The sequence below is a fragment of the Capricornis sumatraensis genome, chromosome 16 (assembly GCF_032405125.1).
Source record: "Capricornis sumatraensis isolate serow.1 chromosome 16, serow.2, whole genome shotgun sequence".
In the NCBI taxonomy this organism is placed as follows: domain Eukaryota; kingdom Metazoa; phylum Chordata; class Mammalia; order Artiodactyla; family Bovidae; genus Capricornis; species Capricornis sumatraensis.
The window spans coordinates 50,157,902-50,302,080 of NC_091084.1; the positions used below are offsets into that span (position 1 = coordinate 50,157,902).

A 144,179-nucleotide genomic window follows, 5' to 3' on the forward strand; every position below is an offset into this window, starting at 1 on the left:
CAGAGTCCAACAAAGCTCACGATGGTGAAGATGAGAGTGGGCCTAAGAAGCATTCCAAAACTTTTTAGTGGTGGCCTGGATTTGCACTTTAGGCTCTGAACATAACCCCATTTATATAACTGTTCACTCTTCCTTATTTTTGCCTGAATTTTTGATGTCTGATAAAAACTTTCAGACTTGTCCCTGCAGAGTTAGAAGGACAAACCCATTTCACTCTTTAATCATACCAAGTAGCAAGTGTGAAAGATAGTAACAACTCTTGCTCTGAGACTTGCATGATGATGGCTGCAGCAGCAATCAGTACAAAAGTGGGACTCATAGACCATTCATGGCAAAGGAAGACATAAAAAAGAAGACACAGTAGAATTTGTCTATATTTATACATACACACACACACATATGTATACTGGAATATTACATATTACTCAGGTATAAAAAAGAATGAAATTTTGCCAGTTGCAACAACTTGGATGAACCTGTAGGATATTATGCTTGGTGAAATATCAGACAAAGAAAGACAAAATCTTGTATGTTGCAACTTTTACATGGAACACAAAAAGCAAAATAAACAAATTAATATAACAAAGCAGAAACAAACTCACAGGTATAGAGAACAAACTAGTATTTACCCATGGGGAGAGAGGAGGGTCATGATAGGGGTAGGGGATTAAGAAATACAAACTACTGTGTATAAAGTAAATTAGCAACAAGGATATATTGTACAGAACAGAAAACATAGTCAATAATTTATTGCAACTTTAAATGCGTATTGCTGCTGCTGCTAAGTCACTTCAGTCATGTTGGACTCTTCGTGACCCCATGGACTGCAGCCCACCAGGCTCCTCCATCCATGGGATTTTCCAGGCAAGAGTACTGGAGTGGGGTGCCACTGCCTTCTCTGTAAATGGTGCATAGTCCTTAAAAATACTGAATCCCTATGCTGCGCACCTCAAACTAATATAACATTATAGATAAAATATTTAAAAATAATTAATTCAAAGCAAATGAATTAGGGAAATTATCTCTGAAGATTAAAAAAATGATACAGGAAGTTTTTAAGTACATGCTAATTTCTGTCAGTCGAGACAGCAAAATTGTAGCCCTGACAATTTGGCTCCTTTACAAGGAAATATAGGAATAAATTATACTATTATTTAGTAAGTTCTGTGAGTTTTCCATAACACAAACATCCTGAAGAGAGATGTCCAAAGTTTCCCAGAAGAAGTCCTTTCACTCACTCACATATGCCTGACCTCTGATATCAGAGGTGTGAATTCGGGTGTTTAAAATAGTACAAATATAAAACAATGATAAAGCTGATGGAGATTTCAATTTAATCAATTGAAATGCAAAACCTAAAGGTCAAACCAAATGTAGCTTTTTGTTTGCTTTTTGTTTTTAACATTGAAAACATTTGAAAGATTTCTTTTCCCAGAAGTCAACATGTGGAAATTTTTTTCTAAATATAGACGAATAGTTAGAGCCTCTTTGTTTGAGGGTTGCAGAAAAGAGTATATATAAATTGAAAATGTTTAAATTCTATATTTTTTACCCCTATAATCTTTTGTGGGCATATAATTCTGCCCTAACTTCCAGACAGCCAGGCAAGAGCCAAGACTTTTCTACATGTCTGAAAATATCAGAATGAATTTGTTCACAGGTGCTTGAATGGGAATGGGCCAGGTCAAAGGGGTGAGGTATCTTCATTTACCTAGCAATGATGGAAAAAATATTTTGGAGGATGGAGTAATGAAAGATGGACGTTTATGAATTTCTTTGTAACAACTAGAAATGCAGAAGTCCTTTCCTTCTAGTGACCCTAAAAATATATGAGTTGGAGTTACAGAGACATAGAGCTGAAAGAATGAGAGATTTTTTTAAACATGTTTCGATAGTGATGGCAAAGGTGAGAGAGAGGTGATTCTAGACATCAAGTTGTCTGAATCAGGAGAAGGTTCTAAGGAGAGAGATCATGGAAAGAAAATATATATGCTCCTATCCTTACTGAAAGGAAGTAGAAATTGAATAAGAAGGGAAGATGCAGAAAGTAGAGATGGTAGAAAGTAGGAGAACCTCAGGGAACTCTGAAGTTCTGCTGAGCTCAGAAATGCTTGCTGCTTTTGCTGTTTTCATTGAATCTTCTAGTAGTAAGAAACAGACCTCTATAACTCAGAAGTTTTTTCTTGCCTAAGAAGGTAACAGGATTTATTATATGGGTGAGAAGAGAGGCAAAGAGAGAAGATATATGAAAAGCTGTAGATAATGAAGAATAAATTTTAGCGAAAGAACGTATAAAGTATATAGAGAAAACAAAATTATGGATGAATAAAATAGAAGTAATTCTTAGGAACACAGTATTCTTAGAGGCTTAGAGGAAGAAAACAGATAATCTGATTCAAGCTGGAATGTCTTTCCACAATTTTATACCTCCTTTTAAATCATGGAGAAGCTTCTCTGTTCTTCCAGACACTTTCCCAGGTCAGTCCATGAGGAAACAAGTTATATGCCTCTACTAGTCTTTGAACACATTACCTCTCTCAGGGTTATTGAAACCTTGGGGTTATGATTGATTTTTCACTTATTTGTATTTCTTACTGCATAGAGAGGTCTCTGTGTTTTCACATACAGATTAATGGAGTAAGTATTTCACAGGATCTCTCAATCCATACTTATTTTATTTTTCTATCATTATTTATTTGGTCATAAATTAAATTAAAAAAAATTGAATGAGTAGATAAACAAATGAATATTTGTTTTCATACCAGAACAATTAATCCCAAACAAGCAAACAAAAGAGATGCGTATTTAGAACAGGGGCGGAGGTTTTATCCAGGCTGTACTTGCAATTCTTTTGCATATTCTGAAGGCACAGGAGATGATCCATCCACATAGTCTTAAATTGAATCATAGTAGAAAAATCCTTTCCATTTTCTGGAGCCCAGATTCTTCATTTATGTAATAAGAAAATTGAGGAGGTAGGTTTCCAAGAGGTTACCTCGTTGTGATTCTAAAATCTCTACAAGCAAACTTGCTAAGGAAGATGATTTTAGTAGCAATGTGTATTGCTGGAATGACTGAGACCTTGAGATGCCCAGAAAGAGGGCTGACGGTCTAAAGTCAGTGCCAGGAAGACCAAGTAGAGGTATGGCTATCACCATTCAAGCCTCACCCTGTGGAACCACAACTTGGCACGAGCCAATCTGCTCACAGAAGCAGGGAGGGCAGGAGGCAGGGCTGGGCATAAAAGGAAGAGCCGGGCCAGCTGCTGCTTACACTTGCTTCTGACACAACCGTGTTCACTAGCAGCCACACAAACAGACACCATGCTGACTGCTGAGGAGAAGGCTGCCGTCACCGGCTTCTGGGGCAAGGTGAAAGTGGATGAAGTTGGTGCTGAGGCCCTGGGCAGGTAGGTATCCCACTTACAAGACAGGTTTAAGGAGAGTGAATGGCACCTAGGCATGTGAGGACAGAGCCGTCCCTGAGATTCTGAAAGCTGCTGACTCCCTCTGACCATGTGCTGTTTTCATCCCTTAGGCTGCTGGTTGTCTACCCCTGGACTCAGAGGTTCTTTGAGCACTTTGGGGACTTGTCCAGTGCTGATGCTGTTATGAACAACCCTAAGGTGAAGGCCCATGGCAAGAAGGTGCTAGACTCCTTTAGTAACGGCGTGAAGCATCTCGACGACCTCAAGGGAACCTTTGCCTCACTGAGTGAGCTGCACTGTGATAAGCTGCACGTGGATCCTGAGAACTTCAGGGTGAGTTCGTGGAGTCCTCAGTGTTTTCCTTGTTCTCTTTATGGTCAAGCTCGTGTCATGGGGAGAGGGCTGAATGACAGGACACAATTTAGAATGGAGAAGAGGTATTCTGGTTAGAGAGCTAAGGACTCCTCAGAACCGTTTAGACTCTTTAAACCTCTTTGCTCACAACCATCATTTCCTCTGATTCATTCTTGTTCTCTGTTGTCTGCAATGTCCTCTTTTTAATTATACTTTTTATTTTGAGGGTTTAATTTGAAAAAAAATATTTATTTTATCAACTTTAAAAATCTTATCTAATATTTTCCCCTTATCTGTTTCTTTCAAGGAATAAAATGTTCTATTGCTTTTTGAAATGATTCAAAATAATAAAAATGATAACAAGTTCTGATTAAGTTAGAAAGAGAGCAATATTTCTAAATATATATTCAGGAAGATATGGGTAGATTCACATCAGTAGTAACATCTTCACTTCAGTCATCCTTGTGCTTATATCCTATGGTCACAGCTTGGGATGAGACTGAAACACCCTGAATCTAACCTTGAACTTCTCTCATAGCTCAGTTGGTAAAGAGTCTGCCTGCAATGCAGGAGATCCCAGTTTGATTCCTGGGTCAGGAAGAATGGCTGGAGAAGGGATAGGCTACCCACTCCAGTATTCTTGGGATTCCCTTATGGCTCAGCTGGTAAAGAATCTGCCTGCAGTGCGGGAGACCTGGGTTCTTCCATCCATGGGTTGGGAAGATCCTCTGGAGAAGGGAAAGGCTACCCTCTCCAGTATTCTGGCCTGGAGAAATCCGTGGACTGTATAGTCCGTGGGGTTGCAAAGAGTCAGACATGACTGAGCAACTTTCACTTTACTAACCTGCACTAACCCTGCCCTTGCTTAATGTCTTTCTACACAGCTCCTGGGCAACGTGCTGGTGGTTGTGCTGGCTCGCCACTATGGCAGTGAATTCACCCCGGTGCTGCAGGCTGACTTTCAGAAGGTGGTGACTGGTGTTGCCAATGCCCTGGCCCACAGATATCACTAAGCTCCCCTTCCTGATTTCCAGGAAAGGTTTTTTCATCCTCAGAGCCCAAAAATTGAATGTGGAAAAATTATGAAGCATTTTGAGCATCTGGCCTCTGCTTAATAAAGACACTTATTCTCATTGCACTGGTGTATTTAAATTATTTCACTGTCTCTTACTCAGATGGGCACTTGGGAGGGCAAAGCACTGAAGACATAAAGAAATGAAGGGCTAAGTTGAGACTTTGAGAAAATATATCAGTATCTTGGACCCAATGACAAGATGGTTGTAAACAGCTGATGTTATTGGAAAATAGGCTCTGCTCCTTAGTCTTACTCTGCCTTAAAGAATTCAAGTTGCAGCTTGATTTGGTAGTTAGATCGTTGGTATGTTTTATTTAAATAAATTATGTTATTTAGCCTTTCTTATAAATGTCTTCTCTCTAATTATCCAGAACATCACTTAGATCCATTCAGTTCTTCTGCCTAATGACACCACTGTTTTAAGATTTTGTTTAAGCGTTTTACTGTCCCCATTGCTCTTCCTCCCCTACCTCTTTTTATCCTACTTTTCTCTATCATCTTATGAAGATCTACAAGAAGGACAGAACCTTCTGTGCTGGAGTCTGACAATGACGTATGAATTTTGAGTAATCCTTGTTCCCTCTTGCATCCTAATTCTGAATCTCAGTTCAGTTCACTTCAGTGGCTCAGTTGTGTACGATATTTTGCAATCCCATGGACTGCAGCATGCCAGGCTTCCCTGTCCATCACCAACTCCTGGAGCTTGCTCAGATTCATGTCCATCAAGTTGGTGATGCCATTCAACCATTTCATTCTCTGTTGTCCCCTTCTCCTGCCTTCAATCTTTCCCAGCATCAAGGTCTTTTCAAATGAGTCAGTTCTTCACATCAGGTGGCCATGAGACTGAAATACCCTGAAGCTTCAGCTTCAACATCAGTTCTTCCAATGACTATTCAGGACTGATATCCTTCAGATTTGACTGGTTTGATCTCCTTGCACTCCAAGGGACTCTTGATAGTCTTCTCCAACATCACAGTTCAATAGCATCAATTCTTTGGCAGTCAGCTTTCTTTATGATACAACTCTCACATACATACATGGCTACTGGAAGAATCATAGCTTTGACTAGATGGAACTTTGTCGGCCAAGCAATGTCTCCACCTTTTAATAAGCTGTCTATGTTGGTCATAGCTTTTCTTCCAAGGAGCAAGCGTCTTTTAACTTCATGGCTGCAGTCACCACCTTCAGTGACTTTGGAGCCCAGGAAAATAAAGTCCGTAGCTATTTCCATTGCTTCCCCATCTCTTTGCAATCAGGTGACGGGACTGGATGCCATGGTCTTCATTTTTTGACTGTTGAGTTTTAAGCCAGCTTTTTCATTCTCTTCTTTCACTTTCATGAAGAGGCTCTTTAGTTCCTCTTTGCTTTCTGCCACAAGGGGGATGTCATCTGCATATCTGAGGTTACTGATATTTCTCCTGGCAATCTTGATTCCAGCTTATGCTTCATCCAGCCCTGTATTTCTCATGATGTACTCTGCGAATAAGTTAAATATGCAAGCTTTGACTTATTCCTTTCCCAGTTCTGAATCTAGTTGGGGAGATTCTGAAACTAACACATCTAACAAGTGACTGTAAATGAGTGTGTTCAAGGATTTTATGAGATCAGATGATGAAGCCCTTGGTATGAAAGGGGTGGTAAAGATAAGTAGTATAGACAATTGTCCAAAAGACAAGAAGGCAAAAGTCAGAAAAGAAAAGGAGGATAGCATAGGCCAAACCACTGATGAATAATGTCTTTGTGTATTCTGAGAATTTCGGGTAAACAGGAAAGACAATGGAAAAAAGAAAAAACTGCCTGAGATAGAATAGAATAGATAATATATTTTGGTGTACACTGTGGATGCATTCTTAAAGTTAAAAGTTCACAAACAAGAATATACCATCTAGACATTACTCACGAGATGTTTGCACTTCTAATCAAAAAGTAAAGTAGAGTGGTTTAACAGTTTAGAACATCATTTTGAAATCAGACAGCCAAGACTGAAAAAAATTACTACTCTGACCTTGTGAAAAATCAGCTACCCTTGTCAATTTGTATATATAATGTGTAAATAATGTCATCTTTAAATGTTGTAGGGTAATGAAAAAAAAGGTCTCAACACAGTTCTCTACTTTGACTTTTAACAAAAGTTAATGTCAGGTGAAAATTTGTAAAGAGTAAGTTGACTCATTTAACATCTCTTCCTAAATGCAAAAGGTCTCAGGCTGAAATGGCAACATTGAAGAGGAGGGAATTTTGGAGCCTTCTTTTTAATGGATCTTAACAACAAGGGAACCATGCTAGCAGCATCCATGTTTAAAAGAAAGTTGAATTGCCATGGACATCTAGAATCAACAAGTTAAAGAAAAGTCTCTCATTTTTAGGTCAAAGGTTTTAGGGGGTCAAATCAGAGATAAAACTGTGCTCTTCATTGTGTGTGGACCTCTCATTGCAGTGTCTTCTCCTGGTGGAGCACATGCTCGCGGGTGCATGGGCTTCAGTAGTAGCTGTGTGTGGGCCTCAGTAGTCTGGTGCAGCCTCAGTAGCCAGGAGGCTCAGGTTTAGTTGCTTTGCAGCATGTGGAATATTCCCAGACCAGGGGTCAAACCCATGTCCCTTCCTCTGGCAGACAAATTCTTATCTACTGTACACCAGGCAAGTCCTAGGTCTCACATTTTTAAAATTCCACATAGTGTACATCCTCTTTGCAGGGTTCTCTGGTTATGGACTGAGATATGAGGATGAAAGAGGGGGGCATGAAACAGGAACAGGAAAACATCATTAATGATTTTAGGGCACCCCTGACATCAGCTGACAAAGGGCCTGTGACATGCTGGGCAGATCTGACTGGGGATGACACCAGGGAACGCCCGACTTTAGGAACCATCTCAGGCCTGTCTTGGTGCTGCTGCTCTCAGGGGAAAATGTCTTACCTTCTAGGCCTCTGATCAGCAGCCACAAAGTGCTGTCACTGTTCACGTCACTTTGGCTAAAATTTGAATGTGTGAACATGCTCCAGAGATATTTTCTGATTTTCTTACCTACCATCCACCATCTTCATTTTATCTATTTAATTTTGGCTGCTCTAGCCCTTCATTGATGCATATAGGCTTTCTTTAGTAGTGGCAAGCAAGGACTACTTTCCAGCTGTGGTGCTTAGGCCTCTCACTGTGATTTCTCCGGCTGCGGAGCATGGACTCCAGGGTATACAGACTTCAGCAGCTGCGGTGCTTAGGCTCAGCAGTTGTGGCCCACGGGCTTAATTGCTCAGTGGCATGGAATCTTTCTGGACTTATCAGGGATTAAACCTGTATCCCCTACACTGACAGGTGTTTTTCTAACCACAGAACCACCAGGGAAGTACCACTATCCTTATTTAAAAGCAAGAATTCTGAGGCAGTTAGATGATGAACAAAGGAATTGACCAAACTCAACATAAAGACTCTCCTTGTCTGGCTTTCACATCCTTCCACACAGATACCCACGTTCAGAAATTAGCACGTACAAGAGCATTGCGTGCATGCATGCTCATACACATGCCAACAGCTCACAAATTCCACATCCTATTAGAAAATCCACTTGGTGTTAAACATTTATTTACAGGTTAACTCCTTGCTACCACCTCCCTCATGTAAGGCAATGTAGTCTCCACCTGAATGCTTAGTGTAGACTCCTAACTGATCATTCTACTGCTGCTCCTGACAGTGTCTTCCCAATATGGTAGTCAAAACACACTGGTAAAAATGCAAATTGTGTATGGTAATATCTTTGTCCAAGGTTCTCTGGTATTTTCCTGTATCACTCATAATAAAGCCAAATTTCATACAATAACGATTGCTAATATTTATATTGGCACCTACAGATTTCCTCTGTGGCTCAGTGGTAAAGAATCCACCTGCAATGCAGAAGTCACAGGACACCGAGGTTCAATCCCTGGGTCAGGAAGATCCCCTGGAGGAAGGCATGGCAACTCATTCCAGTATTCTTGCCTGGAGAACCCCGTGACAGAGGAGCCTGGCCGGCTACAGTCCATAGGGTCATAGAGTAGGATGAGACTGAAGTGACTTAGTGCGCATTCATGCTTGTTGGCACCTATACATTTAAACGGGCATCCCTGTTGGCCCTAGTGGTAAAGAACACACCTGCCAATGCAGGAGACACAGGTTCGGTCCTTGGGTTGGGAAGATCCCTGGGAGGAGGTCATGGAAACCCACTCCAGTATTCTTGTCTGGAGAATCTCATGGACAGAGGAGCTGGCAGGTTACAGTCCAGGTTGCAAAGAGTCAGACACGACTGAAGCAACTTGGCATGTGTGAACACATACCTAAGCACCCACCACTACACGCATACAAAAACATTAGTGGAGTAATGTCAAAAGAGGTAATGCCAATCAGCACTATTTTGACCTCAGCAAACAGGGCCTTGATCAAATTAGTTAGTTTCAGAATGTGGCCCATTTGTTTGTAGGTTGAGATTGACTCTTGAAGACGTATTTTGGTCAAAATAAAAGGCACACAAGCCTAAAAATAGAAATCAATGTACTTATTTATTAATTTATATTGGGATTTATAACTTGAATTTTCATGTCTTCGTGAGTAATACATGCTTTCCTTATATCAATCAAGTAAAAGTAGAGGAAGCAAACTTACAAGGCAGGTAGCTGGATTCAGTCATGCCAAGAAAGCATCTTGACAGTAAGTTCAGACATGGCTTATTCATCCTCTTCATGGGAAAGGTAGATATGGCCTGAACATAAATATTATGTGAGGTTCAATGTCTCTAGATTCTAAGCCAACAGAACAACCTTATTTTTCCTATACTTCCCTTATTGTTCAATTCTCTAACGATTAACACACTTTTGACACATTGGAACATTCCAAAGATTATAGTTCAGAGTTTCTGGCCTGAGAAGCATTCTTTTTCTTTCAGGTGATGTTGTGTCTGTTTTTTGTATTTAAACTAGTTTTCATAACTTTTTAAACTAAGTTTATTTTTAATTGCAATTAAAATTAGAGTGAAATTTATTCATATGGCTTTCAAGGCCTTGCCTTTTATCTAGCCACTGTAACCTTATTTATAAACACACACACACACACACATTTTACACAGGGCATATTGACCAGGCATTTCTGAACAGTTAACCATGCAAGACGCCCAAGCACAAACTCATAATCTCTTTCACTTATCTACTTGCGTGGAGACTAAGGACAGAGTCTTTGAAGAAGCACCCTGGCTTTCTTTGTCTTTAGCTAGTACTCTCCTTTGCCACAGCTCTGTGTACTCCTGAACCTTTATCTATGTTCACACTTTCTGATCCACGGAGCTATCTCCAGCCAGGGTACGTAGAAGAAGAAAACCACTGGATCTGTCTATCTCTGTTAATTAAAAACACACCAAAATAAAATAAATGCCCCACCCCCTTCCAAGCCCCAGAAAGCATGTGAACACAGAAGAAATAGGAGATGGAGGAGAAGAATAAGATAGAAGAGAAGAAGAAGGAGAAGGAGAGAGGTGAGAGGAGGAAAAAGAAGAAGGAGAAGAATAAAGGAAAGGGAAAGGAAAAAGACTAAACGAAACAGGTACAGGAAATAATTGGTGGCACTAATGCCTGAATGGGCTAGAGTAGAAAGCAGGACTACAGTAGCTTGTTGGTCTAGGGATCTAAGAAGCTTTCCTTTCCCTCAGAGATAACTCAGACTCAGTAAGATAGAGTCTGTGGAAATTTGGTTTCAGAAAGAGTCTTTCTGGGGCTAGAATGAGCAAAGTTTGAAAGGGGGTTGGGCCTTCCCCTGTGGTGCTAGTGGTAAAGAACCCTCCTGCCAATGCAGGAGACTTAAGAAGTACAGGTTTGATCCCTGGGTCAGAAGATCCCCTGGAGGAGGGCACGGCACTCACTCCAGTATTCTTGCTTGGAGAATCCCATGGACAGAGGATCCTGGCAGGCTACAATCCATAGAGTCGCAGAGAGTTAGACATGACTAAAGTGGCATAGCATGGCACGGCATGGAAAGGGGCTTGGGAGAGGAGCAATTTCTAACTGCTCTCACTAGACCATATAATACAAAGGATCCTAGTTTCTCATAATTTCTCATAGCAGATGATCTTATTAATGGGTAGGATCTAAATATAAGCAGCACTGCTTCCATTTAAGCCCTGCTTAGTTACTTAACTTCAAATCTATCCTGTTTCAGATATGTGTAGATTTCTTTTTCAATGGCATGCTATGTTTTAGTTCATAGACTACATTGCTGTTGCTGCTGCTAAGTCACCTCAGTCGTGTCTGACTCTGTGCGACCCCATAGATGGCAGCCCACCAGGCTCCCCCATCCCTGGGATTCTCCAGGCAAGAACACTGGAGTGGGTTGCCATTTCCTTCTCCAATGCATGAAAGTGAAAAGTGAAAGTGAAGTCGCTCAGTCGTGTCCAACTCTTAGCGACCCCATGGATTGCGGCCCACCAAGCTCCTCCTTCCACGGGATTTTCCAGGCAAGAGTGCTGGAGTGGGGTGCCATTTCCTTCTCCCATAGACTACATTAGGTAATAGTATTTAAACTGGACATGAAACCCCTGGGATTTCTCAAAAATTTAATCATAAAAATAAATGAAAGCAACAGGCTTCCTTCATAGCTCAGTTGGTAAAGACTGCCTGCAGTGCAGGAGACCTGGGTTTAATCCCTGGGTTGGGAAGATTCCCTGGAGAAGGGAAAGGCTGCCCACTCTGGCATTCTGGCCTGGAGAAATCCATGGATGCAAAGAATCCATGGGGACGCAAACAGTGGGACACGACTGAGCGACTTCACTTTCACTTTTCACTTTCATGCATTGAAGAAGGAAATGGCAACCCACTCCAGTGTTCTTGCCTGGAGAATCCCAGGGATGGGGGAGCCTGGTGGGCTGCCATCTACGGGGTCGCACAGAGTCAGACACGACTGAAGTGACTTAGCTGCAGCAGCAAATATAATATTTTTATTTTATCAATTTTAACTTATAAGCAGTTCAGTTCAGTTCAGTCGCTCAGTCGTGTCCGACTCTTTGCAATCCCATGAACCACAGAACTCCAGGCCTTCCTGTCCATCACCAACTCCTGGAGTCCACCCAAACCCATGTCCATTGTGTTGTTGATACCATCTAACCATCTCATCCTCTGTCGTTTCCTTCTCCTCCTGCCCTCAATCTTCCCCAGCATCAGGGTCTTCTCAAATGAGTCAGATCTTTGCATCAGGTGGCCAAAGTATTGGAGTTTCAGCTTTAGCATCAGTCCTTCCTTAGAATGGACTGGTTGGATCTCCTTGCAGTCCAAGGGACTCTCAAGAGACTTCTCCAACACCACAGTTCAGAAGCATCAATTCTGTGCTCAGCTTTCTTTATAGTCCAACTCTCACATCCATACATGACCACTGGAAAAACCATAGCCTTGACTAGACAGACCTTTGTTGGCAAAGTAATGCCTCTGCTTTTTACTATGCTGTCTAGGTTGGTCATAACTTTCCTTCCAAGGAGCAAGCATCTTTTAATTTCATGGCTGCAGTCACCATCTGCAGTCATTTTGGAGCCCAGAAAAATAAAGTCAGCCACTGTTTCCACTGTTTCCCCATCTATTTGCCATGAAGTGATAGGACCAGATGCCATGATCTTCATTTTCTGAATGTTGAGCTTTAAGCCAACTTTTTCACTCTCCTCTTTCATTTTCATCCAGAAGCTCTTTAGTTCTTCTTCTATTTCTGCCATAAGGGTGGTGTCATCTACATATCTGAGGTTATTGATATTTCATTTTAAAAGTCCTTTTTATTCAAATACCTTTAGATATAATATTTTAATTTTAATTTTAACTTATAAGCTTAAATGAATAATCTAATTTTTTTCTGACCATTTAATCTTTCTGATGTATCATGGATAAACATATCACTTATCTCTCTAAACTTTGGGTTTTTCATCTGGGAAAAAGAGACAATAATCATGGTATTTCATAGGAGGCATAAGTAAAATATTTCAGAATGGGCAGCTGAGATAATAGCTTGAATCAGCAAGCACCTAAGTAAAAATGAAATTCTATTCAGGCTATGTGACTTCCGAATCGGAATTCATAAGGCTTTACCAAGCTATAGACATGCTGCCTTTCAACCCTATAACCTTTCTAAAGCCCTTTTCCACAACATTTAGTAATAAGAAAGCAAGAGGTGGATTAGATCCCTGGAGACATGCCAGTTCTGTTGCAAAGACAGTTTCCAGAGAAGGATATAGAGCCCTGAAGTGGGTATGAGGGAGAAGGAGAGGGACCAGCCTCACACCCTGAATTTAAAAGAAGGCTGGTGTCCACACTCTGGAAAGAGAATGGGATATATTCAAACTGTTTGCTTCAGGTGGGGTTTATTTCCCCAACTCTTGGTCTTATAGAATCTGATTCTTATTCCCTGGGCTTTGACAATGTCTGATCCTCATATCCAAGGTCTAAGGAAAGAATCACTGTCCTCATACTGTGGATCTATAGAAATTTGCCTTGGAATCCTAGAGCCCTAAGTCTACTAATTAATATATCAAATGTAATTCAAAAAGATACATGTACTGCTGTGTTTGAAGTAGCATTATTTACAATAATAGACAAGTAAGAAATCTAAATGTCTCTCAACAGATGAATGGATAAAAAAGATGTGTGTGTATGTGTACTATTGTTGTTCTTTACCCACTAAGTTGTGTCTGACTCTTCAACCCATGCCAGTACTCTGGTCTGGAAAATCCTATGGATGGAGGAGCCTTGTAGGCTACAGTCCATGGGGTCGCGAAGAGTCAGGACATGACTGAGCGACTTCACTACTACTATGGACTGTAGCTCGCCAGACTCTCCTGTCCTTGGGATTCCCCAGGCAAGCATGGGTTGTCATTTCCTTCTCCAGGAGCTCTTCCTGCCCGAGGGATCAAACTTACATCTCCTGCACTGGCAGGTAGATTCTTTACCACTGAGCCACCAGGGAAGCCCCCCAACAAAAGATAATACAAATGAACTTATATACAAAAGAGCAATAGACCTGCAGACAATAAACTTTTGGTTACCAAAGAGGAAAGGTGAGCAAGGGACAAATTAGAAGCTTGGGATTAACATAAACACACTACTATATATTAAATAGATGAACTTACTGCATAGCACAGGGAACTATATACAATATTTTGTAATAGACTATAAGGGAAAATAATCTGAAATATATATATATATATATATATATATATATATATATATATATATATATATATATATATATATATATATATATAAACATTAAGTCCCCTCTGTATGAATGAGTTCAATTCTGAGGGTCCAATCCTAGGTACAACAAAGTTAGCCTAGGTACCAAACTAACAAGGCTTTCCTGGTGGCTCAAGCTGTAAGGAATCCACATGCAATCCAGGAGATGTAAGAGACATAGGTTCAATCCTTGGGTTAGAAAGATCCACTGGAAAAGGAAACGACAACCCGCTCCAGTATTCTTGTCTGGAAAATCTCATGGACAGAGGAACCTGGCAGGTTACAGTCCATAGGGTCACAAGGAGCTGGGCATGACTGAGCATGCCCTCAGTCAATTGACATAATCAGCTGATATAAACAGACATATAGTACAGTATGTAATATGTTTACAATACTTTTTACACAAATACCATAAAAAATAAATACAAAAAAATAAAGACAACGTTTTTTATCTTAAAACATGCTATCTTGAAAACTACAGTAGTACCGCACAGCAGCTGGCATACGGGGGCTGGCATCGAGTGAACAGGCAAGAGGAGCTACTGCCTGGAGGAGGGAGAAGAAGTGGGAGATGGCAGAGCTGGAGGATCATCAGCAATAGGAGATGGAGAGCAAGCTGCAATTTGACTCACATCTGAAGCAGATGGAACACATGTTCGCATCTTTGAAAGATTGCAACTTGAAGGTTCACATACAGGGGCTTACTGCGTAACTGAGTCGCTTTGCTGAACACCTGAAACTAGCATATCATTGCAAACCAAATCCAGGAAAAAAATACTCTTATTCACACAAGGGCTGTTCTTCACAGTGTAGACAGACATTTCTTGTCCTTTCATTGGTCTTCTATTTCAGTGATAAAATATCTGCTCTCTTGACCTAGAATTGTGTCATCCTAGGTTTGAGCTATTTCAAATCCTAAAAGATGATGCTGTGACAGTGCTGCGCTCAATATGCCAGGAAATGTGGAAAACTCAGCAGTTGCCACAGGACTGGAAAAGGTCAGTTTTCATTCCAATCCCAAAGAGAGGCGATGCCAAAGAATATTCAAACTACCGCACAATTGCACTCATCACATGTTAGCAAACCAAAATTCTCCAAGCCAGGCTTCAACAGTACATGAACTGTGAGCTTCCAGATATTTAAGTTGAATTTAGAAAAGGCAGAGGAACCAGAGATTAAATTGCCAACATCTGCTGGATCATCGAAAAAGCAAGAAAGTCCCAGAAGAGCATCTACTTTTGCTTTATTGACTACACCAAAGCCTTTGACTGTGTGGGTCACAACAACCTGTAGAATATTATTCAAGAGATGGGAATAAAAGGCCACCTGACCTGCCTCCTGAGAAATCTGTATGCAGGTCAAGAAGCAACAGTTAGAACTGGACATGGAAAAGCTGACTGGTTCCAAATCAGGAAAGGAGTACATCAAGGCTGTATACTTTCCCTGCTTATTTAACTTATGCAGAGTACATCATGTGAAATGCCAGGCTGGATGAAGCACAAGCTGGAATGAAGGCTGCTGGAAGAAATATCAATAACCTCAGATATGAAGATGATAGATAGCACCCTTATGACAGAAAGCAAAGAACTAAAGAGCCTCTTGCTGAAAGTGAAAGAAGAGAGTGAAAAAGTTGGCTTAAAACTCAATATTCAGAAAACTAAGATCATGGCATCCAGTCCCATCATTTCATGGCAAATAGATGGGGAAAAAATGGAAACAGTGTGAGACTTTATTTTCTTGGATTCCAAAATCACTGCCAATGGTGACAGCAGCCATGAAACTAAAAGACCCTTGCTCCTTGGAAGAAAAGCTATGAGGAACCTAGACAGCATATTAAAAAGTAGAGACATTACTTTACCAACAAGGATCCATCTAATCAAAGCTATGGTTTTTTATAGTAGGAATGTATGGATGTGAAAGTTGGACTATAAAGAAAGCTGAGTATGGAGAACTGATGTTTTGAACTGTGGTGTTGGAGAAGACTCTTGAAAGTCCCTTGGGCTGCAAGGAGATCCAACCAGTCAATCACAAAGAAAATCAGTACTGAATATTCATTGGAAGGACGGATGCTGAAGCTTAAACTCCAATAATTTAACCACTTGATGCAAAGAGTCAACTCATTGGGAAAGACCCTGATGCTGGGAAAGATCAAAGGCAGGAGGAGAAGGGGACAACAGAGGATGAGATGGTTGAATGGCATCACTGACAGGATGGACATGAGTTTGAGTATGCTCTGGGAGTTGGTGATGGTCAAGGAAGTCTGGCATCCTGCAGTCTATGGGATTGCAAAGAGTTGGGCACACCTGAGCAACTGAGCTAACTGACTGAGGTTAGGTAGTCTATCCCAGGGTGTCTTTTTAATTTTTCTTAAGGGAGGGGAAGCTTAGAAATACTTGTGAAGGTCACAGCCCAGGAAAACTGATCCACTAAAGGCTGATTTTTAATTATACAATTATGGGCTGCTTCTCCCCCTCCCCCCATTTCTTACCATCATATCAACAGGACTCCAGTAAAATAACAGTGGGCTGTAGATGAAAAAGTTGTAAGGTACAGACTCTATTTCATGATGACAATGTGTTCTTAGGGGAGCCTACAGACAACAGGGACATCAGAATACAAAACAAAACAAGGACACTAGAGAAATTTGAAGTCCCCATCACTGATGGATTCAACAAACATTAAACATACTCCAACACCTAGCCTCTCGTATCAATTCATTTATTCCTTAGTGTGATCACAAGCCCTACTATTAAATAATTTCAGACTTCTTATCTGCCTCACTGGTATCAGTAATAAGAGAAAATCAAGAAGAAAACTCAGGGCAATGTCTCCAGAGTGGACAATGTCTCTTGTTGTCACAGAGAAATGAAGAGAGTTCCCTGGAAGCACAGGATGCAAGCTTATTCTGCCTGGTCTCTATATGAAATAATCTTTGGATATTTAAATTTGGGATTGAGCACTTAGTTCTATTGTAGATCCCTTGCATTTCCATTCAGCTTCATGAAGTAACCATAAATATGTGTTTTTGTTTTTGTTTTTTCTCCCTTGGAAAAATAAAACCCAGAGCTTGGCTATAATTCACTCCCCAAGAGAGCTAGAACTGATTGAGTTTCTTGTCTACAATAATATTTTTTATCTTGAGCATGTTTTTGTCCTTGTCACCATCTCACCATCTTTAACCAATACTAAAATGGTTTGAATGGAACTCCTTCCTAGTCTGATGCGTAGCTACACTCCATGGATCATTCTGGGAGAAGGAGAATGGGAGAGATGGATGCCATCGTGGAGGATGACATGGGAAGAGCTGAGAGCAAAAACGGGGAATGAGTGGAAAATAGTGTTGAGGATGGAGGAGGACATAACAAAGGAAGGGTGTCTCAGGAACCAACATGTTATCATACACTCAATATACATCTTCTTTGTGACCATCAGCTGTTCTTACTCCATGCCTGAGGGACATAGCCTAACCTTGACCAATGACTTCAAAGGACAAAGGGGAGCAAAGGGGAAAAAGTTCATCAATAAAGAATAAAGGCCGCAGCATACAACAGTAGCACAGACTTGCTTCTGATGCTTCTGTGATCACCTGTAAGCTCCACGACTTGACATCATGGTGCATTTTACTGCCGAGGAGAAGGCTGCTATCACTGGCCTGTGGCGCAAAGTAAATGTAGAAGAGGCTGGAGGCGAGGCTCTGGGCAGGTAGGAAGTGGACTTCATGGGGGAGGATGGTGAATATGAGCCTGACAAATTGATCAGCAAATTCTGAAAAAATTTTCAAGTCACTGATTTTCTATCTGCTGGTTCCATTTCATAGGCTACTGGTCCTCCACCCCTGGACCAGAGATTCTTTGACAGCTTTGGCAACTTGTCCTCTGCCTCTGCCATAATGGGAAACCCCAAGGTCAAGGCCCATGGCAAGAAGGTGCTGACCTCTTTCGGACAAGCTATTAAGAACTTGGACATCCTCAAAGATGCCTTTGCTGAGCTGAGTGAGTTACACTGTGACAAGTTGCACGTGGGTCCTGAGAACTTCAGAGTGAGTTCAGGAAGTGTTCATGTGTTCCCTTTGGATTTTTACTTTGCAATAATAATGGAAGTTGAGTGTTTTATTGGAACGACTAGCAAAGATCTCAGAATTCGTTGATTAAACTAGGTGTTAGGAGGACAGATTTCCACTGGGCATACCGAGCCCACCTTGATTCAGGACTAGTGACATAAAGAGCTATGGGCAGCCTTACTGTGCATGCATGCTAAGTCGCTTCAGGTGTCAGATTCTTTGTGACCCCATGGCTGTAACCCACCAGGCTCCTCGGTCCATGGGATTCTCCAGGCAAGAATACAGACATGTGTTGCCATTTCTTTTTCTAGGGGATCTACCCGACTCAGGGATCAAATCTGTATCTCTTACATCTCCTGCGTTGGTAGGCAGGCTCTTTACCATTGGTGTCACAGTGAACAGCCTTAAGTTTGCTTAAAAATTTTCGGGAACTTCTGTCAGAACTGGATGTATTTACCCCCAGAAAATACCAAAGAATAGCATATTTGTTCAAGGAGAAATAAAATCTGACTTTTGATAGATGAAGTCCCACCTCAAGGAAGGAGAAATATCATATGTGATTCCTGATGATTGAAGTTAGGAAAATATTTGGGAGAATAATTTTTAGGCCATTCATCTTAAAGAAAAATAGATCAGTTCTCTATTAAATTACCCATCAGTATCGTGACTAAGTAGAGGCTTAGTTTGGAGACTTTACTAAACTCATTCTAGGAACCCATGCAATCCTGAAATCCTATGAATATAAAAACTAGAGGGAGGGAGAGAGGCAAATAAAAATAGTGAAATAGGAGAGAGGCAGGGGATACAGGTAGAAAAATGTTGAATGGAGGGCTCATAGAATTTAAATTAAATTGAAGGACAAGCTCATCTGAGTTTATTGTATAGGTAACAACCCATGGAGCAGTTTAAGATGTGGGCTTGGGAGTGAGTGTAGGTACTAAGCCATTATTTTCTTCAACTCTTTTAGGAAACTTCTACTTGGCATACTTAATTGTCATTCTGTCTCTCATCCAATAGCTCCTGGGCAATGTGATTATATTCTGGCTACTGACTCTGGCAGAGAATTCACCCCTGACATGCAGGCTGCCTGGCAGAAGCTGGTGTTGCTTTTGGCGTTGCCACTGCTCTGGCCCACAAATACCACTGAATCCTCTTTTCAATTCACCATTTTGCGTCCCCGGTGCCTGCTTTCTGCCCACGGGGACTGGGGTTTGGCCTTGAGAGCCCAGCTTCTGTTTAATAAAGTACATTCTATTCAGGGATCAAAAATTAACATTGTATCTTCTCTATCATTTCATCTTGTGCTAAAGGAGAAATGGTTCATTAGCTGAAGGATGGGGAGAGACATAGGAAGAAGTAACAGTCCTTTGAGAAGCATTGGGAAACTCATCAGTGGAAGACAGACATTCTAGTAGGATTTAGGATTACTGGGAGAAAGTTAAGGTGGAGAAAGAAGTTTTCTGTGGTTGGAAATGTTTATTCTGTAGTTGGGGACTGACTGCCACAGGGCAGTGTGGCAAAAACTTACTGTAGCAGGAAGGCAGATGTAGTAAGTGGTGTCTGAGAGAAAACAAGATAGATTTATAGTACGTGCCAGAGAGTTTGCAGAAAAAAATAAAAGCTTTGTAGGGATTCATCTTCTAGACTAGGGTTACTTTTTTAGTTTGCTCTAATGTACATTTTGAGTCAACTAAGATATCATATATCTTATGAGACTGAATTGGAGATAAGAAGATCAGTTGAAGGGTGGCTGAGAATTTTCAAAAAATCTCCGTGAACCAACAATAGCTTACCCTTTTCTAAAGGATTCCACTGTCTCCTTACAAAGCCAAGGCTAAGACACTTGAAATCATCCTACATCATATTCTGATTGAATGTAATGTGTACTAAAGTAAAATTAGATTTAGGATAGTGTATGAATTCAGATGAACAGGGGCATGACTAAGACTTCATGTAGGAGATAAGATACTAACTAGGTCTCATAGTTTAAAATTAGCCAGCCAGAGCTTGGCAATGTGCATGAAAATGGCTCTCTGGAAGTGGAAGAGAGAGTAAGACATAGGTAGAGGATTAGGAAAGACTAGATAATATAAGGTTTTGAAGATAAAAATAAAAGTTATTACCTTGATAGTAGTAAGAGTAAGCAATGAATATTCTTAGAACTTTAAATGACTCAAGGAGTAGGATTTGGAGGGGGCAAATCATATGCTTAACTCACACAAAATGAATTGAAAATTTCAGAGACTAGACATGGATGCTAATTGAGGAGGATAGATATAATGGCCTCAATCCAAGAAGAGCAGTGTGTTTATTTGTGTCTGACTTTTTGTGACTGTATGGACTATAGCCCACCAGGCTCTTCTATCCGTGGGATTTTCCTGGCAAGAATGCTAGAGCTCATTGCCATTTCCTCTCCAGGGGATCTTCCTGACCCAGTGATGGAACTTTCATCTCCTGCTTGGCAGGCAGATTCTTTAGCACTGACCTCCAGGGAAGCCCTGGAAGAAGATCAAGGAGGTCTGCAAAACGTGAAGGATGAGGAAGGAGAGAGTAAAGAGGACATATTTTCTGATTGACTGGGGTGGATGAGAAGAAAGAGGGTGGCAGCAGTTGAGAAAACTCACAGCCTGGCTCTAACAGGAAGAAACCTGCAATGACCTGGGGGCTTCATGTCAGAGAAGCATTAACTGAATTATTCTTGAGGGCATCACTGCCAGATTGCTCAGGGAATCATGAGCTCCAGGCTTTGAGTCAAATTGTCCTCTTGAGGACTGGCAAATTTAACTCTATGAGGCATTCATTTCATTACTTCCATACATTAATTATAATCAGTTTAGTTCAGTTCAGTCATTCAGTTGTGTCTGACTCTTTGTGACCCCATGGACTGCAGCACACCAGGACTTCCTGTTCATCACCAACTCCTGGAGTTTACTCAAACTCATGTGCATTGAGTCAGTGATGCCATCTGACCATCTCATCCTCTGTGGTCCCCTTCTCTTCCTGCCTTCAATCTTTCTGGGCATCACGGTATTTTCAAATGAGTCAATATGTTCTGTGAATTACCTTTGAATTTGGCCTTTTGTCTTCACAGTGCGGCTAAAAGACCAGTGATTACATTTTTGCAGACTGTCAACACACTGGTCTGTCTGTGCTCCCTTGCCTATTTATTTATTTGAGTGCATTGGATCTTAGTAATGGTTGGAAGATCTTTGTTGCATCATTTGAGCTCAGTAGTTACATCTCTGGGTTTAGTTGCCCCACAGCCTGTGGGATCCTAGTTGCCCAGCTAGAGATTGATTCCATGTCCCCTGCATTGTAAGGAGGATTCCTATCCACAGGACCACCAAGAAAGTTCCCCATTGCCTCTTAATATGTCCCTAAAAAGAGTAAAGAAGGGCTTCCCTGATGGCTCAGTGGGTAAAGCGTCTGCCTACAATGCGGGAGACCTGGGTTTGATCCCTGGGTCGGGAAGATCCCCTGGAGAAGGAAATGGCAGTCCACTCCAGTACTCTTGCCTGGAAAATCCCATGGACGGAGAAGCCTGGTAGGCTACAGTCCATGGGGTTGCAAAGAGTCGGACACGACTGAGCAACTTTCCCTTCCCTTCCCTAGAGTAAAGAAAGACTCTATGTGGCATGAAACCTCATCCAGTCAGTCAACAAATGAGAGCAAATTACTTTTTAAGTCAATTGATCTCTTTTTCATCCTTCTTGCCTCTCAACTATTATTCTTACTCTGAATATCAAGGGGTCAGGGATGGTGATGGTGAGGGAGCAAACAGAAGATACATTCTTCCTCCCTTAATGTTCTAAGTTTAGATCTGGATTTTGCCAGCTCAGGGCAATTGAACTGAAAACAAAAACACAATTTACACACACACAAACATATATGCATATATTCAGGTCTAGATGGCTCAAATTTTTAATAGATGAAAAGGTGTCTAATTATTGTTGATAGACCTTAAGAGTCAGCTGAGAAAAATAATGTTATAATACATTTATCTGGGAATGTTAATCTAACTAAGAGCCAGAGGCTTTAGAGATTGTCATTACCAGGTTTAAAATCCTATAATGACTTCTTATTCGCTATCACCGAGGAGAAGTTCTAAGTTATTAGGTTAATGCTTTCTCTACAATAGTATTTTCTGCCATTCTTACTTTTACTATTTACATATCAACCACCCCATCACTCATATCTCTAGCATACCATACGTTTGTTTTACCTTCCTTAGAGATTTGGAGCCACTATCGCAACCTTCAAGACCTCTATCCTAATACTCTCAGCTGACAGATTCCTTCTTTTCATTCTGGGCTGCCTCGACTATGACCTTCTTAGAGAGACTTATTTCTGATATGATTGTGTCCCTCTCTCATTATGTCCTGGAGAAGGCACTGGCGACCCACTCCAGTACTCTTGCCTGGAAAATCCCATGGGCGGAGGAGCCTGGTGGGCTGCAGTCCATGGGGTCACAAAGACCCAGACATGACTGAGTGACTTCACTTTCACTTTCCACTTTCCTGCATTGGAGAAGGAAATGGCAACCCACTCCAGTGTTCCTGCCTGGAGAATCCCAGGGATGGGGAGCCTGGTGGGCTGCCATCTCTGGGGTTTCACAGAGTTGGACATGACTGATGTGACTTAGCAGCAGCAGCAGCAGCTCATTATGTCCAGATATTAATTTCCTTCATAACAAATGATAATAGCTGAAATTACTTGTTGATGGGTTTACTTATTCATTTTCTCTATCTTCCACCCCCAAATTAGGTTCTTTGTATCTTAAATCTCCAGTACATAGATCAATTATAACACAAAGTCATGCAACAAATAGTTATCAAATGTACATTTAAGTATCCATGGGAATGAAAGTTTGAAAAAACATTATAGCTAATTTTATTTAATGTAAGAAACATAATGTTTGATCAGCTGTTCTGATGGAATGTGTTTCTCAGAGTACAGTCAAGGACCCTTTCTTGGCCTTTCCCCGGTGTTGTCATTTGTACTAATGGGGAGCCAGCTCTAAGACCTTAGAATCTGCTGCTTTGGTTTGAATTTGAGCATCCTGCTACCTCTACAATTTGAGATGCATCACTTAATATCTTAAGCTCTCATTCAGCAATCATGTTTATCTAAGTTCATTTTTTTAGAGAATTAAATACATTAATATATCTCACATCTTTAGTTCACTAATTGGAACATAAGCTCTCTTTATCTCTTTCTCTAAAAATAATTGACTATATCTATAACTTCTATCTTTTGGCAGTAGTATTTATGTTATCTATAAGCTCTATCTATCTGTATTATATGTGTATATGTATTCATAAATATATGTGATCTTTTGTCTCTAATAATAATGCTTTTTAAAAAAATATTTAGCTATAAGGATAGTTATCATTATTGAAACTGATTGAGCTTTGGTGGAAATAAAAGATCATTTTCTGAGGAAATGGAAAATTCAAAGCCTGAATTTGAGAAATCAGCAAGACAGGTCGAGAGGAAAGAGAAGAGATGAGTCCAAAAACAGAGGGATGGTAAGGAAATAAGAATAGCTGTGAGAAGTGAAACTTTTGGCAGTAATGATGTTGAAAGGAAAGAAACTCCAGAAGGCTGAATTAAGGCCAAGAAGAATGCAATCGGGACTAAAGACTGCCCTCAGAAGGCTAGAGGGGTTTTTTTGGACTTTGTTTACTTTTAGAAGAAACCTATATAGGGATGAGGAAAGTGTCTACTGGAAAGTATAATTGTATGAAAGGAACTGTGCCTTTGTTATTTTTCACTTTTCCTCTCCTGGAGGCAGAAAAAAAAAAGTGCCAAGGAGAAATGTCTATACAGCATATGCTGGCTCTGTATAAGGAAAGAACTTAGAGTTCACAAGTACATTGCTAAGGCTATTCATACATTAGGGCTTCCCTGGTAGCTCAGATGGTAAAGAATCCACCCTCAATGAGGGAGACCTGGGTTCCGTCCCTGGGTTGGGAAGCTCCCCTGAAGGATGGCCTGGCAACCCACTTCAGCATTCTTGCCTGGAGAATCCCCATGGAGGGAGGAGCCTGGCAGACTGCAGTTCATGCGATCGGACATGACTGACTAAGCATACAGCACATTCATACATTGGCTGAGCACTTGTACAGAATTGTTTCTAGACAGCCATTTCAAGTTTGCATCCTATAAATCCAGAAGTGGGATGAAGTGTCCCTGAGGGAGGAAAACAGCTGGAACACGTGGGCTGGAGTGAGTACAATAATAAAGCTATGAGTGTTTATTTTTATGCCCGCAAAACGTGAAGTTGCTGGTGCTAGGTCAAGTCCTAGTCTAGTAAGGGGAACAAATTAGCTGTGCTTAGAGACAAGGCAAGGCCCCAGGCTTTGCAGGAAGTTAATATCATTCGGTTCAAAATGGGAGCAGAGAGGCCAGCCTGGAACTCTCTGCTCACTGTGCCTATCTCTTTCCACCTCCGCAGCTCCTGGAAATTGTGCTAGCGATTGTCTAGCAAATCACTTTGATACAGAATTAACCCCCCAGTGCAGGCTGCCTGGAAGACGACAGTGATTGGACTGGTGAGCACCCTGGCCCACAAGTATCACTGAGGGTCCTGCCCGGTAGTGCAGTGTCACCAAGGAAAAGCTTTTTTGAATTAATAATAATAATAACAGCAACAACAAGAGTAGCAGTAGCAGTAATGCTCCGCTAAGAGTTCTCAGGGTAATTGTCCTCAGGTCTGCTTTTCTCATGTGCTTTTAAATATGTGAAAACCTTAGGGATTCTATGTTGAACTGTATTTGGGGGTTGGGGGGACTGGGGAGGCTCACCATTCAGTTTTTGAATGAAGTAGAAATTTCTGCAGGAAAATTTAAAACAGAGCACCAAAGGGATGTGGTTGAGACATACACTTGGGATAAATACATACTCATGAGTTTTTCCAGTTAAAGATATAGGAGCATTCAGGTGGGAGGGGAAGGGTATCAGGGGACAAGAACGCCTCAGGATCAGATGATTAAGTGGGTCTCAAAAAAGGCTTAAGTGAATACAAAGGTTCTGAATGGAGGTAGAGTACCAAAGTGGAGATTCTTTATAGGAAAATTAGCCCAGGTCTTAAGATGGCAATGTCCAAGTAAGGATGTCATTCCATTCTAAGAACACATTTTCTAAAAGCAGCTGGCTTGTCCCAGCACTTGTGAAGAGAGATTCGGATGGGTAGGGTGAAGATCAGAGCAGGGGATACCCTCTTTTCAAAGTTAACTTCAAAGAATTGTTCATGGGCTTTACTAAAGAACTGTCTGGTTTAAGTGAAGAGAGCTGCCTAGGAAGGCTTTTTTTTTTTTTTTTTTCTTCAGGGCTTTTTTTTTTTTTTAATATTTATTTTTATTTATTTATTTGGCTGTACCAGGTCTTAGCTGTGACAGGCAGGATCTTCGACTTTGCAGCATGCAGGAACTTTAAATATGGCATGTAAGATCTAGTTCCCTGACCAGCGATGGAATCTGGGGCTCCTGTATTGGTTGTCAGGAATCTTAGCCACTAGACCACCAGGGAGGGGATGTTAAATTGATTGTTACATTGCACGTATGGAGACACACATGAGCAGGCTGGCTACAGCATTTCAAGGAAGAGAGACCTTTGTAAACTGCTCAGAGAGAGGAACTGTCTAAAAAGTGTAAGAGAAAATCAGGAATTAGAAGTAACTTCCAAATCATTGCCTGCTTTGCTGAAAAGATGAGCAGTTATTCCCCAACATTCAGAGCTGCAGAAGCCCCTGAGTCTGCGGCCTTGCAGGGGGTACATACTCCACTGAAGATGGGCATCAGGGCTAGAGATAGAAAGTACCCAGAGCCAACCCTGCAGGCCAGACACACCCCAGGTGAGTGTGAGAGAGATTCCTGGCTGTGTTCATAGTTTCCTCTTCTTTCTCTTATTTCTCTGATCACTTTTCTTGAAGCAAATCCTTTTGACAGCAATCCAAACTGTGTTCTTTGTATCTTTGTACCGAAGTGCTCACATAAATCAGTGCTCACAGATTATCCACTCTGTCATGGTAAACCAGCTTCCAGAAACAGAAATTTTTATCCACATGTTACATTTAAGTCTTTTCAGGTTGAATCGATAAAAGTGTTTCATTATATCAAAGAGACAGAAAGGATTTATTTTTCTAATAGTCGAAATTTGGCTATCAATATAACACATTGGGTTGAACTCTAAATTTTAGGGTCCCTCTGTAAATACACATGAAAATTATTTTTATTATATGTACATATATTTGTAAGAGTGATGTCAGGGAGAAATAACCTAGCTTTCTGGACGTCAAAATGTGGGAGCAACAAATTCTGAAATAAAATGAATCATTCCCTCTTCCACTAGAAATGTGCTTTTCCCAATCTTGTACATGCTTATTTGGATGCATGAGAACAAAGTACCTTAAATCACAGTGGCAGTGGTGTGTAGAGTACTGTCAGTGAAGGTTGCCTTTGAATGATTAGATGTGAAGAGAAATCACACTCAGTTAGGAGTGTGGACCCAGTACATGAGACAACTCAGTTCATCCAGAGCCATTGCCAAGGAGAATTCTAATACTCTCTTCATTAAACACAGAAGCACTTATTCCCCAACATTCAATAGTGTATCCTCTGATATGGATGCATAGATACATCTACTGGCCAGAGACACTTTCCATATAATCAGAGTGAAAAAAATTATTCAGACAAGTACACATATTACTGATAGAACTTAGTAACAAAGGGCTGATGTTCAATTCTTCTCTACATTTTACGAAGTTCTTACCTATTGTGTTTCTAAACTGATGCTGGATTGGGATCATTTTTATTTGGTTCAGTTCAGTTCAGTTCAGTTGCTCAGTCCTGTCCAACTCTTTGCAACCCCATGAATCACAGCACACCAGGCCTCCCTGTCCATTACCAACTCCCTGAGTTCACTCAGACTCATGTCCATCGAGTCAGTGATGCCATCCAGCCATCTCATCCTCGGGCGTCCCCTTCTCCTCCTGCCCCCAATCCCTCCCAGCATCAGGATCTTTTCCAATGAGTCAACTCTTCTCATGGGGTGGCCAAAGTACTGGAGCTTCAGCTTTAGCCTCATTCCTTCCAAAGAACACCCAGGGCTGATCTCCTTCAGAATGGCTGGTTGGATCTCCTTGCAGTCCAAGGGACTCTCAACAGTCTTCTCCAACACCACACTTCAAAATCATCAATTCTTCGGTGCTCAGCCTTCTTCACAGTCCAACTCTCACATCCATACATTACTGCTGGAAAAACCATAGACTTGACTAGACAGACCTTAGTCAGCACAGCAATGCCTCTGCTTTTGAATATGCTATCTAGGTTGGTCATAACTTTTCTTCCAAGGAGTAAGCATCTTTTAATTTCATGGTTGCAGTCACCATCTGCAGTGATTTTGGAGCCCAAAAAAATAACGTCTGACACTGTTTCCACTGTTTCCCCATCTATTTCCCATGAAGTGATGGTACCAGATGCCATGATCTTCATTTTCTGAATGTTGAGCTTTAAGACAATTTTTTCACTCTCCTCTTTCACCTTCATCAAGAGGCTTTTTAGTTCCTCTTCACTTTCTGCCATAAGGGTGGTGTCATCTATAAAAGTATGAGCCCCATATAAGCTTTAGAAGCATTGGTAACCCAGGAAGAGCTGTGGCTTCTCCTACTAATATATGCTGGCCAAACAGCAGAACAGTGTCTTATAAACACTCGACACAATGCTCAACAGAGTTCTAAATGTTGCTCTTCCTAAGTCTAGCTATGCTTCATGGTCAGTCTACTGATCACTTCAGGAAGGGAGGCGGGGACCTTGAGATATGAATTGCACAGTAGAGGGTAAGGGGAGAACACAGCAGAATAGCCCTGATAGAGCCACTGACACTATCAGAGACACAGATGTCCATCTTGCTGACCCTCGCTTGCCCAAATCCCACCCCTGGCAGTGACCACCTACCTTTGACCAATAGTCTCATTTTATTTGGGGAAGGAAGGGCCTGGGGACAGCAGATGAGGAATAAAAGGCCATGCAGTGAATCAGTGGCACAGACTTGCTTCTGGCCCATTAGGATCACCAGTAAGCTCTCAGACACCATGGTGCATTTTACTACCTAGGAGAAGGCTGCTGTTGCTAATCTGTGGGCCAAAGTGAATGTGGAGGTGGTCGGCGGTGAGAGCCTGGCAAGGCGAGCACTGGACACAGGTAAGACAGGGTGTAGAAATGCAGAAAGTGTTCCAGAAAAGAGGGACTGGTTAGGTTTCTTACATACTCTGACTTCTCATCTGTTCTGTGACTATGATCATCCCATAGGCTCCCGATCTTCTGCCCATGGACCCAGAGGTTCTGTGACAGTTTTGGTAACTTATGCACCAAGTCTGCCATAATGGGCAACCCCAAGGTCAAGGCCCACAGCAGGAAGGTGCTGAACTCCTTTGGAAATGCCATTAAGCACATGGATGACCTCAAGGGCACCTTTGCAGATCTAAGTGAGCTGCACTGTGACAAGTTGCACGTGGATCCCGAGAACTTCAGGGTGAGTTCTGGGCATGCCTGTGCTTTGTTCTTTCATCCAGGTTTCTGTGCTGTGGTTATAATGAGAACACTAACTTAAGCTATCGAAGTATTTTTTGGAGGTAATATTTCAGAGAAAGGCTTGATCTTGGTAGGTTGTTCCAGAGGTCAAAGGTAAGACCAGGTAATTATTCTATGACTAGTGGAGGTCACTGGTCATCTAATAATTCTGAGAAAATAAAAAATGTGAAGAACACTAACCAAACTTGAGCTATGTGTTTTGGCCTGGAGAACACAAATTGAGCCAAGCAAAAGAATATCTTGCCTTTGATAACTGAAATTTTCTATGAAAATTGATAAATACATTTCTTTATGATTTTTGAGTTTTGAACCAGAACTAAACAGGGCAAAATAAGAGCAACTTTTCATGATTTAGGCCTCCTTCTTTGTCTCTAGCAATGATGAAATGTTTTTGTATACAAGGTGTTGGATTCCTTGTCAAATGGATGTCCAAACAATCTGAATGTATGTAATATCTGAAGACACAATATGTATATCAAGTCCCCTTTCAGCACTATAATTTTACTTTTTTAAAAAAAGGAGAGAAGGAATCCATAGCAATGCTCAGGCTTGGACGTTGACAGAGAAAATGGGAGAAGGATATAACACAGTGGGGGTTCAGGCTGGGAGTCACTGAAGCCAATGCCAGCTCTCTAATGATGCACTTTTGTGGGAACATGGCCATGAAACCTGCTCACCCTCTTACGAAGAAGGAAATGGATGTGGCATCTATTTGCTGGAAGGGCAGCCTGAGACCTTCTCTTCATTATGTACTGTCTTTTTATTCCCAGCTCCTAGGCAACATGATATTGATTGTCTTGGCAACACACTTCAGCAAGGAATTTACCCAGCAGATGCAGGCTGCCTAGCAAAACCTGACCAACGCTGTGGCTAATGCTCTGGCCCACAAGTACCACTAGTTGCCTGGCCTACCATGTTGGTGCCTATCTGAGGGCCCAGTGTCCCAGCAGTTCATCTCCTGAAAACAGAGGGAGAGAGCTCTGATTCCAGACATAACTCCAATATAATGCAAATGAAATAAAAGTCAGGGTCTCTAACAAATATCTTTGTATTTTCTCTTTGTTTTTATATTTTATAAGTTGATTCAGCAAAAAAAAGAAAAGAAAAAAGAAAAAAAAATTCTTATTGGAACTGGGAATATTGGAAATTGAGAGTTTGGGGAGGTTATAGAAGGAACCCTAATAAGATTCTGTAAAAGTGACTTCAGTGGGTAGTTAATCCTAGGAGGGGAAATTAAGCTCCTGAAACAGAGAAGATCTTTAGAAAAAGGAAAGAAATGGAGTTACTCCCGAGAGATGCAAAATGATTGTTAATAGTGAGCTGTTAGGACACAAAGTAAGGGACCTGTATAGTCTGTTATTTGTATAAATGCTGGATAGAGCTCTTTCTGGACTACTTTTATTTAATATGAGTCATATTTTTAATAGCTATAGGTGCAATGAAGATGGTATTTTAGACACCCAGCTCTGCTCTCAACTTTTTCCTTGCATCTTCAATGGGGCGTGCTTAGTTGCTTCAGTCATGTCTGACTCTTTTCCACCCCATGGACTGTAACCTGCCAGATTATATATATAACCTGTCCATGGGATTCTCCAGGCAAAGACACTGAAGGGTATGCCATGCCATGGTACTAATGATATATTATTTGGGAGCTCTGTGACCTGGGAAACATTTTTAATTCTATCAAGCCTTTGGTAGAGACAAAGGCCATTTATGAGAAAAAATGACAAATTCAAGATCCATCATGTCAGATCCAATTCAAAGAAGATAAATTAAGAACAGTGGGGTAATATAAAATTATAGAATCTGCTAGAGGGTCCAAAGGAGAAGGAAATGGCAACCCACTCCAGTGTTCTCGCCTGGAGAATCCCATGGACAAAACAGCCTGACAGACTGCAGTCTATGGGGTGGCAAAGAGTCAGAAAAACCATAGCTTTGACTAAAGGGATCTTTGTTGGCAAAGTAATATCACTGCTTTTTAATATGCTGTCTATGTTGGTCATAGCTTTTCTTCCAAGGAGTAAGCATCTTTCAATTTCATGGCTGCAGTCACCATCTCCAGTGATTTTGGAGCCCCACAAAATAAAGTCTGACACTGTTTTCACTGTTTCCCCATCTATTTGCCGTGAAGTGATGGGACCAGATACCATGATCTTAGTTTTCTGAATATTGAGTTTTAAGCCAACTTTTTCACTCTCCTCTTTCACTTTCATCAGGAGGATCTTTAGTTCCTCATTGATTTCTGCTGTAAGGATGGTGTCATCTGCATATCTGAAGTTATCGATATTTCTCCTGGCAATCTCGATTCCAGCTCGTGCTTCATCCAGTCCAGCGTTTCTCATGGTGCACTCTGCAAAGAAGTTAAATAAGCAGGCTGACAATATACAGCCTTGACATACTCCTTTCCTTATTTGGAACCAATCTGTTGTTCCATGTCCAGTTCTAGCTGTTGCTTCTTGACCTGTATACAGGTTTCTCAAGAGGGAGGTCAGGTGCTCTGGTATTCTCATCTTCTTAAGAATTATCCAGTTTGTTGTGATCCACACAGTCAAAGGCTATGACATAGTCAATAAAGCAGAAATTGATGCTTTTCTTGAACTCTTTTGCTTTTTTGAAGATCCAACGGATGTTGGCAGTTTGATCTCTGGTTCCCCTGCCTTTTATAAACCAAGCTTGAACATCTGGAAGTTCATGATTCATGTGTTGTTGAAGACTGGCTTCGAGAATTTTGAGCATTACTTTACTAGTGCGTGAGATGAATGCAATTGTGCAGTCATTTTCACACTCTTTGGCATTGTCTTTCTTAGGGATTGGAATGAAAACTGACCTTTTCCAGTCCTCTGGCCACTGCTGAGTTTTCCAAATTTGCTGACATGTTGAGTGCAGCATTTTTACAGCATCATCTTTTAGGATTTGAAATAGCTCAGTTGGAATTCCATCATCTCCACTAGTTTTGTTTGTAGTGATGCTTCCTAAGGCCCATTCCAGGATGTTTGGCTCTAGGTGAGGGGCCACACCATGGTGGTTATCTGGATTATGAAGACCTTTTTTGTACAGTTCTTCTCTGTATTCTTGCCACTTCTTAATATTTTCTGCTTCTGTTAGATCCATACCATTGCTGTCCTTTATTGTGCCCATATTTGCATGAAATGTTCCCTTTGTATCTCTTATTTTCTTGAAGAAATCTCTAGCTTTTCCCATTCTATTGTTTTCCTCTATTTCTTTGCATTGATCACTGAGGAAGGCTTTCTTATCTCTCCTTGCTATTCTTTGGAACTCTGCATTCAGATGGGTATATCTTTCCTTTTCTCCGTTTTTTTCACTTCTCTTCTTTTCACAGCTGTTTGTAAGGCCTCCTCAGACAATCATCTTGTCTTTTTGCATTTCTTTTTCATGGGAATGGTCTTGACCACTGCCTTCTGTACAATGTCACAAACCTTTGTCCATAGTTCTTCAGGCACTATGTCTCTCACATCTAATCCCTTGAATCTATTTCTCCCTTCCACTGTATAATCATAAGGGATTTAATGTAGGTCATACCTGAATGGTCTAGTGGTTTTTCCTACTTTCTTCAGTTTAAGTCTGAATTTGCCAATAAGGATTTCATGATCTGTGCCACAGTCAACTGCCTGTCTTGTTTTTACTGACTGTCTAGGGCTTCCCATGTTTGACTTCAAAAAGTATAATCAATCTGATTTTGGTATTGACCATCTAGTAATGTTCATGTGTAGAGTCTTCTCTTATGTTGTTGGAAGAGAGTGTTTGTTATGACCAGTGCATTCTCTTGGAAGAACTCTATTAGCCTTTGCCCTGCTTCATTCTGTACTCCAAGGCCTAATTTGCCTGTTACTCCAGGTGTTTCTTGACTTCCTACTTTCACATTCCAGTCCCCTATAATGAAAAGGACATCTTTTTTGGGTGTTAGTTCCAGAAGGTCTTGTAGGTCTTCATAGAATCATTCTACTTCAGCTTCTTCAGCATTACTGGTGGGGCATAGACTTGGATATTGAATGGTTTGCCTTAGAAACGAACAGAGATCACTCTGTCATTTTTGAGATTGCACCCAATTACTGCATTTTAGACTCTTCTGTTAACTATGATGGCTACTCCATTTCTTCTAAGGGATTCTTGTCCACAGTGGTAGACATAATGGTCATTTGAGTTAAATTCACCCTTTCCAGTCCATTTTAGTTCACTGATTCCTAAAATATCTGTGTTTACTCTTGTCATCTCCTGTTTGACCACTTCCAATTTGCCCCTGACTCATGGACCTAACATTCCAGGTTCCTATGCAATATTGCTCTTTACAGCATCGAACTTAACTTGCATCACCAGTCACATCCACAACTGGGCATTGTTTTTGCGTTGTCTCCCTCTCTTCATTCTTTCTGGAGTTATTTCTCCACTGATCTCCAGTAGCATATTGGGCACCTACCGACCTGGAAAGTTCATCTTTCAGTGCTATACCTTTTTGCCTTTTCATACTATTCATATGGCTCTCAAGGCAAGAATACTGAAGTGGTTTGCCATTCCCTTCTCCAGTGGACCACTTTTTGTTAGAACTCTCCAGCATGATCCGTCCATCTTGGATCATACCTTCTACTTCAGTTCAGTTCACTTTAGTTCAGTCACTCTGTCGTGACCGACTCTTTGCGACCCCATGAATCACAGCACGCCAGGCCTCCCTGTCCATCATCAACTCGCAGAGTTCACTCAAACTAACATCCATCGAGTCAGTGATGCCATCCAGCCATCTCATCCTCGGGCGTTCCCTTCTCCTCCTGCCCCCAATCCCTCCCAGCATCAGGGTCTTTTCCATGAGTCAACTCTTCGCATGAGATGGCCAAAGTACTGGAGTTTCAGCTTCAGCATCATTCCTTCCAATGAACACCCAGGACTGATCTCCTTTAGAATGGACTGGTTGGATGTCCTTGCAGTCCAAGGGACTCTCAAGAGTCTTCTCCAACACCACACTTCAAAAGCATCAATTCTTCGATGCTCAGCTTTCATCAGGGTGCAACTCTCATACCCATACATGACCACTGGAAAAACCATAGCCTTGACTAGACGGACCTTTGTTGGCAAAGTAATATCTCTGCTTTTGAATATACTATCTAGGTTGGTCATAATTTTTCTTCCAAGGAGTAAGCGTCTTTTAATTTCATGGCTGCAGTCACCATCTGCAGTGATTTTGGAGCCCCAAAAAATAAAGTCTGACACTGTTTCCCCTGTTTCCCCATCTATTTCCCATGAAGTGATGGGACCAGATGCCATGATCTTCGTTTTCTGAATGTTGAGCTTTAAGTCAACTTTTTCACTCTCTTTTTTCACTTTCATCAACAGGTTTTTTAGTTCCTCTTCACTTTCTGCCATAAGGGTGGTGTCATCTGCATATCTGAGGTTATTGATATTTCTCCCGGCAAGCTTGATTCCAGCTTGTGCCTCTTCCAGCCCAATGTTTCTCATGATGTACTCTGCATAGAAGTTAAATAAGCAGAGTGACAATATACAGCCTTGATGTACTCCTTTTCCTCTTTGGAACCAGTCTGTTGTTCCTTGTCCAGTTCTAACTGATGCTGCTTGACTTGTATATAGGTTTTTCAGGACGCAGGTCAGGTGGTCTGGTATTCCCATCTCTTTCAGAATTTTCCACAGTTTATTGTGATGCACATAGTCAAAGGCTTTGGCATAGTCAATAAAGCAGAAATAGATGCTTTTCTGGAACTCTCTTGCTTTTTTGATGATCCAGTGGATGTTGACAACTTGACCTCTGGTTCCTCTGCCTTATCTAAAGCCAGTTTGAACATCTGGAAGTTCATGGTTCATGTACTGCTGAAGCCTGGCTTGGAGAATTTTGAGCATTACTTTATGAGCATGTAAAATGAGTGCAATTGTGCAGTAGTTTGAGCATTCTTTGGCATTGCCTTTGGAATTGGAATGAAAACTGACCTTTTCCAGTCCTGTGGCCACCGCTGAGTTTTCCAAATTTGCTGGCATATTGAGTGCAGCATTTTCACTGCATCATCTTCCAGGATTTGAAATAGCTCAACTGGAATTCCATCACCTCCACTAGCTTTGTTCATAGTGATGCTTTCTAAGGCCCACTTGACTTCACATTCCAGGATGTCTGGCTCTAGGTGAGTGATCACACCATTGTGATTATCTTGGTCATGAAGATCTTTTTTGTTCAGTTCTTCTGTGTATTTTTGCCACCTCTTCTTAATATCTTCTGCTTCTGTTAGGGCCATACCATTTCTGTCCTTTATCGAGCCCATCTTTGCATGAAATATACCCTTGGTATCTCTAATTTTCTTGAAGAGATCTTGTCTTTCCCATTCTGTTGTTTTCCTCTTTTTCTTTGCATTGATTGCTGAGGAAGGCTGTCTTATCTCTCCTTGCTATTCTTTGGAATTCTGCATTCAGATGCTTGTATCTTTCCTTTTCTCCTTTGCTTTTCACTTCTCTTCTCTTCACAGCAATTTGTAAGGCCTCCTCAGACAGCCATTTTGCTTTTTTGAATTTATTTTCCATGGGGATTTTCTTGATTTCTGTCTCCTGTACAATGTCACAAACCTGAGTCCATAGTTCATCAGGCACTCTGTCTATCACATCTAGTCCCTTAAATCTATTTCTCACTTCCACTGTATAATCATAAGGGATTTGATTTAGGTCATAACTCTGCTTCAGTAAACACCATCAAATATTTTCAAAATCAATTATACTGTTTTACGTTATCACTAGCAAAGTATGAATAATTTTCTTTATCTACAGGTTTGCAAAATGTTGGAATTGTCAAGCTCTCTTGTTCTTTATATTCTTTCCCTCTTCCTTCCCTTTTGTTACATTATTTTCCCTTCTCCTAGGCCCTTCTTCCATCCCTCCTCCTTCCTTCCTCCCTTTCTTCTTCTTTTCTTCCTTCCTTCCTTCTTTCCAGGGAGCTGGTGGGTATATATTTGTATATCATTGTAGTATTATTTGAATTGAGAAGAATGAAATTTGATTTGAATGTTCATTCCTGGGTCCATTTTCACTTTTTTCTTGGGGATGCAGATGTGGAAATTTCTGCACTTGGTATTTTCCCAGAAATCCTGTCAGACTTTATCAAGCTGAATAAGATGAATCTTGATTGCAATTCCTTTGCATTTTCTCTACAGTCATATCATAAGTATCAGGTATATGTTTTTTTATTTCTCATTAAATTTTTCCCATTATCATCCATGCTCCATAAACCTAGTTCAGTAGCTGCTAGAAAGACAATATTTATTATTTTTTATTAACTTGATAGAGCTTTATTTCAATGACAGGATGGATGAAAATCAAATTTTGTGGTCCAAAGTATTTACACAAGGAGAAAGAAAGCAAGTTACCTCTATGACCAAATATTTATCCATTTCAACCTCTTACAAATATTTCCAGAAACAGAGTGAAGCTCCATATAAAGTCAACTTGATAAAATTTTTGCTTTCTAAGTCTTAGTTTTCTTATCTATGAATTTATTTTTTTAAATTCATAGATAAAATGTAATTCATAGGTTTAAGCTGTAAGATACATTACACAACATCAGACTAAAATATTTATGCATAAATGAGACTGGGAATATATTTGTAGAGGCAATGGATGGATGAAGGAAATGAAGCTAAGAGATAAGAGCAGGGAGAGCAGAGTTTCTGCATCTAGACACACTGGATCAGCCAATCACAGATGAAGGGCACTGAGGAAGAGGAGTGCATCTTACATTCCCCCAAGCCAATGAACTTGTGTTATGCCCTGGGCTAATCTACTCTCAGAAGCAGAGAGGGCAGGAGGCTCATGGGGCTCACAAGGAAGACCAGGGCCCCTGCTGCTTACACCTGCTTTTGACACATCATGGTACTTCTGACTCTTGAGGAGAAGGCTACTGTCATTGCCTCGTGGAGTAAGATGAGGGTGGCTGAAGTTGGTCCAGATACCCTAGGCAGGCAGGTATTCAGCTTACAAGGCGGGCTGAAGGAGAGTGAATGTCAGCTGGGCGAGTGGGGACAGAGCCATCGCCTGAGATTCTGGCAGGCATCTGCCAGAGATCCTGACTCCCTCTGACCTTGTGCTGTTTTCACCCTCTAGGCTGCTGGTTGTCTACCCTTCAACTCAGAGGTTCTTTGACTATTTTGGAGACTTGTCCTTTGACGATTTATGGGCAATATTTTACCTTCTTTGTTTCCAGGCATCATTTCCTCTCATTCATTCTTGTTTTTCTCTGTTTGTTCTCTGCAGTATCTTCTTTATATTTAAATATTTTGAGTGTTTAAGTGTTTGAGTATTAAGACTTTCTTCTAAGTCACTTAAAAATTTTGTCTCATGATTTTCCCTTATCTCTTTCTAAGTAAGGAAGACAAAATGATGTTTTGCTTCTTTAAATAGTTCAAAAAAAATGATAACAAGTTTTGAATTAAGACAGAAAGAGAGAAACATCTCTAAGTATAAATTCAGGCTGATATGGGTGGCTTCACATCAGTAGTAACAGCTACACTTCAGCCATCTTTCTACTTATATTCTAGGGGCACAGCTTGGGATGAGACTGAAATACTAAGTCCAAATTGGGTGCCTCCGCTAAGAGTGTCCTTGCTTTTTATCTCTACCACACAGCTCCTGGGCAACAAACTGGTGAGTACACTAGCTTGAAACTTAGGCCAGAAATTCCCCAGAGTTGCAGGCTGCCTATCAGAAGGTGGTGGCTGATGTGGCTGATGCCCTCACCTACAAATACCATTGAGATCCTGTCCTATTTTGTTGCCCCCAAAGGAACATTTATTTTTAACTGATTGATGATTGATTTACAATATTGGTTTGATTACTATCATACATTGATATGAATTAACCATGAGTGAGTGAGTGAAGTCGCTCAGTCGTGTCCGACTCTTTGCGATCCCAAGGACTGTAGCCCACCAAGCTTCTCCATCCATGGGATTCTCCAGGCAAGAATGCTGGAGTGGGTTGCCATTTCCTTCTCCAATGAATTAACCATAGGTGTATATATTTCCCCTCCCACCTGGATCTCCCTCTCACCTCTGGCCCATTCCCACCCCTCTAGGTTATTACAGAGTTCCCATTTGAATTCTTTGAGTTGATGACCATTGTGATAGCGTATGTTGAATGGTGTCAGATTTTTGGCTTCCAGAGCAGACAGTTTCAATCTGGCCCCAGAGACAAAACTTGGTCACTCAGAGCTTTTGTGTGGCAGTTTTGTTTTTTTTTTTTTTTTTTTAATTTAATTTTACTTTATTTTACTTTACAATACTGTATTGGTTTTGCCATACATCAACATGAATCCACCACGGGTGTACATGTGCTCCCAATCCTGAACTCCCTTCCCACCTCCCTCCCCATACCATCTCTCTGGGTCATCCCAGTGCACCAGCCCCAAGCATCCTGTATCCTGGATCGAATCTAGACTGGCGATTTGTTTCTTATATGATATCATACATGTTTCAGTGCCATTCTCCCAGTTTTAATACAGTGAAAAAGAGACAGAGAAATCTTCTGACATAGATATCAGAAGGGGAACAGGAGAATGCCCCACTAGCTAGTCTTATAAAGACCTTATATAATTTTTCAATTCGTTACTAACAATAGAAAGGTCTTATCAAACCCTCTCCCTAAATCTTGAGCTAACAGTATTAGTCAGAAGGTTCTTAAGAAGGAGAACCATGTCTTCAAGCAACATCCATTGTTTTTATATAATCATTAGTACAAAGCTTAAAGAAAAACATACCCATGAGCAAGAAGAATTGTTTTTTTGTTTAATCATTCAGTTCAGTTCAGTTAAGTTCAGTTCAGTAGCTCAGCCCTGTCCGACTCTTTGCAAACCCATGAATCACAGCACGCCAGGCCTCTCTGTCCATCACGAACTCCCGGAGTTCACTCAGACTCACGCCCATCGAGTCAGTGATGCCATCCAGCCATCTCATCCTGTTGTCCTCTTCTTCTCCTGTCCCCAATCTCTCCCAGCATCAGAGTCTTTTCCAATGAGTCAACTCTTCACATGAGGTGGCCGAAGTACTGGAGTTTCAGCTTTAGCATCATTCCTTCCAAAGAAGACCCAGGGCTGATCTCCTTTAGAATGGACTGATTGGATCTCCTTGCAGCCCAAGGGACTCTCAAGAGTCTTCTCCAATACCACAGTTCAAAAGCATCAATTCTTCAGCGCTCAGCTTTCTTCACAGTCCACCTCTCACATCCATACATGACTACTGGAAAAACCATAGCCTTGACTAATGGACCTTTGTTGGCAAAGTAATGTCTCTGCTTTTGATGCTATCTAGGTTGGTCATAACTTTTCTTCCAAGGAGTAAGCGTCTTTTAATTTCATGGCTGCAGTCACCATCTGCAGTGATTTTGGAGCCCCCAAAAATGAAGTCTGACACTGTTTCCACTGTTTCCCCATCTATTTCCCATGAAGCGATGAGACCAGATGCCATGATCTTCGTTTTCTGAATGTTGAGATTTAAGCCAACTTTTTCACTCTCCTCTTTCACTTTCATCAAGAGGATTTTCAGTTCTTCACTTTCTGCCATAAGGGTGGTGTCATCTGCATATCTGAGGCTATTGATATTTCTCCCAGCAATCTTGATTCCAATTTGTGCTTCTTCCAGCCCAGCGTTTCTCATGATGTACTCTGCATAGAAGTTGAATAAACAGGGTGACAATATACAGCCTTGATGTACTCCTTTTCCTATTTGAAACCTGTCTGTTGTTCCATGTCCAGTTCTAACTGTTGCTTCCTGACCTGCATATAGGTTTCTCAAGAGGCAGGTCAGGTGCTCTGGTATTCCCATCTCTTTCAGAATTTTACACAGTTTATTGTGATCCACACAGTCAAAGGCTTTGGCATAGTAAAATATATGTTTTTCTGGAACTCTCTTGCTTTTTCAATGATCCAGTGGATGTTGGCAATTTGATCTCAGGTTCCTCTGCCTTTTCTAAAATCAACTTGAACATCAGGAAGTTCACGGTTCATGTATTGTTGAAGCCTGGCTTGGAGAATTTTGAGCATTACTTTACTAGCATGTGAGATGAGTGCAATTGTGCAGTACTTTGAGCATTCTTTGGCATTGCCTTTCTTTTTTTTTTTTTTTTCCTTTCTTTGGAATTGGAATGAAAACTGACCTTTTCCAGTCCTGTGGCCACTGCTGAGTTTTCCAAATTTGCTGGCATATTGAGTGCAGCACTTTCACAGCATCATCTTTCAGGATTTAAAATAGCTCCACTGGAATTCCATCACCTCCACTAGCTTTGTTCATAGTGATGCTTTCTAAGGCCCACTTGACTTCACATTCCAGGATGTCTGGCTCTAGATAAGTGATCATACCATCGTGATTATCTGGGTCATGAAGATCTTTTTTTTACCATTCTTCTGTGTATTCTTGCCATCTCTTCTTAATATCTTCTGCTCTGTTAGGTCTATACCATTTCTGTCTTTCATCGAGCCCATCTTTGCACAAAATATTCCTTTGTATCTCTAATTTTCTTGAAGAGATCTCTCGTCTTTCCCATTCTGTTGTTTTCCTCTATTTCTTTGCATCGATCACTGAGGAAGGCTTTTTTTTTTATCTCTCCTTGCTATTCTTTGGTTTCTGCATTCAGATGCTTATATCTTTCCTTATCTCCTTTACTTTTTGCTTCTCTTCTTTTCACAGCTATTTGTAAGGCCTCCCCAGACAGCCATTTTGCTTTTTTGCATTCCTTTTCCATGGAGATGGTCTTGATCCCTGTCTCCTGTACAATGTCATGAACCTCATTCCATAGTTCATCAGGCACTCTGTCTATCACATCTAGTCCCTTAAATCTATATCTCACTTCCACTGTATAATCCTAAGGGATTTGATTTAGGTCATACTGAGCCACAGTCAGCTCCCCGCCTTCTTTTTGCTGAGTGTATAGAGCTTCTCCATTTTTGGCTGCGAAGAATATAATCAGTCTATTTTCAGCATTTACCATATGGTGATGTCCATGCTTAGAGTCTTCTCTTGTGTTGTTGGAAGAGGGTGTTTGCTATGACCAGTGCGTTCTTTTGGCAAAATTCTATTAGCCTTTGCCCTGCTTCATTCCATATTAGCTCTGGTCTTAAAGAAAGCTAATCTTCAAGACTATTGTCAAAACAACTCAAAGTTTAGGAAAAAATTTCTTATGTGACTAAGACAATGTAATGTTGAAAAAAATAGTGTGTCCTTTTCTCCTTCTCCAGATCTCCAGACCCCTTGACTACCCTGGACTCCTTATCAATCTACCTAAAAATTAAAACTTTCATCTGGAAGATCCTATTTCCCTACATTCTTCTATTTTTTAACAATTCAAAAAATTTAAAGTCATTTTTGAGTTACAATATTGTTTCTGTTGTTTTTATGTTCAGGTTTTTAGTCCACAAGGCATGTCGGATCTTAGCTCCCTGAACAGAAATAGAACTCTCACCCCCTGCATTAGACCAAGTCTTAAACACTAGATTGTCATAAAAGTCCCAGTATTTTTCCAGATTTTATCTTTTGAACTTGGGGAAATAATGTCCACCCTCAATGATATGACTTCTTCCTAATAAAGAACTTTCAGCTCAATTTCCTGATTCATTTTACTCTTTTTTTTTTTTTTTTCTTCTTCTTCTTTCTGCTAAGGATATGAGTTGACTCATTGGAAAAAACTCTGATGCTGGGAGGGACTGGGGGCAGGAGAAGAAGGGGATGACTGAGGATGAGATGGCTGGATGGCATCATGGACTCGATGGATGTGAGTCTGAGTGAACTCCGGGAGATGGTAATGAACAGGGAGGCCTGGCATGCTGCGATTCATGGGGTTGCAAAGAGTTGGACACAACTGAGCGACTGAACTGAACTGAACTGAAGGATATGGGAAAGTCCCTGAGGGTCTACAGATAGAGAGCCTTTGTGTCTTATGCAGAGAGAACAAGGGAAATGAGGAAAGTAAGGGGACCACACACAGTCAATATTGGATGACATTCCTGTCGCAAAGTGTAAGAACTATAAGAAGGTTTAAAATATAGTGAGGATACTAGCATTACAGGAGCTCATGGGAAACTTCAAATCTAGACAGAAACTTCAAGATAACACTCTGATCCATAACCACTAATTACTGAAGAAATAATATGCTCAATCAGAGACATAATGATTGCTCAAGAAACTGTTACTAACATTTCCTTTTTTCATACTTCTCTTGCCTGCACGATTTAGGCAACAAAGCTGTTACATCAGGTGTTCCCATTCTAATGTATAATCTCCCTGTTGCACTTGCCCCAAAACACCTCCAAAATTAACCTCAACCTCCCAGTTCAGTTAAAGTTCAGTGTCATATAACAGTGAACCTTGGCATCAGTGAAATTTCCAGTATTGCCTAAGAAATTTCTTCCAAACCCTCCCACTTCAAACTTTTCACATTTCTTCCTGTCTAGCTATACAGCTGTGTGCTGTATAAGGGTTTCTGCCTTTTGTACTATCCTACATGATTACCATGTCTTATATAGCAGATCCTCCATAGACAGTAAGTGTATAAGTGTATGTTTATTAAGTGAAGTAATCAATGAATGAACAATTATTTCTTGTCCCAAAACTCCTGGGGGTAGAGGACAATCTGAAAAATACACTATTGCATAGTGTTTCTTTGGTGTTAGTGCTACGATATACAATGAGGAAGCACACAGGAAGGTAGATCGCTGATTAGATACTTGCTTTCTGATTATAGGTAATACTTTTAAAAACTTTTCAACTCTTTATTTAATATGGAGTATATCCAATTAAAACTGTTGTGATAGTTTCAAGTACACAGCAAAGAGACTAGACCATATATATATACATGTTTCCATTCTTCCCCAAAATCCCTCCCATCCAGGCTGGCACATATCATTGATCAACTTTCCAGTGCTATTCAGTAAGACCTTGTCATTTATCTATTTTAAAGATAGCAGTGTGTACTTGTCCATCCCAAACTCCCTAACTAACTATCCCTTGTGAAATTAATTTTTTTATTATGTAAAATTGGAAGGACTTCTAGAACCTTCTAACTTGCATGCATTTCTTTAAATCTATATCACACACCTGTTGATTAAATTTAGACTTGACTATCTGAAACAGAATATGTTGTTTCCTTCTATAAAATGTATATTCAGAATAATTCTATCTTACTACCAGGTTATAGACAATGGATTAAAGTCTACTGTTTCACCACTGTATTTAGAACTGTCTGAAGGCAAATGAAGTTTTAAATATTTATTTGTTTCTTCTCATGTTTTTATACATAGTAGGCAACAAGAATCCTTCACATCCCAACACTATGTTTAATAACCACAGGGTCACATCCCAGAATCAGAGGTATCTGAGGAAAATCTTAGGAAGTTTCCTTTCACACTCCTGAGCACAGAAAAGTCATCATAAGAATTAGACATTTTCAAAAGATTTTAAAGAGGATAAGAGAGACTGTGTGTTTCACAATTTGGAATGAGAAAGCAAAGTACCCTTCTTCTTTCTAAATGTTCATAAAAAACTGTAGAATATCTAAAGAACTTACTATACTCTCTTTTATTCCTTTACCTTTGGAACTGGCCAATGAATCTAGACAAGAAGTTGGGACTTAAAATCCCAATACTGTAGAATTCATGAGAACATCACTGGGGTGAAATTTGGATCAAGTTCAAACTGTTGCTGTATTGCTGGTGTTGGTGTCTCTATGTTGGGAGTGAGGAAGTCAAAGGATGGAAAGAGACTTGGCAGCTTGTTATATGTTTTCATTCCTTGTTAAAGTGGAGCTTCTGTAAAAGTCTAAGAGTAAAATTAATTCCTTAATATTTGATTTTACTTGATAATGTACCCAAGTTACTTCTAGTTCCAGCCTATCATGTTGCTTCATAGATCATGTTCAGTATGTGTTAATGCAGATAGTGTATATGTAGGAGAAAGAAAGATGGAAAGAGACCAGAGACAAGGAGAGAAGGACAGTGAGAGAGAGGGAGACACAAGAGTCAGAGTGAGAGAAAGGGAGGGAAGAAGAGGAGAGGGGAGAAAGGAGAGGAGAGAGAGCGAGAAGTAAGTAATGTCATGCATTGATTTTCATTTTAAAATCAGCCAATTGAATGTCATGGGAATTTAGGATGCTATTCTAGATTTTCCATCTCTTAAGCCTCAGAGAGTAAAGTAAAGCAAAGTCGCTCAGTCGTGTCCGACTCTTTGCGACCCCATGGACTGTAGCCTACCAGGCTCCTCCCTCCGTGGGATTCTCCAGGCAAGTGTACTGGAGTGGGTTGCCATTTCCTTCTCCAGGGAATCTTCCCAACCCAGGGACTCAGCCCGGGCCTCCCGCATTCCAGGCAGACGCTTAAGTGCCCTCAAAGTTGGCTTTGGGAATTAATGCCTTATATATTTGTCAAGGGTGCCCAGTCTGAAGCCATGATTCTGCCTTTCCAGACATACAGCTTCAAATTTCACTTGAGAAAGACTGCCCCTTTGTTCTTGATAAATCAATACCATACCCCACTTTTGAGGTAAATAAAAGCTAATTCTGAATGAATTAAAACCTGAGCCCAGTGGAGGAAATATTAATATGCCATTGATAAACTGAGACATTAACTGTCCTCTAATAATTAGGATATATTTTATCAAAGTTATTGCTATATTACTGTTTTCAGAAAAAAATGACCTTTTAAAACATGAGTTAAATTGCACCATTTCTAAACTATTCTGTTTATGACCTCTGTTTTTATGAGTTCTGCTCTTCAAGAAGAATTTACTTCATTTTATTTTATTTTACTTTATTTTTGAAACAATGCTAAAACTGAGGTAAATAAGATATTGTACATCTGGGAAAGAAGCGTAAATAATAACTGCTTTATCTTGTCATAAACTAATGGAAAATAATCGAATAAACAGCTACCTTACCCAGAAAAATACAGATGAGTTTGGTGAAATATTTTACTTGGGTAATTAAAACTGAACATCAAAGCATGTACAAAAGAATTCTAGTTGAGTGAAATTTTTGAACTAAATGATGTAACCACACATCTCTGGATGAATGTCATGATTCTCTTGAAGAAAGTCAATATTTACCCACTTAATTATACTCAGAGTAGGCCCATCCTGGTATAGAACATTAGGAATTAGGTGACCTTGCCAGACTGGAATAAAGGGGAAAAAACAACAACAACAAAAACCTGTTTATTTCCCTCTCTGTGGACTTGTATGAGTGTGTGCTTGTGTGTGTATGTTCAATGCTCAGTGGGGCTGGAAACAAAGTAGGGCAGACATGCTGTGGATCCCTTCACAGCGTCCAAGAAAGCTCATGATGGTGAAGACAGTAGTGGGCCTAAGAAGCATTCCAGAAACTTTTTAGTAGCGGCCTGGATTTGCACTTTAGGCTCTGAACATCACCCTACTTCTATAACTATTCACCCTTCCTTATTTTTGCCTGACTTTTGATTGTCTTATAATAACTTGCAGCCTTGTCCTTGCAGAGTTATGGTAATAGAAAGAAAAACCTGTTTCACTCTTTAATCATACCAAGTAGACTGAAGCTACTTAGCAGCAGTAGCAGCAGCAGCAATGGTGAAAGACAACAACTCTTGCCCTGAGACTTGCATGATGGTGGCTGCAGCAGTCAGTACAACAGAGGGGGTCATAGGCCATTCGTGGCAAAGGAAGACTTAAAAAAGAAGATACAGTAGAATTATTTGTGTATACACACACACACACACACACACACACATATATATATACTGGAATACTACTCAGGTATGAAAAAGAATGGAATTTTGCCAGTTGTAACAACTTGGATGAACCTGTAGGATATTATGCTTGGTGAAATGTCAGACAAAGAAAAACAAAATCCTGTTTATTGTGACTTATATGTGGAACATAAAAAGCAACACAAATTAATATAACAAAGCAGAAACAAACTCACAGATATAGAGAACAAACTAGTGGTTACCCATGGGGAGAGAGGAGAGGGAAGGTCAGGATAGGGGTAGGGGATTAAAAGATAAGAATTACCATGTACAAAATAGATTAGCAACAAGGATATATTATGCAGAACAGAAAACATAGTCAATAATTTATTGCAACTTTAAATGGTGCATAGTCTTTAAAAATACTGAATCACTATGTTGTATACCTGAAACTAATATAATATTATAGATCAAATATTTAAAAATAATTAATTCAAAGCTAATGAATTAGGGAAATAATCTCTGAAAACAGAAAATGATAGGGGAAGTCTAAGTACATGTTCATTTCTGTCAGTCAAGACAGCAAAATTGTAGCCCTGACAATTTGGCTTCTTTACAAGAAAATATAGGAATAGACTATGCTATTATTTAGTAAGTTCTGTGAGTTTTCCATAACACAGACTTCCTGAAAAGATATGTCCAAAGTTTTCCAGAAGAAGTCCTTTCACTCACATATGCCTGACCTCTGATATCAGAGATGTGAAATAGGACTTTTAAAGAGTACAAATAGAGCAGTGTTTTGGACTCTGTGGGAGAGGGAGAGGATGGGATGATTTGGGAGAATGGCACCGAAACATGTATAATATCATATAAGAAATGAATTGCTAGTCCAGGTTCGATGCAGGATACAGGATGCTTGGGGCTGGTGCACTGGGATGACCCAGAGGGATGGGATGGGGAGGAAGGTGGGAGGGGGGGTTCAGGATTGGGAACACATGTACACCTGTGGCAGATTCATGTTGATGTATGGCAAAACCAATACAATATTGTAAAGTAATTAGCCTCCAATTAAAATAAATAAATATAAATTAAAAAACAATAAAAAATAAAACATGATAAAGCTAACAGAGATTTCAGTTTAATCAATTAAAACTCAAAACTAAAGGTCAAATCAAATGTAGTTTTTTGTTTTTAACATTTAAAACATTTGAAAGATTTATTTTCCCAGAAGTCAACATGTGGAAATTTTTTTCTAAGTATAGACCAATAGTTAGAGCCTTTTTCTTTGAAGGTTGCAGAAAAGAGTGAATATAAATTGAAAATGTTTAAACTCTATTTTTTTTCCCCTATAATCTTGTGGGGATATAATCCTACCCTAACTTCCAGAGAGCCAGGCAAGATCCAAGACTTTTCTACATGTCTGAAAATATCAGAATGAATTTGTTCACAAGTACTTGATTGGGAATAGGCCAGATCAAAGGGGTGAGGAATCTTCATTTACCTAGCAATGATGGAAAAAATATTTTGGAAGATGGAGTAACGAAAACTGGACATTCATGAATTTCTTTGTAACAACTAGAAATGCAGAAGTCCTTTCCTTCTAGTTCCCCTTAAAAATATATTAGTTGGAGTTACAGAGACATAGAGCTGAGAGAATGAGAGATTTTTAAATTTTTTATTTATTTTTTTGTGCTCTTTATTTTTATTTTATTTTTTTACTTTACAATACTGTATTGGTTTTGCCATACATTTACATGAATTCGTTACAGGTGTACATGAGTTCCCAATCCTGAATCCCCCTCCCACCACCCTCTCCATATCATCTCTCTGGGTCATCCCAATGCATCAGCCCCAAGCATCCTGTATCTTGTATCAAAACTAGACTGGCGATTCGTTTCTTACACGATAGTATACATGTTTCAATGCCATTCTCCCAAATCATCCCACCCTCTCCCTCTCACACAGAGTCCAAAAGTCTGTTCTATACATCTGTGTCTCTTTGAGATTTTTTAAAACACGTTTTTCCAGTGATGGCAAAGTTGACAGAAAGGTGATTCTAGGCATCAAGTTGTCTGTATCAGGAGAAGGTTCTAAGGTGAGAGAAGGGAAGTAAATATATATGCTCCTATCCTTACTGAAAGGAAGTGGAAATTCAAGAAGAAGGGAAGATGCAGAAAGTAGAGATGATAGAAAGTAGGGGACACTCAGGGAACTCTGAGATCTAATGCTGAGCTCAGAAATGCTTGATGCTTTTGCTTTTTCATTGAATCTTCTAGTAGTAAGAAACAGACCTCTATACGTCAGAATTTCTTCCCTAAGAAGGTAAGAGGATTTATTACATGGGTTGGAGGAGATGCAAAGAGAGAAGAAATATTTGAAAAGCTGTAGATAAAGAAGGATAAATTTTAGTAAAAGAAGGTATAAACAAAGTATATAGAGAAAACAGAATTAAAGATGAATTGAAATAGAAGAAATTTTTATGCATACAGTACTCTTAGAGGTTTAGAGGAGAAGACCAAATAATCTGATTCAAGCTGGAATGTCTTTCCACAATTTTATCCCTCCTTTTAAATCACAGAGAAGCTTCTCTGTTTTTCAAGATACTTTCCCAGGTCAGTCCATGAGGAAACAATTTATATGCCTCTATTTAGTTTTTGAACACATTACCTCTCTCAGGATTATTGAAACTTTGGGGGCTTGATTGATTTTTTATTTCTTTGTATTTCTTACTACATGGAGAGGTCTCTATGTTTTCATCTATGGATTAATGGAGTAGCCATTTCATAGGAGCTCTTGATCCATACTTATTCTATTTTTCTATCATTATTTATTTGGTCATAAATTAAATTAAGAAAAAAATTGAATGAGTAGATAAGCAAATGAATATTTGTTTTCATACCAGAACGATTTAATCCCAAACAAGCAAATAAAAGAGATGCATATTTAAAACAGGGGCAGAGGGTTTATCTAGGCTGTCCATGTAATTTTTTTGCATATTCTGAAGTTCCAGGAGATGATCCATCCACATAGTCTTAAGTTGAATCATAGTGGACAAATTCTTTCCACTTTCTGGAGCCTGGATTCTTCATTTGTGTAATAAGAAAATTGAGGAGGTGGGTTCCAAGAGGTTACCTCATTGTGACTCTAAAATCTCTACAAGCAAACTTGCTAAGGAAGATGATTTTAGTAGCAATGTGTATTGCTGGAATGACTGAGACCTAGAAATGCCCAGAAAGAGGGTTGACGGTCTCAAGTCAGTGCCAGGAAGACCAAGGAGATGTATGACTGTCATCATTCAAGCCTCACCCTGTGGAACCACACCTTGGCCTGAGCCAATCTGCTCACAGAAGCAGGGAGGGCAGGAGGCAGGGCTAAGCATAAAAGGAAGAGCTGGGCCAGCTGCTGCTTACACTTGCTTCTGACACAACTGTGTTCACTAGCAACTACACAAACAGACACCATGCTGAGTGCTGAGGAGAAGGCTTCTGTCATCTCCCTATTTGCCAAGGTGAACGTGGAAGAAGTTGGTGCTGAGGCCCTGGGCAGGTAGGTATCCTGCTTACAAGACAGGTTTAAGGAGAGTGAAATGCACCTGGGCATGTGAGGACAGAGCCGTCCCTGAGATTCTGAAAGCTGCTGACTTCCTCTGACCTTGTGCTGTTTTCTCCCCTTAGGCTGCTGGTTGTCTACCCCTGGACTCAGAGGTTCTTTGAGCACTTTGGGGACTTGTCCACTGCTGATGCCATTTTGGGCAACCCTAAGGTGAAGGCCCATGGCAAGAAGGTGCTAGACTCCTTTAGTGAGGGCCTGAAGCAACTTGATGACCTCAAGGGTGCCTTTGCCTCACTGAGTGAGCTGCACTGTGATAAGCTGCACGTGGATCCTGAGAACTTCAGGGTGAGTTTGTGGAATCCTCAATATTCTCCTTCTTCTTTTTATGGTCAAGCTCATGTCATGGGGAGAGGGCTGAATGGCAGGACGTGGTTTAGAATGGAGAAGATGTATTCTGGTTAGAGTGCTAAGGACTTCTCTGAACCATTTAGATTCTTTTAACCTCTTTGCTCTTGCCTGGAAAATCCCATGGGTGGAGGAGCCTGGTAGGCTGCAGTCCATGGGGTCGCTAAGAGTCGGATACGACTGAGCGACATCACTTTCACTTTTCACTTTCATGCATTGGAGAAGGAAATGGCAACCCATTTCAGTGTTCTTGCCTGGAGAATCCCAGGGATGGGGGAGCCTGGTGGGCTGTGTCTATGGGGTCGCACAGAGTCGGACATGACTGAAGCGACTTAGCAGCAACCTCTTTGCTCACAATAATCATTTCTTCAGATTCATTCTTGTTCTCTGTTGTCTGCAATGTCTTCTCTTTTTAATTATACTCTTTGAGTGTTCAATTTCAAAAAAGACTTCATCTACTTTAAAAATGATATTTAATATTTTCCCCTTATCTGTTCCTTTCAAGGGATAAAATGTTGTGCTTTTTGGAATGTTTCAAAATAATAAAAATGATAACAAGTTCTGGATTAAGATAGAAAGAGAGAAACATTTCTAAATATAAATTCAGCCTGATATGTGTAGCTTCACATCAGCAGTAGCATCTATACTTCAGTCATCTTTGTGCTAATTTCCAGGGGCACAGCTTGGGATGAATCTGAAATACTCTGAATCTAACCTGGGTACCTGCACTAACCCTGCCCTTGCTTAATGTCTTTTCCACACAGCTCCTGGGCAATGTGCTGGTGGTTGTGCTGGCTCGCCGCTTTGGAGGTGAATTCACCCCGGAGCTGCAGGCTAACTTTCAGAAGGTGGTGACTGGTGTTGCCAATGCCCTGGCCCACAGATATCACTAAGCTCCCCTTCCTGATTTCCAGGAAATGTTATTTCATCCTCAGAGCCCAAAAACTGAATATGGAAAAATTATGAAGCATTTTGAGCATCTGGCCTTTGCCTAATAAAGACACTTATTTTCATTGCACTGGTGTATTTAAATTATTTCACTGTCTCTTACTCAGATGGGCACATGGGACGGCAAAGCACTGAAGACATAAATGAAGGGTTAAGTTGAGACTTTGAGAAAATGTATCAGTATATTGGACCCCATGACAAGAGTGGTTGTAAACAGCTAATGTTATTAGAAAACAGGCTCTGCTACCTTAGTCTTACTTTTCGTGCAATTCAAGTTGCAGCTTGATTTGGGAGTTAAATCATTGGTATGTTTTATTTAAATGAATTATGTTATTTATCTTTTCTTGTAAATGTCTTCTCTCTCTTTAATTGTCCAGAACCTCACTGAAATCCATTAGGTTCTTCTGCCTAAAGACGCCACTGTTTAAAATTTTCTTTAGGCATTTTACTGTCCCCATTGCTCTTCCTCCCCTGACCTCTTTGTATCCTAGTTTTCTCTGTCATCTTATAAAGATCTTCTTGAAGGATCCTTCTGTCCTGGATTCTGGAAATGACATATGAATTTTGAGTAATCCTTGTTCCTTCTTGTGTCCTAATTCTGAATCTCAGTTCAGTTCAGTTCAGTGGCTCAGTTGTGTATGATTCTTTGCAATCCCATGGACTGCAAGGGGAGGTAGTTTGCTCTCACTTTGCTTGTATTATAATGTGATAAATATTGGATTGATGAGAATGTAAAAAGGGACTTTTGTGACTTGATAGTCACTGCTGTCTTGCAATCCTTTCATGGGATTCCACTAAACAGAATTCCATTCTCCCCAGGATGCTTTAGCATCTATATCACGGAAGTGACTAGAGGTCTGCCCTCTTTACCCAGTCTCTGATGGTTTCTCCACCTTTGTAGTCATTAACATAGGGTTACCAGAAGCAACATATGCCAGTTTAATCCTCTCCTTCAATAACCACTTATCCGGATACTTGATTCTGGAGATGATGTATGAATTTTTTGTAATCTTTGTTTCCTCTGGCATTTTAATTCTGAATCTCTGTTCAGTTCAGTCCAGTGGCTCAGTTGTGTACGATTCTTTGTGACCCCATGGACTGCAGCATGCCAGGCTTCCCTGTCCATCACAAACTCCTGGAGCTTGCTCAAATTCATGTCCATTGAGTTGGCGATGCCATTCAACCATCTCATCCTCTGTCATCCCCTTCTTTTGCCTTCAATGTTTCCCAGCATCAGGGTCTTTTCCAATGAGTCAATTCTTCACATTAGGTGGCCAAAGTATTGAAGCTTCAGCTTCAGCATCAGTCCTTCCAATGAATATTCAGGACTGATATCCTTCAGGTTTGACTGGTTTGATCTCCTTGCAGTCCAAGGGACTCTCAAGAGTCTTCTCCAACATCACAGTTCAAAAGCATCAATTCTTCAGCAGTCGCCTTTCTTCATTGTCCAACTCTCACATCCATACATGACTACTGGAAAAACCATAGCTTTGACTAGATGGACATTTGTTGGTAAAGTAATGTCTCTGCTTTTCAATATGCTGTCTAGATTTGTCATAGCTTTTCTTCCAAGGAGGAAGCATCTTTGAATTTCATAGCTACAGTCACCATCTTCAGTAAATCTGGAGCCCTGTTTCCATTGCTTCCCCGTATATTTGCCATCAAGTGATGGGACCAGATAAGACCAGATGGTCTTGATTATTTGAATGTTGATTTTTAAGCCAGCTCTTTCACTCTCCCCTTTCACTTTCATCAAGAGGCTCTTTAGCTCCTCTTATCTGAGTTTATTAATATTTCTCCCAGCAATCTTGATTCCAGCTTGTGCTTTATCCAGCCCGACATTTTGCATAATGTATTTGGCATAGAAGTCAAATAAGCAAGGTGACAATACACAGTCTTGATATACTCCTTTCCCTATTCTGAATCTAGCTGGGGAGGTTCTGAAAGTAATGCACCTAACAAGTGACTGTAAATGAGTATACAAGTCTTTTATGAGATCTGAGGATGAAGCCCTTGCTATGAAAGGGGTGGTAAAGATAAGTAGTATAGACAATTGTCCAGAAGACAAGAAGACAAAAGTCAGAAAAGAAAAGGAAGATAGCATAGGCCAAATCACTGATGAATAATGTCTTTGTGTATTCTGAGAATTTCAGGTAAACAGGAAAGACAATTGAAGCAAAACTGCCTGGGATAGAATAGAATAGATTATAAATTTTGGTGAACACAGTGAAGCATATTCTTAAAGTTAAAAATTCACAGACAAGAGGATACAATTCAGCCATTACTCACAAGATGTTTGCACTGCCAATTGACAAGTAAAGCAAGATAGTTTAACAGTTTAGAACATCATTTTGAAATCATACAGTCAGGGTTGAAAAAAACATTACTACTTATTAGCTCTGACCTTGTGAAAAATCTACTAACTGTCAGTTTGGTACATAAACATGTCATTTTTAAGTTTTGCAGGAAAATGAAAAAAAAGTCTCAACACAATTCCATACTTTGACTTTTAACACAAGTTAATGTCAGGTGAGAATTTATAAAGAGTAAGTTGACTCATTTAACATCTCTTCCTAAATGCAAAACATCTCAGGCTGGGGTGGCAATATTGAAGAGTAGGGAATTTGGGGGCTTTTTTAAAATGGATGTTAACAACAAGGCAACCATGCTAGCAGCATCTATGTCTAGAAGAAAGTTGAATTACTTTCAAATTTTAAAGTTGAAAGAAACAAGTTAAAGAAAAGTCTCTCATTTTTAAGTCAAAGATTTTAGGGGGTCAAATCAGAGATGAAAATGCAATGGTAGGAAGCAGTCTGAGAACAGTCCAGTTGAAATAACACAGGGCACAAAAAAGAGACAAAGATATCAAATAATATAAAAATGTCTATCAGTTGGCTGATGCATAGATCATCAAATGCCCTCTTATATTTTGCTGTTGCTGAGTATTTTCAAGGACAGCTAACAAGAGCATGGATGCTCATTTATGCTAAGTCTAATCAGATCATACAAATCCTGATGAGAACTTCTTAAACACCCAGATGACCACAGTTAGATGCACCCTGCAACATAATTTTTTATCATGCTTTCTAAGTAATGGATAGTCATTTTTCAATACTCATTCATTTTAAGAATATTATTTATAGATATCTTATACAATACGTAGTAAGTAAAATAATATGCTGTGCTTAGTCACTCAGTCATGTCCGACTCTTTGTCCCGGTGGACTGTGGCCCACCAGGCACCTCTGTCCATGGCAATTCTCCAGGCAAGAATACTGGAGTGGGTTTCCATGTCCTTCTTCAGGAGATCTTCCTGACCCAAGAATGGAACTGAGTCTCCTGAATTACAGGTGGATTCTTTACCAGTTGAGCTACCATAAATATGTGTAAATATACATATAGGTATGTAAACATACATAGGTACAGATATGTAAACATACATAAAGATAGTATATAATAAAGGAGAACATTCAAGAAATGAATAGTTATAGTCATTCACGTAAACTGTGATTTTAAGACTATTCTAGATTTGTGGCAAATAAGCTGTCTCTTATGCAAATATATTTACAATCCCTGAACATCTAGTTCTCTAGATTAAGCTTAAAAAGGGTTCTTATCTTTTCAGTCATTCTAAAACTCTTAAATACTTGTTCTGACCTATATTTACTCAATTTGGAACAAATCTGCCTTATTCATTTTATTCATCTTTGGGGCTTCCCTGGTGGCTCAGATGGCAAAGAATCCACCTGCAAAGTGAGAGACCTGGATTTGATCCCTGGAAAAGAGGTGGGAAGATCCCCTGGAGTGGAGCATGGCCATCCAGTACAATATTCTTGCCTGGAGAATCCCCATGGACAGAGGAGCCTGGCGGGCTACAGTCCATGGGGGTTGCAAAGAGATTGACAGGACTGACCTACCAAGCAAATTATGCATCTTTGAAGAAAGGGAAACTTTCACAGCCTGCTTCTGCCCCCTGCTGGGATCATGAGAATCATCTATTTAAGAGTGACACTATCATGAATTTTTCGAGGCATGTCCAGTGTGAGTGTCATTAAACAATTATGCTGAAGTACAAGCAAAAGTCTGGATTGTCCTGGAATACAGAGTTGTTCTTATTCAATGTAATTATAAAGATACTGACTTTTAGACTTAACACTCTCCCTCTGTGCCTTTGGCTTTCCAGGTGGCGCAAGTGGTAAAGAATCCATCTGCCAATGCAGGAGGTGCAAGAGACCTAGGCTCCATCTCTGGGTTGGGAAGATCCCCTGGGGTGAGAAATGGCAATCCACTCAAATATTCTGCCCGGAAAAATCTAATCAACAGAGAAGCCTGGCAGGCTACAGCCCACAGGGTTGCAAAAAGTCAGATACAACTGAGCGACTAACACTTCTTATGCCTTTAGGTTAAGCAAGGATTGTTGGTCATTACCTATTCCAAAATAAGTCATGAAGTAATCACATAGGGGGTTATTTCCAAAGGACAGAAAAAAAGTACCATAGGTGTCTGAACACATAAGTCTGTTTAAACTGTAGAATATAAGAAAAGACTGCCCTAAAAATAGTTTTCTGTTTAATCAGTCCCAGATATGCTTCCAAATCAGCATTCCAGACAAAGAGCACAGAGGAAGTCCATGATCCTATCGTTACATTGGATGGAAACTCACTTATGCTTGTCCTCTCCAGTGTATTTTATGTCAGACATTATTCTGGTTTCCCAAAATTCAGAAAGAAGTATTCTTCACCCTGACTTTGTGGTGGTCACATAACACAGCATGATGTTTGGGGAAATAATGGGTCTCTTTTATTCCTCTTGGTACAGATGAGGCATCTAACATCTCTGAATACTTTCCCCATGGAATCTTCATTTATCATTCTCATTAACACCGTACTTTCCTGGCTCCCATCCTACATCTCAAACAGAATTAAAAAAAATTTCCAACATTTATTACTCTTCTGTTGCTGTCATGTTGATATTCTCTTTGTCAGTACCATTAACATTCATGGCTTGTCTGAAGAAACTTGACAGAGAGTATGTTCTTTCAGTGCAGGCCTACATTCACAGAATAGTTGCATCTTTTGGCATCAATCCTAGGGTAGACCCTATATGTTTGGATCACGCTGGGCATGATAGGGATCATACTCAAAATTTGTATTTTATGACCAAGATCAGCAAGAATTTCTAGGATGGCATCTGTTTTATATATCATATAAATCTTATATATGATGACCCAAGATTGAAAATGTGTGGCCAAACAGGGATCAGATATGAGTACCTTAAGATATGACTGCTTAGGTCTCATGGCAACTATTTACAAACTTGTCTTGTTTTTAATCCTTTTGTAAGGTGTGCAGCTCTTATTTCATAGATAAAATTCATTAATAAAATATTTCTTTGATAAATGCTCACTCTATTCTAAATCTCATTTTATATATCAGTGATCAGGAGAAAACAAACAAACAAACAAACATAACTCCTGGTCTTCTAGAACTTCCAGTAGATCTAAGGGACAATCAGCATATAGCAAACAGTATAAATATCAAGCAGGATATTGCGATGAGAGTGACTTCTTTGAGAAAATGAAACCAATAATGGCAGGGTCATAAAAATCACCCTAAAGAAGCAACATTGAACTGAAGCCTGAATGATTAAAGGAGATTTTGCACAAAAAACTTGAATTAAATAATTCTAAGCAGATAAAAGATAAAGGTCAAAGATACTGAGACAGGAATACTCTTAATTTGCTTTGAGGAAGAGAAAGATGCCTAGAGATTAGGGAGTGAAGCCAACAATGGTCCTTGATGTAGAAGTAGATCCATGATAAATAACTTGCATTTTATTTTAAGAGCATAAGAATCCACCAGAATATTTTTTTAAACAAAGGCTATGCTATCTCATAGAGTTTTGTAGAAAAGCAGTCTGGCTCCTCTGCTTTTTTAGAGGCAAGAGCAAAAACAATTAAGCTGGCTAGCAAATTATTGCAATAACCACAGAAAAGATGTTATGAACCAAGATACTGGGAATATACAGGTCTACTGGTGAAAAGTGAGCAGGTTCAGGGTATGTTTTAGGGTAGAAATGATAGAAACTGATAAAGGATTTGATGGAGAGGGGAGGAATAGCAAGAATGGTTTTAGAATTTTTGTAAGCAATTGTGCGGTTGGTGGAGTCATTTTGTGATATTCGGAAGAAATAGGGAGATAATTTTTTAGGGGGAGGATGAAGTACTTAATTGCCATAATTATAATTTTTAGATTAAATACCGAAGTGGAGATATCAAGGAGACAATTATATCGATGAGTCTAACATCACAGAAGGAGTAAAAACTTAGCCTTGTAAATTTCAGGCTACTATAGTGAGTAAAAACTGACACTCTCTTCACTTTCAGGAAACTTACATTTTGCTGTGTAACGGAAACCTTAGTGAAATAAGTCATCTAATGAATATCAAATTATAAACTGAATGAGTTATACAAAGATGAATGTATGTTACCAAAATAATAAGTACTTGGAGAATATCTGTCCAAGTTAAGGGGCTTCCTGAAAAGTGATGTTTCAGATGAAAAAATGGAAGATTGTTTGAAAAAGAGAATAAAGAGGTTGGGGAGAAGATGGAGAAACACATATTGGCAGAGAGAACATCAAGAGAAACATCTTGTGAAAAAAAAAAAAAAAGCAGTGGTGGTTTTGAAAAATAAACGTGTTCAAAGAAAGTCCAGGCACTCAATGAAGAAAATATACTAAAAATAGTGAACTGTTATCTAATGTTGAGAGGGGCTTGCTTGTGCTTATGCCTAGTTGCTCAGTCTTGCACAACTCTTTGCAAACTTTTGGACTGTAGCCCACCAGGCTCCCATGTCTACTGGAGTGGGTTGCCATTTCCTTCTCCAGTGGATCTTCCCAATCCAGGGACTGAACCCACACCTGTGTTTCCTGAACTGCAGGTGGATTCTTTACCCATTGAGCTGTGGGGGAAGATCAGAGCAAGAAATAAAAATGGATAGGCTCCTAAAAGAAGCTGCCTGATGAGACTGGTATGATAAAGATGAAGGATAGGCTATAAATGGAAGCCAGAATCTGAAGCTACTTTAACATGTTGGAATAATGAACGTGTTTCCTAATCAAATATGAAAGTCAATATAAAGTTTTAAGCACCTGCCTACATGATATGAGCCATTAAATCTTTGCAATGACTTCCAGGGCCAGAATTCAAATCAGGATAATAATGTGAAAAACGAGCCAATCAATTCTGCTGCAAAAAGGCCTTTAGATTTAGTTATTTGACATTGGCCTTCTGATCTTTAGAACGGCAGTTTCTAAGGAAGAGAAAATAATTGCTCATCCTTTCAATAAGGGCCTATTAAATGAATACTTAGCCAACTGATGACATGAATGAATAGTGGGTGGAGAACTCTGGGTTGATATCAGAGGCAAAGTGTCTTCAACCCGAGTCTCCAAGTCACAGGAGCACACATGGGCTGAACACCCCAGAGGGTAAAATCTCCCATGGGAAATCACTTGCCACAGGTTTCACACATAAATATTCCTCTTGGCTTATCACTAAGGTTGAAAAACTAATTTCTGGCTATGTCATTTAGAGTGGGAGAAAACAGAAACATTTCCACTCAGTACTATTTGGAGGAAAATATGCTTGGAAACAATACAAATGGAGAAATATGGGTGCAGAGTGAAGACTTTATAGTACTCTTCATTCTAAATGCTTTATGAGTTGGAAGGAGAAAACTAAGAATTCTTTCGAGAATCTTCTCTCTCAATTTTATAGGGATACCATCTCACCAGCACCCCTGGGAAAATGTCCCAGAAAACATATCCTTTCAAAAATTAGTTTCCTGCTCCAGTCTGTTCATCATTACAGGTGTCTTCTAAGGTATCTCTGCCAGGGGATGAATAATGACACTTAAATGACATCAGGAGAACACTCTTCTCTTCCAGCCAACGGATAATATGCCTCTAAAGGACAGAGTTGCTTGACTACATCATGTAAAGTTAGTTAACTTTTAGCATAATTTTGTTTACATAGAAATTCTACCTCATCTGAAATCAGAGCATTCTCTTTGAAAAGTACTTTCTTGCTGCCTCGAAAAATTATCTCAGATCCCGAATGATAGCTTTAGTAAGCCCCAACACTAATTCCTCCTCCTTCCTTCTCACGGGATTTTCTGGTCTGGAGCAGCAGTATCCCTGGATCTCTGTTCCCTTCTCCACCATTTACGCTGTTGTTCTTTTGGGTAACTGCCTGGTGCTGTATGTAATCTGGACTGAACCTAGCCTGCATCAACCCATGTTCTACTTCCTGGCCATGCTGGCTATCACTGATTTGTGCATGGGACTGTCCACAGTGAACACAGTGCTAGGGATCCTGTTGGGGCTGATTCGAGAGATCAGCCTGGATTCCTGCATTACCCAGGCCTATTTCATCCATGGTCTGTCCTTCATGGAATCCTCTGTTCTCCTAACTATGGCCTTTGACCGGTACATTGCAATTTGCAATCCACTGCATTATTCCTCCATCCTGACTAATTCCAGAATTATCAAAATCGGACTCACCATCTTAGGTAGGAGTTTCTTCTTTATTACGCCCCCTATCATCTGTTTGAAATACTTCCACTACTGCAATCCCCACATCCTCTCTCACTCATTCTGCCTGCACCAAGACCTTCTCCGCCTAGCCTGCTCAGACATTCGATTCAATAGCTACTATGCCCTGATGCTGGTTATTTGCACACTATTGTTGGATGCTGTACTTATCCTCTTCTCCTATGTCCTGATTCTTAAGTCAGTTCTGGCAATTGCCTCTCGGGAGGAACGGCATAAGTCATTTCAGACGTGCATCTCCCACATTTGCGCTGTCCTTGTGTTCTACATTCCTATCATTAGCCTTACAATGGTGCACCGATTTGGCAAGCATCTCTCCCCAGTGGTCCATGTCCTTATGGGCAACATCTACATCCTTTTTCCACCTTTGATGAACCCTATCATCTACAGTGTCAAGATCCAACAGATTCGTAGCAGAATGCTCAGACTCTTTTCTCTAAAAATATGTTGATATTACAGTGTTCAAAAAACAAAATAACACCAGTAAAAATAAACAAGCAAATATCAATACAAAAATACACTTTGTTTTAATTAAGACTTTAGCCCTGAACCCATGATCCTTGATTTTAAAACACACTTTAAATGTAGAAAATCACCTCAAACAAGTTCCATCCTAGCCTATGTCTTGGAAGTCAGCTGTTTTTAGGGATGGAGGTGGGAGATTCTATCTGACGCATTCCATGGATTCCTTCTAAATTTGTGTAAACAAGACAGACATAGGTAATGCCATAATTGTGACCATATTCAAAAACGTATAAACCTATTTAACATACCCAGAATGGCTTTTTGAGCACTTTTTTGCACGGAAACAAAGTAAGATTCAAATACTTGGTCTTTTAGTTTCAAAAGTGGGTAACTTGAAGCATTTTTGATTATCTGAGATTCAGTTACTTAATCTTTAAAATGGGGAAAGTACCCAACTGACAGAAATTTTGTGATGATTGTCTGGGCCAGAATTGTCCACTAGCATTTTTCATAGCGAATAGAGGGGGAGGAGATGGAAGTAGTGACAGATTTTCTCTTCTTGGGCCCTGAAATTATTGCAGATGGTGATGGCAACCGTGAAACTAGAAGACAGTTGCTTCTTGGTAGGAAAGCTATAAGAAAATGTAGACAGTGCATTAAAAAGCAAGGACATCACTTTGCCAACAAAGTTTTGCATAGTCAAGGCTATGGTCTTTCTGGTAGCCATGCATGGATGTGAGAGCTGGACCATAAAGAAGGCAGAGTACCAAAGAATTGATGCTTCCAAACTGTGGTGCTGGAGAAGACTCTTGAGAGACTCTTGGAATGCAAGGATATGAAACCAGTCAATCTAAAAGGAAATCAACTCTGAATACTCTTTGGAAGGACTGATGCTGAAGCTGAAGTTCCAATAATTTGACCACCTGCTTCGAACTGTTGACTCATTGGAAAAGACCCTGATGCTGGGAAAGATTGAAGGCAGGAGAAGAGGGCAACAGAGGATGAAATGGTTGGATAACATCACTGACACAATGGGCATGAACTTGGGCCAACTCTGGGAGATGGTGAAGGACAGGGAAGTCTGGCATGCTACAGTTTATGGGGCAGTGAAGAGTCAGACATGACTTAGTGACTGAACAGCAACAATAATTTTTCTAAAATGATAAAGATGTTCTCTAAAATAGAGTAATAAATACAAACACAGACTGCTAGCTGCATATGGCTACTGAACACTTGAAAGGTAAGTAGTACAACTGGGCAACTACATATTCAACTCTGTTTTATTGTGGTTAACGTGCTTAACCACTTAGTTGTGTCTGATTGTTCAGCCCTTAGGACTGTAGCCCACCAGGCTCCTCAGTCCATGGAATTCTCCAGGCAAGAATACTGGAATGGGTTGCTAGTCCCTTCTCCAGGAGATCTTCTTGACCCAGGGCTTGAACTCATGTTTCTTGTGTCTCCTGGACTGCAGGTGGTTCTTTACCTGCTGAGCCATTGGTGAAGCCCCATTTGATTGTGTTTTTTATATATTTAAATGTTAAAAGGCCATTACATTGGACAATGCAGTGGCTACTGCATTAAGCAGTGTAGATCTAGAATGTAAAGAGGGCATATAACAAAATACGGCTTTGGATTTTACTTGTACCATATCTAATTTAAATTGTTATATTTTATATAACACTTGTTATTTTTATACAGACTTACTTGTTACATTTTATATGCAGACTTCACTGCCATTGCCATTGGGCTAGAAGCCAATTTTGTTTTGAATCTTTAAAGATCTAAAGAGGTAAATGTGAAACTGTTTACCACTGATTCTGAGTTCAAATGTAAATTAACACAGGTTCCCTTCTAAATAATTTAGTTATGTTTTCAAAAGAGGGAACACAAGAGTCACTTAGATATCTGTGCAGGGACAAAGAGGACAATTAGTTCAGTAATTCTATAATCTCATAGGAGGGATCAGAGCTATTATTCCATAGAATCTAGAAACCTAGCTTCCAAGGACTAAAAAACCTTTTACCTATGAATTCAGCAGTCCCTCCCTGAGGCTGCTATCAGTCTGGTAGCCTGAAGAGCCAATGAGAAACGATGACCTTTTAGGAGTTGATATGACTTTATTATAAAGCCTAAAAGATATAATCCAGCTTGGGTAAGTAAGAAATACTTCTAAAGCAGTGAGTTAAAAAAAAATAGGTTCTCTTCTTTTTTCCTTTTGTTATAGGTAGACTGCCATGTCATTGCACTGCTCCCTAAAATGAAATCATAACAAATCATGAGAAAGCTAAAAGAGCTGGGGTGTGGAGACAGAAGCAGGGGGCAGGAAATTAGAAAGTCTCAGCTCAGCAGGTATCCATTTAGCTCTCATATCAAAAAGCTAAGGTCCAGAATGGGAGAGATTAGTGATTCTTACAAATGACAGAACATGGCCATGGATTCGAAATGTGATTTTAGTAAAAAGTAATCTGCTATAATAAATTCATAATCAGATACTCACTGTACACTATACCTCCTAATTTTTCTAAAGTGATCTTATTGTTAAATATACAAAGGATTTTCTACAGGAGGCTATGTTTCTGTTCCCTGGGATCTTTGTGACCATTACTTGAAAAAGGAAAAATCTGATACAGTGATAAATAGAGACTTCCAGAGGAGGAAAATTAAAATGCATCATTTTCTAGAATGTTTCTGATTAAAACTTTAAAAATAATACCAACTCAGCCAAGAGCTCTTTTGCAGTGGGAATTTATATCTTAAAACTTTTCTACCAAAAGTGTGGTTTCTAATCCTGTAGCCTCAGCACCATCTGGGATCTCGTAAGAAATGTGGAATCTTGGGCTCTAGTCTTCCTACCAAATCAGAATCTGTATGAGTGCTTGCTTTTGCCTATTAAAATATGGCTTTATTTGATGAGTTTGGATATATATCAGACACCAATGATACTATCACCACAGTCAAGGTAATAGACATGTCTGTCACCTCCAAAAGTTTCTTTGTGTCTTTTGTGTGTTTATTTGTTCGTTTTGTTATAAGAACACAATATGAGATTTACCTTCTTAGGCATAAAACACCATGTTGTAAAACTTCAAACATTAAATATGTGCAGTTTTTGTATAGCAATTATACCTCAATAAAACTGTAAAAAAATGGATTTATTTAAATTTTAGCTATGTCTCAACTTTGCCCAGAATCCTATAATGACTTTATTAATTTCTTTGGGAAATGTCCTCTGGTTCTTCTGGTATGCTGTCTTCCTCTTTGCAGTGGGTCAATAAACCTCATTATGTCAGATTAGTTTGTTTCTGATGTTTTTTACATCTTCATATGTCATATCAAGTCATGTTTTGTTCAATCTTTAAGTTTTATGTATTTATTTCTACCAAATAGCATACCAATTATTCCCCATGCTATATGAACACACTACTATAAATTTGAAAAACTATTAATCAAATATATTTTATACGTGCATTACTTAATAAATGCATTTTTCTTTACCTGCGATCTTCATTCTCCACCTATTACCATGTCAGTCTATCTTATCTTGTTACTGAAAAACAGCCACCAATGTATTTCATTGCATCTTTCTCCCCTGATAACTTTCCTCATTCAGATCTGAGTACTCAAGGAAAGACAAGTGAAGTGAAACTCACTCAGTCGTGTCTGACTCCTTGTGACCCCATGGAGTATGTAGTCCATGGAAGTCTCCAGGCTAGAATACTGGAGTGGGTAGCTGTTCCCTTTCCAGGGGATCTTCCCAGCCCAGGGGTCGAACCCAGTTCTGCATTGCAGGCAGATTCTTTACCAGCTGAGCCACCAGGGAAGCCCTCATTTTGCCTATAAGTGAGCAGTTATGGAGGATCAAAGGCTCAGACTCTCCTCTAGCAGATTCCTTTGCTTAAGCAAAAGGGAAAAAAGGGAAAGGAACACTCTCATAGAGAGGTGGATGTCGCCAGAGTGAACCCCACCATTCTGGATGTGAGGCCACTTGGAAATGCAAGCCGGAGTGTCTCAGAGCCCTGTGTTGCTTGGGACAGGACACAGTTAGTTAACATCTAGGAGCAGTGTCAGGAAAACCTGCATTCAAGGAAAGATAAATAGTGAATAACTTATGTTTGACAATAAATTATCCATACATCCATCTGCTTATTATTATGTAGCTGTTACAAAGGATATAGATCAATATTCTTGATTTAGGGATTCTTAAATCCCTAAATGATTTCTTAATTGAAACCTATGATTTTTTCTGTGAAAAAATAAGATGCTAAATAAGACATGTAGTATCTCCCAACTGGGATAACATGCTCAGATAAAGTTTTCATGTCACTAAGCACAGACAAAGGGGTAAAATGTCTCCATCCTGATCATATTGGATATCATCAGAAGGAGGAAAAAAAGATGACTAACATTTGCTTTTTGATTTGTTATAATGAGCATGCATCACTCTTTTAATTAAACAAATCTAATAAAACATATTAAATTTAAAAAAGACAAAATAAAGGGTTGAAATTTGTTCGTTTCAATATAAGCAGTTGCACTGGCCCCTATGCTCGTTTGTCTATGTAAAGCCTAAATTTTACAATATATTCGAAAAAGTACAAACCTCCTTAAGCCTTACAGATAGTCCTTGCATATTTTTCCTCAGAACAAGTTACCTAATAACCTTAAGTTCCTTATAGTAGCAAATCTAAGAGATACTACATTAGTGATTCTTCCCAGATAAAGATCCTCAGGAAAGTGATTTACAAAGAACAAGTGGACAGAATAGTTGCTGTCACTAAATGTATTCTTCACTGTGTCAGAACAAATTACTTCGAGAAAAATTCAAGACTTCTGAATTACTGCTCCCAATCACTGAAAAACGATACATTTTACTAATGAGAAGGAAATAGTTATGCTTTTTTGTCTAATACAAACTCCCAGCAGCATTGTCTTAAGAATGAAATGAAGGAAGGTATCCAGTTATGTCCATAGCTGTCCCAAGTAAGGACTATCTGGGGTTCCTTTCTAACCGTTCCCTTTTTAGGTCCTATAGGAAACTGAAAGTTTAATGAGAATTCTCTCACTCTCTAACTGAAGAACTAGCATTCAGGACTCTATTTGCCTAGCAAACAGTTCCCCAGAGTCAGTTTTGATCATCTTAAATGCTAAAACAGATTTAGAGCTAAAATCCCCATCAGTTCAATATCAACATATAGAAAGCTTAAGCCCAATGAATTTCTATCACTACCTTAGTTACAAAACCATGATCGCTTATCTGTCTCTTAAAATCCACAGAATTTTGATACCTGAAGCTTCTGGCTGCATGACTTGATCTTAAGTGATGGCAAAATCTGACATGAACTGATGTAAGGATATTTACCATCTTTATTTATCCTGCATAGCTAAATATTCATAGGCTCTTTGAAATAATGTCAATCTATTGAATTAGGATGAAATCATCAAGATCCCAGTGACATGATTATATAACATCAAGAATATGATCTTGTAACCTTTCTAAACTCTGGAAAATTATTTTCCTAAAACACACGGCCCCAAGAGTTCAGGTGACAGACTATAGGTATCTGGTGTGAGTGCTCAGTTGCTCATCATGTCCGGCTCTTTGCGACTCCATGGACATGAGCCCACCAGGCTCCTCTGTCCATGGGATTTCCTAGGCAAGAATACTGGACTGCATTGCCATTTCCTTCTTCAGAGGATCTTCCTGACCCAGGGATCAAATCTGCTTGTTCACCTCTCCTGCATTGCAGGTGAATTCTTTACTGCTGAACCGCCAGGGAAGCCCCGTAGATATCTATGAGAGATTGAACACACTGAAGGTCATGAATAATGATTAATTCATCTCTGTAGGATATTAGTAGAGCTGGATTTTAAACTAGTAAAGGCTCACTACTATTTTGAGATTATATATCTCTGAAATCATTATTTAACAAAAGCTTTTGGTCAAAAAATGCATAACTTTTCAAGTAAATTGGACAACTAGAGCTATATATTTCCAAAATTTGGAAATATTAAAATAATTCATCAATAGAGCCTATAGCCTCCTCCTCTGGATTATATTGTTTGTTCTTCTGATCACCACACAGGCCAATTTTTATGGTCACATAATTCCTCATTGTTCTTCCTCAATCTCTTTTCCTTTAACATGCTTTGGTTCCCTTAATTCGTTTTCCAAAGGCAAGTGGGCAGATAAGTACTGTTCTTTTTTTTATGTCCAAACCATCAAGGAGAAACTATTCCATTAACCATCATTTATGGTTTCAAAACCTTTTTATGGAAAGTATTTGAAATACAGGGAACATTGAGTGTCTGTCCTTCCAAACAGCATTTACACTTGTGTAATAAGACATTATTTTCAAGCACAAACTGGAATCAAGATTGCTGGGGAAAATATCAATAATCTCACATATGCAGATGGCACTACCCTTATGGCAGAAAGTGAAGAACTAAAAAGAGCCTCTTGATGAAAGTGAAAGAAGAGAGTGAAAAAGCTGGCTTAAAGCTAAACATTCAGAAAACTAAGATCATGGCATCTGGTCCCATCATTCCATGGCAAATAGATGGGGAAACAATGCAAACAGTGAGAGATTGTATTTTGGGGGGCTCCAAAATCACTGCAGATGGTGACTACAGTCATGAAATTAAAAGACGCTTGCACCTTGGAAGAAAAGCTATTACAAACCCAGACAGCATACTAAAAAGCAGAGACATTACTTTGCCTACAAAGGTCCATCTAGTCAAAGCTGTGGTTTTTCCAATAGTCATTTATGGGTGTGAGAGTTGGACTATAAAGAAAGCTGAGCACCGAAGAACTGATACTTTTGAACTGTGGTGTTGGAGAAAACTCTTGAGAGACCCTTGGACTGCAAGGAGCGCAAACTAGTCAATCCTAAAGGAAATCAGTCCTGAATTTTCATTGGAAGGACAAATGCTGAAGCTAAAACTCCAATACTTTGGCTGCCTAATGCAAAGAGCTGACTCATTGGAAAAGACCCTGATGCTGGGAAAGATTGGAGGCGGGAGGAGAAAGGGATGACAGAGGATGAGATTGTTGGATGGCATCTCCGACTCAAAGGACAGGTTTGAGTAAGCTCCAGGAGTTGGTGATGGACAGGGAAGCCTGTCTTGCTGCAGTCCACTGGGTCTCAAAGAATTGGACACGGCTGAACTGAATGACTGAATAAGATATAGTCTCTCTTAGCCAGTGCGTATAAAATGTCTAGGTAACTTATTGGATGATTCAGGTACTAGCTTAGCATTGATTGTCCAGTCAAAGTCAGCTCATGGTCAGGCATCATATCTCTAGGAAATTTACTTATATAGGTAAAAATTTTTCCTGGAAGTCCTTACTAAGTATCAGCATATAATGACATTTGGAAAGATTCACTTGAAGAAGGTAATAAGAAAACATCTTCCTTCACAAATATCTTTCATCTGCATGGAGTCAGTTTTGAGTCCCACCTATCAAGGAATTTGTTTTCACCTCTTCTTTCCTCCATCTGGATCCCTCAAAGGGTGAAAGGGATCTCTGCAGTAGCTGATAGTATTTCTGGACCTGTGATGCTGGCAGATTCTCTGTGATGCTAACGATTCCTACCGTGTGACCAATGAAAGAGGGGCGAAGCCAAACAGTCTTCAATTTTCAAGGTAAATAAGATGACAAAATCCAATTTTAAAAGCCATCTTGAAAGCGTATAGTTCTTCAGTATGTGGCATTGACAACTCAAATTTTCAGATGCCTCCATGGAGACAAGATATCATTGCTGTGGTCTGAGTCTCTGATACATAAAGGAAACTTGGATATTTAGCAGTATGTTTTAACTAGGGTGTTTTAACTAGAGTTCTCGCCAGAGCAAAAGCCACACACATTGTAAAGCAAGAGAAAATAAGAGTGCTTCTCCCTGAGGGTTATGTACTAGAGCCAGCTCCAAATTATCTCTGTGAGAGGAGTTAAATTCAGTCCCCCGGGGGTGATGATCTTGGGTCTGAGAAATGCTTAGAAGGAGATATAAATAGACAGTTCTAGATTTCCTATTTAGGTTTGGAGCAACTCAACTAGTTAAATATCTTCAGGAGCTTAGAAAGTATAGGTAAGTAAACTGAGTAATGTTCAGTGAAAACGTGTAGAAAAAGATAATAGGAAAAAAAAGCCAGCAAACTGCAGAAACAGCTCATTCTTTCCAGAACTTAAATATCTTGCATTTCTTTCAACTCTGACCTATGAAGTATTAGACATTAATTGTATATGACCTGCAATTGCAGTTTCTTTCTTTCTTTTTTTTTTTTTTTAAATGGGCACTCTGCAAAGAGCAGAAATATATATTTTTTTCTTTTAAAATCTGTTGATGTCGTTTTTCTTTGATATGAAGATTTGAATGTTGTGTTTAGAAGATTAAGCTTATGTTCCAAAAGTTAAAAACAAGGTTCACTAGTTAAACAAGCTTGGTAATTAAATATAATGTGCATATGCACATGCATGTAAATATATGCATGGATTTTTCCACAGAATTTAGTGAATATGAAATATATGTCAGGTTCTGGACTAGGCAGATTAATAAACTGAAAGAGAGAGTATAACTGCCTTCTGTATGTAACAAAGATGTTGCATCAGCAATGGAACAAGAATAAGACTCCATTTCTAAGCTCAAGTGTTCATGACTATGCTGAATCACCTTCACCTTACAAAAGTAAAATGCCAGATTTGGAGTGAAAATTACCAATTGAGACCATATGTCTGGTATAAGAAAATAAGTCCTGGTCTTTCTGGGTACCTTAAACCAGTTCAGTAGCTGTTTAGTGGATCATAAGACTGAAGTCTAGAAAATTAAGCTTCTTCAAAGTAACAATTGTCTTGGTCTTAATGATGATAATTTTGCATGTGCCCTGGTTGCATGTTTTGAGGATAAAAATATATCTGAGTTATATATCAACCTCCATAAAACACTAACTACGGAATTTATTCATGTTTTTAAAACTGAAGTATAGTTGATTTATAATGCTGTATTATTTTCAAGTGGACTGTGAAGTGATTCAGTTTTATATACATATACATAGATATTTCATATTCTTTTCCATCACAGGTTATTGCAAGATGTTGAGTATAGTTCCCTGTCCTACATAGTAGGTCTTTTTGTTATATCTATTTTATATATAGTATTCTGTACATGTTATTCCCAAACTACTAATTTATCTCTCCCCACTCCCCCTCTCCCAACCCCTGCCCTTCATTCCCCTTAGGTAATCATAAATTTTCTGTGTCTGTGACTGACTCATATTTTAATTGATGTTTATTTGTAGATATCTTACTAAACTTCAAATTAAGTAACTTGTTTAATAGTCATGTAGTTTGAATATGACTTCACCATTCTATGTGGCCCTAGAACTACACTGTTTCTATTAACCACATGCTGCCTGTGTGCACATGTTCAGGCCCGGTCAGATTATGGCATCAGTAATATTGCAAAGTAATACCCTGATACCCAGACCTACAAATTAATAACTGTAGGTTATAAGACTACAATTAAAGCAGATCATGGATGTCCCCAAAGATCACCAGGGCAGTTGGAAGAAAGATAGGAAAATTTGTTTTCCTTCCTTCCCATCTTCATTTCTGTGTTTCCTTCAATCACATCTCTCTTCTCTCCCCCGTCTCTAACATCCTGATGAAGCCCAACTCTAAACCCCCACTGTATACCTATACTTCACTCATGTACAGGGCTCTGGCATAGATATGTGCCAGACACACTTCAAAATTAACCTTTACTCTCACTCTCTGAAATATAAAAATCTATCTTAAAAGAAATTTTGAGCAGTTAATTTTGGCTATATGTTAAATGGTTGAATAATTGGTTTATGTAATTAAAAAGTAGATCCATAGACATAAGAATCTCAATTTTATTCCAGAATTTTTAAAGAATCACGTATCAGTTAAGAAAAGGCCTAATGGGATGATTATTTGGGTATTTTATATTCTAAACTGTAACTCAAGAAACAGGGGTCTGAACATTCTAATCAGTCGGTCACAAAGTTGCTCAGTAATATCCAACTCTTTGTGACCCCACGGATTGTAGCCAGCTAGGCTCTTCTGTCCCTGAGACTCTCCAGGCAAGAATACTGGAATGGGTAGTCATTCCCTTCTCCAGGGGATCTTTCCAACCCAGGGATTGAACCAAGGTCTCCCACATTGCAGGCGGATTCTTTACCATCTGAGCCACCAGGGAAATCCAGTAGTTTAAATTGGAACATTCCAATAGTATAAAGCAATAGGTCAGGATATGGAACACTTAATAAAAAATAAATATAGTAAAGTATACTGTTCAATTAATATACTGAACTTCAGTAGAATCAAGGGGTGAAGAGGTATTTGTTTCTAAAGCTCACATGCCTTCTCGGAAAATAAGACATTTAACTAACTTTGATTTGAGAATAGGGACTAGGGAAGAATGCAATCCAGCTGTTTTATACATGTGTCTATAACTGCACTTGAAGCTATAGGTTTATGTGTATACACACACACACACACACACACACACATACTGTATCTCCCAGCCTGCCTTTTGACTCAGCATCTTCCTTGCTTCTATCCACTTTCCTTTGGAACTAAGGAAAATTTTGATCAACAAATAACACCCTTCACTTTTTCTGAAGGACTGTGGACCCTTGCTTTATAATGTGAAATCATTGTGATTTGCTGTTGTGGTGATATTTAGAAATACAAAATATATAGTCTAATTTTCAATCAGTGATAGAAGTGAGATAGAATATATTTTTTTCCTTTACCAAATGCTAGGCAAATCCATCTAAGAAGCCAAGTCAGTCTGGCATTGTACATAGTTTAAGTTTTCAATGTGCATCCTACAATTTCAAGAAGTGTATTGAAGGATCAGGATCAATCTGATTCACTTGTGTATCCTCAATGCCTGGCATAGGGCTTAGCATCAAGCTGGTGGTTCATTAATGTTGAAGAGGGCATATACTTTGAAACCTATTTTGTCAAACTCTAGTTCCTTCCCTCTTCCATAAGCTGTATACTTCGATTTACCATCTGTCTATTTTTCTCAGGGACATGATCAGCAAACATTTTGATAACATGTTTTTGTAACTAGTTTTATTTTGATAGATTGTGTTAGATGGTGGTTTAGTTCAAAGCTTTCAAATTCACTTTGGCTGAGTTTAAGTCCAGTGGTACCTACAGCAAGAGTCTAAAAGCTTTGGAAAAAAATTTTTTTTTCCATCTTATAGGGATAACAGTAGCCATGTTATGGATTATCATAAAAGTATTTTCAACAGGTTAAGGTGAAAACTTAGTAAGTTAATATATGTAAAGTATTATGATGCATATTACACTTTTACTAAATATTAACTGATATCCTTTTCAAGATACAAGATTCAATTATTCCATGGAGGAAATCAAGAGTGCAATTTTAGGCTAGTTAATCTATCTTACTGTCCTTTCATAGTAACAAATCAGAAAAGAAATCTGATCAGACATCACAGGGACTAAGGTGGTGCTCCTGAACCTGAGCTCAGCCCTGTGGTCTTTCCCTGAAGGTCCTGGATCTGGAATAAGCAGTCATAGATGGCTCCTTCCTCTTACAATTACACCAGTCCTCAGGATCTGTGGTACATCCTGATTGGAATCCCAGGACTAGAAGATGTGCACACCTGGATCTCCATCCCCATCTGTTTTATGTACATTGTTGCTATTGTAGGTAACCTCTTCTTGATCTTCCTGATTGTGACCGAGCAGCGTCTCCATGAGCCCATGTATCTCTTCCTTTCCATGCTGGCTTTAGCAGATGTCCTGCTCGCCACATCCACAGCTCCCAAGATGCTGGCCATCTTCTGGTTCCACTCCATGAACATATCCTTTGGTAGCTGTGTATCCCAGATGTTCTTCATACATTTCATCTTTGTGGCAGAATCTGCTATTCTCCTGGCCATGGCATTTGACCGCTATGTGGCCATCTGTTATCCACTGAGATACACTGCGATCTTAACCTCCTCAGCCATTGGGAAGATTGGCATAGCAGCTGTGGTCAGGAGCTTTATTGTATGTTTTCCATTCATCTTTCTGGTACATCGACTTAGATACTGTGGGAGAAACATCATTCCCCATTCCTACTGTGAGCACATGGGCATTGCCAGATTGGCCTGTGACAATATCAATATCAACATCATTTATGGCTTGACTGTGGCCCTGCTGTCTACAGGACTGGATATAATGCTCATCATTATGTCCTACACAACAATCCTTTGCAGAGTGTTTCAGATACCTTCCTGGACTGCGAGATTTAAGGCCCTTAGCACATGTGGTTCCCACATCTGTGTCATACTTATGTTCTATGCTCCAGCATTCTTTTCATTTTTTGCCCATCGGTTTGGGGGTAAAACCATTCCTCATCACATCCATATCTTAGTAGCAAACCTCTACGTGGTGGTGCCCTCAATGTTCAACCCCATTATCTATGGGATAAAGACCAAACAGATTCAGGACAGAGTAATTTTATTTTTCTCCCCCATCAGCATATGTTGTTTTTTTTAAAAAAGGCTACATATTGGGTATTTCTGAATAAAACACTCACTGCCTAAAAGTCTGTTTCAGTGAGGAATGGGAATAAACGAAATTCACAAAAAACATTAAAACACACCAAAAACTGTTAGGATCTGCCCCAAAATGCCAATGCCAGTGCATTTTTCCTAAAGTTCTTAAAGAGTTTAGAAAAGAATATTTTAAATTAATGTCATTTTCAATTCTCCTAGCTAAACATTCTATTATCATGTCTTTTAACTTATTCTTAAGGACACATAAAGAACAGTGAACCAGAGAAATATATTTTAGGACTCAACCCAGACAGGTTTTTCCTGTATAGATCGGGGGAGTAGGAGTGGTGAAAGGCTGTACATTTTTTATAAACATTCTGCTGAAATTCTGATAAAGTAAATTCAGCTGAAATACAAAACATTCCTGCTGAAGTCAGCAAATACTTGGATGAGTAGCATGAAGCCACCATATTATAGTTATTTTTGTCTGTACCTGTTTCTTAAGTTAAAACATGAGTTCTGAAATCAGATATTTTCTAATTCACTAATATCTTATAAAGTCCAGTATAAAAAATAAGTACATGGTATATTTTGAGTCAATTTTTCTACATATTGGGGATTTTAGGCCCAAATCATCAAGGAAGATTTCATGGAGGGACAAGAAGATTGGAAAGGCTTATACCCAGGATAAAAAAAAAAAAAAAGGCAATTAAAGATCAGAATATTTACCCAGAATCTTGTATTAAAAAGGCTTTAAACACACCAAATATAATTATCTATAAATTGTGTCTGAGTGAGTGAGTGAAGTCGCTCAATTGTGTCTGACTCTTTGCAACCCTGTGGACTGTAGCCTACCAGGCTTCTCTGTCCAAGGGATTCTCCAGGCAAGAATACTGGAGTGGGTTTCCATTTCCTTCTGCAGGGGATCTTTCCGACCCAGGGATCGAACTCAGGTTTCCCTCATTGGAGGCATACGCTTGTGTCTAGATTTCACCTAATTCCTTCTTTTTTATTAAACATTTTTATAGTCTCTGCTTTTTCAAGACCTAATATCCTGTCATGAGAATGTGAAATTTGACATTACTTGGAGCTTTCCTTGTGGCTCAAACAGTAAAGAATCTGCCTGCAATGCAGGAGACCTGGGTTCCTTCCCTGGATAGGGAAGATCCCCTGGAGAAGGGAATGGCTACTCACTCCAGTATTCTTGCCTGGAAAAGCCTATGGACAGAGGAGACTGGTGGGCTACAGTCCATGGGATCAAAAGAGTCAGAGATGACTAACCGACTAACACTTTCACACTTTTTTCAATTTTACACTTAAATAAATAAATAAAAGCTTTGAGGCATTCTTTTGAATATTTGCAAATTTTCCAGTTATTTTCCTCTTTTTCTGTAACATAGCTATATATAGTAGTCAACATAAGAAGTGAAAAGATGTTTCCTTGACCTTTGAAGTCTTGAATTATGATTTGACATATATTATATTCATTTTAATTTCAGCAAGGGAGTATATTTCAGGGATGATATTTTAGTATCTGTCTTATTGGTTTGATAATTAAATAAATATATCATATAAGGAAGTTAGTATTTAATTTTTTAATTTGGAGCATGATAATAACTGTTATGAATATAGACACTAAAAACCCAACTCACCAAACTGAATCTAGCCCTACTGCCAATAATCTATAGAAAAATGACTTCACAGAAAATGACATTAAATAAAATCTTGACAAGAGTTGCAACAAAGACACTTCTGGTTCAGTGGAAAGCTCTTCAAGGAATGAAGGGAAGGAAGAGAATAAACAGATTCCAGCATGATGACAAAATGTTTGTTTAAGTGGTATAAATCTTAAAACACAAAGTTTCCTTATACTTGATTACAGCAGTGGAGAAATAAGAAAAATGCCAATTTCACATCTAGAATGTATAAAATATAACAAGAATTAAAAAAAAAAACACTTGAATCAATATTTCAATGTTAAAGAAACTTTCAGCTTGAGGGTTTAGGTGTTTGTAGATGCTAGAAAGGAATTAGGATATTGTTGTCTGTGCTTCTCTCCGAAATTCATCTCTGAACTGTTGTCTTGGAATTTTTGAAGGGGCCTGTGTTCATTGTATATTGTTCATTATTAGGTTAATAATTCTCTTTGAAATGACCTAAACATTCAATGTAATGTAAGCCCAATTAAATACATATTGAAATATATGTCTGATGTTTCTGAGAATACTCATGCTTGGCTAGTTGCTCCTGGAAGAGTCCTGACTCATCTTGCCTCCCCTGCCAATCAACTAAGCACATATAAGGAGAGGTAGCAACTATACCCACGGAGAAGGCAATAGCAGCCCACTCCAGTACTCTTGCCTGGAAAAATCCCATGGATGGAGGAGCCTCATGGGCTGCAGTCCATGGGGTCGAACAGAGTCGGACACGTCGGAAGTGACTTAGCAGCAGCAGCAGCAGCAACTATATCCACAGCCCAGTGGGAAGAAAACAGCAGGAGAGGGATGCATGGATTGATGTGCCTGCTCTCAGTTCCACCTGAGTAAGTACCTGATATGTAGGACCAGCTGTAGTTAAGCCCAATGTTGTGCTGGTTCTGGTTTGTACCAGTTTGAGGAAGCTGGTTACAAACACATCACATACCATCTCTGCATTCAGTGGTATCATGTTGGTTGCTTGAAACTGCTCAGCATGGGAGTATTCAAAGAAGTTGGCAATGGGTACAGGTCAAGGCATTTTTATCCAGAGAACTGATTGGTTTACCATTTACATTTACCATCACTCGAGTGGTTATACTTTACAAAAAGTGCTAGCTTAATAGGAGAGGAAGACTTCATCCTCACTTACCACACCCAGCCTTGAGCCAATCCTGAAATCTATCTTTGACCCCTATCTTAATACACAAGGCTCTGTTACAAGTGAGTAGAATTTTAGTGTGTATAAACTTGTTCCTAGATAAAGAACCCTGGTCCTGAGCCCTAGTACCATCATCACACTCAGCTTGTGATATCCTGATGGCTTTGGTGATATTCTCAACTTGAATTCCAGATTTCAGCAAGAGACACTGACCCTTTTGCAAAATATAGAGAAGTGCTCCCCATTGTCCATGGATAGCAAGTGGAGAAAGAGTGAACTGGTAAGTTTTAAAAAAAGACATTGGAAAATGTTAAGAACTGGAAGAAACCATCCCTCTTTTCTAATATATTAAATTGTTTTTATTTCATGTGTGAATATTTGAAAAGTGAAAGTGTTAGTCACTCAGTTGTGTCCAACTCTTTGCAACCTCATGGATTGTCCATGGGATTCTTCAGGCAAGAATATTGGGTTGGATAACCGTTCCCTTCTCTAGGGGCTCTTCTTGACCCCCATATCAAACCCAGGTCTCCTGCATCACAGGCAGATTCTTTATCATCTGAACCATTTACTATGTTCCAGATATAATCCAAATGTAATAGCAAACAGCATATATTATGTTGTATTATTATTATTACTGTGTTTATATCACAATGTTGGATCTAAGATAAGTGTCTTTCCCAAGGCCATAAGTCTATTAAAAGAACTATGAATTATCTTTATTATTTTCTTGCATTAATTTTGCTACTAATTCAATCTTGCTCAAACTACAGAAACCTAACAGATCCTTCAGTTATCAATTTCCACATGAAGCTGTCATCTCTATGCTTATTATCATTGCCTTTCACTGCCATAAATAATCCTGCTTGATATTTCTATTAACACACAGATTTCTATTAAACAAAGAAGTGTTTAGCTTGTTGTTCATGTAGGACCACTTTGCAACACATCTACTCAGATTTATTTTCCATATACTGTGGCTTGCATATTTTCTTGTTTTAGAAATAAGCTTTCCATCTCTTTTGTAAGAAAATACCCTCAGTATGACTGTCAGGAGCTCAGGATTTGATGTATAATAACTAACAACTTATTTTCCAGTGTCCATGTGCTTCATCCTCGGATGAAGTCCCATCAAGACATTTACAATAGTTCCATTGAGTTCACACCTGCAACATTCACTCTTGTTGGATCCCAGGGCTTGAAGCAGAGCACATCTGGATGTCTATACCATTCTGCCTGATTACACTATCATTTTCCTAGGAAATAGCATCATTCTTCACATCGTCCTGTTTGATCCTGCTTTGCACCAACCCATGTACTTCTTTCTGGCCATGTTGGCCTTTGTGGAACTTGGTGTCTCTGTTTCCACCCTGCCCACTGTGTTGGGCATTTTCCTCTTTGGCATTAATAATATAAGTTGTCTGCTACAGATGTTTTCCATGCATTCTTTTGCCCTCATGGAATCAGGTGCCCTACTGGCTATGTTTGTAGACCACTTTGTGGCCATATACAGCCCGCTGCGATATACCATCATTCTGACAATTCTCCGCATCAGCAAGATGGGTGTCACCATTGCCTGTCTCAGTGTGGTGATCATGTTCCCACGGCTTCTTCTCCTGAAACGTCTGCTCTTCTGCAGCCACAATACCCTCACACACTCTTACTGCCTCCACTCAGATCTGATCAAGTTGCCCTGTGGAGATACCCACCCCAAGAGCATCTTGGGTCTCTTTGTCATTTCCTTCACGTTTGGGCTAGACTCATTGCTGATAGTGATTTCTTACACACTGATTCTTTTTTTTTTTTTTTTTGATTCTTCACACAGTACTGGGTATTGCTTCTGGGGCAGGACGGTGGAGGGCTCTGAACACCTGTGTGTCACACACCTCAGCTGTGCTTGTGTACTATGTGCCCATAACCTTCTTTCCCTGATACATCACTTTGGGCACCATTTACCTCTATTCTTCCAGACCGTCATGGCCAATGTCTACCTTTTCTTCCCACCTGTGGCCAACCGCATTGTTTATAGCATCAAAACCAAGGAAATTCTCAGGAGCATTGTTCGACACTGTCTAAAAAGAGGGGTGTGGTATCTCAGAAGATACTCTGAAAACACAGGAACTTGGATCAGAGCTGTTGCCTGGATATTACACTTTCAAATGGGAAAATTATATAGTTTATGATTTCTTGTGAGTGAACTATAAACTTTAGTAGATGAAGAGAAATAGCTCAACCCGTTCCTCCTGATAATAGAGAATACCATTACTCTGAAGTATACTTACAGAAGGAAGTATGGGACGTGGGTATGTCTTTTTTTTTTTTTTTTTCCTGTGAGGACATCCTTTTACTGTTGAATCCTTGAATATTTTATTCATTTGTGTTTCTCCCTGGAAATGGGTAGATAAATACTATAAATTTTGTTTCTTTGTTTCCTGGTACATGTAATTTAGTGACATGTTTTGTGAGTGAAAAGAATCAAGACACGAGTATTAATTGTATCATTTCACTTATATAAAACTTTAGAATAAGTATAACTAGCTTAATGTAAAGAAAATCAGAACAGTGGTTACTTCTGCTGGATGCAGAGGTGAGAAAATGACTGCGGAAACATATGATGAAATCTCTGGGAAGATAAACATGTTCTACGTTATGTTCTATATAAGTTACACATATGTACCCATTTGTCAAAATAGTATAGCTAAACTAAGCCTTGTGCATTTCAGTGTATGTCAAAATTACCTGCACACCTCTCGACAATAATGATAAAAAGATAATAACGATAATAATTGGGTTGCACAGTGGGTGAAATTATGGAAAATATGAGAATGGTATATTGTTAATATAACAATGAAAACTTGTTGAAGCTGGTTGATGGGTAGATGAAAGTTTATTATAATAGTCTGTTTACTCTGCATGTTTGCAATTTTAATAATTTTTAAAAATATACTAATGGAGAATTCCTATCAAGATGGTGGAGTGGGAGAAAACAAAATTCATCTCTCTCCCACAAAGAAATCAAAAATATATCTACATGTGGAGCAATTCTTGCTGAAAATTAACTGCAGACTGGTAGAAAGACTCTTGTAGCTACTGAGGCTTTAAGAAAAATTGCATGGAAGCATGGAAGTGGGTAATTAGAGAGGACACATGAGATCAGGTCATGACCTGTGCCACTGTAAGGGGACATGGAGGAGGAGGGGAATTACATGGGTAGAAACCTTCCCTGGGGAGTGAGTGGTTTGAGTCATATATTGGGCACTGCCAACTGCAGCCCTGAAGTCTGACACCAGGAGAAAGACAAGTCCCTTTGGCTGGCTGGAGGGCTGGTGCGACTTACAGGATGGCTGTGGGAAGCCTGGACTCTGCTCTTGAGGAGCAAGGGCACACATGCTTGCTTACTCCTGAAGCCTGGCAGAGATAGCGGATTTGTTCACCTGAATTATTTAATAGTAGGGTGTGTGTCCTCAGCCACCTCTGACTCTTCGCCATCCCATGGGCTGCAGCCCGCCAGGCTCCCCAGTCCATGGAGTTTTCCAGGCCAGAATACTGGAGTGGGTTCCCTTTTCCTTCTCCAATTTAGTAGTAGACCTGCTCCTTATCAACAGGAAGGTACACAGAGAAGAAACAAGCTGATGCAGCCCCCTCAGGCAGGGCCTGTATGACTCAGCTTTTATATTTTCCCCCCTAGATGATTTTGACTTTCCACAAACTACAGTGAATACCCACATAAATCATTCAGTCTTGAATGATAACCAGTCAGTTAAGAGAGGCTACTGTCTTATAACAAAAGTTAAGTGTAAAATGTGACATATGGCATCATTTATATATGCATATTTTCTGCTTTTGTATACTCAATGTATTTTTTTCCCATTTTTCAAATATCTGTCTTTAGAAGTACTCAATTCAGTGAAATCATAAAAATGGAATAGGATATTTTTTAATAAATTTTTCTTAAATTTTAATAAATTTTTCTTAAATTTTGAATGTAGTTGAAATGACATTCCACAGTAGTAAATACTGGTAATCCCCATGATAATCCCATAAATTAGATACTATTATTAATCTCATTATACAAATTAAGAATCTAAGAGAATTTACATAAATTTTTCAAAGCCACACAATGAAAAATTGTTCTTGCCAAAACCATCTGCAATTTTGTGTTAAACAGTTGAATCAGACTTAAGTCCAAAATCTAATTTTTTCACTATTAATATCTATGGAATGTTGCTAGTGACTTGACCTGTTTGAATTTAGTTTTTTTCATTTGTAAACACAATATAAAACAGTTTAGCTTTGGCTTAAAGATTAAATGATTCATATAAAGCAGTAAGCACAGTTTCTGGTAGAATTTGCTCAAAAAGTACTTAAACTTTATTGTAGTCATTACTTTCCCACCAAATCTGATAAAAGTCTGTGAATCACACAGCCAAAATTCACAATGCCTATATATTCTGATTTTTAGGTTCAGTAATATCACAATGCTGTTGCTGCTGCTGCTAAGTTGCTTCAGTCATGTCTGACTCTGTGCAACCCCATAGACAGCAGCCCACCAGGCTCCCCCGTCCCTGGGATTTGCCAGGCAAGAACACTGGAGTGGGTTGCCATTTCCTTCTAGAAGTCATAAATTTGAAAAAAGCTCTATACAGTATACTATACTATGTGATTTACATAGATTAAGATAATTTAATTTATAGAAAAAAATATGAAGCCATTGCTAGTTTTTCTTACATGGTGCAGCTACAAAAATGGAAACGTAGACAACAAATATCATGCCTCATATCATAGAAATATTAAGTGGCAGAATCCAGATTAAAAACTAGACAACTCAAAAACACATTCTTTAACCAATCATATAATGAGGAATATCATAAAATAATTAAATATCATTAAATTCAAGTCCAATTTAAATAATGGAATATGGAGAATATCAGGAAATTATATAGACCATTTTTCTCCTTTGATATTCATAAGAACACCATTTATTGACCTCTGTTTCCTCTAATTATGGTCATATAATGATCATATCTAAATGATTCTTTGAGAGGATCATTATAAAATGAGTCTCTGCTTAACACCAGTCTATCTGACCAGAAAACAAGTCTATAGGTTTTACTCTGCTGAAGACCAAGACTGCTAGATTGGTGTATGCTTCATAATGGATGCATATCTGTACTTTTGGTAAACAAATTAGAATTTACGATCCTTTAAAAAATATCCGGTAGCCTAACCACCCCCAAAATCTAGATAGGTATAGACCTAGGCATGAAGATACTTGCAAATGTTACAGTGAAGTTGGAAATAAAAACCAGGAACAGTTTATCATAGCATGAACTAAAATTTCAATATGCAATTTTGGCCCTATGTACCTGGACTGAGTGAGAACATCTCATCTGGAGAAATTGTTATGAGTTGGCATAATGAAGGTGATAAATAAATTATCTCAAGTAGATAGGATTGCAAGCATGTTTGCATACTTTGAGGCTGAAAATGATCCAGGATAGAACTGTAGGGAGTATAAAATGGATGAGGGCAGAATAAGTGAAGGAGATGAAGAGGCACCAAGTACCAGATATAAAATGAAAAAGCACAAGGAAATAAATTACAGCACAGGAAATATCATTAATATTTTATAAAACCTTTGGTGTATAATCTATGAGTATCAACATGTCTACATTTAAGTGGACTTGAGGTTAATTTGCAAATGAGAACATCAGAAAGAAAGTCAACTAATTGAAAGAAAACTTGTATATACAAATTTTTTTTGTATTTAGCCTGTGAGAGAAAAGAGGAGAGCGAGAAGGTATGTTATCTGCAAGTTATAGAAATGGTTTCAGGGAATATTACATGTGAATGAACCCAAGAGGAATTAATTGAAATCTGTTAGGTCCCTCGTGGTTACTCTAGTGGCTAATATATCCCTGATTCTAAATTCCCAACTCTGCTTTCTCCAAACATTCATTAGGGGGTATTAAAATTGGTGGCTAGCAATTTTCCTCCCCAATTTGAACCAATAAATGTATGCTGTACCCAAGAATAACTCAGACTTTGCTCAGAGTTTTGTTGGGCAATGAGCACACAAACATCATCTCAGGCAGAAATGGAGAAGAAGAGTGTCTGTATCCAGAATGAAAATAAAATATGAAGAAATATTCCAGAGTTTTTCACATGTTGCATATGGCCCCAGCACCAAAAGGATTAGAATGCATGACATTGTCTGTGTGGTGATATAAAGGGGACAGATCTAAACAGGCACTGCAGAACAGAATATGAGGGCATGAGACTGCAATCTCAGGTGGAAGAAAGAGTTGAGCAAGGAGAAATCGTGGATGCAGGTATCAGTCAAGAGCAGCAACGGCTCCCAATAGCTATTGACAAGTAAGTCCTCCTATTCCTAAATTAACTTCTGTAATATTCCATTATCAGCTTTTTCACAATAATCACTCCATCCCATCAGTCCTGTACTCACATATACCCGCCTGTCATCCCACTGTCTATACTATCATGTGATGCTCACATGACGATTCCTTACCTTTGAAGAAGTCAGATACTATGTTTATACTTAAAGGAGTCCTATTCTCATTCTCATCATTTCTGGGGAAAAACTTTACCTTTATTAGAAAAGGGTCAGCATCTATGGGTTGGAGAGTCACTGAACTAAGCACTGGGATCAAACATGCCAAAATCAAAGTAGTTAATTCACCAAGTCTATTCCAGCTATTTGTCAGCAAATACACGGCTTCTGCCATAAAATGGCCCAACTGACTTCATTCTTTCACTTGATGTTTAGCAACATAAATCACAGCTGTCCTAGCATTTGCTGGTATGTTTATTGATGCTAAGTATAAGGTTAGATGATACCTTATGAGTTTGCTGACATAAAGTAACTAGCTTTACATTTGACTCTTTTAAAAAAACCTGTTCTTTCATCCTTTATTTTCTAATGAACATGCTTTGCTTGAACTCAAAAAAATGACTCCTCTTCCAAGTTATCTATACTGTATTAAGGGTTAATGAACCTAAAGTGGACAAATCTCATGCTTATGGGAGCTCTGACCAGTGTAAACCCAAGAAATTAGCCTCAATTTGGCTATGTTACACATTTACTCATTTTCCCATAGCTTGTAGTCAAGAATGAGTCCTCCTGTCCCTATCATTTCTACTGCTGATTTTCTTGAGTCCCAGAGATTCCTCCTTCTGCACTAATGTGTATTACAGAACTCCAACTATTTTGAGCACACAACTAATTTTAATGATTTCAGCTGAAGAAATATAAGCAAAATATAACACAGCTTTATGAGAAATGTAGAAAGTGGCAAAGAACTTTGACCAGGATTGCCACAAATATGTGAATTTGAATGATCTTTTCTAACTCTTTACATTCTTTTGAAAAATCATCCAGTCTTATACAGAAGAGATAACTTAAATAACTAAGGACATTATGCTCATTGATGTCAACTGTTTTTATCTCTATTTTTCTTTCATAAGGAGCCATTTAAAATAAAATACTAATCAGAGTCTGAGAATCTGCTCATGCAAACTGTTCCTGACTTAAAGACGATTGAGAATAACAGAGTGATTGAGCAGTATCTAGAATGTACACTATTCATCAAACTGATCAAAATGCAATCTACAAGCAAAATAAACAAGTCTATTATTTTTTCTTTGTCCATAGGTCTGGAAAGAGAAAAACAAGTCAGCAATTTATTCTATTACCTATGTGATTTGGTTGGTGTTACTGAGGTTGGCTGGCTATGAACATAACATCTTATTGTGGTACAGTGTTTGTGGATGGACTTCCTAAACAGTGATGTGGCTTGTGAATCTGTATTTTCCCGTCAATATTATGAAGGAGATGGATGATATGATCTCAGAGTTCAGCTAAAATCAGAAAATATGAAGATTTGGCATAAAAATAGATAGTACAATGCTGCTGCTGCTAAGTCACTTCAGTCGTGTCTGACTCTGTGTGACCCCATATACGGCAGCCCACCAGGCTCCCCTGTCCCTGGGATTCTCCAAGCAAGAACACTGGAGTGGGTTGCCATTTCCTTCTCCAATGCATAAAATTGAAATGTGAAAGGGAAGTCGCTCAGTTGTGTCCAACTCTTCAAGATCCCATGGACTGCAGCCTACCAGGCTCCTCCGTCCATGGGATTTGCCAGGCAAGAGTACTGGAGTGGGGTGCCATCACCTTCTCCGAGATAGTACAATAGCACAGACTAATTTGTTTGCATCTGGAAATCAAAGACACTATGTCCATTTCCAACATCACAGTCTTCATGCCTTCTGTGTTCATGCTAATAGGGATCCCAGGCCTAGAGTCTGTGCAGTGCTGGATTGGGATTCCATTCTGTGCCATCTACCTCACTGCTGTGATCGGAAATGCCTTGCTTCTGATCATCATCAAATCGGAGCCCAGCCTCCATGAACCCATGTACATTTTCCTAGGCATGCTAGGAGTCACAGATATTGCTCTTAGCACCAGCATTGTGCCCAAAATGCTTGGAATCTTCTGGTTTCATATACCAGAGGTATATTTTGACTCTTGCCTGCTTCAAATGTGGCTCATTCACACATTTGAAGGCTTTGAGTCAGGCTTCCTCCTGGCCATGGCCCTGGACCGCTATGTGGCCATCTGTTATCCACTGAGACATGCTGCCATCTTCACCCCCCAGGTAGTTACCCAAATAGCAGCTATGGTAACACTCAGGGCTATGGTTTTTGTGACCCCCAGCCTAGTACTGATAAAATGCCGGTTGCGCTTTTATCACACAGAAGTTATCTCCCACTGCTACTGTGAGCATATGGCCATTGTAAAGCTGGCTGCAGAAGATGTCCGGGTCAACAAAATCTATGGTTTGTTTGTGGCTTTCACTGTTGCAGGGTTTGACCTCATATGCATCACATTGTCCTATGTACAGATATTTATCACAGTTTTTCATTTGCCCCAGAGGGAGGCTAGGTTGAAAGCATTCAATACTTGCATCGCTCACATCTGTGTCTTCCTCCAGTTCTACCTCCTTGCCTTCTTCTCTTTCTTTGCACACAGGTTTGGTTCTCACATCCCCCCTTACATCCACATCCTCTTTTCTAGCATTTACTTGCTGGTCCCTCCATTTCTCAATCCTCTTGTCTATGGTGCAAAAACCAAGCAGATTCGCATTCATGTGGTAAAAATGTTCTCTTCTTAAAATCCACCATATTTATAGTTTCATTGTTTCTTCTTTGTACCATCAGTTCAGTTCAGTTCAGTTCAGTCACTCAGTTGTGTCCGACTCTTTGCGACCCCATGAATTGCAGCACGCCAGGCCTCCCTTTCCATCACCAACTCTGGGAGTTCACTCAAACTCATGTCCATCGAGTCAGTGACCCCATCCTGCCATCTCATCCTCTGTCATCCCCTTCTGCTGGGAGCCTGTGTGAGGAATCCCGCCTGTGACAAAGGTCATGAGGAAGGAAGCCCGACAAAACACAAAGGCGTGATCCGACTTTGGAGGTTCCCCCTTGGTTTTCCTGAAACCCCCAAAAAACCAGACTCTGCCTGCCTTATTGTACTGTGCTTTTCCACTCTTCTGACATTCTCTGGAAAAAAAGTTAACTTAGGGCTTCAGTCTCCTGCGAAAGAATGTCTCAGCTTAAAACTCCTCTGATGGCTCTCTAACTTGCCTAACAGTTGGAGACTTTTTACAACTTGTGAATTGTTTACAGCCCAATCATGAGAGGCACGAAGCTTAGAGCATCTTAGAGACACAGAGCCTTTTCTAAAAAGCTAAACATTATATTGGTGACATGTTTTCACTGTTGACTCAATGGCTGCTGCCAGTCCTCCATATTCTTTATCTTTTAGGCACCTGAAGGATATTAATCAATGTAATAGGGATATAGAAATAGGAATATAGTAGTTTTGATGTTAGCAACACTAGACTTTTGAGTTAATTACTTTTCTTTGTTATAAATCACTGTACTCCTTTTCATTGTTATAAATTGTTATATCTTTGCTATGTAAGAATGTAACTTTATTTAGTGCTTTCTGAGAGTGGCACCAGACTTTGGGAAGATCAACACAAATAAGTCTTCTGGTTGACAAACCCTTATCAGAAAATAGGCTGTAAAATGTTAATTGGCCCTCTGGCTAGAAGACGATATAAATCACCTAAGACTTGTGTATACAATTAGGTATGCAGAGAAAAAGCCTGGTTTTGATAAGAGACGGGGCTGCTGATGCTGCATAACTTTATATTACCCATTGATCTCTATGTACAATCAGAAAAGGTATAAAAGGCCTTTCTAGACAATAGAGGCCAGGAAAGTCACTGGACTGGTTTCCCCCATGTCTTCTCTTTACTCTAATTTCTGGCTGAATTCCCATCTGGGGCATGGAGGCTCGTCATGTCTACTTACTTGCCCTGGCTTCTAAGATCCGTAAGAGAGGGAGCCCAAGGCAGGGCACCCTCTGATATTCAAATGGATGCCGGTGGCCTAATGTAGACGGTGCAAACTTCTTGTCTCGAAGTTTTATTGGTTTTCCACGTAAACCAAGTTATTCAGCCTTCTTTCTCCACTTAATTTTCCTACTACACTATTTCTTCCTAATCTAATCTTATATTTCTAAATAAATAAGTTTTTCCTTGCCTACGCCATTCACACTTCAAATTACCCTGGATCCACCGGGCCTGGACCCCGGCACCCTTCTCCTCCTGCCCCTAATCCCTCCCAGCGTCAGAGTCTTTTCCAATGAGTCAGCTCTTAGCATGAGGTGGCCAAAGTATTGGAGTTTCAGCTTTAGCATCAGTCCTTCCAAATGGACTGGCTGGATCTCCTTGCAGTCCAAGGGACTCTCAAAAGTCTTCTCCAACACCACAGTTCAAAAGCATCAATTCTTCGGTGCTCAGCCTTCTTCACAGTCCAACTCTCACATCCATACATGACTACTGAAAAAATCATAACCTTGCCTAGATGGACCTTTGTTGGCAAAGTAATGCCTCTGCTTTTTAATGTGCTATCTAGGTTGGTCATAACTTTCCTTCCAAGGAGTAAGCGTCTTTTAATTTGATGGCTTCAATCACCATCTGCAGTGATTTTGGAGCCCCCAAAAATAAAGTCTGACACTGTTTCCACTGTTTTCCCATCTGTTACTTCAAATAAAATAAAGCAAAAGCATGTAATTTGAGATGCTTTTCTCAAAAGTTGTCTTGTGAAATCTGCCAGGGTGACAGCTAGTTCTCACATCCTCATAGCCCATGAAAACTATCAATGAATAAGATTATGGATCCTATCAGGGTAGTGAGAATGAAAAGTATAGAAAGTGCAAAATAATGAACAATATTTCACTTCCTTTTCTTTTTCTTTCTTTCTTTCTTTCTTTTTTTTTTTTTTTTTTTGCCTTTTAGACTCTGGTTCCCCCTCTAAGAATTCTTCTCCAGATAATTCAAAAATTATGCATTTCTCACAGAATTTAAATGCACCCAAGTATTAGTGTTCTGTAGTGTCTAGGTGCTCAGTGAAAACAAGTTGTCTACTCTTGTTTCTTGAAGATGTCGGTCATAAAAAATCAGAGAAAGTGTATCTTAACATGTTCTTTACCAAAAAAATAAAAATAAAAACAAATTTTATGGATATGATGAGATAATGATGTTTAAAATTTCAATGAATTTTCAGAGTTACTAAGGAGTGATGAAAAACATGAAAACTCAGGGGTTCTACTTTACATATCAATCATTTTTTTAGCCCTGTAAGGTTATGTTTTAATTCACTGGATTATCCAACACCTACCATATGTTTTATGCTAGAGAAGAGTGGCATAATGGTAAATTTACACTGTGCTTCAGTTTCATGAATTTGTAATTGATATTAATATTTTTATGGGCTTTGTTACTCAGGACTCCACAAGAAAAAAAATTTCTAGTAGGCCCTGGTATTTTTTAGTAGGATTGACTTCAGATAGAGGAAGAGATCTGATGATGGTGATTTTTCAGCCATCAGTGGCAAGAATTGACTCTTCTGTCACTTGGTGGTGGCTTTCAGGTAAGGTAGCAAAATACATTGATCCTTCTGGCTATTTGCAGTTCCTTAGCTAAATGTTCTGGAGAAGGCAATGGCAACCCACTCCAGTACTTTTACCTGGAAAATCCCATGGGCGGAGGACTCTGATAGGCTGCAGTCCATGGGGTTGCTAAGAGTCGGACACAACTGAGTGACTTCACTTTCACTTTTTACTTTCTTGCATTGGAGAAGGAAATGGCAACCCACTGCAGTGTTCTTGCCTGGAGAATCCCAGGGATGGGGGAGCTTGGTGGGCTGCCGTCTATGGGGTCACACAGAGTCAGACACGACTGAAGTGACTTAGCAGCAGCAGCAGCAGCTAAATGTTCACTTTGGGAATAATAATATTTGGCATGTCTCCTCCCTCTTCTTCTTGATAGAGAACCATCTATAGGCTTCAGATATTTTGTGTTGACCCTGTTGGTGTAGTATGTACTCCAATGTGGGAAAGTTGTCTTGACATTCATATCATCCTGGTTTGATGGGAAAATCAGCCTCATTTGGGATTTAGTGAGCAGGTCCGTTTTGCTTTCATACTAAGCTATATCATTACACTTAAATAGTATAAAGATATAGACAAAAAACAAAGGCAGTCTTGCTAATGTGACAACATGGCTGGACCCGGAGAATATTATGATAGATGAAATACAGTAAGATAGAAAGATATCTGCTGTATAATTTCATTCATATGTGGAATCAAAAAAGCATCAGAAATGTACAAACAGAACAAAACAATAACAGATTCACTCATAGATACAGAGAAGAAACTGGTGGTTGCCAGAGGAGGTGGATTAAGGGGCTGGATGAAATAAATAAAGGGAATTATGAAATAGAAACATCCAGTTATAAATGAATAAATTCATGGGATGTAATATACAGTGTAAGAAATATAATCAATAGCACTTTAATAATTTTATATGGGGACAGATGATTACTAGATTTACCATGGAGGTCATTTCATAATGCATTTAAATATCAAATCACTAAATAGTACACCATAGTGTTATATGTGAGTTATATGTCAATAAAAATTCAGATAACATTTGGTTTCCCATCTCCATTTCTATGTATAATTCCTAAAATTGCCCAAAGAGTATATCCAGTTCAGTTCAGTTCAGTTCATTTCAGTCGCTCAGTAGGGTCCGACTCTTTGCAACCCCATGAATCACAGCACGCCAGGCCTCCCTGTTCATCACCATCTCCTGGAGTTCACTCAGATTCATGTCCATCGAGTCAGTGATGCCATCCAGCCATCTCATCCTCTGTCGTGCCCTTCTCCTCCTGCCCCCAATCCCTCCCAGCATCAGAGTCTTTTCCAATGAGTCAACTCTTCTCATGAGGTGGCCAAAGTACTGGAGTTTCAGCTTTAGCATCATTCCTTCCAAAGAAATCCCAGGGCTGATCTCCTTCAGAATGGACTGGTTGGATCTTCTTACAGTCCAAGGGACTCTCAAGAGTCTTCTCCAACACCACAGTTCAAAAGCATCAATTCTTTGGTGTTCAGCCTTCTTCACAGTCCAACTCTCACATCCATACATGACCACAGGAGAAACCATAGCCTTGACTAGCCAGACCTTAAATTCTCCATAAAGCAAAATATGAGGAGACATCAAGAAGGCACTAATTCTACACTCTCTTGCATATGCAATAGACACTAATATCAGGCTTAAAATTTCCATCCTATCACAATAAAGAACTGCTGGGGTCCAGCCCCAGTGGATCCAGGGAATTCAAAGCGGGGATGGTGTTGGCGAGGAAAACTTATTTATTTATTAATATAAGATTAGATTAGGAAGAAATAGTGTAGTAGGAAAATTAAGTGGAGAAAGAAGGCTGAATAACTTGGTTTACGTGGGAAGCCAATAAAGTTCCAGACAAGGAGCTTGCACCATCTATGTTAGGCCGCCAGCATCCTCTTGAATATCGGGGGGTGCCCCGCCTTAGGCTCCCCCTCGTGTGGATCTTAAAAGCCAGGACAAGTAAATAGACATGGTGAGCCTCCCCGCCCCAGATGGAAATTCAGCCAAAAATTAGAGAGGAGACACGGGGGAAACCAGTCCAGTGACTGTCCCTTCCTCTATTGTTCAGAGGGCCTTTTATACTTTTTGATTATACATAGAGATCAATGGGTAACACAAAGTTATGCAGCGTTAGCAGCCCAGACTCTTATCAAAACCAGGCTTTTCTCTCTGTATACCTAGTTGTATACACAAGTCTTAGGTAATTTACATCATCTTCCAGCCAAAAGGGCCAATCAACATTTTACAGCCTATTTTCTGATAAGGGTTTGTCAACCAGAAGACTTATTTGTGTTGATCTTCCCAAAGTCTGATGCCACTCTCAGAAAGCACTAAATAAAGTTACATTCTTACATAGCAAGGACACAAGAGGAGTGCAGTGATATATAACAAAAAGAAGTAATTAACTAAAAAATCTAGTGTTGCTAACATCAAAACTACTATATATCTTTTTCCATATCCCATTTATGTTGATTAACATCCTCCCAGGTGCCTAAAAGATAAAGAATATGGAGACCTGGTGGCAATCATTGAGTCAACAGTGAAAACCTGTCACCAATATGATTTTTAGCTCTTAGAAAAGGCTCTGTATCTTAAGATGCTTTAAGCTCTGTGCTTCTCGTGTTTGGGGGGCTGTAAGCAATTCACAAGCTGTAAGAGGTCCAGGGGAACCTGTTAGGCAAGCTAGAGAGCTATCAGAGGGGTTTTAACTGAAACATCCCTTTCAAATGCAGAAGACTAAAGCCTTGATTTGACTTTTTCCAGAGAATATTAGAAGAGTAGAAAAGCAAGCAGATTCTTATTTTTTTGGGGGGGTGGATGCTCAGGAAATTCCAGGGGGAAAACCCGAGGAGCTCTGCCATCAGAGCTCTGCCACATGACCTTGTCACGGGTGGAATTCCTCACACTGGCTCCCAGCAAAGAACCATAATACAACTGTTCCAGAACAGTTTCTACCTCAGAGTAAGTGAAATCATTTGACTTTTGATGCTTGATATTTTATGGTTTCAAATTTGCTGTTTTCAGCTAAATCCAGAGGCGAACAACTATCATTCATCTGTATACAGAAACATTATAATCAAACAATTTCTCACAATAAGAGCCTAGATGGACTTTGACAAGACTATTTGAGATGAACTCAGCCAGTTGTTAAGAAGGAGAGTAGTCAGTTCGCATGACAGGAGGTCACAGTACAGATCAAGTTCTACCTGAATATATGATGACTGCCCATGAGAGTAAAAATTTGTATGTGGATGAATTAACTCTGACAGAGTCATAAAAACTATGAGATGCAGATCTAAATGCCTGATCTGATAGTCCATCTTAACTTCATTAACTCTGAACACTTAAGTAAGTCATAAAACTATGATCTTCTGTGGAATCATTCCTGAGATAGTGTCTCCTGAGGTGTTAGAGGGTAATATACAATAATGTTTAAGTCAGGGCTTGCATTGTTCTTAAACAGTTGCTGTTAACTTTTACTTTATCTCCTGATAGTATTAGAATTCCTGGATTATTTTAGGGCCTTTACCTGTAGGAGGAGGAAACTTTGAAGGAAAGACTTGACAGACTGACTTGTTAACATTAACGTGACCATTTACTGCACACATTACCCATCCTCTGCACGCCTCCTTTCTCACTGATACACTGTGCTTCCCACTGCTATTTTTCCTACCTTCACATTGTTTTTGGTGTAAATAATCCTTTTCTATTAAAGTCAGATTCCCGTGTAACATTTGTCATTTATTAAATTGCTTTGTCTATTTCTTCAACCCGAGACCAATTGCTTTTTCAATGCATATCCGTATATAGTGCTGTGGTAAGAGGGAAAACCACAAAGATTCAGATCACTTACTTTCACATAAAAACAAATTTAATACTTAAAAGGCCTCATGTCTAAATCTTTACACCTCTAACACACTTTTGTAAAAATACCAAGGACAAAGGGAAATATTTCCACCAAAATAAGTAATGAGAAGCAAAATCTGAGATTAAAATATTTAAGTAACAATTAAAATTTTAAATTCTTGTTAAAGTGTTAAAGCCTTTGAATTTAGTTATTTCTAAGGGCAATTCTGTTAACTTTGGTGGGTGTTTGACACTGTGATACGCATTGTTTTGTTTTTTTTTCTGTTCGCTGATATCAGTCAGCTGACCTGAATCACCGCGGGCTCAGCTGGGAAAAGAGGCACACAACCAGCTCTCCTAATGCAGGCTGAGCTAGCCTCACATGTAAATATCCTCAATGCTACACTATTTCAAGGACGGACTATGGATAAGATGGGATCAAAGCGTCTGTCAGTGGAAACAGAACAGGACTATGAAACAGGGCCAGACCCAGTTACACAGAACAAAACCAGGGTGACTTCAAGAAAAATCACACTGGCCCTCAGGTAAATGCAAATAATACAGTCTTGTGAGACTTTTCCTTGTATGAAATGGAGAAGAGGACATTTTCCTCTTTATTTTCTAGCTACTAAATCTTAAAATCCTTTATATAAGGTACACTCTTTTGTGCCTTAACTCAACTAAATAAATACCTGCCATGAACATAGATCCCAATGGGAAGTTACTATTGATATTGTGAATGGTATTAAAATCCTTGAAAATGTATATCAACATTTCATGATAATTCTGAACATAACTGAGGCAATTGGATGAGGGCTGGTTTGGATACAGGAATGACTCGTTTCAACAAATTCACATGGAAGATTCTCAGAAAGTAACAGATGATTGAGGGTTCAGAGGTGAAATTTCCCAAGTTAGCCCTTTTCATGGGCCTAAAATTTAAAAATGAGTGCTTCTCAGATTGGAATTAAATTGCAGATATATTCCTTTTTTCTCAGTCAGCAGGTCTATACTGAGTATTCTGTACATCTCAAGATGTTTCTATGTTCCTATATTGGTTTATTATTTTTATAAATAAGTACCATTGACTTGTTTTGTCCTCTCTTGAGGCACTGTCTTCTTTTAGAAATTTTTAAAAGGAAAATCGTTTTGGTTCCCAGTTCCAAAGTGAAAGCAAAGTCTAAGAATTTCTTTTTTTTAGAGACACAAACACTGATAATGAATCTTGTATATTCTGAACCATAAGATGCTTTTCTTTTTTCACCCTTTTCACAGGTGAACCTAAAAACTCACCAGGAACTTGTGAAAATGAATTGTCCAGGTACACCATATACTATGAAATATTCATCTTCACTAGCTGAAACAGCAAAAAGTTTCCTACTCCATTACTTCTGTGGGTATTCAGTTCAGTTCAGTTCAATTCAGTCACTCAGTCATGTCCAACTCTTTGCGACCCCATGAATTGCAGCACGCCAGGCCTCCCTGTACATCACCAACTCCCGGAGTTCACTCAGACTCACCTGCGAGTCAGTGACGCCACCCAGCCATCTCATCCTCTGTCAGCCCCTTCTCCTCCTGTCCCCAATCCCTCCCAGCATCAGAGTCTTTTCCAATGAGTCAACTCTTTGCATGAGGTGGCCAAAGTACTGGAGTTTCAGCCTTAGCATCATTCCTTCCAAAGAAATAACAGGGCTGATCTCCTTCACAATGGACTGTTAGATCTCCTTGCAGTCCAAGGGACTCTCAAGAGTCTTCTCCAACACCACAGTTCAAAAGCATCAATTCTTTGGTGTTCAGCCTTCTTAACAGTCCAACTCTCACATCCATACATGACCACTGGAAAAACCATAGCCTTGACTAGACGGACCGTAGTCGGCAAAGTAATATCTCTGCTTTTGAATATGTTATCTAGGTTGGTCATAACTTTCCTTCCAAGGAATAAGCGTCTTTTAATTTCATGGCTGCAGTCACCATCTGCAGTGATTTTGGAGCCCCAAATAATAAAGTCTGACACTGTTTCCACTGTTTCCCCATCTATTTCCCATGAAGTGATGGGACCAGATGCCATGATCTTCGTTTTCTGAATGTTGACCTTTAAGCCAACTTTTTCACTCTCCTCTTTCACTTTCATCAAGAGGCTTTTTAGTTCCTCTTCACTTTCTGCCATCAGGGTGGTGTCATCTGCATATCTGAGGTTCTTGTTATTTCTCCCAGCAATCTTGATTCCAGCTTGTGTTTCTTCCAGTCCAGCATTTCTCATGATGTACTCTGCATAGAAGTTAAATAAGCAGGGTGGCAATATACAGCCTTGACATACTCCTTTTCCTATTTGGAACCAGTCTGTTGTTCCATGTCCAGTTCTAACTGTTGCTTCCTGACCTTCATACAGATTTCTCAAGAGGCAGGTCAGGTGGTCTGGTATTCCCATCTGTCTCAGAATTTTCCACAGTTTATTGTGATCCACACAGTCAAAGGCTTTGGCATAGTCAATAAAGCAGAAATAGATGTTTTTCTGGAACTCTCTTGCTTTTTCCATGATCCAGCAGATGTTGGCAATTTGATCTCTGGTTCCTCTGCCTTTTCTAAAACCAGCTTGAACATCTGGAAGTTCACTGTTCACGTATTGCTGAATCCTGGCTTGGAGAATTTTGAGCATTACTTTACTAGCATGTGAGATGAGTGCAACTGTGCGGTAGTTTGACCACAGGTGACATCTGGTAAGTCTTTGAACTTGAATCTCTGCACTGAGTGTAGGGAAATGGAGAACACAAATACCATGTGGTCCAATAAAATGGAAAGATGATTTTAAAATATCTGTAGAATCTTATAATTAATTGAGCATTCAAACACTAGGATGACTTAGTCTCCTGATTTCCAGAATATTTCTAAATCAGTTAATAACATAATGGTTGTTACATTTTAATAAGGTTGACAACTGGGAGGACCTCTAGAGAGTATTCTGGGCAGATAAATGGATGAAAAGCTTATTTGTTAACAGATTAGCAAATAATATCCATTTAGGCCAGGAAAGATTCACGGGGAATGAGGCTCTTGAAGTCATTCATGTGACATGCTCATCAGGTATCTAAAGTTATGGGAAGGAGAGGATGAACTTCTATGGATTAACATCTGGCATTTAGTGACGGAAAAATACATTTTATATATTTTAAAAATTATTTACATGAACTGAGCCATTAATTCCTTGTAATCACATTAGAATGTATTTCTATCTGTGAGCGTTGTTTTAGCAATAAAAAAATGGAGACAATTTGAAGTTAAGTTTTATAACTGGCTATACAGCGTGCAAAGTAAGTAGTGGCATCCAGGATTTAAACTCTCTTGACTAATTTCAGATCCCGTTCAATAAATCATCATGATCCATGGTTGATGGTATTTTTGGAAGATAGATTCTGGATTTTTATGAAAAATTAAGAAGGAGACATTTTGGTACTCAACGTAAAGACAATCTACGTGATATTCGGAGTTTCTGCCATGTGGCAAGCTATCTTAGAAAACACAGTTCTCTATCAGTGGAGGATTTGAGCTCAGTGGGGGAATGTCAGAGAATTCATAGAGGGAGAATATTTGTGAGGTGTTTGTAGTTTGGATTTAAATCCCCTAAATTCCTGAAAACTTTTATTGTAATCTATCTGAGTAGAATTAGAGCTGTAACACTAATGTTTCAAGGTTTATTCTGCATATGAGATAATGTTGTTTCCATGGCCTATGATTTTAAGAAAGGAAAGTATCTTTCTTCCCTCTTCTAAACATATAGACGTATGCAGTTTACCTTGTCTTTTGAACATTAATGCTGTAATTCTTAAATCCAAAACACTTTTATCCCCATTTCTCTCAATTTCCCCATGTCAGGTAATTAGGCCTCACATAGTCTGCTTCTCTGTTATTTCTCTGGTATTGTGATACCACTCACCTACTACCACACTATCTTCTTATCTTATCTCCATGTGCTTAGCTTTCATCCCTTTAAGCCATTCATCAAGATGCTATCAAACTGAACTTTTAAAAGGCAAAAGAGCTCACTTGCCATACGAAATTTTGAAAGTATGCTTACAATAGTGACTTTACGTTTGATATTCTCTCTGTTTCAATACCGTCTACAATCATCCTTTCTGCTTAGGACTCAAGTTTTCTGTGAAGGCTATTAATTGATTCACAGTTTCACCATGTTTCATTTATGTAATTTCGTACTAATTCTTTCTTTTTGAAATATCCTTCCCAATGTTTAGGCTCTAGAATAACAGTTAGCTATCAGGAGTGATGTACCTCATCTCCCATATCTAGGGGATACGAGGCAATATCTGAAGACATTTTTGTTCATCATGACAAGACAAGGCAACTGTCATCTATTGGGTAGGATTTAAGAATGCTGCTAAAATTTCTACAACATAGAAATTTGGCCTACAACACAAAATTTTATCTGATCTGAATTACCAATTTTGCTGTGAATGAGACTCAGACCTAGAAAAATATCAATTAGGTAAGGTAAAACACATAAAATAATTTAAAACATTTAAATATCTTCTTAATTATGTTTATATATATTTGTTGTTTAGTCACTAAATAGTGTCCAGTTCTTTTTTAACTCTATCGACTGTATCCCACTAGTCTCCTCTGACCATGGGATTTTTCAGGCAAGAATACTGGAGTGGACTGGTATTTCCTCTAGGGGATATTCCCAATCCAGGGATCGGACATACATCTCCTGCATTGGCAGACACATTTACCACTGAGCAACACATTATATATATATATATATATTCAAGTTGTGTTCAGCTAAATATTATATACTACTTTTGAATTGTAAGCATTCAAAAGAGATAGAAAATTAGAAAAGAGTAGTCAAAATAGAAACAATAAGATATATATTTCATCAGATATATATATATATATCTTCTTTATCACTTATTTATTGACAGGTACTAAGATTATTTCCATATCTTGACTATTGTAAATATTGCTTCAGTAAACATGGATGTGCTTGGTGTGCACGTGTCTCTTCAATATCATGTTTTTACTTCCTTTAGACACATACACAAATGTGGAATTATTGGATCATACAGTAGATCTTTTTCTGAATTTTTTAGGAACTTCCAAATTGTTTTCCATAGGCTGAACAAATTTGCATACTCACCAAAACTGTGCAAAGCTTCCCTATTCTCTCCATCTTTACTGACACTTGTTATCTGTTGTTGGAAGCTCTTTTAGAAGGTGTGAAGTGATATCTCATGATTTTGATTTGCATTTCCTGAGTAATTAGTTTATTCAGCCATAATAAAGAGGAAAATCTTGTCCATAGTAATGGACTTAAAGATATTATGCTAAGTGAGATAAATCAGACAAAGGAAGATAAATACTGCATTAAAAGGTTTATGTGTGAAGCCTTTAAAAAAATGAACTCAGAATAAAATGGCAGTTACCTGAGACTGAGTGGTGAGAGAACAGAGGAGATACTGTTTAAGGATGCAAATGTGCAACTAGCAGATAAATAAGACCTGGAGACCTAAGGCATTCTATAGTTTTGTAGACAACATGACTGTACTATAAACATCAAACATGCTAAGTATTTAGATGTTGATTATTACCACCATGAAAAATAAAATGTTTAGTACAGTAGAGATGCTACCTAAAACTACAGTGGAAATCATATTGCAATCTGTGAATCTATTAAATCAACGTAGTGTGCACATTAAAGTTACTAAATATTATCTTTTATGCATATTTCAATAATAAAAAAAAATTGTGGTGGTGGTTGTTTAGTCACTAAGTCGTGTCCGACTCTTGCGACCCCATGGATTATAGCTTGCCAGGCTCCTCTGTCCACAGGATTCTCTAGGCAAGAATACTGGAGTGAGTTGCCATTTCCTTCTCCAGGGGATCTTCCTGAACCAGGGATCAAACCCAGGTCTCCCACATTGTAGGCAGACTCTTTAAAGACTGAGCTACAAGGGAAGTATAACCCCAATCTAAAGTATGTTCAGCTAAAATAAATGAATTTCTTCTTCTCTTTAATTCATCACTTTTTGACAGGAATTAGAAGATGACACACCATGCTGCTGCTGCTGCTAAGTACCATACCACTTCTTAAATCTACTAATCAAATCATTATGGTCATATTTCATATCCAGTGGCTCAGTCTGAATGCCCTCTGAACTAACACTCCTCAGGATTCCTGGCCTGGAGTCAGTGCAGTGTTAGATCGGGATTCATTCTGTGTTATGTACCTTGTGGCTGTGATTGGGAATTCCCTAATTACAGTGATAAGTATAAAAACAGACTATCTATCTATCTATCTATATATATATATTTAGCCATGTTGGGAGCCACAGACATGCACTTAGCACTTGTATTTTCCCCAATGTTAGGCATATTCTGATTTCAGTTGACAGAAATTTTGAAGCCTGTCTTCCACAAAGAGACCTTTTCCAGTTCTGTGGCCACTGCTGAGTTTTCCAAATTTGCTGGCATATTGAGTGCAGCACTTTCATAGCATCATCTTTCAGGATTTGAAATAGCTCAACTGGAATTCCATCACCTCTGCTAGCTTTGTTCATAGTGATGCTTTCTAAGGCCCACTTGACTTCACATTCCAGGATGTCTGGCTCTAGATAAGTGATCACACCATCGTGATTATCCAGGTCGTGAAGATTTTTTTTGTTCAGTTCCTCTGTGTATTCTTGCCACCTCTTCTTAATATCTTCTGCTTCTGTTAGGTCCATACCATTTCTGTCCTTTATCGAGCCCATCTTGCATGAAATATTCCCTTGGCATCTCTAATTTTCTTGAAGAGATCTCTAGTCTTTCCCATTCTGTTGTTTTCCTCTTTTTCTTTGCATTGATCACTGAGGAAGGCTTTTTTTTTTTTATCTCTTCTTGCTGTCTTTGGAACTCTGCATTCAGATGCTTATATCTTTCCTTTTCTCCTTTGCTTTTCACTTCTCTTCTTTTCACAACTATTTGTAAGGCCTCCCCAGACAGCCATTTTGCTTTTTTGCATTTCTTTTCCATGGGGATGGTCTTGATCCCTGTCTCCTGTACAATGTCATGAACCTCATTCCATAGTTCATCAGGCACTCTATCTATCAGATCTAGGCCCTTAAATCTATTTCTCACTTCCACTGTATAATCATAAGGGATTTGATTTAGGTCATGCATGAATGGTCTAGCGGTTTTCCCTACTTCCTTCAATTTAAGTCTGAATTTGGCAATAAGGAGTTCATGATCTGAGCCACAGTCAGCTCCTGGTCTTGTTTTTGTGGTTTAGCTAGTATCTAATAAATCCCCCATTTTGTGTTCATAACTCCTCCACAAATCCATTAGGAAACTTCAAATTGGTGGCTGGCGATTTTCTTCTATTTAAGCTGAATAAATTGAGGGTACGCTCCAGAATAATACAGATCTTATTTTGAGTTTTTTTTAGAGAACGAACACAAAAGCATGATCTCACATAGACTTATAAAAGATGAAGAATGTCTGTAATGTACAGACAACAGAAAGGCATGAAAGATTTATCTCGCTGATATCCATCCACGGCAGATGGCCCAGCACCATATGATTTAGAGTTCCTGACACTGACTGAGTGCTGTTACAGAAGGTGCAGATAGAAACAAGGGGCATTTCAGGACTCATAATGGAAAAGAATAAGAAGAATTAAGGATTCTAAACCATAGGTGATAGTGATATGAAGCTGACTGCACGCTTCAGGCATCTGGTAAGAGCAGAACCAGCTCTCAACAATTGTCAAGTGAGTCTCACTATTCTCAAGTTTATCTCTATAACTTTTCATTACCAGCTTCTAAAATAATAATCACCCCATCTCCTCAACCTTTACTCACTCTTGTACTTCCCACCTGATACCTTCTCTCTACTTGTCTGATCATGCTCAAATGTTGCTCCTTCCTCTCAAAAAAGTCAGACACAGTGTTTGTTCTCAAAGGACTCCTATTCTAATTCTTATTATCCTTTTTGTGTGATTATCTAAGAAAGAAAACTTGACCACTATTAGAGTCAGTGATGTAAAGCTTGATCATAAAATTAGTCATTGGGGAGAAAACCTATGGGTATTCAATAGCTTACTTTAATGACTAGTCTATTCTAAATATGAAAACAGATACAGGGATTCTACATTAAAATTATCTCTTCATTCTTTTACTTGAGATTTAGTATCATGAATCACAATTCCTTCCTCCATTACCGCCCTATCTGTTGACATTCAATATAGGATTTTTTTTTTCATTTTACTTTATTTTACTTTACAATACTGTATTGGTTTAACCATACATCAACATGAATCCATCACGGGTGTACATGTGTTCCCAATCCTGAACCCCCCTCCCACCTCCCTCTGCATACCATCTCTCTGGGTCATCCCAGTGCACCAGCCCCAAGCCTCCTGTATCCTGCATCAAACCTAGACTGGTGATTCGTTTCTTACATGATTTTATAAATGTTATTTTATCATGAGATTACTGATTTACAGAAACTTTAGAGGAGAATCTCTGATAGATTACCTAAATTTATATTTATGGAATTACGAACACATCTCTAATGTATTGTTTTGAGAATTTCTTGATTCTAATTACATAGTATTTAACAACTGATGCTTTCAATTAGAAAAGAACAGTAACATAAGGCATGAACCCAGGTTCTCGGAGAAGTTAGCTCTCAGTGAATTGAGAAATAATGAAAATTTCCTTAGTTTCTCTGTAGCTTCTTTTGAGTTACCTCTGGTGTCCCAATGTCAGCCCTCTGCCTTCCATTTCTAATTCTATGTTTAACTTCTTTTAAGGAATATATTCACCCCTTCACTCTTTTACCCCTTCACTGTTAATTTCTTATGTCTGGGTTCACAAAAAATGATTCAAGTATTCCAGATTATCTATTTCATTAAGAATTGATGAGGCTAAATTAGACAGATCTTATGGTAATGTTAGCTGTGAATAAAGAAGAAAAAGGCTCTATTCCAATCAAGCAACACACTTACCCATGCTCCTATATCCTTTAGTCATTAAAAATGATAAGTGATAAAGGTTTAGATAAATGATAAATGGTCATATAGTGACAAATGATAAAGACTTAGATAAATACATAACAATACTATTCCCACCACTGCAGAAGAAGACATTCATTTTCTACTGCTTAGTTTATGTTTGCCTTTTCTTATCAACTTTGTAGAATATCAACTGATCGTATAAGAGTGGGTTTTCTTCCAAGAGTTCCATTCTGAATCAGTAATCTAACCTTATATCCATGATGATCCCCAAATGTCTTGATTATTATGGTTTTATATTGAGTACTAATTGAAGATATTGTAATACTCAAAATTTATACTTTTTAAAAGATTACTTTGGATCTGTCACCTTGAGTTTCCTTATAAAATATAGAATCAGTTTCTGAATTATTGGTAAAATATATGTTAGGGTTCTTACAGGTTAAATTTAAAGGAACTGACATCTTAACAATATTCTAATATATATAGGTGACATAGCTCTCTGTTGCTTTAGTTCTTGTCTACTGTCTCTCAACAATGTTTGTAATTTTCAGTACAGAATTTTGTGTTTTATTTTATCATACACAGGGATGTGTCTTAATGTAACATGTTTTTATTCTGTATTACTAATTACTGTTTTTTACTTTCCAGTTATTTTTTCCAGTAACAAGAATTATTATATAACAATTATATGATACAAAACACTTTTCATATGAACCTTATATCTTATAACTTTGTTAATATGACTTATGACAAAGGCTGTTACCTTTATTAATATACTCTTTAAGACTTTTCAAATTAAAAATTGTGCCCATTACAAATAAAGTATAAATTTGGCATTATGTGTGTCATCCTTGCACACAAATGAAAATATTACTATTCTCTGATCCAATATTCTATTATTCTGGGAGTTAGGAACCCATTCCAGTATTCTTGCCAGATAAATCCCATGGACAGAGTCTAAGACTGGTGGGCTATGGTTCTTGGGGTCGCAAATGGTCAGACATGACATAGCAACTGAGCACATCAATTCATAAAATAAGAGTTACAGCTATTTATCAGGACCTTACCATAACTTTTAATTTCCAATTGAGTTTTTTTAAACCACTGGATTAGTGAAGATTCTCCAGAGTAGCAGAACCAATAGGATGTAGATGGATAGATAGATTTATTGATGGATTTAGAGACAGAGAGAGATTGATTGGGCTTCCCTGTTGGTTCAGCAGTAAAGTATCTGTCTGCAATGCAGGAGATGGGGGCTTATTCCTTGAGTCGGTAAGATCTCCTGGAGGAGGGCATGGCAACCCACTCCCGTATTCTTGCCTGTAGAACGTCATGTACAGAGAAGACTGGTGGGCTATTGTCCATAATATCTCAAAAAGTAGGATACGACTATTAGCATGCATGCATGCATGTAATAAAAGAACATTATAGGTTCAGATTTTTTCTTTCCAGAATTCCTTCATTGAAAGGGAAGAGTCAAATATTTAAAATATTTATTTAAGAGAAATTAAAAACATTTATTTGATTACATTTAATTAAAAACATTTAAAAACTGAATTCGTTGGCAAAGGATCATGTCTATATTTAATTAGACTTTAGACATTTTTTTGTTGATGAAAACAGTAGAAAAGGAACTCAACTTATACAAAGAAAACTGGTGTATATAAATGTCATTTATTTAGCCTTTTAGGAAAGAGAAGAGTAAGGAGGTGTCTGCAAGTTGTGGTAATGATTTCAGGGATAATAGGTGTGGATGAACCCAAGATGACATAACTAAAACCTGCTGGTCTCCTGTGGTTTGACTGCTGGCTAACAAATCCCTCACTTAAGGGCTATAAATTGTCTTTCTCCACACATTCATTAATGGTATTAAAATTGATAGCTAGCAGCTTTCTTCTTCAATTTAAATTGAATAAATTGATGCTATGCCTTCAAATAATACAGATCTTGGTTTTATTGGAGAATGAACACAAAAACATGATCTCAGACAAACATATAAAAGATGAAGAAAGTCTGTATTACAGAGATAAGAGAAAAGCATGAAAGGCTATCCCTGAGATGTCCACCCATTGCAGATGGTTCCAGCACCAAATGGATGTGGGATTTTGACACTGGCCAGGTGCTGTTACAGATGGTCCAGATAGAAAGCATTGCAGAATATATAATACAAAAATATTAAGAAGAGTTGGTGTTTGATAAGAGTTGAGTGAGGTTGATACGAAGAACTGACAGTGCTCTTCAGATATCTGGTAAGAGCAGAACCATTTTCCAACTTTTGCCAAATAAGCCTCACTATTCCCAAGTTTACCTCAGTAACTTTTCATTACCACCTATAACCACTCTATCCTATGAACCCTGTACTCACTTATGTACTTCCCACCTGCCATCCCACTATCTGTACTTGTCAGACCATGCTCAAATGTTGCCCCTTCCTCTTGAAAAAGTCAGACACCCTGATAGTTCTTGAAGGATTCTTATTCTATCCCTGATTATCTTTGAGACAGAAAAAGTTTACTACTGTTAGAGTCAATGATGTATGAATTGACCATAAAATGAGTCATTGGGGTGCTAACCTACAGTTAGTTTAGTGACCAATTTATCCTAAAATACACGGCAACTGATGCAGACTTCCTGCATTAAAGTGATTCTGGCTGACTTGTTTCTTTCACTTGAGGTTAAGCACCATGAACCACAGCTGCTTCCTGCATTGCTGCCCTATTTGTTGACACTCAGTATAGTGTTAGCTGTTCATGAGTTTACTGAAATAAACCAATTTTACTCAAAAGTCTATGAAATAATGAAATAACCTAACCTTATTTTAACAGCTTTACTAATATTTCTCTAATATATGGTTTGAGAATTTTTTTGATTCAAAATATATAATGGTTAATGGGTAATGATTTTGATCAGATAACTTTCATATAACACATAAGATCAAAAGCTTTCAGAAAAAATTCAATTATCAGTGAATTGAGTATGATTAAATTTCTTTGCTTACTTTAAATTTATCTTCTTAAACATTTCTATAATCCCCTGATCAGCTCTCTGTCTTCCATTTATAGTTCTATATTTGATTTCTTTTAAGGAACATGTCCCTCCAAGCCTTCATTTTCTATCAACTTCTTATGCCTAAGTCCACAAAAATGACCCATGTTCCAGATTACCTATTTCTCATTAAGAATTAATGAGCCTAAATTAATCATGTCTCATGGTAATGATAGCTCTGGAAAGTTTAAATGCAAGAACAAAGTCTATATTCTGATTAATTTAACCATTTACCGATGTTCCTTGGCTTCCCTGGTGACTGAGACATCAAGAATCTGCCTCTAATATGAGAGACCTGGGTTCTGGATCAGGAAGATCCCCTGGAGAAGGGAGTGGCAAACCACTCTAGTATTCTTGCCTGGAGAATCCCATGGACAGAGGAGCTTGGTGGGCTACAGTCCATGCGGTCCCAAAGAGTCGGACACGACTGAGCGACTAGCACACATACAACAGATATTCCTATATCTTTTAGTTATGAAGAATGAGTCCCTCCTTACCTCTACATTTGTCTGCTCTTCTCTTGCTTCCTGAAGGTCCCTCCACTCTAATTACCTTGTTATGTGTATTATAGAATTTATTTTATTTATTTTACCAACAGAAATTTAAGTATTTCCACTATTAATAAACATAGCCAAAACTGACCACAGTTTTTTTAATTGAATTTATATTTATTATTATTATTTACTTTACAATAGTGTATTGGTTTTGCCATACATCAGCATGAATCCACCATGGGTGTACATGTGTTCCCAATCCTGAACCCCCCTCCCACCTGCCTCCCCATACCATCCCTCTGGGTCATTCCAGTGCACCAGCCCCAAGCATCCTGTATCCTGCGTTGAACCTGGACTGGCGATTCATTTCTTTTATGATATTATACATGTTTCAAAGTAAAAACATAGCAAGAAATATGATCCAGATTCTGCGAATGTACATGTATTTGAATGACCTTCCCTAAAACTCTTCCTCACGTTCTCCTGAAAACACATCTCGTCTGACACAGAGGCAGACAACATAGATCCATACATAGACAAACGTAGTTTGCTTTTAAGTAACAAAACGTTTGTATGTTTACTCTCTCTCTTAGAGAGCATTCTGCACTAATGTAATGGTCGAACTCTTACTAGTCCAGACCAACTCTTTTTGACTCAGAGACAACTGAGAATAACAGAATACTGAAGCGGTAACTGGAATGTGAAATATGGAGAGAATCACCAACCTCTGACTAAAACAGAATTGCCAAGTAAAATAAACGAGTATACTCTTCTGGTCCACAGTTCTGAAATGAAATAACAAAGTCAGCAGTTGATTCCCTTACTTTGGAATTTAGCTGGTTCTATTTAACACAGTTGCACATCATATTTTTAGGTCCTGTGGATGCCTTTCCTTAAAAAAAATGATGTGTCTTTATGGATCTTTCTTTTACCTTCTATGTATGAATGAGGTGGATGATGTGTTCTGAGCTCTACCAAAATCATACACACTCAGTACAACGACTTTGGAGGAAAATAGGAAGTAGAAGAGGGAGTAGCACTGACAGAGAAATGTTTCTTTGTTTGTGTCAGGAGACCCAAGGACACTGCCTATTTCCAGCATCACAGTCTTCATGCCTTCTGTGTTGACACCAATAGGGATCCCAGGTCTAGAGTCTGAGCAGTGTTGGATTGGGATTCCATTCCGTGTCCTGTATCTCACGGCTACGATCAGAAATGCCTTGCTTCTGATCATCATCAAATGAGATCCCAGGGTCCATGAGCCCAAGTACCTTTTTCCAGGCATGCTAGGAGTCACAGATATTGTGCTTCTTACCAGTATTGTGCCCAAGATGTTTGGAATCTTCTGGTTTCATGTACCAGAAATATATTTTGATTCTTGCCTGCTTCAAATGTGGCTCTTCACACATTTCAGGGTATAGCATCAGGCATCTTGCTGGCCATGGCCCTGGACCACTGTGTAGTCATCTGTTATCCACTCAGACATGCTGCCATTTTAGCCCCCTTCTAGTCACCCAAATAGCAACTGAAGTAACACTCAGGACTGCCATTCTTGTAACCCCATCCTTAGTACTGATAAAGTTTCAGTTTCAGTTTTATTATAGAGCAGTCATCTCCCACTCCTATTGTGAGCATATGGCCACTGTGAAACTGGCTGCAGAAAATTTCATGGTCAACAAAATCTATGGTATGTTTGTGACTTTCAACATTACAGTGTTTGAACTCACATTAATTACATTGTCCTATATGCAGATATTTATCACAGTTTTTTGATATCCCCAAAAGGAGGTCAGGTTGAAAGCATTCAATACTTGCATCACTCACATCTGTGTCTTTCTCCAGTTCTTCCCCCTTGGTTTCTTCTCATTCTTTGCACAAAGATTTGGTTCTCACATCCCACCTTATATTCACATCCTCTTTCCTAGCACTTATCTGTTGGTACCTCCATTTCTCAATCCACTTGTCTATGGTGCAAAGACCAAGCAGATCTGTATCCATAGGGTAAAAATGTTCTGTTTATAAAATTTACCATAAATAATACTTTCAGGCTTTTCCTCATCTCACACGCTAGTAAAGTAATGCTCAAAATTCTCCAAGCCAGGCTTCAGCAATACGTGAACCGTGAACTTCCTGATGTTCAAGCTGGTTTTAGAAAAGGCAGAGGAACCAGAGATCAAATTGCCAACATCCGCTGGATCATGGGAAAAGCAAGAGAGTTCCAGAAAAACATCTATTTCTGCTTTATTGACTATGCCAAAGCCTTTGACTGTGTGGATCACAATAAACTGTGGAAAATTCTGAAAGAGATGGGAATACCAGACCACCTGACCTGCCTCTTGAGAAATCTGTATGCAGGTCAGGAAGCAACCGTTAGAACTGGACATGGAACAACAGGCTGGTTCCAAATAGGAAAAGGAGTATGTCAAGGCTATATATTGTCACCCTGCTTATTTAACTTATATGCAGAGTACATCATGAGAAATGCTGGACTGGAAGAAACACAAGCTGGAATCAAGATTTCCGGGAGAAATCTCAATAACCTCAGATATGCAGATGACACCACCCTTATGGCAGAAAGTGAAGAGGAACTAAAAAGCCTCTTGATGAAAGTGAAAGAGGAGAGTGAAAAAGTTGGCTTAAAGGTCAACATTCAGAAAACGAAGATCATGGCATCCGGTCCCATCACTCCAGGGAAAATAGATGGACAAACAGTGGAAACAGTGTGAGACTTTATTTTTTGGGCTCCAAAATCACTGCAGATGGTGACTGTAGCCATGAAATTAAAAGACGCTTACTCCTTGGAAGAAAAGTTATGACCAACCTAGATAGTATATTCAAAAGCAGAGACATTATCTTGCCAACTACGGTCCATCTAGTCAAGGCTATGGTTTTTCCAGTGGTCATGTATGGATGTGAGAGTTGGACTGTGAAGAAGGCTGAGAGCCAAAGAATTGATGCGTTTGAACTGTGGTGTTGGAGAAGCCTCTTGCAAGTCCCTTGGACTGCAAGGAAATCCAACCAGTCCATTCTGAAGGAGATCAGCCCTGGGATTTCTTTGGAAGGAATGATGCTAAAGCTGAAACTCCAGTACTTTGGCCACCTCATGCGAAGAGTTGATTCATTGGAAAAGACTTTGATGCTGGGAAGGATTGAGGGCAGGAGGAGAAGAGGCCGACAGAGGATGAGATGGCTGGATGGCATCACTGACTCGATGGATGTGAGTCTGAGTGAACTCCGGGAGTTGGTGATGAACAGGGAGGCCTGGCGTGCTGCAAATCATGGGGTCGCAAAGAGTTGGACACGACTGAGCGACTGCACTGAACTGAACAATCTTTCAAAACAAAACAACAAAAATCCATGTTATTTGTGATTCCAGAATTTTCTAATTGTTAGTTTTTACTGTTGTTATTTTTAATTTGCCAGCATGTAAGCTGGTTTCCAGATTCTATTTGCCCATGACAATTACCTGCCAGAAGAAATGTGGTCTTTACTTGGTTAATGAGAATAAGAAACATAAAACAATACAATAGTGAATGTGTGTGTTCCTTTTCTTGCAGAAATTATGATGTAATGAAAAATTCAGGAAGGGGTTTGTAGGTGTGAATAATGTTATATTACTCAAATGGATTGTTACATATTTATGCTTATATTGTGAAAAATTATTTAAGCTTGCAAACAAATGATTTGTACACATGTGTTAGACTTCAACGTAAAGCTTTAATATAGTAAGAAAATAAATCCTTAGAAATGAAAACAAAAGATAAAAGAAAGTCTGAGGAATTCCTGTAGGTTAAAGAAGTCTAAAGAGATATGAATATTAAATGCACTGTGTTGATCCTAAATAAGATTTTGGACAGTTAGACTATTTGTCTGCAGAAGGAAAGGGCAATCTACTCCAGTATTCATGCCTGGAAAATTCCATGGACAAAGCAGCTTGGTGGGCTATAGTCCATGGGGTCACAGAAGGACTGAGCAACAAACACTTCACAATCCCTCTCTCAAGCTTATGAAAAATAAAATGGTTTCTCTCTCATCTTCCATTTGCTTGAGGTGTTTGTTGCTTAGTCACTAAGTCATTTCCAACTCTTTGTGACACCATGGACTGTAGCCCATCAAGCTCCTCTGTCCATGAGATTTCCCAGGCAAGAATACTGGAGTGGGTTGCCATTTCCTTCTCCAAGGGAATCCTGACCCAGGAGCTGAATATATGTTTCCTGTGTGTCTCCTGCATTGTAAAAGGATTCTATACTGCTGAGTCACCTGGCATTTTCATATAAACATTGTTGTATTTTCAACATAAAGTACAAAATTTGTTGATTCTATATCTTATTCCTAATATTACATATGTAAATATGCATTCCCCCCTCCCCCCCACTTGACTGCTTTCCTGCTTTTAGATTCTAGTTAGGCATTTCCTTTAAAGAGTTTAGCCATTTTCCTTTTTTCCTCTATCCCTCCTAGTAGCACTCATGCTGTGTATACTATAGATCACTCTAATTTATTTGTATATTTATGACCTACACATACACGACACATTTTAATTATGAATAAATATATAATGAATGGAGTATTCAGAAAATAAATGCATAAAAATTCTATCAAATTCTCATAATAAGAATTTATTCTCAGAACAGTAATAATAATAATGACAATAATTTACATGATTTCCTAATGAGGGAATGTAGAGGAAGAGGTGTTCCAAACTCAAAAAACTTATTTTCACAGCTATAAAATGATATTTCCTGCTTTTTAATTATTTTAAATATATTTTTAGAACAGTTTAAGGTGTTTACCAAAAAGTTGAGTAGAATGTCAAATTCCAATATAAACTTTCTCCCCAGGATAAATATTTAGCAGCTATATTTGAGCTTAGCTGCCATCTTGATCATTAAATCACATCACCACATTTATTTTATGTATTCTAAATTTAAAAGCATATATCTAATAATAGTTTTAGTATGGTTTCTTTATATTATAATGAATCATTTTTTAAAATTTATTAAGATATAATTTACATACTATGTAGCACAATCTTTTAAGAGTATACGACTCTGGTTTTTGATATGTCCAAAAAATCAGACATTCATCACTATTATCAAATTCCTGAACATTTTCATCATCCCAATAAAGATATTCCATCCCCCTCTAGCAGCCACTCCCCATTCTCCTGCCCGCATTTCATGGCACACATTAATTGACTTTCTGTGTCTGTGATTTCACTTCTCTGGACATCTCATATAAGTGAAATGAAAAAAATATTTGACATTTTATTTCTGGCTGCTTTCGCTTAGAATAATGTTCTCAAGGTTCATTTGGATTGTAGCATAAATAAGAGTTTCATTTACCTTCATATTTGAATGATATTCTAATGCTTGAGATACCTGAGTCTACTCTGGCACCGAGGAAACAGATCTCTCTCCAAATAAGCTTTTCTGTGATCCCTCTCTCTCTGCCTGCTAATGACATCTATTTTCACTCAGAAAATTCCACAAGGGATGTCCAGGCTTGTTTTTATTTTTCACATTTCACTTTAACTTGTTTCTTTTTACTTGATTATATGCACTGGTTTTCGGTTTTATTTCTCCGGTGCAGCTACTCAGCTGTGGCTTATTTCAATCTGCTGATGTGAATCACTGGGTGCCCAGGTGTGAAGACATGCACATACCCTGATCCAGGCTGAGCTGGCTTATCTGTATATCTGCCTTCAATCCTATACTATTGCTTTTTCTAAGATGATGATGATTTTATGGCTGTTTAATTAGAGGATGTGGTCAGTGAGTCTCTTAATTCAAAAGGAATAGAGAGTTCCCTTTTCTCCACACCCTCTCCAGCATTTATTGCTTGCAGACTTTTGGATTGCAGCCATTCTGACTGGTGTGAAGTGGTACCTCATTGTGGTCTTGATTTGCATTTCTCTAATAATGAGTGACGTTGAGCATCTTTTCATGTGTTTGTTAGCCATCCGTATGTCTTCTTTGGTGAGAGGGAGAAGGTGGGATGATTTGGGAGAATGGCATTGAAACATGTATACTATCACGTAAGAAACGAATCACCAGTCTATGTTCGATGCAGGATGCAGGATGCTTGGGGCTGGTGCACGGGGATGATCCGGAGGGATGATGTGGGGTAGGAGGTGGGAGGGGGGTTCATGTTTGGGAGCTCATGTACACCCGTGGTGGATTCATGTCAATGTGTGCCAAAACCAATACAGTATTGTAAAGTAAAATAAAGTAAAAATAAAAATTAATATATATATATATATATATATAAAGAAAAAAAATTAAATTTAAAATAATCACTTGTTTGGTCTAAGCATTACCAAAACATCATGTTAATCTTTTTTTTGCACTGAATTTTTTGTTTGCATCATAAAACCAAGGACGTAACACTGGGCTGATAATAAATGATAATGGCAATTAAAAAAAAAAAAAAAAAGGAATAGAGCTTCTAAATAGGGCCTGACCCAGTGACATAGGGCAAAACCAGTGTGATTTTATTTTATTTTTTTTTCACTTTCATTTTTCTTTCTTTTTTTTTTCTTTTAGTTTTTTTTTTTGTATTCTTTTTTTTTTAATTTTTTTTTAATTTTTTTTTAAAGCACAAGCAACTTTATTTTTTCAATCTTTTTTCTTTTTTTTTCTTTCTTTCTTTTATTTTTTTATTTTTTATTTTTCTTTTTTAATTTTAAAATCTTTAATTCTTACATGTGTTCCCAAACATGAACCCCCTTCCCACCTCCCTCCCCATAACATCTCAGTGGGCCATCCCCATGCACCAACCCCAAGCATGCTGTATCCTGCGTCAGACATAGACTGGCGATTCAATTCTTACAGGATAGTATACATGATAGAATGCCATTCTCCCAAATCATCCCACCCTCTCCCTCTCCCTCTGAGTCCAAAAGTCCGTTATACACAGCTGAGTCTTTTTTCCTGTCTTGCATACAGGGTCGTCATTATTAAGGCTTTTAGGTAATCCAGGGTTGATAACTTGTCTCTTGTACTTTTCAGAAAATTGAAATATTTTCCTTCCTCCTATTGATGCTAAAGTTTAAAATCCCTATAGTGAGTCATTAACCTTGATTAAACCAAGTAAGTATAATACCTGACATAAATAACAGTTTCAGGTTGGGAAATTGATATCAATTTTAGAACACTAAAAATTTTGAAAATGTATATTATTTTTTCATGACCACTCTGAACATAACTGGGACAATTTGGAGAAAGATGGTTTGGAATCAGAATAGATTTGTGTCGCCAGATTTTGCCCAGAAGAAGATTAGAAACTGACTGGTAACTGAGGCTTTGAGGTGAACATTCCCAGTCAGCCCCAACCATGTGCCTAAATAAGAAATATTGGTACCCCGACTAGAATTAAACTACAAAAATACATATTTTCACTTCTCTGCCAGCATGTCCACACTGATCAATCTGAATATCTCAAGATGTTATTGCCTACCTTTATTATTTCATTATTTTTTAATAAGCATCATTGATTTTTTTGTGTGTGGTCTTGGGGCACTGTCTTCTCTTAGGAATTTTTAAAAGGAGGCTCATTTTATTTCCCAGTCCCAAGGTGAAACCAAAGTTTGAGAATTTTTTTAGATGAAAAACCATTAGAGAATAAATCTTGTATGTTCTGAACAGTGTGCCTTTTTCATTCCTGTCTCCAGTGACCCTGAAAGCTCACCAGGGACTGGTAAAAACCAATCCCCCAGGTGCATGCTATAGTACAAAGCCTTCATCCTTCACTATCTGAAACATCAGATCATTTTCTGCTTTATGGTTTTGACCTGTATCACCACGGAGGAGTCCTGGTAAGTCTTTGGGTTTGAAATTCTGCACTGAGTGTGGGAAACTGGAGGCTTGGTTTCATTATGTATATATATACATACACACACAACTTGATCATATAATTCCAGGATAAAAAACATATAATCTTACAGTAATTAAGTGATCATACTCTAGGAAGATGTGTCCTATGCTTTTCACAGCATTTCAAAATCAATTAAGTCATGCTTGGTGACAAACTGTAAAGTGAAGTGGACAAAATGAAGGACCTTTAGAGAATAATATCTGTGCTGATAGATGAATGGAAAGCTTATTTGTTAAGAGATCAGGAAATTATACATGTTTAGACTAGAAAAGATGCAGGAAGAAAAGATACCCTTCAAGTAATTCAGCAGAAATCCTCTTTCAGATAAAATGCTCTTTTAATATCTCAAGTGATTTGTGAGAAAAAGGTAAAAGTTCATTTATTAAAAACTGGCGTTTATTGACAGATGGATACATCTTATGTTTTCTTCCAAATATTTAGATGGATTATGTCATATAATACAATCACACTGTAATATGTTTCTATCCACGCATATGTCTCTAGTAATGAAATCGAGACCATGTAAAGTTTCATAACTGTCTGTGTCGGATTTAAACTCTGTTGACTGACTTCAAATCCTGTGCAATTCACTGCCACGACCCATAGCTAACGTGCATCATGGGGTTGCAGACTTGGGAATTTAACAAGGAATTTAGAAGGAGACCATTTAAGGATGTCGTATAGAAGATCTGTTTGACATTCAGAGCTGACCTGAAATGTAGCAAGCTATCTGAGAAAACAAAGAGAGTCCTCTCTCATTGGAGGACTTGAGATAGAGCTCAGTGGGTGAATGGCAGAGAGTTCATTGAGGAAAAATTCATGAGATTGTAGGGAGTAGGGAGTATGGATTTAGAGCCCTGAATTTCTTAAATCTTTTAGATTCTGAAATTCAGCTTGAATCAAAATTGGACCTGTACGTAACACTAATAATTCAAGTTTTATGCTATAAAAATGAATTTCAGTATTTAAGATATCTTTCTTCTCTTTCTAAACAAACACATCTATACACACAAAGTTCCTTCAGCTTGTCTTTTGGCATTCATTGCTATAATTCTCAACCCAAGAACACTCTTAGCCTCATCCCTTCCAATTTCTGTTACATAAAGACAATGAGACCAACAGATTTTGAATTCTTTTTATTCTTTTGTTAGACCACATCTCCTCTTAATATAATGTATGGACTATCACAAATACCTTTCTGACTTAGTCTCCCATCCAAGTCTCATCACACTGAGCTGCCATGTCTTTTAAGCCATTCATCCAGCTGCTGGAAGATGAATTTTTTTACCTTCCAAAAAAGATGATCTTAAAACCTAAAATGTTAAATCATTTGGCTTAAAACATTAACTTCACCTTTTGTATTCTTTGCTTTCTATTATCCATCATTTCTGCTTATGAAACACATACGAAACACGTTTATTTATATACAGCCCTGCCATAGCTCACAATTTTCTGTGGTTTTTGTACAAACTGTTTTCTCTTTGAGTGCCCCCCCCCCCACCTCTCTTTTATCTGATTATGATTCCACTGAAAAATGATTCCACTTCCTAGGCAATTTATTCTCCCAATTAGATTAAATGCACATAACCGTTAATTCTTAATCATTAAAGACTGTCTTTTTTTTTTTTTTTTTCTGCCCTGTAAGAAAACAGGAGAAGGCAATGGCAACCCACTCTAGTACTCTTGCCTGGAAAGTCCCATGGATGGAGGAGCCTGGTAGGCTGCAGTCCATGGGGTCGCAAAGTCGGACACGACTAAGCGACTTCACTTTCACTTTTCACTTTCATGCATTGGAGAAGGAAATGGCAACCTATTCCAGTGTTCTTGCCTGGAGGATCCCAGGGATGGGGGAGCCTGGTGGGCTGCTGTCTATGGTGTCGCACAGAGTCGGACACGACTGAAGCGACTTAGCAGCAGCAGCAGCAGTAAAAAAAAATCAATATTTAATAACCAAGGAAGAATAGAAGAACATTCTTCTTGCTATTGAAGGATATTAGGACTCATGAAGTTAGTGTCAATGAAAAAAACTAATCTAAGAAATAGAAAGGGCTACAGCATAGTAAAAAACAAAGACATTGCTTTGCTGACAAAGATCCGTATAGTTAAAGCTATAGTTTTTCCAGTAGTCACATATGTATGTGAGAGTTGGACTATAAGGAAGACTGAGAGCCGAAGAATTGAAGCTTTCAAACTGTGGTGTTGAAGACTCTTGAGAGTCCCTTGGACTGCAAGGAGATCAAATCAGTCCATCCTAAGGAAATCAATCCTGAATATTCATTGGAAGGATTGATGCTGAAGCTGAAGTTCCCATACTTTGGCCTCCTGATGTGCAGAACTGATCCATTGGAAAATACCCTGATGCTGGGAAAGATTGAAGGCAGGAGGAGAAGGGGAGGACAGAGAGTGAGATGATTGGATGGCATCACTTACTCAATGGACATGAGTTTGAGCAAACTCCAGGAGACAGTGAAGGACAGGGAAGCCTGGAGTATTGAAGTCCATGAAATATATTATATATGAAATAATATATAAAGAGTCAGACATGGATGAGAGACTGAATAACAACTAGAAATAGAAAATGTTATTTGAGCCAAATTGAGGATTATAACTCAGGAATAGCATCTTAAAAAGCTCTCAGAACTGTTCCCCCTATTAGAACTGAAAGCACAGTTATATAAATTTTTTGAGACAGACAACTGTACTTTAAAAGATGTATTTTTGACAGTTTACATGATCCAGATTTGCAAGTACAAAGTGGTGGGTTATTCTGAGCCCTTGGAAGATCAAAGAGTTTTAAGGAGTTGTCTTACTGGTTCCAGGAGAGTATTGCTCTTTATAGGGGAGAAGGTATGTCTGCAGATGGGGGCAGTTTTGTCAATGCATACTTTATATAAACAATGCATAGTAGGGAAGAAGGAAGGCAAAGGGACAGAGGGTATGTTTTCATGTTTAAATTTTTTGTCTTATGTATATAATATGAATTTCATTTCACATTAGAAACGTAAAACTATCACCTGTAAAGGAAACTATTTTAGTACTTTCTTCATAAGAGATATACTCTTTCAGACAGAAGACACTCTTGTCTATTTTATATATCTGCTTGTTTGTTTACTGGAGTCTTCTGTTGTTGCTCAACTTTCTCTAATTATTCACAATATTTACTTCTGTAGAGCTTTGACTTCCATGGTATTCAGATTCTGTTGAACAAATATTCCTTATATAACCAAGTTAAATCTCTCAAAGTAACATTCCAGATAAAGAGAATAGCACACATTTTTTTTTTTTTTGAGAAAAATCACAGAGATTTTTGGAGTGTATGTGGAGGAATGATATTGCAAGTGGGGCTCTATGTCAGACATGTAGCATCTGATAAACATTTACTATATTGTATGTGTTTTGTGGTGAGTTAAGAAGTTAAAATAGGAGATATTTTCTTTCAGATTCTGAGGAAGAACAAACTGATTGAAATATTTAGTGTATTTTCTTTAAAAACCCATCCCATCATGATTTAGTTACACTCTGATGTCTATCTCAAAACATTTACTAAATTAGATCTGTAAAATCTTGGAGGACACAAACTACCTTTTTATTTTTTCTGGGTCAATAGTCCATAGAATTTAGATCAAAGTATTATTTTTAATAGTAAAACGTCTCGGTTTTCACTAAAAAATAAGGTAATGCTATCAATGGCTTCTCTGGTGGCTCAGTGATAAAGAATCCACCTGCTCATGCAGGAGATGTGGGTTTGATCCCTTGGTCAAGAAGATCCCCTGGAGAAGGAAATGGCAACCCACTCCAATATTCGGATGTGACTTGGCGACTTAACAACAAAATGATGCGAGTATCTTAATCCAAGGAAAATAAAGCAATTTAAAAGTTAAAAACCTTAAAAAAAGAACAATACAAAACATATTCAATAAATGGTCATCACTTTTTGGACATCACTTTTTGAATTCCAAGCACCCTGCACAATATAGTTACTTCATATGCCTACAATAAATAAGTTGATATTTGTTCCCCATTTTCTGCAAATAATACTTGGATCATAGTGGACATTTAATTAACATGTATTGAATAAAATCACTAGGAAATAAACTTCTCAAATGTGTGTAGTAGTGTTACATTCTAATTTGCAAAGCATCTATTCTGGTATATTGTGTATTTGCCCAATGGAGAGATCCTGAATGTAGGTCTCCATAAGGAAAACCTTGACAGTAGATGAATAAATTTTAAGAAAAAAAAAGAATTAAAGCAATAAATGCTCTTGCAATTGACCTGAGATAGGTCATAGATATCATTTTTTGTCTCAGAGATAATCTATCAGGGAGAAAACTTGAAGGATAACAGAAAGGACAAGAACGTGAGATTTTTCTTGTTCCAAATCTGTTGTTTTAGGATTTCTCCTTCTCTTTATGCTTTATATGTTGTCTTAATGGTTCCAAAAATAAGCTGTACAATTAATCAAAGGAAATATTTATAATTAGCAAGTTCATATTTTACTTTTACTGGAGTTAAAGACACACACATACGAACATATATTATATGCCATTCAGGAAGAAATATTAGGAAACTGGTGGGAAGATCTGTTGGAGAAGGGATAGACTACCCACTCCAGCATTCTTGGGCTTTCCTTGTGGCTCAGCTGGTAAATAATCCTCCTGCAATTAATGGAGACCTGGGTTTGATCCCTGGGTTGGTAAGATCCCCAGGAGAAGGGAATGGCTATCTACTCCAGTATTCTGGCCTGGAAAATTCCATGGGCTGTATGGTCCATGGGATCACACAGAGTCGGATACGACTGAGCAACTTTCACTAGCAGGCAAGAAAAACCCTGAAGACTTTGGAAAATGATAAGACAAAGCCACTCACAGGAGGCCCTGGAAGCATACAGTGTTATGGGTGAAGTAATCACTGAAGGGCAGAGACTAAGAGATGAATCTGCTCCTATGAAAAACAGCCATATGAAAGAAAAAAGTTTACCTGTATAGAAATTGTAGTTTTAGTGGCTATAAGATGCCCGAGGCTTGAAGTAAAGGAAATATTAAATTTCATAGAGAGTTGTATATTACTGCAAATAGTTAAGAAAAACTAAATATTCAGGCTTAATGTTTATTGATAATGAAAGGGAAGCATAGGAGGTATAGGTTGGTACTTGAAATTGAATTCAAGTGATGTGCACACAACAGGGCATAGTGAGAAAAGTTCTAAAGGGAGATCTTCAAGCTAAGGATAAAGGGTAACTTGAAGGATGATGGAGAGGACAAGAACATGAGATTTTCCTTCAAGCTATCCTTCAAGCTAAGGACAAAGGGTAACACCCATTATCTAAAAAGAAATTATACAAATGAATTTATGTACAAAACAGAAACAGGCTCATAGACTTTGAGAATGAGATTAGGGTTGCTGGGGAAAAGGAAGAGGGAAGGGACAGTTAGGGAGTTTGGGAACATTGCATACAGACTATTATTTTATAATTGATAACCAACAAGGACTTACTGTATAGCACATGGAACTCTGTTCAATGTTTTGTGGATGGAATTCTGTTCAACGTTATGTGGCAGCCTGGATGGGAGGGGAGTTTGGGGGAGAATGGATACATGTATATGTATGGCTGAGTCCCTTCACTGTTCACCTGAGACTGTCACAACATTGTTTGTTAATTGGCTATATCCCAATACAAAATAAAAAGTTTTTTAAAAATCAAAAATAAAATAAAAATAATGGATTTATCTTATCAGAGTTTAAGAAATGGAAGGTAAAGATGTAGAGCTTTTCTTTGGGAAAATACTGAAAATTTGAAAAATTAGATTTAAAGCAGTCTGAGTCTATTGTAGAGGGATCCAGTCATGAAGAGACTAACCTAGAAAAAACAGTGAGTGTCAAAATGAAAAATATTCTCATTAAACTTATTTTCTGATTATAATCAAGCAGAATGACTTACCGCTGGTATAGATCCTTCATGTCTAATCTAGGTACAGTTTAGTTCTTTAAATTATTTACTCTGAATTAAATGAATTGCTCCCTCAATTTAAATTGGTGGGTCATAAAGACAGCAAGCACCAAGGGTGATTAGCAAACACAAGCTAAAGGGAATTTATTTGTTCCAATAGTCAAGGACTAGAAAGAAGTTATCCAGTCCACTTAATTTTTCTCATTGAAAATGGTAAAGCCATGCAGAAACATAGAATCTCATAATTGACCATTGAAAGACATTGTGAAAAGAGATGGAAAATTAGAGAGGAGCCATTGGAACCGATAAAACGGTATCCTCCTAATCAAACTAAAGTACGTTTTACTTAAATAATTTATCCTTATTTTATTTTATTTTTTTTTTTTCGAGACTTAACAGGGAATAGGAGATGAAACAGCAATATCCCTACTTGATTCTACTGACCCAATCGCCATGCTGGGACCCAATGGCTCAGTCTTCATGCCCTCTGTATTAACACTCATCGGGATTCCTGGCCTGGAGTCAGTGCAATGCTGGATCGGGATTCCATTCTGTGTCATGTACCTTATGGCAGTAGTTGGGAATACTCTAATTTTGGTGATAATCAAATATGAAAACAGTCTCCATAGTCCTATGTACATTTTTCTCGCTATGTTGGGGGCCACAGACATTGCACTTAGCACTTGTATTCTCCCCAAAATGTTAGGCATCTTCTGGTTTAATTTGATAGAGATTTCTTTTGAAGCCTGTCTTCTACAAATGTGGCTTCTTCACTCATTCCAGGGAATTGAATGCGGTGTTCTATTGGCGATGGCCCTAGATCGCTATGTGGCCATCTGTAATCCCTTGAGACATGCCAGCATCTTCTCTCAAAAACTCTTGATTCACATTGGGGTTGGGGTGACACTAAGGGCTGCCATACTTGGTGCACCATGCCTGGTACTAATCAAATATCGTCTCAAATTCTACCAAACCACAGTCGTCTCCCACTCTTACTGTGAGCACATGGCCATTGTGAAGCTGGCTATTGAAGATACACGGATCAACAAGATCTATGGTCTATTTGTTGCCTTCACTATCTTAGGATTTGACATAATCTTTATCACCTTGTCCTACATTCAGATCTTTGTCACCGTCTTTCAACTGCCCCAGAAGGAGGCAAGACTGAAAGCCTTTAATACCTGCATCGCTCATATTTGTGTCTTCCTGCAATTCTACCTCCTTGGCTTCTTCTCTTTCTTCACACACAGATTTGGTTCTCATATACCACCATACGTTCATATCCTTTTATCTAACCTTTACCTGTTAGTCCCACCTTTTCTCAACCCAATCGTCTATGGAGTGAAGACCAAACAAATCCGTGACCATGTGCTAACAATATTTGTATGCTCCAAACGTTTTAATCATTAGGGAATCTTTGTAAAGAAAATTTAGGTTAGTTCAAAGTAGCAATATCAATATGCTAAAAGCTAGGTCTTCTACACATTTCTACATCTGAAAAAATATTTTAAATCTCTGATACTCATAATGGAAGGAGACACTTAATGAATCATCCAATACTTAAGAACTTTGGTTTACTTCTCTAAGAAACTCTTTTATTGTGATTTCCAATTGTTTCCATTATTGTTTTTGCCCTGTCCTTTACAACCTAGAGTTTTCTCTTGACTAACACTTAGACCTGCACAGATAAGTAAATTGTAGAAAACAGCAGTTGATCCCAGATAACTTCTAAGGATTATGTCAAACATTCGTATCTTCAAACTGTTAATCCAACTCTTAGCTGTAATTCTAGCCATGAGTCATTTTCTGCTATCTCCTTGTGAATCTATATTTTGAAAATTTTAATGACATCTATTTTTGTCTACTTTTTTTCTGAAATACTGATATAAAAATAATATAAAATCAATAATACCAATGACAACAACACAAAACCTATAGGATGTAAACTAAATTCTGTAAACATGGAATTAGTGGTATAAGAAAGATAGCACAAAAAAGATTTATAAAAATAAATTAGATCTATTCACAGATAAAATGTTTTTAGGAAACAAAATGATCATAGGACTTAAATAGAACACATCCTTCAAGAGGCATTTTAATTCTTTAACCCAAATTTGAGTTTTACCCAAATTTGAAGGTTTAAGTTGTAGAATTAAAAATAGAGACAAATAAATTCCAATGCTTAAAAATCATCTACCACAAGTATGTAGAGGGCAGTAATTTTGTCTTATTTACACTTGTATGAACAAGGATAATACTTGAGACTTCTTAAAACTTCAATAAAAGTGGCATTGTATAATGAACAATTTAACATTTCCCTATTTTTTATCAATTGTATTCAAGATCAATTAACCTGAAGGCTTTAAGATAACATATAATATTATCTTACAGAAAATCAGCATGATAGTTTAATCCAATATTATCAATGTAAACAATGATGATGCCCTAAATGAATTAATATATCATCTTAAAATATGAGCTAAAATCAAACCTGTCATGGGAGAAACTGACTTCCAAAAAAAGACTTCAGATCTTTCTTTACTCTTTGCTATTCCTCTGCCCATGCACCTTCATGTTCCCCCAGGATGCTGCACCGGTAGAGATCATGTTTAAATTGTCTTCAATCAATCTTTAACACTGAGGACTCATGAGAGTTTTTAAGAAGAACCAAGTACACAGGGAGGGACATCTCATTTCTAATTTTGGACTGATGCACAGTTCAAGAAAGAAATAAACCAAGGAAACACTTTACTACAAAAAAGCATGGAGGTAGAAGAAATTTTGGAATGACATCATGTTGAATAATGCAAAAATAAACTTGACCCATAAAGTATTTGGCTTTAAAAAGCTCTGTAAATATAAATCATGAACCAAAATGTGAAAAAAAAAAAAACAGTGAGAGAAGGAATACAAAACTTGTTAATGGGTAAACAGATATATGTAAAAGATATATGACTAAATAAACACTAAATCTAACTATATACTATCTACAAGAGAGTCAATAGATTTAAGAATTATGAACAGATAGAGGCTGAAAGTAAATGCACAGAAGAAATTTCATGACAGTGACAAACAAAAGGCAGGTATGGGAATGCTTTTATCAGACAAAATAAGCTTTTAGCTAAAATTGTCGGCATGAGTTCCCTGTAGGTCCAGTGGATAGGACTTAGCACTTTCACTGCCTTGGGTCAGGGATTTGGTCCCTGGTCAGGGAACTAAGCACTTCCCAGGTGGCTCACTGGTAAAGAATCCCCAGCCAATGCAGGAGACACAGGAGATGTGGGTTTGATCCCTGGGTTGGGAAGATCCCCATAGAAGGAAATGGCAACCCAGCTCCAGGATTCTTGCTTGGAAAATTCCAAGGACAGAAGAGCCTGTAATCTAAAGTCCATGGGGTTAGTCTCTAGTCCATGGGCTATATTCCATGGTGTAGCAAAGAGTCAGACAAGACTGAGCAACTAAGCATGCATACAGAAATTAAGATATTGTAAGCTGCAGAGCATGGAAAAAAAAATCACTTAAAAGAAAAGACATCATGTAATATTAAAAGGGAGAATTCACTAAGAAAATACATTATAAATACTAGAGACCCCAAATATGTGAAGCAAGCATTAATATAACTAAAGGGAGATATACACAGCCACACAAAAATAGTAGGAGTGTTCAATATGCCACTTTCAATAGTGAATGGAACACAAAATTCATATCAGAATTGCCTCATTAAAAGGAAAGGTCACATAGAAGGAATTCTATTTAAATAGTATCCATTAGCATAGAACATGTTTACATTTAAATAGACTTTATACTTATTTGTCAATGAGAACAACAGAAAATAAATTCAGCCTATGGTGCTCTGGGAGGGATGGGGTGAAGAGGGAGGTGGAAGGGGGCTTCAGGACAGTGGGACACATGTATATACCCATGGCTGATTCATGTTAATGTATGACAAAACCCACCATATTGTAAAGTAATTAGCCTCCAATTAAAATAAATGAATTAATTAAAAAAAAAACTCAGCCTATTAAAAATAAATCTCTGTACTTAGTCTGTGTGTGGTGTGGGGGTAGAGAATGGTAAAGAATTATCTGAAAGTTGTAGCAATGATTTCAGAGATACTGCATCTGGTTCCATCACTTCATGGGAAATAGATGGGGAAACAGTGGAAACAGTGTCAAACTTTATTTTGGGGGGCTCCAAAATCACTGCAGATGGTGATTGCAGCCATGAAATTAAAAGACACTTACTCCTTGGAAGGAAAGTTATGACCAACCTAGACAGCATATTCAAAAACAGAGACATTACTTTGTCAACAAAGGTCCATCTAGTCAAGGTTATGGTTTCTCCAGTGTCATGTATGGATGTGAAAGTTAGACTGTGAAGAAAGCTGAACACCAAAGAATTAATGCTTTTGAACTGTGGTGTTGGAGAAGACTTTTGAGAGTCCCTTGGACTGCAGGGAGATCCAACCAGTCCATTCTAAAGGAGATCAGTCCTGGGTGTTCTTTGGAAGGACTGATGCTGAAGCTGAAAATCCAATATTTTGGCCACCTCATGCGAAGAGTTGACTCATTGGAAAAGACTCTGATGCTGAGAGGGATTGGGGGCAGGAGGAGAAGGGGAGGACAGAGGATGAGATGGCTGGATGTCATCACTGACTCGATGGACATGAGTTTGAGTGAACTCTGGGAGTTTGTGATGGACAGGGAGGCCTGGCGTGCTGCAATTCATGGGGTTGCAAAGAGTCGGACACGACTGAGTGACTGAACTGAACAGAGGTGCAGATAACCCAAAGAGGCATGATTAAAACCCCATGTCATTAGCTAGTGGGTAATAAATGCCTCATTTTGTGTTTATAACTCCTCCTTCTTCACAATTCCATTAGAAAACCTTTAAATCAGTAGCTAGCAGCTTTTTGTTTCAGTTCAAGCTGAATAAATTGATGCTATACCCCAGAATAACACAGACCTTGTTGTGAGTTTTACTGGAGAATAAATGAAAAAAACAAAAAACAAAAAAACATTATCTCAGACAGACCTGCAAAAGATGAGAGATTTCTGTATTGCAGATAAGAAAAGCATAAAAGGTTATCTCAGAGACGGGCACCCATGGCAGATGGCCCAGCACCATATAATTAAAGTTCCTGATGTTGACTATGTGCAGTTACAAAGGTACAGGTGAAAGGAAGAGCTATTTCAGGACACATGATGCAAAGGAATAAGACAAGCTGAGGAGTTCTAAGCCATGGGTGATAGTGATATGAAAATGACAGTAGTCTTCATGTATCTAGTTAGAGCAGAACCAACTCCCAACAGTTGGTGAGTAAGTCTCTTTACTCCCAAATTTATCTTCATAGTTTTTCATTGCCATTTTTTTCAATAATAATCACCCCATCCCATCATCCTTGTATTCACTTACATAGTTCCCACCTGCTATTCCTCTCTCTGTACTTGTCAGATCATGTTCAAATCCTACATTAAAATTACCTTTTTATTCTTTAACTTGCATTTCAGCAGCATGAACCACAACTGCTTCCTGCATTACTGCCCGATTTATTGACTATTCATTGTAGGGTTAGCTTTTCATGAGATTACTGACATAAAGCAACTTTATTGGAGAGTCTATGAAAGAAAGAAATAAGCTAACTTTATTTTCTCAGAATTATAAACAATTCTCCAATGTATAGTTTTGAGGATTATTTGATTTAAATTATATAACATTTAACAAGTAATGCTTTTGATCAGAAAAAAATAATACAATTCATAACCCAGGTTTTCATAAAAATTAGTTCTCAGTGAATTGAGAAATGATCCAAAATTCCTCAATTTCTCAGTAGTGTCTGTTCAATTATCTCTAATGTCCCAATGTCAATCCTCAGTCTTCTATTTCTATTCTATGTTTAACTCCTTTTAAGGAACATATCCTTGCATTTCTTCATTTTCTATTAGTTCTTTATGTGTGGATTCACAAGAATGATGCAAGTATTCCATATTATCTATTTCATTAAGAACTGATAAGCCTAAATTATCCAGATCTTATACTATTGGTAACTTTGAACTGTTAAAACCCACAAAACAAGACTCTATTCCAGTTAAGTTACATATTTACACATGTTCCTATCCTTGAGTCTTTAAGAATGAGTCTTCTTACTGCTATACATGACTCCTGATGCTTCTCTTGCTTCCTTGGAGATTGCTCCCTCTAGGTATCTGTAATATACATTAAAGTTATTAAAGAATTTTTTAATCTAATGTAAGGGCAAAAACGTTAAGATTTAAACTTTTAGAATTACAGGCAAAAATATAGGTTTACTAGAAATGTAAACTGTAGCAATGAACTCCTAAATTCAATAAATCCTTATGGATTTCAATGACCTTTTCTTAAACTCTTCCTTCACATTCTCCTGAAGAATATTCTGTCTTACATAGGGACAGATAGTATAGTTTGATAGATGGATATATATATGTATATATGTATGTATCAGTTCAGTTCAGTCGCTCAGTTGTGTCCGACTCTTTGCCACCCCATGAACTGCAGCACGCCAGGCCTCCCTGTCCATCACCAACTCCCAGAGTTCACTCAGATTCAAGTTCATCGAGTCAGTGATGACATCCAGCCATCTCATCCTCTGTCGTCCCCTTCTCCTCCTGCCCCCAACCCCTCCCAGCATCAGAGTCTTTTCCAATGAGTCAACTCTTTGCATCAGATGGCCAAAGTACTGGAGCTTCAGCTTTAGTATTATTCCTTCCAAAGAACACCCAGGGCTGATCTTCTTCAGAATGGACTGATTGGATCTCCTTGCAGTCCAAGGGACTCTCAAGAGTCTTCTCCAACACCACAGTTCAAAAGCATCAATTCTTCCACGCTCAGCTTTCTTCACAGTCCAACTCTCACATCTATACATGACTACTGGAAAAATCATAGCCTTGACTAGACGGACCTTAGTCGGCAAAGTAATGTCTCTGCTTTTGAATATACTATCTAGGTTGGTCATAACTTTTCTTCCAAGGAGTAAGCGTCTTTTAATTTCATGGCTGCAGTCACCATCTGCAGTGATTTTGGAGCCCCCCAAAATAAAGTCTGACACTGTTTCCACTGTTTCCCCATCTATTGTCCATGGAGTGATGGGACCGGATGCCATGATCTTCTTTTTCTGAATGTTGACCTTTAAGCCAACTTTTTCATTCTCCTCTTTCACTTTCATCAAGAGGCTTTTTAGTTCCTCTTCACTTTCTGCCATAAGGGTGGTGCCATCTGCATATCTGAGGTTCTTGAAATTTCTCCCGGCAATCTTGATTCCATCTTGTGTTTCTTCCAGTTCAGCGTTTCTCATGATGTACTCTGCATAGAAGTTAAATAAGCAGGGTGGCAATATACAGCCTTGATGTACTCCTTTTCCTATTTGGAACCAGTCTGTTGTTCCATGTCCAGTTCTAACTGTTGCTTCCTGACCTGCATACAGATTTCTCAAGAGGCAGGTCAGGTGGTCTGGTATTCCCATCTCTTTCAGAATTTTCCACAGTTGATTGTGATCCACACAGTCAAAAGCTTTGGCATAGTCAATAAAGGAGAAATAGATGTTTTTCTGGAATTCTCTTGCTTTTTCCATGATCCAGCAGATGTTGGCAATTTGATCTCCAGTTCCTCTGCCTTTTCTAAAACCAGCTTGAACATCAGGAAGTTCACGGTTCACGTATTGCTGAAGCCTGGCTTGGAGAATTTTGAGCATTACTTTACTAACATGTGGGATGAGAGCAATTGTGCGGTAGTTTGAGCATTCTTTGGCATTGTCTTTCTTTGGGATTGGAATGAAAACGGACCTTTTCCAGTCCCGTGGCCTATTCTCTTTCATAGGAAACTTTTCCCTCTCATATATTCATCAGGATCTGAGTATTTGCTGGTCCAACTCTTTCTGATTTAGAGACAACTGACAAAAAACAGTAGCAAAGCAATTAAGTAGAATGTGGATAAATTCATCAAACTTTGATTAAAAGAAAATTTTCAAGAAAAATTAATGTCTATTTTTGGTCCAAAGGTATGAAATTAAAACAGTCAAGTCAGAAGTTTTTTTTCTACCTTAGTTATTTTGCTGGTTTTAAAATATTGCATAAAAGATTTTACTGTGGTACAAGAACTGTGGATTTCTACTTATGGAATATCTTTCATAAAAAAAGTGATGTTTTTCTTTCTGGCCTACTTCACTGTGTATAATTGGCTCCAGTTTCATCCACCTCATTAGAACTGATTCAAATGTGTTCTTTTTAATGGCTGAGTAATACTCCATTGTGTAAATGTACCACAGCTTTCTTATCCATTCATCTGCTGATGGACATCTAGGTTGCTTCCATATCCTGGCTATTATAAAGAGTGCTGTAATGAACATTGGGGTACACGTGTCTCTTTTAATTCTGGTTTCCTCAGTGTGTGGGATTCAGCAGTGGGATTGCTGGGTCTGAGACGACCCAGAGGGATGGTATGGGGAGGGAGGAGGGAGTGGGGTTCAGGATGGGGAACATGTGTATACTTATGGTGCATTCATGTTGATGTATGGCAAAACCAATACAATATTGTAAAGTAATTAACCTCCAACTAAAATAAATAAATTTATATTAAAAAAAAGTGATGTATATCTTTGGATATTTCTTTCATACTTTAGATATGTAAATGAGATGGATGATATGACCTCAGATTTCTAACAAATCAGCAGGACTCAATATGTTGACTTTGGGTGAAAAGAAAAGGTAGAAAAGGAAGTAGTAGCTTTAACTGAGAAACATTTGTTTGGATCAGAGGACCCAAGGACACTATGTCCATTTCCAACATCACAGTCTTCATGTCTTCTGTATTGACCCTAATAGGGATCCCAGGCCTAGAGTCTGTGCAGTGTTTGATTGGGAGTCCATTCTGTGTCATGTATCTCATTCCTATGACTAGAAATTTCCTGCTGTTTATCATTATCAAATCAGAACACAGATTCCATGAGGCCATAAGTGTTTTCCTAGGCATGCTAGGAGTCACAGATATTGCCCTTCGTACCAGCATTGTGCTCAAGATGCTTGGAATCTCCTGGTTTCATGTAACAGATTTATTTTGATTCCTGATTGCCTGAAAAGTGACTTATTCACACATTACAGTGCATAGAGGTGGACACCCTGCTTGCCATGGCCCTGGACCACTAAATCGCCATCCACTGAGACATATTGCCATCTTCACCCCCCCTTTGGTTACCCCAAATTAAGGCTGTGGTACCACTCAGGGCTACCATTCTTGTGTCTGCATGTATGCTATGTTGCTTCAATTGTGTCCATCTCTGAGACCCTATGGACTGTAGCCTGCTAGGCTCCTCTGTCCATGGGATTCTCCAGGCAAGAGTACTGAAGTGGGTTGCCATTTCCTCCTCCAGGGGATCTTCCCAACCATGGAATTGAGCCTGCTTCTCTTACATCTCCTATATTGGCAGGCGGGTTCTTTGCCACTAGCACCACCTGAAAAGATTCTGGTGCCTAATATTGATAAAGTTCTAGTTACAATTTTATTATACAAGAGTCATCTACCACACCTAATGTGAGCATATGTCCATTGTGAAACTGATTGCAGGAGATGTCTGGGTCAACAGAATCTATGGTTTGTTTGTGGCTTTCACTGTTGCAAGAGAGTTCCAGATAAACATCTATTTCTGCTTCATTGACCATTCCAAAGCCTTTGATTTTGTGGATCACAATAAACTGTGGAAAATTCAGAAAGGGATAGGAATATCAGACCACTTGACCTGCCTCTTGAGAAATCTGTATGCAGGTCAGGAAGCAACAATTAGAACTGGACATGGACCAACAGACTGGTTCCAAATAGGAAAAGAATTATGTCAAGGCTGTATATTGTCACCCTGTTTATTTAACTTATATGCAGTGTACCTCATGAGAAATGCTGGGCTGGAGGAAGCACAAGCTGGAATCAAGGTTGCTGGGAGAAATATCAAAAACCTCAGATATGCAGATGACATCACCCTTATGACAGAAAGTGAAGAGGAACTAAAATGCCTCTTGATGAAAGTGAAAGAGGAGAGTGAAAAAAGTTGGCTTAAAGCTCAACATTCAGAAAATGAAGATCATGGCAACTGGTCCCATCACTTTATGGCAAATAGATGGGGAAACAGTGGAAACAGTGTCAAACTTTACTTTTTTTGGCCTCCAAAATCACTGCAGGTGGTGATTTCAGCCATGAAATTAAAAGACACTTACTCCTTGGAGGGAAAGTTATGACCAACCTAGATAGCATATTCAAAAGCAGAGACATTACTTTACCAATAAAGGTCCATCTAGTTAAGGCTATGGTTTTTCCTGTGATCATGTATGGATGTGAGAGTTGGACTCTAAAGAAAGCTCAGCACCAAAGAATTAATGCTTTTGAACTGTGGTGTTGGAGAAGACTCTTGAGAGTCCCTTTGATGGCAATGAGATCCAACCAGTCCATCCTAAAGGAAATCAGTCCTGAGTGTTCATTGGAAGGACTGATGTTAAAGCTGAAACTCCAATACTGTGGCCACCTGATGCGAAGAGCAGACACATTTGAAAAGACCCTGATGTTGGGAAAGATTGAAGGCAGGAGGAGAAGGGTATGACAGAGGATGAGATTGTTGGATGGCATCACCGACTCAATGGACATGAGTTTGGGTAAACTCCAGGAGCTGGTGATGGACAGGGTAGCCTGGCATGCTGCAGTTTATGGGGTTGTGAAGAGTCAGACATGCCTGAGTGAATGAACTGAGTTCACTGTGCAACGTTTGGCCTTACATTCATTACATTGTCCTGTGTATATTTATCACAGCTTTTTCTTTTTACCCAGAAGGAGGCAAGGTTGAAAGTATTCAACTCTACCTCCCTGCCTTCTCCTTTTTTGACACAGGTTTGGTTCTCACATCTCACCTTACATTCACATCCTCATTTCTAGCATTTACTTGGTGTTCCCTCCATTTCTCAATCTACTTGTCTATGGTGCAATGACTGAGCACATTCTTAAGCATATGGTAAAAATATTTCGTTCATAAAATTTGCTATGAATAATGCAACCGAGCTTTTTTCTTTGTGCGTGGTAACAAAATTTCTAAACAAAACAAAACTACAAAAATCTATGTGATTGAAATTATTTAGTTTTCTATTTAATTTTTATTGTTTTTAATTTGCTGTTATGTCAGTTTTCATAATCTGGCATGGCAGCTATGTGACATAGATTCCTGTACTGTATCTGGGTAAAGAAATTAAGAAACATAAAAGAGTAAATAGTGAACATAGGTCCTTTCCTTTCCTTGCAGAAATGGTGATGTAATGACCAATTCAGGAAGGAGCTTCTTGGTGCAAATAATGTTATAAACCTCAGTTGGGTTGTTACACATTTATGTCTCCTTTGCAAAAAATCACTTAAGCTGTACAATGTATAATTCCTATACTTATATTAGATTTTAATATAAAGTTTAAAATACAAAGTAAGTGAATCCTAAAAAATGAAACAAAACAAAGGACAAAGGCAAAAAGTCTGAGGAATTGCTATAGATTGAAGAAGTCTAAGTAGACATGAATATAAAATGCATTATATAATCCTGAATTGAATTTTGGGCAAGAAAAATATACATATAGGTCTTTGGACTATTTTTAACCTTGGATATGGGCTAATACTTAGGTTGTAATATTACTTCAGTACTAAGTGTCCTGATACTGTCTATAATACTACAGTTAGGCAGTAGATGATCTTTTCCTAAGGAAGCATACTTAAATATTTAGGAGAAAAGGAACACTATGTCTCGAATTTACTCATCAGTTCAGTTCAGTTCAGTCGCTCAGTCGTGTCCGACTCTTTGCGACCCCATGAAGTGCAGCACGCCAGGCCTCCCTGTCCATCACCAACTCCTGGAGTTCACTAGAACTCATGTCCATCGAGTTGGTGATGCCATCCAGCCACCTCATCCTCCGTCGTCCCCTTCCCCTCCTGCCCCCAATCCCTCTCAGCGTCAGAGTCTTTTCCAATGAGTCACCTCTTCACATGAGGTGTCCAAAGTACTGGAGTTTCAGCTTTAGCATCAGTCCTTCCAAATAACACCCAGGGCTGATCTTCAGAATGGACTTGTTGGATCTCCTTGCAGTCCAAGGGACAGTCCAACTCTCACATCCATATATGACTACTGGAAAAACCATAGCCTTGACTAGACGGACCTTTGTTGGCAAAGTAATGTCTCTGTTTTTGAATATGCTATCTAGGTTGGTCATAACTTTCCTTCTTCATAAGCACTTCATAAAAATTATCTAACTATCATATATCTATCCATATATCTATTGAATTGTTCAGTGGTAAAGCAAAATTGAGCAAAACATAAAAAAATATATAAATCTGGGTAAATTGTATAAGGAAGCTTCTTACAATACTCGACAAATTCTGTACATCAATGTAAGATGTGTTTGTATCAAGAACTGTTCTTTAAATATCTCAATTTAGAAATGGCTGCCATTATTCACTCAGTTAACCAATCCAGAAACATCATTTACCTTTGATGTTGGCCGCAATTCCACATTGCACACCTAACCAATCATCTGATCTTAGTATTTATCTCTAAAGTATCCTCAAATAATTTATCTTCTCTCCATTAGTCACTATCTATTCTTTTTTTTTAGTCTTACATATGATATTGTGAAAAATAAAATACTAGGTTTTTCATCTTTCATTTGCTGGCAGTTTTCATTTAAACACTGTTATACTTTCAACATAAAGTACTCGATGCATCTGTATCCTATTCCTGATATTTTATATGCAAACATGTATTTTTTGCCTAGCTGACTTCTATCCTACATTTAGAATTTAGTTAAATGTTTCCTCTAAGAAATTTAGCCATTTTCCTTATTTTTAGTGCTCATAGCATGCATCACAGCACCTCTTCATTTCTTCTGTGTGTAACTTCTTTTTCCATATAGGTCACATGTGTAATCTATTTGTATACTCCTGACTTACACATACATATTAAATTTTAAATATGAATAAATGTATATTGCATGAAGGATTTAGAAAACAAATGCACAAAAATTCTACCAAACTTTTCATAATAATGAACATTTATTCTCACAATAGAATAATTTAAATGGTTTCCTAATGAAGACATATGGAGGAAGAGTTTTTCCAAACTGAAATAACTTAATCATTTAATGTTTTTCTATTTATGGAATGATAATTTTTTTCTACTATTAAATCAGTTTCGATTAATTTCCTTTACTTTTTATAGAGTTTATGGTTTATAGAAAATTGAATAAAAAGCCAGAATTCCCATATAAACTTTCTCCGCAGAATGAATATTTAACAATTACACCTGAGTTAAGCTGAGTTGTCGGTCACAAAATCGCGTCACCACATTTATTTGATATATCCTAAATTTAAAAGCATATATCTAATATTTTTTTTCTTGTATGGTCTGCATATACCATGCTAAGTTTTTTTTTATTTATTGAGATATAATTTTCATACCATATAGCACATTCTTTAGAGAGTATTAATCTCTGGTTTTTGACATATCCAAAAACCTGTGCAATCATCACTACTATCAAATTCCAGTACATTTAATAAAGATATTCCATGCCCCTTAGCAGCCACTCCCCATTCTCCAACCCCATTTCATGGCACACATTAATTAACATTCTGTGTCTGTGATTTCTCATCTCTGGACATCTTATGTAAATGAAATGAAACAATATTTGGCCTTTGAGTCTGGTTTCTTTGACTTAGAATAATGTTTTCAAGATTCATTTGAGTTGTAGCAGAAATAAGAATTACATTTACTTTCATACTTGAATGATATTCTATTGCATGAGGTACCTGAATCTACTCTTGCACCAGGAAGCATAAGGATGTCCATCTTTATTCAGAAAATTCCGCAAAAAGTATAAGCATGTCTAGACCCTTTACATTTATATTTCCCAGATTTCATTTAAACTTACTTCTTTTTATTTGATGATGTGCACTGGTTTTGTGTTTTATTTTTTTCTGGTACAAATCCTCAGCTATGGCTGATTTCAATCTGCTGATATGAATCACTGAGTGTCCAGATGCAAAGATGTACACACACCCTGACCCTTGCTGAGCTGGGTTCCTTCATGTAACTGCCCTCGATCCTATACCATTGCTTTCTCTAGGAGGATGATAAGTTTATGGCAGTTTAATATGAGGATGTGGTCAGAGAGTCTTAATTCAAAAGGAGCAAGACTACTGAATTGGGCCTGACCCAGTGACACAGGACAAAACCAGTGTGACTTCAAGAAGTCATCAGGTAATCCAGGGTTTTTAGCCAGGTGATCCAGGGTTGTTAGCCTCTCTCTTGTACTCTTCAATGAATCAAAGATAATTCCTTTCATAATATTAAAGCTTAAAATCCTATTGGAAGGCACAAAGTCTTCTTTCAACCTAGCAAATACCTGTCATAAATAACAGTTTCAGTTTGTGAAGTTGATATCAATTTGTGAAAATACATACAACCCTTTCATAATAATTCTGAATATGACTCGAACAACTTGGAGAGAGATAATTTGGATACTGGAAAGATTTGTGTAATCAGCTCTTGCATGGAAGAAGCTCAGAAATTGTAACTGAGGCTCTGAGGTGAATGTTCCAAAGTCAGCACCTGTTAGGACCCTAAATAAGTCAGTGACCTTAAATAAGAAATATAGAATTAGATTAAAAACATATTATTTATTTCTCTGTCAGTATGTCTATGCTGACTAGTCTGAATATCTCAAGCTGTTTTTATTTACCATTATTGTCCCATTAGTTTTGTAAATGAGTATCACTGATTTGTTTTGTCTGGTCTTCAGCACTCTTCCCTTAGGAATTTTTAAAAAGAGGCTTATTTTGGTTCCCAGTCCTAAAATGAAACCAAAGTTTGAGAATTATTTTTAGATGCTAAACCAAATATTGGAGAAAAAATCTTGTATGTTCTGAATGATAGTGTGCTTTCTTTTGCATCCTTGTCCCCAGTGAAATTTAACACACACTAGAGATTTGTGAAAACCTGTCCCCAGGTGCATCCTATAAGTATAAAACATTCACCCTTCACTATCTGAAACGTCAGAACATTTTCTCCTCTATGGCTTCTCTGTGTATTATCACAGATGATCCCTGGTAAGTCACTGGGGATAGAGATTCTGCACTGATTATGGGAAACTGGAGGGTTGGTTTCAAAAAGAATGTGTATGCCATGTGATCCAATATAATTCCAGGATGAAAAAAAAAAAAAAAGCGATACAGTCTTGTAGTAGTTGAGTGTTCAATCACCAGGCAGATGTGTCTCATGCTTTTCACAGCATTTTTGAATCAGTTAACGCTACACTTGGTGACAAGTTGTAAAGCAAGTTTGAAAAAAGAAAGATTTTTGGAGAATATCTGTGTTGATAGAAGAATGGAAAGCCTATTCTTTTTAAAGATTAGGAAATTACACATGCTCAGACTGGAAAAGATGCAGGAAAAAAGGTACCCATCGAGTAATTCTGTAGAAATGCTTCTTTCACACAAAGGGCTCATTTAATATCTCAATTTAATAACTCTTTCACATAAAGCACTCATTTAATATTTGTGAAAAAAAGATAAATGTGCATTGATTAAGAGCTGGCATTTATTGACAGATCAATACACCTTATGATTCCTTCCAAATATTTAGATGGATTATATCATGTAATAAATCACATCATAATTTGTTTCTATCCATGTTATTTCTTTATAATAAAGAAAATGAGACAATGTAAAATTTCATAACTGAGTACAGGGCAGGCAAAGCTAAGTAGGACCATCCAGGATTTAAATTCTGTTGAGTGGCTTCAGATCCTTGACAATTGATAGCCACGACCCATGGCTAATGTGTATCACTAGAGTATGTATATATTTGAGACTTTAAAATTTTTAAAAAGAGGCAATTTAAGGTTCATTTTAAAGAATACCTATTTGTCATCTGGAGCTTTCCTAAAACATGATAAGCTATTTCAGAAAACAAAAAAAGAGTCCTCTGTATTCACTGGAGTACTTGAGACAGAAATCAGTGGATGAATGAGATCAGTGGAGACTTTCAAGAGGAAATATTCCTGAGATTGTAGAAGAGTATGGGATTAGAGTCCTGGATTCCTTAAATCTTTTAGATCCTGGGATTTAGGTTGATTTAAACTTGGGGTTGTAAGGAATACTAATAATTCAGATTTTATGCTATAAGATGACCAAGGTATATTTACCCAGGCTTATGAATTTCAAGAGTTTAAGATATCTTTACTCCCTTTCTAAACACACAGAGTGTCTTTCAGCTTGTCTTTTGTCATTCATTGCTGTAAATCTCAAACCACACACTCTTAACCTCATTTCCTCTAATTTCTGCTACATAAGACAATGAGTTTTGCATATTTTCCATTCTTATTATTCTTTTGCTGTACCACATTACTTTACGATATACTTATGCACTGTCACAAGCGTGTTTGTGACTAGATCTCTTTACACTTAGCTGCCACGTTTTTCAAGCCATTAATTAACTTCCCAGCAGACGATATTTTTTTTTACCTTCCACAGAAACCTATTCTTCAACCCCAAAAGGAAAAATCAAATGGTTTAAAATACTAACTTCACATGCAATATTCAATTCTTTATATTAACCATCATTTCTGCTTATGAACTGATTTATATGTGATAAATGTTTATTGATATACAGCCTCACCATATCTCACAGGCTTCTGTGATTTTTGTACAAACTATCTTGGAGTGCCCTTCTCCATCTCTTTTATCTGGTTAATTTCTATTGAAAAATGATTCCCTTTTATAAGCAATTTATTCTGCACATTTGGATTAAGTCATAAAACTATCAATTTTTATACATTAAAAACTGTTATTGTTTTTTATTCCTGCTGTATAAAACTATACAACAATGTTTAGCAGCTGAGGTGATGTGCTATTCCTTTCACATCCAGGAGATATCTGGTGATACCTGAATATACTTTTCATTGCCAAAACAAGAAAGAAATACTGACATCCAATGTTTGCTGCTGCTGCTGTTGCTAAGTTGCTTCAGTCGTGTCCGACTCTGTGAGACCCCATAGACGGCAGCCCATGAGGCTCCCCCGTCCCTGGGATTCTCCAGGCAAGAACACTGGAGTGGGTTGCCATTTCCTTCTCCAGACATCCAATGTTTAGGAAAGAGGAATGTTGCTAAATATTCTACAATGCTAAAAATTACCCCAAAACAAAAAATTGATCTGAACTACATGCACCAAGGTTAGCAAACCCGGGGCTTCCCTGGTGGATCAGAGGGTAAAGGCTCTGCCTATGATGCAGGAGACTCAGGTTCAATCCTTGGGTTTCGAAGATCCCTTGGAAAAGGAAATGCAACCCACTCCCATTACTCTTGCCTGGAAAATCCCATGACAGAGGAACCTGGTAGGCGACAGTCTATGTGGTCACAAAGAGTCAGACATGACTGAGGGATTTCACCCTTTTTCTTTTCTTTAGGAAACTCTGCCCTAGAAGAGTATTATCAGGACTCATAAAGTTGTGTCAATGAAAAAAGTAATCTAAGAAGTGGAAAATTTTATTTGTGCCCAGTTGAAAATTGTGCTTCCCTGGTGGCTCAGACAGAGAAAATTCTGGCTGCCATGTAGAAGACCCAGGTTTGATCCCTGAGTTGGGAAGATCCCGTAGGGAAGGGAATGGTTACCCACTTCAGTTGTTCTTGCCTGGAAAATTACTTGGATAGAGATGCCTGACAAGCTATAGTCCATAGGTTAACAAAGAGTCATATAACAGAGTGACTAATACTTTACCACTCCTGTACAACCTGCCTCTCATCACTCTCCACCTCTTAAAGTCTTCCCTGGTGACTCAGATGGAAATTTAAAAAAAAAAAAAAATCCCCTAGGAGATCTAGGTTCAGAGAAAGTAAGGGAAAACCACTAGGCCATTCAAATGAGAGAAGTTGTTCAGTCATGTCTGACTCTTTGCTACCCATGGTATGTAACCCACCAAGCTCCTCCATCCATGGGATTCTCCAGGCAAGAATACTGGAGTGGGTTGCCATTCAGGTATGACCCAAATCAAATCCCTTATGATTATACAGTGAAAGTGACAAATAGATTCAAGGGATTAGATCTCATAGACAGAGTGCCTGAAGAACTATGGACAGAGGTTCACAACACTGTACAGGAGGCATTGACCAAAACCATCCCAAGAAAAATAAATGCAAGAAGCCAAAATGGTTGTCTGAGGGGGCCTTACAAATAGTTGAGAAAAGAAGAGAAATGGAAAGCAGAGGGCAAAAAGAAAGATATAACCAACTGAATGTAGCATTCCACAGAACAGCAAGGAGAGAAAAGAAAGCTTTCTTAAGTGAACATGAAAAGAAAGAGGAAAACAATAGAATGGGAAAGAGTAAAGATATCATCAAGAGAATTAGAGATACTAAGTGAACACTTTATGCAAAGATGGGGACAATAAAGGATAGAAATGGCAATGACCTAACAGAAGCGGAAGAGATTAAGAAGACATGGCAAGAATACACAGAAAAACAATATAAAAAAAGGTCTTAATGACCCAAATAACCACAATGGTGAGGTTATTCACCTAGAGCTAGAATCCTGCAGTGTGAAGTCAAATGGGCCTTAGGAAGCATTACTACAAACAAAGCTAGTAGAGATGATGAAATTCCAGCTGAGCTATTTAAAATCCTAAAAGATGATGTTATTAAAGTGCTGCACCCAATATACTCACAATTTTGGAAAACTTGAGAACATTTTTGTTTCTTGAGTTGTCCAAAACAGCCAGAAGACTGGAAAAAGTCAATTTTCAATCCAATCCCAAAGAAAGAAAATGCCAAAGAATGTTCAAATTATTGAACAGCTGTGCTCATTTCACCTAATAGCGAGGTAACGCTCAAAATCCTTCAGCTAGGCTTGAACAGTACGTTAAATGAAAACTTTCATATGTACCAGCTGGATTTAGAAAAGGCAGAGGAACCAGAGATCAAATTGCCAATATCTGTTGGATCATAGAAAAAAGCAAGATAATTCCAGAAAAGCATCCACTCTGCTTCATTGATTCTGCTAAAGCCTTTGACTGTATGGATCACAACAACCTGTGGAATATTCTTCAGGAGATGAGAATACCAGACCACCTTACCTGCCTCCTGAGAAATCTGTACCCTGGCCAGGAAGCAACATTTAGAGCCAGATATGAAGCAATGGACTGGTTCAAAATTGGAAAATGAGTACATCAACTCTGTGTATTGTCACCTTGTTTCTTTAATTTATATGCATTGTACATCATGCAAAATATTGAGCTGTATGAAACACAAGCTAGAATCAAGATTGCAGGGAGAAATATCAATAACCTCAGATATGCAGATGATACCACCATAATGGCAGAATGTGAAGAGGGCCTAAAGAGCCTCTTGAAGGTGAAAGAGAGTGAAAAAATTAGCCTAAAACTCAACATTAAAAAAACGAAGATGATGACATCTGGTCCCATCACTTCATGGCAAATAGATGGGGAAACAATGGAAGCAGTAACATATCTTATTTTCTTGGGCTACAGGATCGCTGCTGATGGTGACTGCACCCATGAAATTGAATGACAACTGCCTACTTGGAAGAAAGGTTATGACAATCCTAGACATCTTATTAAAAAGCAGAGACATAACTTTGCTAACAAGTGTCCATCTAGTCAAAGATATGGTTTTTCCAGTAGTCATGTATGGATGTGAGAGTTGGACCATTAAGAAGGCTAAGGACCAAAGAACTGATACCTTTTAATTGTGATATTGGAGAAGACTCTTGAGAGTCCCTTGGGCTGCAAGGAAACAAAACCAGTCCATCCTAAAGGAAATCAACCCTGAATATTCAGTGAAAGAACTGATGCTGAAGCTGAAGTTTCAATACTTTGGCCACCTAACGGGAAGAGCTGACTCATGGGAAAAAACCTTGATGATGGGAAAGACAGAGGGCAGGAGGAGAAGAGGATTACAGAGGGTGAAATGGTTGAATGGTATCACTGACTTGATGGACATGAGTTTGAGCAAGCTCTGGGAGATAGTGAAGGACAGGGAAGCCTGATGTGCTCCAGTTTATGGCGTTGTAAAGAGTCAGGGATAACTTAGTGACTGAACAACAAATTGAAGATTATAAACCAGGAACATCATCTCATAAAGCTCTGAGAACTGTACCCCCTATTAGAAGTCAAGGCATAGCTATATAAAATTTTTGAAACAGAGAGATGTACTTTAAGTGATGTATCATTGATAGTTTATAATATTCACATCTGCAAGTACAATTTGGTTGGTTGTTGTGACCCCTTACAAGACCATGAATCCCATTTTCATGCTCCCATTACACAACAACCATTAAGTATTCCAGACTGTCTATTTCATGAAGAATTCCTGACCCTCAATTAGGCAATTCTCATGCTAATGGAAGCTATGTGAAAGTCACTCAGTCATGTCAGACTCTTTACGAACCCATGAACTACACAGTCTATGAAATTCTCAGGCCAGAATTCTGGAGTGGGTAGCCTTTCCCTTCTCCAGGGACTCTTCCCAACCCAGGGATTGAATCCAGGTCTTCTACTTTGCAGGCTGATTTTTTTACCAACTGAGTTACCAGGGAAGCTCAAGTATTCCAGATTATCTATTTCATGAAGAATACATGAGCCTCAATTAGATGATTCTCATATTAATGGCCATTATGGACATTTTAAACCCATGAAACAGCCTGTATTTCAGTCAAGTTACACTTTTGCCCATGTCCTACACCCCTGAGCCATGAAGAATGAGTCCTGTTGCCGCTATACATTGCTGCTGCTGTTTCCCTTATGTCCTAGAGATTCCCTCTCCTCTAGGTATCTTATACTACATATAATTTTTTTTTTAATCTTTGATTTGAAATCTTTAATTTTTAAGCACACGATAAATTTTATGTAACTCAGCTTTTAGAAATATAGGCAAAAATAGTACAGTTTTATTAGAAATGTAAAATGTAACAACTTTTGCTCAAATTTGTTAAGTGAACATGGATTTGAATGACCTTTCCTTCAACCCTTCCTTCACATTCTTATAAAGGACTACCAAACTTACATAAAGACAGATTGCATTGATTGGTAGATAAGCATATGCTTTGAATGACAAGTTTCTACCTCGATCATTTTTAATAGGGAATTTGTCATTCTAATACACTAAGCAGAGATTGTGTATTTGCCGGTCCAAGCCAACCATGCCTGATTTAGAGACAGCTAAGAAAAAGAGGTGCTAAGGTGGGAGGGGGGTTCATGTTTGGGAACACATGTAAGAATTAAAGAAAAAAAAAAAAAAGAGGTGCTAACCCGCCTGCCAATGCAGGGGACTTAAGAGATACAGGTTCTATCCCTGAGTCAGGAAGATCCCCTGGAGGAGGTTATGGCAAACCACTCCAGCATTCTTGCCTGGAGAATCCCGTGGACAGAGGATCCTGGTAGGCACAGTCCTTGCGGTCTCATAAATTCAGACACTGCTGAAGTGACTTAGCAAGCAGCCAATAGAGAAAAAGAGACTAGTAAAGCTGTTAACTGAACTATGTAATGTGGAGAGATTCATTAAATTCTGATTAAAATGCAACTTTCACACAATATAAACAAGTCTATTTTCTTTGCCCACAGGTCTGGAATGAAATAATAGTCAATACAGCAGTTTGTTTTCCAGTTCAGTTATTTTTCATGTTTTAAAGCATTGCCTAGCTCTGCACATAAAATTTTATTGTGGTACAAGAACTATGGTACTGTGTCTGTGGATGTCTTTCCTAAAACAGTGATGTCTCTCTGTTGACCTTTGTTTTACCCTTTACATGTAAATGAGACTGATGATATTATCCAAGATTTCTGCATAAATCAGAAAGACTCAATATGATGACTTTGGGCAAAAACAGAAAGATGGAAAGAAAGCAGAATTGAATTAGAAACTTGGGTTTGCATCAGGAGACTCAAGGATTATGTCCATTTCCAACGTTACAATCTTCATGCCTTCTGTGTTGACCCTTATAGGAGTCCCAGGCCTAGAATCTGTGCAGTGCTGGATTGGGGTTCCATTTTGTGCCATGTATCTAATTGCTATGATTGGAAATTTCTTGCTTTTGATTATCATCATATCAGAACGCAGCCTCCATCAGCCCATGTATATTTTCCTAGGCATGTTAGGAGTCACAGATATTGCTCTCAGCACAAGCATTGTGCCCAAGATGCTTGGAATCTTCTGGTTTCATGTAACAGAGATATATTTTGATTCTTGCTTGCTTCAAATGTGGCTCATCCACACATTTCAGTGCACAGAATCAGGCATCCTCCTAGCCATGGCCCTGGACCGCTATGTAGCCATCTGTTATCCACTCAGATATGCTGCCATCTTCTCTCACAAGTTAGTCACTCAGATAGCAGCTATGGTAACACTCAGGGCTGCCATTCTTGTAGCACCATGCCTAATACTGATAAAGATTCGATTACAATTTTACCATACAACAGTCATCTCTCATTCCTACTGTGAACATATGGCTGTCGTGAAACTGGCTGCAGAAAATATCAGGGTTAACAAAATCTATGGTTTGTTTGTGGCCTTCACTGTTGCTGGGCTTGACATTGTGTTAATCACGTTGTCCTACATACAGATATTCATCACAGTTTTTCGTTTGCCTCAGAAGGAGGCTAGGTTGAAAGCGTTCAACACTTGCGTCGCTCACATCTGTGTCTTCCTCCAGTTCTACTCCCTTGGTTTCTTCTCCTTCTTTGCACATAGATTTGGTTCCCACATCCCTCCTTATATTCACATCCTCTTTTCTAGCACTTATCTGCTGGTCCCTCCATTTCTCAACCCACTTGTCTATGGTGCAAAGACCAAGCAGATCCATGTCCATATGGCAAAAATATTTTGTTCAAAAAATTTGCTGTGAGAAAAGCTTTTATGTTTACCTTTTTTGTGAATAGCAACACTATTTCACAACAAAAAGTCCTTCTTATTAGAAATGCTCAGATTTTCTATTTAATTTTTTTCAACTTGCCAGAATGTTAGCTATTAGCTATTAGGGCATGAAAGCAGTCAATAGGATTGTGGATCCTATTGAGAATTAGAAACATAAAGGAGGAAAATAGTGAATGTTTCTCTTTTAAATTTCTCTTTCAGTTTTTTTTAGCACCTGCTTGAGTGTCCTCTTGTAAATGTCCAACTCTGGAAAGATTCACAAATTATGGATCTCTCAATGATGTTCTACAGTGTCCAGATACTCAGTAAATCTAGTTCTTGATTTTGTTTCCTGGTCATGTGGATCTTCTTAAAAAAAAAAAAAATGAAGGAAGTGTATGTTACTGTTCTTATCAGAAACAAAGCAAAAGAGAAATTCTATCTTTATGTTAGTAATGAGAAAGTCTAAAAATTTCAGTATATTTTCAGGGTCATTCAGGAAGTTATAGGCACAAAAATCATGAGCAGTAAAGTGCTTAATTTTTCACAACAGTGCTTTTTCTGCTGTTTTCATCATTTACTTTTTATTAATTCATCTAATGTTATTAAAATCTTAGGCTGTTATAAATACTATGCTACAGAATAGCAGCATAATGGAAAATTTGACACAGTGATTAATTATATTGCATTTGTAAACTTTGTAGCCTTATATTTCTTAGCAAATGAGAGGAAAAGAGACACATGATAATGAGAGAGAAATGGTTGTAGAATGCACAAATAAATCTCTAGATTTTATAGGAAATTAAATACTTAGAGGACCAGAGTGTCAGTCTCTCATATTGTGAGAAACATCCAATCCTCATGGGAATTTTATTGTTCTGACTCCCTTGGGTCCAGGTGTGGAAAGTCACACTATCTACTCTCCCAACATCAGGGAATAAGGAAGCTACAGGACAAATCATGAATGCCCTCACTCTCTCAAACGCTAAGACTGGAGCAGGAAATGGGAAAATCGTGAGCAGGAGAGATGATAATCAGTAGTAGCAGTAGAGATGGAGAAGGCAATGGCACCCCACTCCAGTACTCTTGCCTGGAAAATCCCATGGACGGAGGAGCCTGGTGGGCTGCAGTCCATGGGGTCGCGAAGAGTCGGACACGACTGAGCAACTTCCCTTTCACTTTTCACTTTCATGCATTGCAGAAGGAAATGGCAACCCACTTCAGTGTTCTTGCCTGGAGAATCCCAGAGACGGGGGAGCCTTGTGGGCTGCCGTCTATGGGGTCACACAGAGTCGGACACGACTGAAGTGACTTAGCAGCAGCAGCAGTAGAGACAAGTACAACTTAAGTGAGCCTGGCAACTATTAGTAACTTAGTGAATTTTTCTTCAGCTTTAGGTTATAGCTACAATTCTGAGAAAACAAAACAAAACAAATTTAATTCTATATTATCTTCTCTATGAAATGTATACTAAAAATCAACCTTTAATTTATAGCCTAAAGTATTTATCCTATCATAGCAAAGGAGATTTTAGCAATTTTGGAAACTATTCCAGAACAGTTTTCAGTTAACAATAAGTAAAGGTGTACATTAGGACAAGCAATTTGACAACACCAATTAAAATTTAAAATGAGTACAATCTTCAGTGCCAGGAAACCTCAGTTTAGTTCAGTTCAGCTCTCAGTCATGTCAGACTCTTTGTGACCCCATGGACGTCATCAGGCCAGGCTTCCCTGTCAATCATCAACTCCCGGGGCTTGCTCCAACTCATGTCCATTGAATGGGTGTTGCCATCCAACTATCTCATCCTCTGTCATTCCCTTCTTCTGCCCCCAGTCTTTCCCAGAATCAGGGTCTTTTCCAATGAGTCAGTTCTTTGCATCAGGTGGCCACAAGTATTGGTTTCAGCTTCAGCATTTGTCCTTTCAATGAATAGTCAGGACTGTTTTCCTTTAGGATGGACAGGTTGGATCTCCTTGCAGTTCAAGGGACTCTCAAGAGTCTTCTCCAACACCACAGTCCAAAAGCATCAATTCTTCTGCACTCAACTTTCTTTATGATCCAACTCTCACATTCATACATGACTATTGGAAAAACCATAGCTTTGACTAGACAGACCTTTGTCAGCAAAGTAATGTCTCTGCTTTTTAATATGCTGTCTAGGTATGTCTTAGCTATTCTTCCAAGGAGCCAGTGTCTTTTAATTTCAGAGCTGCAGTCACTATCTGCAGTGATTTGGAGGCCAAGAAAATAAAGTTTGTCATAGTTTCCATTGTTTCTACATGTCATGAAGTGATGGGACCGTATATCATGATCTTTGTTTTTTGAGTTTTAAGCCAGTTTTTCACTCTCTTCTTTTACTTTCACCAAGAGGCTCTTTAGTTCCCTTTTGCTTTTTCCCATATGGGTGGTATTATCTGCATTTCTGATGATATTTCTTTTAAATCAGCTTTTTCACTCTCCTCTTTTACTTTCATCAAGAGGCTCTTAAGTTCCCTTTTGCTTTTTGCCATATGGGTGGTATGCATTGTCTGCACTTCTGATGATATTTCTCCCAGCAATCTTGGTTCCAGATTGTGCTTCCTCCAGCCTGGCATGCAGAGCACATCATGATGTGAGCCACGTCAACTCCTGGTCTTGTTTTTGCTGACAGTATAGGGCTTCTCTATCTTTGGCTGCAAAGTATATAATCAATCTGATTTTAGTGTTGACCATCTGGTGATGTCCACATCAAGTCATCCCTTGTGTTGTTGGAATATAGTGTTTTCCATGAACAGTGCATTCTCTTGGTAAAACCATGTTATCCTTTGCCCTAATTTGTTTTGTACTCCAAGGCCAAATTTGCCTGGTATTCCAGGTATCTCTTGACTCCTACTTTTGCATGCCAGTCCTCTATGATGAAAAGGATATCTTTTCTTGGTGTTAGTTCTAGAAGGTCTTGTAGGTCATCATAGAACTGTTCAACTTCAGCTTCTTTGACATTTCTAGCTGGGGCATAGACTTGGATTACTGTGATATTGAATGGAAATGAACAGAGATCATTTTGCCATTGTTGAGATTGCACCCAAGTATTACATTTAGTGGCCACAGCACTGGAAAAGGTCAGTTTTCACTCCAAACCCAAAGAAAGGTAATGCCAAAGAAGGTTCAAACTACTGCACAATTGCACTCATCTCCCACGCTAATAAAGGAATGCTCAAAATTCTCCAAGCCAGGCTTCAGCAATACATGAACCGTGAACTTCCAGATGTTCAAGCTGGTTTTAGAAAAGGCAGTAAAACAAGAGATCAAATTGCCAACATCCACTGGATCATCTAAAGAGCAAAAGAGTTCCAGAAAAACATCTATTTCTGCTTTATTGACTATGCCAAAGCCTTTGACTGTGTGGATCCCAATAAACTGTGGAAAATTCTGAAAGAGATAGGAATACTAGACCAACTGATCTGTCTCTTGAGAAACCTGTATGCAGGTCAGGAAGCAACAGTTAGAACTGGACATGGAACAACAGACTGATTCCAAATAGGAAAAGGAGTATGTCAAGGTTGTATATTGTCACTCTGTTTGTTTAAATTATATTCAGAGTACATCATGAGAAATGCTGGGCTGGAGGAAGCACAAGCTGGAATCAAGATTGCTGGGAGAAATATCAAAAACCTCAGATATGTAGATGACACCACCCTTATGGCGGAAAGTGAAGAAGAACTAAACAGCCTCTGATGAAAGTGAAAGAGGAGAGTGAAAAAGTTGGCTTAAAGCTCAATATTCAGAAAACGAAGATGATGGCATCTGGTCCCATCACTTCATGGGAAATAGATGGGGAAACAGTGGAAACAGCGTCAGACTTTGTTTTTTTGGGCTCCAAAATCACTGCAGATGGTGGTTACAGCCATGAAATTAAAAGACACTTACTCCTTGGAAGGAAATTTATGACCAACCTAGACAGCATATTAGAAAGCAGAGACATTACTTTGTCAACAAAGGTCTATCTAGTCAACGCTATGGTTTTTCCAGTGGTCATGTATGGACTTGAGAGTTGGACTGTAAAGAAAGCTCAGGGCAGAAGAATTGATGATTTTGAACTGTGGTGTTGGAGAAGACTTTTGAGAGTCCCTTGGACTGCAAGGAGATCCAACCAATCCATCCTAAAG

At 38.6% G+C, this 144,179-nt stretch overlaps 7 protein-coding genes and 5 pseudogenes across 7 annotated transcripts; all 12 read left to right on the forward strand.

Moving 5' to 3' along the window:
• The first annotated feature begins 3,283 nt into the window (after nucleotides 1–3,283).
• Nucleotides 3,284–4,907, forward strand: LOC138093132 (hemoglobin subunit beta). Its single transcript, XM_068989245.1, has 3 exons — nucleotides 3,284–3,409; nucleotides 3,538–3,760; nucleotides 4,666–4,907. The coding sequence occupies exons 1-3, from the start codon at nucleotides 3,324–3,326 to the stop codon at nucleotides 4,792–4,794; spliced, it is 438 nt and encodes a 145-aa protein (XP_068845346.1). The 5' UTR covers nucleotides 3,284–3,323; the 3' UTR covers nucleotides 4,795–4,907.
• Nucleotides 4,908–17,686: 12,779 nt separating this feature from the next.
• On the forward strand, nucleotides 17,687–19,283 carry LOC138093225 (hemoglobin subunit epsilon-1-like; annotated as a pseudogene).
• An 8,946-nt stretch (nucleotides 19,284–28,229) lies between these two features.
• Nucleotides 28,230–29,627, forward strand: LOC138093278 (hemoglobin subunit epsilon-2-like; annotated as a pseudogene).
• A 19,251-nt stretch (nucleotides 29,628–48,878) lies between these two features.
• Nucleotides 48,879–50,360, forward strand: LOC138092399 (hemoglobin fetal subunit beta). The gene is made up of 3 exons (XM_068988260.1): nucleotides 48,879–48,964; nucleotides 49,093–49,315; nucleotides 50,140–50,360. Exons 1-3 carry the CDS (start codon nucleotides 48,879–48,881, stop codon nucleotides 50,266–50,268), a joined length of 438 nt encoding a protein of 145 aa, XP_068844361.1. The 3' UTR covers nucleotides 50,269–50,360.
• Nucleotides 50,361–58,431: 8,071 nt separating this feature from the next.
• On the forward strand, nucleotides 58,432–59,385 carry OR51V1 (olfactory receptor family 51 subfamily V member 1). Its single transcript, XM_068989138.1, has one exon. It carries the CDS (start codon nucleotides 58,441–58,443, stop codon nucleotides 59,383–59,385), a length of 945 nt encoding a protein of 314 aa, XP_068845239.1. The 5' UTR covers nucleotides 58,432–58,440.
• An 11,589-nt stretch (nucleotides 59,386–70,974) lies between these two features.
• On the forward strand, nucleotides 70,975–71,940 carry LOC138092163 (olfactory receptor 52Z1P-like). The gene has a single exon (XM_068988013.1). It carries the CDS (start codon nucleotides 70,975–70,977, stop codon nucleotides 71,938–71,940), a length of 966 nt encoding a protein of 321 aa, XP_068844114.1.
• A 3,972-nt stretch (nucleotides 71,941–75,912) lies between these two features.
• LOC138092164 (olfactory receptor 51I2-like) lies at nucleotides 75,913–76,975 on the forward strand (annotated as a pseudogene).
• A 6,069-nt stretch (nucleotides 76,976–83,044) lies between these two features.
• Nucleotides 83,045–83,983, forward strand: LOC138092807 (olfactory receptor 52A1-like). The gene has a single exon (XM_068988855.1). The coding sequence runs from the start codon at nucleotides 83,045–83,047 to the stop codon at nucleotides 83,981–83,983; it is 939 nt and encodes a 312-aa protein (XP_068844956.1).
• A 7,140-nt stretch (nucleotides 83,984–91,123) lies between these two features.
• On the forward strand, nucleotides 91,124–105,271 carry LOC138092165 (olfactory receptor 52A1-like; annotated as a pseudogene).
• A 12,256-nt stretch (nucleotides 105,272–117,527) lies between these two features.
• LOC138092710 (olfactory receptor 52A5-like) lies at nucleotides 117,528–118,484 on the forward strand. The gene has a single exon (XM_068988778.1). The coding sequence runs from the start codon at nucleotides 117,528–117,530 to the stop codon at nucleotides 118,482–118,484; it is 957 nt and encodes a 318-aa protein (XP_068844879.1).
• A 7,393-nt stretch (nucleotides 118,485–125,877) lies between these two features.
• LOC138092167 (olfactory receptor 52A1-like) lies at nucleotides 125,878–129,641 on the forward strand (annotated as a pseudogene).
• Nucleotides 129,642–139,072: 9,431 nt separating this feature from the next.
• On the forward strand, nucleotides 139,073–140,023 carry LOC138092741 (olfactory receptor 52A1-like). Its single transcript, XM_068988800.1, has one exon. It carries the CDS (start codon nucleotides 139,073–139,075, stop codon nucleotides 140,021–140,023), a length of 951 nt encoding a protein of 316 aa, XP_068844901.1.
• The last annotated feature ends 4,156 nt before the right edge of the window (nucleotides 140,024–144,179 follow it).

What these genes read in the sequence shown, in the direction of transcription:
- LOC138093132 (XM_068989245.1), top strand. Translation starts at nt 3,324, where the DNA reads ATGCTGACTGCTGAGGAGAAGGCTGCCGTCACCGGCTTCTGGGGCAAG. An exon ending in GGTGCTGAGGCCCTGGGCAG is followed by an intron (nt 3,410 to 3,537) that starts GTAGGTATCCCA and finishes TTCATCCCTTAG; the next exon opens with GCTGCTGGTTGTCTACCCCT. An exon ending in TGGATCCTGAGAACTTCAGG is followed by an intron (nt 3,761 to 4,665) that starts GTGAGTTCGTGG and finishes CTTTCTACACAG; the next exon opens with CTCCTGGGCAACGTGCTGGT.
- LOC138092399 (XM_068988260.1), top strand. Translation starts at nt 48,879, where the DNA reads ATGCTGAGTGCTGAGGAGAAGGCTTCTGTCATCTCCCTATTTGCCAAG. An exon ending in GGTGCTGAGGCCCTGGGCAG is followed by an intron (nt 48,965 to 49,092) that starts GTAGGTATCCTG and finishes TTCTCCCCTTAG; the next exon opens with GCTGCTGGTTGTCTACCCCT. An exon ending in TGGATCCTGAGAACTTCAGG is followed by an intron (nt 49,316 to 50,139) that starts GTGAGTTTGTGG and finishes TTTTCCACACAG; the next exon opens with CTCCTGGGCAATGTGCTGGT.
- OR51V1 (XM_068989138.1), top strand. Translation starts at nt 58,441, where the DNA reads ATGATAGCTTTAGTAAGCCCCAACACTAATTCCTCCTCCTTCCTTCTC.
- LOC138092163 (XM_068988013.1), top strand. Translation starts at nt 70,975, where the DNA reads ATGGCTCCTTCCTCTTACAATTACACCAGTCCTCAGGATCTGTGGTAC.
- LOC138092807 (XM_068988855.1), top strand. Translation starts at nt 83,045, where the DNA reads ATGTCCATTTCCAACATCACAGTCTTCATGCCTTCTGTGTTCATGCTA.
- LOC138092710 (XM_068988778.1), top strand. Translation starts at nt 117,528, where the DNA reads ATGCTGGGACCCAATGGCTCAGTCTTCATGCCCTCTGTATTAACACTC.
- LOC138092741 (XM_068988800.1), top strand. Translation starts at nt 139,073, where the DNA reads ATGTCCATTTCCAACGTTACAATCTTCATGCCTTCTGTGTTGACCCTT.